The sequence below is a fragment of the Oreochromis aureus genome, linkage group 11 (genome assembly GCF_013358895.1).
Source record: "Oreochromis aureus strain Israel breed Guangdong linkage group 11, ZZ_aureus, whole genome shotgun sequence".
NCBI lineage: Eukaryota > Metazoa > Chordata > Actinopteri > Cichliformes > Cichlidae > Oreochromis > Oreochromis aureus.
Genome location: NC_052952.1, coordinates 34506243 through 34650421, shown reverse-complemented (window position 1 = coordinate 34650421; position 144179 = coordinate 34506243). Strand labels below are relative to the sequence as shown.

At 40.5% G+C, this 144179-nt stretch overlaps 3 protein-coding genes and 1 long non-coding RNA gene across 5 annotated transcripts; 1 reads left to right on the top strand and 3 right to left on the bottom strand.

The window, feature by feature from the left end:
- Positions 1 to 12200: 12200 nt before the first annotated feature.
- Positions 12201 to 32076, bottom strand: nr2f5 (nuclear receptor subfamily 2, group F, member 5). The gene is made up of 4 exons (XM_031733681.2): positions 31710 to 32076; positions 19480 to 19760; positions 17305 to 17551; positions 12201 to 13672 (listed from the first exon to the last, which is right to left on the bottom strand). Exons 1-4 carry the CDS (start codon positions 32074 to 32076, stop codon positions 13353 to 13355), a joined length of 1215 nt encoding a protein of 404 aa, XP_031589541.1. The 3' UTR covers positions 12201 to 13352.
- Positions 32077 to 75837: 43761 nt separating this feature from the next.
- Positions 75838 to 77758, bottom strand: bola1 (bolA family member 1). Its single transcript, XM_031733669.2, has 2 exons — positions 77615 to 77758; positions 75838 to 76805 (listed from the first exon to the last, which is right to left on the bottom strand). Exon 2 carries the CDS (start codon positions 76782 to 76784, stop codon positions 76332 to 76334), a length of 453 nt encoding a protein of 150 aa, XP_031589529.1. The 5' UTR covers positions 76785 to 76805; positions 77615 to 77758; the 3' UTR covers positions 75838 to 76331.
- A 4458-nt stretch (positions 77759 to 82216) lies between these two features.
- On the bottom strand, positions 82217 to 134980 carry sv2a (synaptic vesicle glycoprotein 2A). 2 transcript variants are annotated; one of them, XM_031733700.2, is made up of 13 exons: positions 126682 to 126800; positions 112005 to 112773; positions 96807 to 96987; positions 95819 to 95970; positions 95487 to 95620; positions 94216 to 94305; positions 93594 to 93701; positions 92483 to 92571; positions 90852 to 91016; positions 90223 to 90356; positions 84947 to 85153; positions 84107 to 84266; positions 82217 to 83684 (listed from the first exon to the last, which is right to left on the bottom strand). In XM_031733700.2, exons 2-13 carry the CDS (start codon positions 112612 to 112614, stop codon positions 83501 to 83503), a joined length of 2214 nt encoding a protein of 737 aa, XP_031589560.1. In that variant the 5' UTR covers positions 112615 to 112773; positions 126682 to 126800; the 3' UTR covers positions 82217 to 83500. The 2 variants fall into 2 exon arrangements, with proteins under 2 accessions (XP_031589560.1, XP_031589559.1); XM_031733699.2 differs by lacking the exon at positions 126682 to 126800 and adding an exon at positions 134789 to 134980 and having other exon boundaries at positions 83501 to 83684.
- LOC120442617 lies at positions 126856 to 131965 on the top strand. The gene is made up of 3 exons (XR_005614824.1): positions 126856 to 126936; positions 131106 to 131169; positions 131685 to 131965. It is a non-coding gene; the product is annotated as an uncharacterized LOC120442617 (long non-coding RNA).
- Positions 134981 to 144179: the final 9199 nt, after the last annotated feature.

Sequence of the window (144179 nt, the reverse complement as noted above, 5' to 3'; positions counted from 1 at the left end):
TCATGTACCCATTGAAATCATAGTGAGCCTCAGAGTGATTCTGTTTTTTTAACTTTTTAAATATTTGGTGGCAAACTGTGAGTGTATAAGCTGCAGTTGCATTATAAGGTTTTAAAAACTGAGCTTAAAGAAGTGCTGCACATGAATAGTGCTAATAAAAAGCCAGGGAGGCCGACAGTGACCCCTGATTATTTTAGGGACAGCAGCCTTAATGAATAGAGTAACAGCTTGGAGCTGGAACTGGATTAGAAAAGGCCTAGCAGATAGCCAGCGCATACGAGGATAACAGGTACAGTTACCTGTCTCAGCACTAGTGTAAAAAATAAAATGAAATAAAAATGTAACCACTGTACAGTTGTTATGAAGGATGAAACTATCCATAAAACCAAAAACCATTTTTATACTAGGCTGATTTTAATGCTTTAAATTCACATTTCCTGCACAGCTGGTCTGGAGCACCCACAATTTTATTGTACATGTACAATGACAATAAAAAGCTATTCTATCCTATGTTGGTCTCTATGACACTTAATTCAGTTTTACACCCAGCCTCAACGGCCCATTAGTACTTTTGCACTGGTTTCCTTTTAAACACTACATGTGCATAGTAACGTGTGCTTTAGAAGCACACCACAAGAAAAGAAAGTAAATTAATCACTGACACAGGCAAGGCCTGTGTCATAATGCAACACCTTAATTGAATCCCCCTTATGAAAAAATATCTGTAATCCCACAGGGCCTGACCACGATGTGAAAGTTCACTGGAAGAATAAAATCAAATGAAGTAAAAGTCAAAGTTCCTCAGCAACCTCGACATACCTTTCTTGGGTTGGTCAGGCTGATGAAGAGGATGCAATGATTGGCATGGCCCCCTGTCCTGCTTGCAGCTAAACAGCTATGTCCATATTCAGCAATGATATTGGCCTCTAACCCTCGGTCCAGATGCCATTACCATTTTAGAAGCACACTGAGCGTCCGGGCTGGTGCACAACACTATCAATATTAATGTTCTGTGACTGAGGCGGCTTTGGAAGAACTTTCTCCCACATCAATATTGATGGTGTTGCCATACATTGGAGTCAGGGCCCTTTTTAAGGATTTATAAGACAAATGCTGAGTGGGGGGCTGCTGTCTGTGTGAGAAGGGGACCGAAGCCATTTTTGGTCGGCACCTCAATGATGTACATTTTCCTGCCGTTCAGAGCAATTTCCGTGGGAGAGGGGTGACTCCAACCCACGCTTGATGAGATCTGAGTGGAGAGGGGTTGTGCTGAGACAGATCCAATTCCCTCGCAATGCTTTGCCGGAGATGATGGTTGTGGAAAAAAAATGAACGTTTCATTTCAGGGGATCTGAGAATGCTAAATCGGGGTCTGTTGATTCTGGAAATGGGGGTATTGCTTTTGGGACATCTTCACAAACAGTCCACTGTAGGGCCACACACGTAGACACAGATCCAATTCATTACAATATTAGTTTTGGAGATGCGTTGCTCTACACAGTATATCAAGTGTCCGGAGGGTGTGCTCAGTAAAGAGTTTCGGGCCTGGCCCTTTTCATGCATGCAGATATAAATCATAGAAAGACAGAAAAAGTGAGGAAATTAATGAAAGTAAAAATGAACTTTGACTTTGTCTTGTTCTCATAAACCATTTACACAGCATACACTGGTGGTTGAGATTTTCAGCTGCATTTGTCAAGCTCCGTGAAAATACAGGTTACAAAAGTCAAAGCTTTTTTTTAGTGACATAGCAGCCGAACAAGTAAAAATGAACATGCAAGACAGCCCTGCTGTATTACCGCCTTATTAGGTCAAGTTATGTATAAAACAATGTTAGCTTTAATTTTTAGTTGTTTTTCTTTAACTTTTTTTTTTACAAATTTAGTCCAGTATTTACCTTCTATTTAATTATCATCTAGCTTAAAGTACCTCCTCAGGGAAAAGTCTAGCTCTTTAGATGCTAACTGCTTCGATCCTCACTTATCCCTCGCTTTGTCATTTAGGTTTTTAGAGCTTTTAGCTACAGATGATGCCACAATGAGACTGATGTGACTGAACAAAATACTATAGTTGGGGGACATAAAAGCAGACAATAAGAAAGTCGTTAAAGGGCTTAACAGATTTTCTTTTTCCTCTTTCAGCTGGTCCCTTTAGGGAGGCTCTATCACACCAGCCTTCTGCTTTTGCTCCTTTACTACATCAATGAAAGTTTTCTTCCTCTTTTCCTGCTGCCTGACAGCTCCAAGTTCCACACCCTTCATCCAATATATCCACTGTCTCTCTTCTGCACATATCCAAACCATCTCAGCTTCATCTTTCTAACTTTCTCTCCAAAATACTCAACAACTCTTTGACACATCGTCATGGTATGGCTCATTAACTTTATCCCTGTATAGTTACTACGGCTCTGCACGTCACACTAATTCTTGAAAATCAGTACCAGTATGCATATTCTCTATTCATGTTCCATAATTGTATTAACCAACCTGGTTAAAACACCCACTGCTCTCGCCTAGGCATCCCCATACCTGCACAGGTATGTCATCTGGACCAACTGCGTTTCATAGCTGCTTCATAGCTGTCCTCACTTCCTCCTTACAAATCGTCTGCATTTCCTTATTCACTAACTGTCCTCCACACGTCCTCCTCACGCTGTCATTTTCTTTTCATCGATGAGCTCCTCGAGGTATTCCTTCCCCATTCTCAGCACACTCTCCTCACTTGCTCGTACGTTTCCATATCTATCCTTAATCACTACAACATCCTTTCCAACTTAATCTCTCCGTCTGTCTAGCCAACTGATACATAGTGGCCAGTGTCACTTATACCACCTTTCTCTTTTTTGCCATATGCCTGGCATCCCAGTAATCCTTTTTTCTTCTCCCTGACTAGACCACTTTTTAAATTTTTACTTCTTCCTTTGAATACTTTCTTGTACTTCATCATTCCACCACGAAGTCACCTTGTCTTCTTTTCTTTGTCCAGAGGATGCACCAAATACCTTGTGGGCAGGTTCTCTCAGCAACACAGGTGTACTTTTTCGGTCATCTGGTAACACTTGCCTAACACCTAAAGCTGCTCTATGTCCCTTCCTCTTCTTGAAATATGTGTTTACCACAGCTATTTCCATTCTTTTAGCAAAATCCACCACTAACTGTTCGTCTACATTTCTCTCCTTAACACCATACCTGCCCCACATTCCATTATATTAGTCATCTCTCTCACTATGCCAGTCATGGTTCCTACATTTTAATTCCCTCCTCTAACCTCCCATTTCTGCCTTTTCTGCTTTCTCACTGCCTCCCAATATCCCTCCCCCTTTTTGGCCAACAGCAGCACAGTTTCCACCTGAGGCTGTTGTTGTTAACCTGAAACCCTGACCGAACGTCTCTTCATACCGTAATTTATATATTTGCTTTGGCAAACATTTTATGGCAGATACCTTCCCAGATGCTATCTTCCCTTAACCACACCAGAACTAGGAGTACACAAGGATTACTTTCAGTGACCACAGCAATCTGCTAGTAATCAAAGCAATCACAACACGTTATTTAGTGCAGCACCCTATTTGCACCCGATTTCACTCACAAATATACAGAAACCTTTGCAACATCTCACCAAAGGTTGCCAGGAAGGTCACTGACTGGTCTCTAGGCCTGTGCAGCTGAGGTCTAAAGAGTTTACTGATGAATTTGTGGGATCAGTTACTAGTTTAAAGTATTACTAAATGTAACATGATTGAGCTAACAGGTCACATCCATATGAGTGTGTAGTGTCCCCTGGTTTCTTAGTAAGTGTCACTTCTCTTTCAACATGCCAGGTTTCCAATATTAGCATTCTTTACGAAGGGACTTCAGCATACAATCGTTGGATTCATGGGGTATATATTCAGTTTTCTACACAGTTTAAGATAGATCCAATGGGCAAAGTCTAGATTTACTTTTGTCTGATTGCTCATTTTCTTGTGTTCTTTTCAGCTTTTCTAGTTTTTTTTCCTTTTAAAATCACCCTGAATGGTTTTGTTTGTCTGGTAAGAGTTGTAAATAAATCAAGTCGAAGATCATTTCTGCCTTCAAGTGTGTGTCCTCCACCACTCAGCCAGTCCTTACACTGATTTATATTGTATGGGCAGTCATAAAAACCCATAGCTACTGTAGCAATGAGTAGCAGAAGAAAACAACAAACTTTTAGTATTTTAATTGTAGGCGTCTTAACATAACTAAAACACATATTAGAAATGGTTTCAGACAAACAAATGATTGCGCCACTGACTAATCAATAAAGCCCCAGACTGCAGTGACTCCATTTGCCTCACACCACCAGCCCGCCACATTACTCAAACTAAAAATGTGCAAAAAATAAAAGAGTCAACATTTTAAGAGCGACTATGGTGGCGGGTCTAACTGAGGAACAGCAGTCTCACCACATCCATCAGGTTATTGATCCCTCAAAGAATAGACTCTCTCGGTGTCAAATGTTCACCTTCCCTCCACACAACAGAGAATGAACATGTTGCAGCACAAAAAGCCTCACCGCACTGACAAGAGAGGGGTCACAGATACGAGCCGACCACTCCCACCGCCCCCCACACTCTTAACTTAATACCCGCTTTATTTTGCCAGTAAGTGGGACCTCTTTGGGGAGACAAAGAGTGACCTCAATTCAATCTGACATCCCACCTATCGATCTGCACCGCCGTATTCTCCAGAGATGGACGTCTGGCTTGCCCTTGTGGTGCTAACATTCACATTTAGCAACAAGACGAAATGTGCCTTTTTATTAAACAAAATCCCTCCAGATGTCTCACCTCATCTACCAAAGACTAAATTACACACACACACACTGCCCTATATTCATCGGCCTTTCTCCTCCCACGTAGGGCACTGTTCATCTTCGGTGGGGCCCTTTTGTTAAATTGAAAGTGTGTCATAACAAATGGCGAAGGTGTCTGGCTTAAATGTATGTGACTGGGGCCGATGTCATCTCTGTCAAAGGAGCATCCCTAGTATTTTTAACAAGGTGGAACCGTGACATGGACACAGGACAATTACTGTCAGAGCGCACAGGGTGATGAATCTGCTGCCTTATTGTGTTTGTCATGTCGACCTCTGGCTGGGACCTGATTGGTATGGCCGCTTACCTACAGACAAGTCAGATGGATACACTGTTTCTGTGTATGTGGAAATGTAAATATAGTGTGGCACTACACTGACACTTAATTGACTCTCACTTGGTTTTAGGTGAAGAAATCTTGAAGTGAAGTGAAAAGGTTATACAATTAAATAATTGGTTGATATAATAACGATGTTTTGAGAAGAGAAACCACAGAAAATAAGTGAAACAAATACCAGATTAACGCTGAATAGTCCCCCCCCCCCAAAAAAAAAGGTTAAATTAGTCAATTAGTGACTAGCCGTGTCTCAAAATACATTATTGCATGTATAGCCATGTGTGTGTTGTAGACTGCGCATAAAAGATGGATGTAGTCACGATGAGATCACCCATTGGTTTATGTTTATCTTCGAGACCAACATTGCAAATTTAAACCAGTCACATGAAAAACAATGTTTTTACAGGACTCTTTGGAGCCAACTTCAGCAGCAATAAGTTGAAATATTCATTGTCTGTATGCGCTGCTCCAATGAGGTGCCATCACAACATTTTAATAAATTTGGTCTGGACCTTGACTGCGTCATGACAACACCTCGATTTTCTTCATTTTCAGCAAATCTGTTGTCTAAGCTGTTGCTTCTATATTTGGGTCAACTTTAACTGTTGGACAGATGGCCTAACATTTGAATCCAAAATACTTTGGTATACAGATGAGTTCGTGGTTGACTCAATGACTGTAAGGTGCCCAGGACCTGTTGCTGCAAAACAAGCCAAAATCACCACCATTCCACCTCCGTGCTTGAAGGCTGTGTGAGGTGTTTGCGCTAGAGGTGCTGATATGTTGTGACTGATTTTCGCCAACAATGGCACTGTGCATTATGGCCAAACATCACCACTTTGGTCTCATCTGTCCAAAAGACATCCACAGGTCTTGTGGTTAATTTGCAAATCTACACCATGCTGCCGTGTTCAAGAGAAGAGGCGTTCTCCTGGAAAGCCTACTTACAAGGAGAATGCTTCTTGTTCTGTCCTTTCCTGATTGTGCAGTCATGAACTTTAACACTTAAAATTTTAACTCATGTAGAGTCTGAGATATACAGTGGCTTGCAAAAGTATTCGGCCCCCTTGAACTTTTGCAAGTTTTGTCACATTACAGCCACAAACATGAATCAATTTTATTGGAATTCCAGGTGAAAGACCAATACAAAGTGGTGTACACGTGAGAAGTGGAACGAAAATCATACATGATTCCAAACATTTTTTACAAATAAATAACTGCAAAGTGGGGTGTGCGTAATTATTCAGCCCCCTGAGTCAATACTTTGTAGAACCACCTTTTGCTGCAATTACAGCTCCCAGTCTTTTAGGGTATGTCTCTACCAGCTTTGCACATGTAGAGACTGAAATTCTTGCCCATTCTTCTTTGCAAAACAGCTCCAGCTCAGTCAGATTAGATGGACAGTGTTTGTGAACAGCAGTTTTCAGATCTTGCCACAGATTCTCGATTGGATTTAGATCTGGACTTTGACTGGGCCATTCCAACACATGGATATGTTTTGTTTTAAACCATTCCATTGTTGCCCTGGCTTTATGTTTAGGGTGGTTGTCCTGCTGGAAGGTGAACCTCTGCCCCAGTCTCAAGTCTTTTGCAGACTCCAAGAGGTTTTCTTCCAAGATTGCCCTGTATTTGGCTCCATCCATCTTCCCATCAACTCTGACCAGCTTCCCTGTCCCTGCTGAAGAGAAGCACCCCCAGAGCATGATGCTGCCACCACCATATTTGACAGTGGGGATGGTGTGTTCAGAGTGATGTGCAGTGTTAGTTTTCCGCCACACATAGCGTTTTGCATTTTGGTCTCATCTGACCAGAGCACCTTCTTCCACATGTTTGCTGTGTCCCCCACATGGCTTGTGACAAACTGCAAACAGGACTTCTTATGGTTTTCTATTAACAATGGCTTTCTTCTTGCCACTCTTCCATAAAGGCCAACTTTGTGCAGTGCACGACTAATAGTTGTCCTATGGACAGATTCCCCCACCTGAGCTGTAGATCTCTGCAGCTCGTCCAGAGTCACCATGGGCCTCTTGGCTGCATTTCTGATCAGCGCTCTCCTTGTTCGGCCTGTGAGTTTAGGTGGACGGCCTTGTCTTGGTAGGTTTACAGTTGTGCCATACTCCTTCCATTTCTGAATGATGGCTTGAACAGTGCTCCGTGGGATGTTCAAGGCTTGGGAAATCTTTTTGTAGCCTAAGCCTGCTTTAAATTTCTCAATAACTTTATCCCTGACCTGTCTGGTGTGTTCTTTGGACTTCATGGTGTTGTTGCTCCCAATATTCTCTTAGACAACCTCTGAGGCCATCACAGAGCAGCTGTATTTGTACTGACATTAGATTACACACAGGTGCACTCTATTTAGTCATTAGCACTCATCAGGCAATGTCTATGGGCAACTGACTGCACTCAGACCAAAGGGGGCTGAATAATTACGCACACCCCACTTTGCAGTTATTTATTTGTAAAAAATGTTTGGAATCATGTATGATTTTCATTCCACTTCTCACGTGTACACCACTTTGTGTTGGTCTTTCACCTGGAATTCCAATAAAACTGATTCATGTTTGTGGCTGTAATGTGACAAAATGTGGAAAAGTTCAATACTTTTGCAAGCCACTGTAGCTCTTCGGTTTTGTGGTACTGCGTTAACACATACGTAAATGCTCCAGACGAGTGCACTGACAAAATTCTATTCTTATAAATTGCTGATAACCAGTTAATCAAATGTTTTAATTGTCAGTGCCTGGCTGCTACTTACCCTCCCTGTGGCAACAGTGAGGGTACTTAGTTTTTCACAGGGCTGCACAACAGTTCTGTGAAAAACTTTTCACAACAGTCATTTGAAGGTGCTTTAATTCTACACCCAGAAGCTTCATCAGTTTTTTATGTAGTTTTTTTCATGCCGCCAACTAAGGCTACTGTACATGAAGTGCACTATAAGTACCTGCATGTGCACTCATAGCATAACGTTGTTACACTCACTGAGTTTCATCTGGGCTTTGCAGTCCAAAACAAGGAACCACTAACCAATTTTAACCTAGTAGAAGTAGGGTATATCATCAGCACCAGTGATGATGTTAGCGAGAGTTTAGTACTACAAAGGCAAGTTGCTAGAAGTTGTAAATGTTCAGCAGCTGCAATCTAACACTGCAACTGTCATATCTGGTAGGTTTAAAACTGAGCAATGCTGTCTTTCCAAAAATTCACACATCAGTCACTACTACACATAGTGCACTACATGAATGTACTGATATATATTTGAATTGAGACCCAATGAGTGTGATTGTACTAAAAAGGACACTTCTAAAATGTTTATAGAATATTTTCAGCGGTTCTGTTCAAAGCAAAAACTAAATCTTACATATTACCCTTTAAAGTAGACCAACTGTGGTATTCAGAAATTGTTAATATCCCAAGTAATTTAACTTCAGAGAAAAAAGGACTGTAATTGCTGCAGCTGGCTCTGGAGGTTGAGATATTTACTGGCTCTGATTTGTATCTTGAAGCAACGTATTTTGCTTTTATGGTTTATGCTGAGCCTAGTGTTTGCCATAAATGGCAGGTGTGCAAAATTGAAGTGCAAAAGTAATTCAGCTCCTGCCATTCAAAGGAGCTCTGTCAGTTTGATTTACCTGTGCACATAAACATTCACACATACACACACACCTTTTGGCCACATGTGTTTTTTATATTCATATGGTGAGGGAACGAAAAAAATGTGCGGCTCCAAAATGGAGGTTGAAGGGTCATGGTGTTTGGCCAGGAGTGACAGCTCTGAAATGAAGGCATAAGTCAATCGGCTACTCTCCATACGCACGCACACGCACACACACACACACACACACACACACAGACGGGTTGGGGCGGGAGGTGAGATGGCGGTGGGTGGTTAGGGTAGAGGGCGGAGATTGAAGGATTGAAGAGGGAGGTGGAGGAGGGGAGGTTGGGTGTAAAGGGCACAAGGTTACCATGTGGGGGAGTGTGTGTTGTGTGAGCCCTTGTGTTTTTGCGGTGGGAATAAGAGAACTTGACATGTTTGAGAACTTAAAGTTACAAGCCATCGTTGTTCTGTTTTCCTTTTCTCTCTTCTTTGTCTGATGTGAACACTGAGAGCTGACCAGCAGCTATATGTGCTCAAACCTCAGCACATGTGCAGGCACACACGTGCATACACCTGGTGACACACCTTGAACCCAAAGGTCAAAGACCATGTGTGCTCTGGGTCACAGTTTTTGTTTACTTTCTGTCATGCATCAACCAGGCCTCGAACAACATTTGAGCTGCTTCCTAACGCGAGCACACAGAATCCCCTATTTATTTTAAAATCACTGATTGATCCACAGTATTGATCGGTGTCTCTTTCCTTCCTTGAATCAAAATATTTTATGTATAATTGACCAGTTAATGGATTTACTCTAAATTCTTTGAGGTGACAGATAATTTTTTTTGTGTGTGTGTTGTCAAAACCTCTAAACTTTTGCTATGGTAGGATATAATCCAAAGTCAGCATATGGATGTATTAGAATCAGAAGATTACCATTTGTGTCTGGATTGTACAAGACATGGGCCAAGCATTATAAATAAAATAAAGAACAGACCCCAAGCTTTTAAAGCATCAGTTCATCTGTTTATGAAAAAAATGAAACCACCTGGAAATTCCAAAACCTGAAGTTGACTCAAATGTCTATTAGCAGATGGCTTAAAAAGAGGTTATTTTCATGGACTCACATGTTGAAATGCTCATTCTGTTACATCAGAAATAAATTTGCTTTCCAGTGTACATTTCCCCTTTCATAACAACTGGTGAATCATACCTTTATGTATTTAAAATATTTTATTTTTTATAAAAGTTGCTTTATCAAGGGTTTGACTGATTTGACTGACAGGTGATTGCAGCTGGAAGCTATCTGATGGCTTTAGCTGTGCTAATCGGTGCCACAGACCTGGACTTCTTAGCTGAGTTTTTAACAAATAATCACTCACTGCACACTTACCTGTACAGCAACCCATCTAATAACCTTGCTTCTAGGATTTTATTGTTTTGTTCTTTGCAGGTAATTGTGTCAAGTTTACTAGCATAAGTGATTATTTGGTACTCGTCTTCTTGTTGCTTTTAGCTCCAAAAAATCAGGTAAAATCAAAATTAAAATGATTAGTTCAGATACATCAGATACATAAAACTGATCATTTCCCATCTTTGATATAAAGACAGTCTCTGTCAGCTCAGTTATATGAGGCAGCTATATGATGGTCTTACAGCTTTGTAAAACAGGTTAAACTTATATGATTAAATGCAAATAAAAGGCTTTCCCATGTAGCTTTGTCTATGCATAGACAATGTGAACAATTAATTATTTGTTGTTGGGTTTTTTTCATAGGCTTGGTAATCTCCTGCTGCTTTGATAAGATCTGGATAGATAAAAGGTATTTTCAGCCTCTATTTGGCAGGGGCATTAGAGAGCAGAGATGGATGCACAAGGCAGCATGACGTGCAGCTTTACAGCTCATGGGTCATCTGCTCAACCAAGTGACTTATTTCACCCTGATCTTATACATGTATTTAAAAAACAATGAAGATGTAAGCTTTTGGACAAGAAATATCCAATCACCAAGATTTATTTTCCGTGGGTCTCTACCAGCCACAGTGCCAAAATAAATTATGATATATTCTAAAGTTTTGGTCTACTCACATTAGGATTTCTTTCCATTTGACAACTAGAACATTACATTCTCTACAACATTCTCTGAATTTAGGAAAGATTAAGTTTATGCCTCTGACTCAATTTTTGGCATAGAAATGATATCTGAAGGAATTTTAAAAAATGTAAAATATTTACTCCTTTGTAAGATTTCCTGTTAAATTGCATTAGTAGGAGCTAGTGTTCCTCAAACTTAAAGAGCTGATGAGACAAAAAAAGTTTAATGTAGAATGGCTTGTATTTTTTAATGCATTTACTTTAAGACAACAGTTAAAGACATTAGAAAAGTTAGTGTGAACAAAACAATTTTATTTTAATTAACGGATAATCCATATTTCCAAACAAAAGTAGAGGGGATAAAAACAATTCATAGAAACTTTCTGTCAATTTATTTACCAACAAACAGCTTTCTACGGTCCAAGGTGGCTTTTTCAGTATCAACACTGGTGGTCAACACTAGGGTGCCATGCTGGACATGCGAGACAGGTTGTCAAACAATAAAAACCAACTTAAAATAGTCCTAAGCTAAGTCACAGTCATAAGTCCATTGGGGATAATATTGTAACATAGTCTGAGGTTTTCAGAGGTTAGTGATACATTACTTTATGGTATCGGTACGATAAGCTCAAATGACATGAATTGAGGGGGTTTCCCTACACGACAATATCACCAGGAAATGGAAAGAGCTTGCATGAGGTCTAAAAACGGAAAGTGCGAAAGATGTCAAAATGGTTCAGTTGTGCCTTCTCCCAGCAAAGAGAAATCAAAGTAATCTTTGTTCATCTTATATTGGGCCTTAGTGCAGCTGCTCAGTTGATCCTCAGTCTTCTGATTGGCTGACCCTCATAAACAAAGGTTTGGACAGCAGGTGAGTAGGACTTGTGTTCTCACAGCCAGAGCTCTATGTGTGAGATAGCCATATTAGAAATATACAGATTAAACAGAGTGAAGAGGAGGAAAAGGCGTTCTGATTTTAATATTTTGAGCTGTCTGAAGCCTGGGCTTTTGGCTCACATGAATTACATATACAAATTTGAAATTATATATGTTTATGTGTGTGTATATATATACAGAAAATAAGAAAAGCAGAAAGGATTCTGCATTAACTCAATTAAAATATTTGGATTGTGCATAACTCTTCAATGACATGTTGCACATCACATTTTAACTTCATGCACACTCATTTCCAATCCTGACAGGACATAATACCTGTTATAACAGGTAACGAGAGATTATGGCACAGTCATAAGATAAATGCTCAGTGACAAAATCTTTGTTCTAAGGCAAGTACAGCTAGTTTTGTAAAAGCCCATCCCACCCTCCCACCCCCCTGTCTAAAGGGTCCAATACTGACAATCATTACTAAAAAAAAAAGTAATAACAATAAGGAGGATGAGCTTTGCCACCCCGATGATAACACCATGGGTCTTTTGAGTAAGAAAAAATATACTTCAGTCAAATAGGGTAAGGGTAGAAACAATCTACCAGTGCTGTGATTCTGCAGATTCAAACTGACTAGTTTTCAATGCAAGTGCCTACGCTTTTATTTGTATTCATTACAAACTCCTTCTCGCCCCTGAGACCCCACAACAAGTCAAATTATAGACAAACCAAACTTCTTTTTTTTTAATAACCAACACTATCACAAAAATACTCCAAACAGTATGATTTGTCAGCTTTGGCACAGGCTGCTGATAAGTGTAGAATTTGCTGGGTTTGTCTTTTTTGTTCTGATATTGACATGTTTGTCTGCCCACCCTCTGAACCTGAGCTTCCCCAGTTGAACCCTAATAAGCCTTAGATGTCTATGAATCGATGATATACTGTACATATGGACACAATCATGAGTTTTCTCTCCATATAAACAGTGCTAATACAAACACACAATAAAACATCCTCTGCAAAAGTTCAAGACATTTTGGCATTTGTCTTTTTTTTAATGGCTTCTGGTTTTCTTTTTTTAAAAATTGGTATATTTACAACAGGCTTTGTGCTCTTGGCTGTCCCATTGGTAAAGCCCTTGCTCAGTATTCGCCATGCTCGTACGCAGATGCTAGCACACATTTTCCGTATGTGTAGGCGTATCACCGAAAATGAAGCAAATGCTCGCTGAAATTGTTTGCATGGGTTTTGAGACTGACATCTGAAGTGAGTCCAACAGACCTGCTGGTGAACTGCGCAATAACCCATTCTACCAACCTGTCCATCTCACGCCACATCTCAAATGTAGACTCAGCTGAGGAGCTGCAACGGGCCACCAAGTCTCTGTATTAGCGATAGTGAAGGATAGCCTGGCTTGTGTAACTGGGATGGTGGTGTGTCAATGTCGGTGTTTAGAGCGGAATGGTGAGGGAGATACTTCCTCTTGGGAAGCTGAGAAGTTGAATGCAGACAATGAAGGGAAAGAAAGATGGATTGATGAGCAGTCAGGTCAACCTTCAACCTTAATTTCCCCCCGTAGCTTCTCCTTGATCTGTCCTTCCACTTCAGGGCCCATTCTCATTGTAGTGGAGAGAGATCGGTCGCTCCCGCTGTACTGTGGGCATGTAGGGCCAGTTGTAGCTGGAGCCTGACAGCAGCATGTCACGCAGGAGCGTCTCAATTGGAGTCTTGCCAACGAGGCGCACAAAAAACAGCTGTTCGATGACTGGAGAGGAGACAATGCGCAGGGACGGCAGGCGGAGGAGGAGGCGTCCAAAGCGGTTCGGCTGGCTGGGGTACTGGTTTCTTACATACTCCTCCAGAGCACACTGAGACTTCTCCTGGATGCTCTCCACGTGGGCGACGTCTGACAAGCCCATAGCGTCTAGTAGAAATGAATACAAAGTCAAGATTTAGAACTGCATTATATACTGCATTATAAGCATTCATACAACTTTAGCACAGAGTAGCCTTTTTGTGAGAATGATTGTATGGCATTAAGGTGAGTTTTGTGACACACTGACTTTCATTTAATTTTAGGCCAATCAGAGCAGTTGTTGGCTGCTTTGCATTTGCTAGGTTGGATTGATGGGTCAGAGGGGTTTGCGGTTACATTATAGCTTACTGTGTAGATTTTCTGTTGAAGGACAAATCAGGTGTTAGCCATGAAATAATAACCAATGTTCTGCGGGTTCCAGTATCTCATGTGTCAAACATATTAAATATGAAAAAACTTAAGTCAGAATTGCAGGATGAGGAATAACTGCATAAGAAAAATAACTTCTCATGCCATATTTTGGTTACTAATGTTCTGGATTAATGTTATGATAGGCTAATACTGTTTGGTATAGGATGAAGTTTTTAGTGAAAGAAGCTTCAATTGTCCAAGATTTTAACAAAACCTTTTAGTTTGTGGCAGAGTGGTGTCTTCACCTAATACTTATTCATTGCCAGAAAGAACCAAGATGTAACACGGCATTTTCCTTTCAGAGAAATCTGGCTACAACTTGACAAAATCTACTTCCACCCCTGTGGTCTGTGTTCACTTTCTCCTCAGCTGGGGGGACATTATCTGCCTTCCAACTCCTTCAACCTCTCGTCTCACCGGCCCCCACCTTGGCAAGAGTCTCGCACAACCAAGAGTGTGTAACGCAGCGCGCGGTACTCTTCACACCCTCTGTGTGGAGCGGAGATCACAGGGGATTTTGCAAAGCAGGTCAGAGATGTGTGAACTCAAAACAAAGACGCATTCTACTGTACTCTGCCACATACTGTACGAGAAGTGGGAGTGCTCTTTGACCCTGCCCCCTGCGTGAACCCACATATTGAAGGCAGGTATTCGATGAGGGTTATTTATTCTCAAGCTTAGTCTTTCAGTTAAAAGGCGTTGGCCCGTGACTTTTAACCTGTCATCCTGCATCACAGGTCTCCTTTGTCTTCTCACACTTTGATCTGTCCCCTGTGTAAAACCCTGCCTCAGTTCCACAAAAAAAAAAAAAATTAATTCACCTCATATTTTAATCAAGCATGTCAATCCCTCCCCACCCCCAGCAGCCGCTATTCTCATCATTACGGGTGAATAATTGTTCCCACTTTGGTTGTATTTCCATCCACTTGGGAGGCAGCTGGACTGCGTTTTTGTCAGCCCGACCATTTTAGAGTCCTTCGTGACAAGGCAGTCACTGCCCGGTCGGGATTAGCGAAGCTGTCTGTGTGACTGAAACCGCTTCGCGTGCTGAAGCGACAGCTCTGTGGGTGCCCTTCTACGCCAAGTGCCGTGTTCTTTTGTCTGATCCTTGGGCACTCACCGGGTCAGTGGGGGTGAGGGATCAGGGTGGCAGGACTGAGATGCCCGCTCTCTGATGTAGCTTGATGGGACTGGGCTTCACAGGGGGAGTGGTGGGAGGGGACTCAGAGGGAGGTGGGAGACAATTGGCGTTTGTCTGAGCTTGTTAGGTCATCCTGCAAGGTCTGCAAGGGTCAGATTTATTAACAGGTCTATTTACAGTGTGTGCATGTCTACATCAAATTCAGGATTTGATCATTAAAGTCTGAATATTTCACAAAGAAATACAATATCCTGTTCAAGGATCTTGCCAAGATGTGCAGCTTTTTAATGTGTATACATGTGCTTCTGCGCATACAGGGAGGTCACATGGGATGCTTAGGGCTATAGGGGTTATGTAGGTCATGGCGAATCCTCCTTCTCACTGAAATGCACCATACATAATTCAACTCCTGTGGTGGGGGCAGGGGTCCTGGGGCTTGGGTTGGGCTGGGCTGAGCTTGGAGTTTAGGGTTTGGGGAGCGTTGGGAGGAGGGGTGGATGACTGGTTTCAATAATAGATGGGATCATGAAGGCGAGATGGCTGATGAAAACAGGCAAAAGAAGGGAGAGGAGGATCCTCAGCTACCTACATACAGAGAGCTTGGTGAAGATGCTCAGTACGCAGAGAGTGAATCTGACAAGCCATGCAAGATGGGAAAGGGGGGAAAAAGCAGTAAAATAACACAGAGGAGAGACATCTCAGTGTTGGCTTCCTCACCATCCATTTCCCCCTGGGTCACAAAGCATGATCTCTCTCTGAAATATCCCAGATGTGACAGTATTTTGGCTGGCACTGGAGCCCAGTGACTGCTGGGATAAACCTCAACAGGCTTTGTGTATAAGCAGGATCAAAACAATGCAGATGCCAGGGGTTTTGCCAAGATGTAAAACCATTATATTTTGATTTAATTCTCTCTGTCACTCAGTGGGGAGGACATATTGCCACATAATGTAAGGTCGTGAGGCTCAAGAGCCCTGTTTTTCTAAGCTTTGGATGCAAACCGACAAATCTATTCTAGCATAAAGGCATTTTCTTTGTTGTTGAGTACTGTACTGTGTATAATAAGGGGATTATAACACTGGATTTTTGGGTCCAAATAGTAGGCATGCAACAATACAATATAATGAATCTGTTGTTTCTTGAACTTTATATAAACAGATTCTTTTTGCTGCTGTAAATAAAGAAATAAATTGCTTTTCAAAGAGTCGTTCCCACAAATGGACAGAAATCAAAATACAAATGCAAAGTTTATAGTGCGTAGTGAAAGCTTATTCTTATGTTCAGCAAAACAAAGAGGTTCAAGTGACGCACGAGCAGCTCACAGGGGTCAAAAGCTGCCTTTTACAGTATGACAAAGTGATCAAATTACAGTCAAATTCATGGAGGGCAGAGCCCATGACTGACTAGCAGCAGCATTTACATATGGAGCCAATGAGACACAATCTACTGCAGCATTAGAGGTCACCTCTCAGTCAGACAAGTACTGGTTTCTATTCAAATGCACCTCAGATAAGGTGTACATCATACAGGGGTTTGTGTTAACAAACCTTTTGTTTCTTTCTTAAAACTTGTATTTGCAGCTTTTAGGATGAATCTGAGCATTTTTTTATATCACCTTTGGGTAGCAGGTATAGGTAGCACCTTTGCACAACATTTTAATGATTTATAGTTGTCATTTAAATTAATCTACACCACTATTATGTTGTCATGACAACATGCTGTTTTATTCTTTTCACTGGTCGTTTTTCTCTCTGCTTAAGAACATCGTGATCAAATGTTTGCCTTGGCTGTGTTTAAATGTGTGTAATAACCCTGCTACTGGCCATCTAATTCAGGTTATGTTGTTAACATGATACTGTAAGCTTACATGTTCAGTAAACACAATGCTATCGTGCCAGTAGAAATCAGATTAGCAGGATGCTAATTCCTCCCTTCCTCCCTGAGCAAAACATACTCACAGGACACAGATGGCATTGGTCTTATACCTTCAGCTGATCTAAAGGACGATCAGAGGTGCTTTCAACTGTGCCAAATTAACAGTACTCTAAAAACAAAGCTCACACAATGATATGAAATAGTGGCAACTTGGTAATCCAGCTGATTTTACATTTCTAGAGAATGTGCAAACCATTTCCATATATTACTTTACTTAAGTCTACTTATTTCCCATTTTTTCACTTAAACTCACCAGATGTAAAGAGCACAATTGACTTGAGACAAGAATATTCAGCTGTGTCGACCTGCAGGGCCTTCAGCTTCTCCACCTGCTCTTGGAAGACTCGGATGTGGTCCATGAAGGCCACAACGCGCTCTGCTGACATAGGTGATGCGTGCAGGCCAGCCGCTGCCAACAGAGGAGCCACATGAAGCGGCATGGAGCACTGGGCAGCATTTAGAACAAAGAGTTCGCTCCATGACATACGCAGCAGAGCCACCTAGAAACAAGCAGTATAGGGTGATTATTACTTTAGTTCAGATTACCCATGTGGATGGCTAATATGACTTTGGCCTTTCTGCTTTTAGTTGCAAATATAAAATGAATAAAAGCAAAATGTGTCTGAAGCCTAAAACTGTGACAGCCCTTTTGAGAATTGCTCAGTGTTTGAGCACTTTGAGTGCCTTCCAGTTAGAGTTCAGCAGGCTTCAGACAGCATTTACACCCATCACTGACATGTAACCAGAGAGCAACACATACACATTAATCCTGAGCAAAGAAGGACACAGGGTATATTTAACATTCGGTCATTTAAACCACCTCTGGAGATGATATGAATTTGGTAACATTATCCAATACTTAATGCAAATTACATGAAAGAGCTTCATTCATTCAAACAGGTACTTATTCACTACAGAATAGGGAAGCACACAGAAACGGTGGAATGACATTCCTGACACGCCTACCTGTCAGAAATTAGACAGCTAGTCTGATGAGGTGTTTATTGTTACTTTTAAAAAATTGGAAAGGATACAAGAGGTTGAGAAAGCATGCACTGAGACAGTTAGAAGAGGATTAAACTTTTCTTATGTAACAGAAACATGTTTGTAGATGTGGTTAAACATTGAAAAAATAATTAGAATTTATTGAGGTGACCCAACAAGTTCTCATCCTAGGGCATCAAATACTGCTGCTCTATCAGATTTGGCCGGTATAACCGAGATAAGCACAGAGTGTCCTTTAGCATCTGTGCCCTCTGCACCAGCCGCAGTAACACTGAATGGCGAGTGTCAATAGTTCTCCTTGCAAAAGCTACAAAGTCCACATTAGGAGGTTAAAGGAGTGGTGGAGTAAGTCACAAGTTTGTCTGCTAGGAGAACAGAGTTTGTGTCCCGTTTGGGGATTTCTATTTTTACTTGCTTTTTACTGGTTAGGCTTAGACTTGAAGTTCTACTTTGCATGTTTCCCACCATTAACTTTCGATGCCGGAAAAGTTACACATATTGTTTTAAATGTGATCCAAAGAGGTCCTTTACACATGTGGAATCAGCAGTGAGAGACCTGCACACAGATGCCAAAGGGCACCCGGTGTGTATCTCTGAGACAGTGTTTGACACAATATCAGTGCTTTGATATTGAAAAGAGAAAACCTAAATGGATTTTGATAACATGTCTAAAAAGGGTGGGGTTTGCAGAAAGCACCTGAGTGCATGCTGACATTACAGGTCAGAAATATTCGACATGTGAACTTGACATTAATGATATGTTAATGATTTGGTGCAGATACAGCGGACATATTTGTGATGACTATGTCTGTCAGAGGTGCATGTGAATATTTATAAGTCAGGGGATTACTCTGTGCCAAGACTTTATAGCTGATATAAATCTATATATGCATGACTGATGTCAGGTCGATCTGAACCGAATGTTGGGAGTGGAGGTTTGTGCCAAAAAAGATTTCTTTCTATGTGCTGCGACACGATGGTTAACAAAAGAGGAATAAAAATATTAATGTGTTTTTCAAATACTTATTAGCTTAGTTCTGTTCAAAATGTAAGTGGGGATGATATTTTATGAAATTTTAGCCAGTAGCTTGAAACTAGTGTTTTGAACAACGAGTTATTACTTTACTTTTTTTGTTTCTGGCATTCCTCTGTGCATGATCTATTAAGGAACAATTTACCATTGTAGAACTATATATATATATATATATATATATATATATATATATATATATATATATATATATATATATATATATATTAAATTATTTTCTTATTATGAGTTAGATGAAAAGAAATACAGATACCTCTCTCATGTTTGTGTGACTTAACCCAATATAAAGACTGAAAACAGTAGAAAGTAGCCAGCCCGGCCTGGCCTCATTCTCATTAGGTTTGGTCTACTCTGGTCATGCTTCACACTCACCTGATCCATGAGCTGCAGATCGGGAAAGAAGGGGATGTTCTTGGCCCACTCCACAGCGCTGAACAGCAGCCTGGCCGCCAGCTCACAGATGTTCTCGATGCCCATGAGGTTGTTCCCCTGCATGCACTGAGCCCCGTAGCGAGACGTTGGGTATGGCTCAGCGCGAAGCAGCAGGGAGATGAAGCCTGACAGGTAGGGCTGGCCGTTGTACGGGTCGGTGCCATTGGTCAGGTACTGCCCTGGACTGCTCTGAGAGTTTGATGTACGTCCTCGTTGTACTGCTGTTTGAAAACAAAGAAGAGGATGGCTTGAACTTTTATCTGGGTGAACCTGAGACTTTTTAAGAGTGCTTCAGCATTTTTATTTAATTAAACAAGTCATTAAGGACTAAATGGGACTGACGCACACTAATATAAACCGATATCTGTGTTCCAGTTCCACTGTTTCCTCTGGAAGCAGGGTGCTGCATGTTTCTAAAGACAGGCCAAGAACTGTGTTTTTTGCAATCTTCCATCAGTTTGTTATGAAACTTTTATCATTTAGCAAGCTTGTTATAGTAGTTTACAGAATTACTACATCCAAAGGGGTGCTGCACGGTCAGGGTCCTAAAAGCCTGCAGGAGTAACAGAAGGGAGACGCGACGAAGACAGAGAAGAAAGAAGCAAATTGAGCATGTCAAATGTGCCGGGTGATCGGGGGGGGAGAGGGGGTTAAGGGTTGAAAAGTGTAGCAACACAACATTTCTCGTACCCCTAAAAGTGTCAGCGCTCGTCTTTTCAGCGAAGGGATGGAAAGTGGCCAGGCCAAGGCTATTCTACAGTGCTGTTGTGCCTCAATGAGTAACGACAAGCAGCAGCTGGTAAAAATATAACACTTCTTCACACCTACATATGTTATGCACCCACACATGCATACACACTCATGGATACGTACGGTAACACCCCCGCCCTCAGTCCCTGCACTGGCAAATGGCCCAGCCTGAGGTGAAAGGGGCACGCAGAGGCCAAGCTCTTGCACACACACATACACACAAAGCCCTAAACTCCACCCCGACCCCCCTCTGGTGCAATGATGATGCGGCGAGTGCTCAAAGGCCCATTTGGAAAACACCTGTTCAGTCATCCACTGTCTGACTAATAACTCCATCTACAGTTACACAGAGCAAGCGAGAAAGGCGAGCGAGCGGAGAGAGGAAATGAAAATGCAAAGAGGGGTTGAAAAAATGAGGCAAAAGGCTGAAATGGTGAGATAAGGAGGAGAAAGAGTGAGTGGAAGGTGATAAGTTGAGAAAAGGGAGATGGGGGCGATGCGAGGTCTGGGGGAAGACTGGAGAGATGGAAAGAGAGAGAAGGTGCAGAGTTCAGTGTGCTTGAATATAGCCCGGGATGGGGCTTCAGATAGAAAGCTGTGGTTTACATAAAAAGACAGGTGGAGGGAGGGGGTGAAAGAAAGGGAGGAGGAAGGGCTTGGAAAATGCTTTTTAACTCTCCATCACCTGTCACCTCACACACAGCAACTGCGCCAATTGAACGCACCATGGTGCGTCTGAAAAACGAGAGGTCAAATCACTCAAGAGTTATAAAAATGCCTTTAATTCTAGCCTGTCCGTTTAACAGAAAAAAAATACCTCTGCACAAAAGGTGTTGACCTCAAAGTACTAGTTTTCTTTGTGAACTTGTGTCAACCCGTGCGCCCGGAAAAAGAATGTGATCTCTTCTGGCAAACAGCGCAGTCTCACTTTGCTGAGCTATGAAGAGGTTTTGCCTGTCTCAAAGACAATGTTGCACAACGGGACATTCCTCGTCGCTTGCACTCCAGTGGCTCCCGTCTCGCTTTGCAAAAGATGGCTGTCAGATTAGCCACATGCATCTGTCTTTGCAGGATTTCACAAACAAGGGAAAATAAAACTGCACTCTGAGCAGCAGGAGTGAAAGTGCTCCGAGAGCAAGTCGTTGCAATTTCCACCAAGATTACCTGGTCAAATATGTTTTTTTGTCACTCTGAGGTGCTTTAAGTGTGAAGTGCAAGACTGCTAACTCGCACACTGCTGATCCTTTCAGTCAGACATTTTATTGTAATACAGGCTTGTGAAAGATTTTAAAAGTTTTCCAGATTAAAGAAAATGTTGTTTATAACTGCTCCTTAGACCAAGATTTTTTTTGTTGCCTTTTTAAATCCACTCAAAATCCCTTAATGAAAAATATATCTGTGTATATATGTATGTATGCATGTATATAAATCTGACAGTGAGGTTTTTGCACAGAGACATCTTAGAGAGACACAGGAAACATTGGGGTTCAGGTTGGAATATGTACTTCTCAAAGATTATGAAACCTTTAACTTTGCGACTGAATCAATAACAACATGGTTAAAGGGTGACTCTGATCATGGTAAAGGAGAATGGATCTGAGAAATATGTCCATATTTACAGTTTACTGGGAGGCTTTCCTGAACTTGTCTCTTTGCAAACTTTTTCTCTGTGAAAACATCACCTGACTTCCTAATTTGTTCACCACGAACTGTGTTAAATTAAGGTGAATAAAGTTGCTTTCTCTAAGGCCAAAAACAGCTAAAAAGTCTCAAAAGAAATGCTAAAAACTGCACTTTCTCCAGTGACCACATGAGGTTAGTGAGTCAACCCCACAGAATCCTATAATGAACTTCAGAGATGAAACTAATGTGTAAACAGCCTAATATGGTTTGGGGTTTTGTGGCTAACTTCCTCCTTCATTTGAATGCACAGTAGGTGATTTTTTTTAATGCACTGTATACATTTTCTAAAGGCTTAAATGTATGCATTAACTGATTGGCAGTTGCCAACACAGGCAGCTGTTGCTGGTAGCTGTCTGCTAAACTTCACTACAGCTAATTCTAAGCACTGAATTTCAACCTCTGGATGGTTTTCGTGTCTTTTGCAGCATAAAAAAATAGGATAAAATAAAATAAAACACAATGGCCTTTTACAAAGCAGCAGGTGACATGAATGCTTTATTTAGCTTACAGTATAAAAATGCTGTAGCAGATGCCAAAAAGGGCACTTTTAAAAAGACTCTGTCTGGTAACTTCTTTGGGAAGACAGACTCAAAAGGCCCTTTGGTCCATATCTAAGTCAGAGCACTTCTGTGACCTGAATCTGTCACTCTCTCCTGGTTTCATGTAAAAAATCTTCTACTGCAAACAACCTGGTTTTAACTACTTTTGACTTTCCCCTTTATGCACCGAGTAAACTGTAAAACACAGTGCGCCTGAACTCCAAGGGGAAATTATTAAATTCATCACAATTTAAATTGAAGGCAACAGTTTTTTTAGACCCCGCTGCTCCTTATGTCCCTTATTTGTGAATTCACAGCTATTGATATGTTCTCATATTGATTAGTGGTTAATCCCGCAGATGTTGGTGAATCTACTTGATCCACTTGACTTTTCAAAAGCCTCATTGTGGGGGTCACTCGTGCCTGAGAGGCAGAGCACTTGAGTACGCCTGACTAAAACACATCGCTCTCTGTTTTTACTCGCCTACAGCTGCTGTACAAGACTCTGGAACAGATAAAAAGGAAAGGGCAGAAGGGTGATTGGAGTAAGGTCCAAAGAAATGGAGAGGTAGAAAGGCCAGTGCAGAGACAAAGAGATGTGATATATTTACACGGAGATGGGCGAAAGGAGAGCGAAAGAGACAGAAATGACATTAGATAGAAACAGATGCCCGGGGACAAGAAAAAGGAAACCAGAGACAGAGACAGAGAATTAAAAGGGGGATGGGAGTATAAGGTCAGATTTGAGTTTGTGCCATAATCCGTTTCCGGCTTTTTAATTGGTGCACTGTGCTTGACCTTAATGCAATTGACTGAGCTTGTCAGATAGTAACTTTAAAAAGATATACAGTTTTTGTTTTTTTCTGGTAAATAAAATTAATCTGAATCCAAATTGAGGGCAGAGAAAGCAGTTAAAAAAGGCAAATAAATCCCTAAAACCCCAAACAAAACAGCATCCTGTGTAGGTAGGCCATGAAATGAGGGCAAAAGAATGAGGGAGAGGAGGAAAGTGCATGCAAACAGAGGTACCATGGGACATTTCAGCTGCGACTTTCAAAATGCCACTTCAGCAAATGGCAGCTGGCAGAGAGCACAGTTCGCTGCCTGGCTGCCCTGGATTAGCCTCTGGGTCAGACTGTTAGTGGAATTACAGCAGCTAAATACAATTAAGGCCTATCAACATTTGGACTAAAAGGTCACAGTGCCGGGGCAACACAGACGCATTATAGATTTGTCTCAGTCTAATAGCTGCATTTAATAAGTAGCTTTTCCATTTCTAAAACTTCCACTGGCAAGCAAACAATAAACACGCTTTCCAAAATGAAACTGTGTCCCTGAGTCATGTCACAGAGAGAGGTCACGTGTGTGTTTGTGTCCGTGAGGCATTCAAAACTCCTGCAATTAAAGCAATCCTGCAAGTTAAAAAAAAGAAATAATTAAATGTTTAGCTGTGACGCCAAATCTCATCTGATAGAAATGCATCTGGGCAGTTAAAAAATAAAGATTTTATATGCTTCAGCACATGAACATGTGTGACCGAGCAGAAAAAAGAACGTGTTTTATTTTTTTCCCCCAACTTTGACCCGAGGTCAGTGAAGCCAAGACGGGGTTGTTGTTTTTTTTTCAACTTTCATTTTCAGTCTTGGAGCTAATACTGCTGTTAATCTTTTGGCTGTTTTCTCATTCATATTTTTTAAGAAAAACTTGGGTCAGCTATTTCTATAATGATCACACTGTAGCTCGGGGTTTTGTGCTAACTCTTCCAAAGAATGACCTTTATGTGGTATCTACAAATATTGTGCGGTGTGGTCCGTGGTTCACTCACCTATCCCTTGGAGTGGTATTGTTCAATAGCAGGCTCTTATTTTTTTATTCCTTCTGTTTATCTTACAAAAATATTTTAGCTACCACAAACACCATGAAGCACTTTGTCCAGCACTTCAGGAAATCACAAAACAGTTCTTTATTAAAATGACCGTGACACAAAATTTTAGAACGATGGCGGATTTCACAGCTTCTTGTCAGTGAACCTATTTACATTTATTGGACCTAAAGAGCAGCTTCCCTCAGCGCCGATGAGCTGTGTGACTTTTACGGGTCGTTGTTTTAATGTGTCAGCCCACAGCTTTACTATTTTGGTTTGCTTGTACTCCTCTATCTGTCATTTTGTATACATAATGATGTTAACCTTTGATAACAGTGCATGCACCCTGTCAGGCATGAAAAAGTTAGCAGACAGCAAGGAAATACAGTGGAGCATTTGGTAGTTACAGAGACAGATTTTACTCTCAGGAGCTGGTGAAGGGCAGAGTTAAAATAAGAGACTTTTATTCATAAGAAACAAACATGAATGCTAATGTTGCTCAAATCCATAAGCTGGAAGTAACTTTATCTAAAGTTCAGGAGCAGGACCACGCCTCAAACACAAGCCTTCCTGCCATGCGTCTATAAATGCCTACCTGTTCTACACACCTGTTTGTTTTCATTTCCGTGCCCATCCCTCCCTCTCTCACGGGGACGAGGCTTCCAAAATCGTATTGTTGATCTTCGAAGAAACTGCAGCACCCAGGTCACTGATCCTCACCAATCCAATATTCACTATCAAAATGCAGGTGTTAGGAGGACTGTTCCTCCCTCGTGAAATAGATATGTTAGTCTTGTGATTGCAACACGTTTAAGCTGACCCAGGTTGTAAAAATATCAGTTACTAATTGCCAGGGTAGTATGCAAACTAAATGCAGGTGTCTGCACCCTGCAGTGCAGTGATGGCTGACTGCAACACTTGAAAGCGATCTTGAGCCTGCTGCGCTTCACTGTTTGGTTTTATAAAGCTGTGTATAAATGAATGCAACACTTCAGAAAGAAATAAAGCATAGACAAATGAAAAGTTGCTCGATAATAGTATTTCTTCACTCAACTTCACTACCCTTTTTTTGGTTCCATCTTAAGAGAAATTTTTGAGAACAAACCACCTGCACGCTGTAGGAGGACTGGCTGTGTCCCCAGTTGTCTGTCAAACATCATGAAGGAGCTGAGGTATGCAGCGAACGTGAGAGACACAACAGAACGGGAGCGCAGAAAAACCGGAGGCAGTGCAGGAGCGGCAGAGAAGTGAGGTGACACAGACAGAGAGAGACAGAGACGTGGAGGGATGAGAGGAGCTTTGCGTGAGGAAGTTTGGTAGCTTTGCTGCGTCGCCGAGGTTGCCTCATTCTTTCTCTCAGACTTTGATGAGGCAGTTCCTAAATTAATTAGCAAAGTGAATTCAGCCCAGTGGGTCTGATTCATGTTATACTTATTTACACTTCCACACGCCCCTCCTCTTGACTTTATTTACCACACAGCGAGCCACAGCAGGACTAAGATGTCCCTCTTGAATTATTATCATGTAAAGGTGCATTTGTTTATGGCGCGTTAGAGCTTCATCTCCAACTTTTATTTCTACAGCTATAAATACTTCTACTACACTTCTACCCAGCGGCCATGAATAGGATCATCGGCTAAGTCCCTAAAATATAAATGTTCATGGCTTCCCAGTAGTGCTATGTTAGAGAACACGTGTGGCAGATTAAAGGAGAAGGCTGTTGGGGTGTTCACATCGCACAGACTGACATATTTAATGACTCTTTCTCGACTGTGCGTTAGTACAAGTGACCTGAGTGACACATGAAAACAGGTTGAGCTACTTCAGTTGCAAGCAAAACAGTTCAGAGTCAGTTTGCTGGAGTGACTGAGTGAATGGACCAGAAAGGTCACATTATGTTTGCTGTTGTTGCATTGGTGATTCTGTGGGATGAGCAAGAAATGGCATACGAATACCTTTCCATCAGTAGTACACAGCAATAAAATGCCTTAGCACTGGAGATAATACTATAGGCACAATTGTAGCACCTTATAATTTGTTTTGCTCATAAACTGCCTATAAAAGATGGATGTAGCCATCGTCCATCACCCATTGGTTTATGAAGCTAACTTTTGAAGCCTTAACATTCAGATTTTGGTCAGGACCACATTAGATTTTAAAGAAAATCCTAGAATCTGTGTTCCACTCACCAAAAGTGAAACACTGATTTATCCTTAAGCTTTTAATATAATTACCACACAGCAAGCCATATGAGTTCATTGCATTAAAAATGCTTCAAAAGGCACCAAGTAGAGAGGTGACTCACACACAGTACAGAGGCGACTCAAATTAGCAGTCGAACCGTGACAGGCATCTGCATATGTCGTCACTCACCCATCAGTCAAATCAGACTCACTCCTAATATTCAAACTTAACTGGAGTTTAAAAGGGTGAGTTATTAAAAAATATCCCCTTACAATATTTCTGAGAGGGGAAATTAGCTATAGTGCCAAAAAACAGCTGTAAACATCCTTTTTCTGCTTTGAAGTTAGACTTTATAACCTTCTATGCCATGGTGTTGCCCTCAGGCAACAAACCAAATTTTTGGTGATTACACTGTCCCCTAATTTTTTTTCCATTTATTTACTTATTTTGTGACACAAAACACTTCAGTGTTCAGTAAAATGATGAGTAGCAGACAGTTTGACCTTTGACACTGGGGTGGAGCAATAATTTCAGGAGTCAAATGTGCATGTGACAGAATGCTAGCGACTGCTAAGAACAAAATTTTTTTTTTTGTATGTTTAACTTGAGCTAAGCATATTTTAAAAAACACATGCAAGTCCAAGAACATCTGAAGAAGTATTTTTAGTTAGTTAGTGAGTTAGGACAGTTTTCTTTGGGCAATAATAGTAAAGCAGTGGTTCTATATTTTGGTCCTTGGGACAGCTTGAGAGTGACAGCGGGTACAAGAGGATCGCAGAATCAGCTCTGAGGAACAGTTAGGAGATCGTGGGTCAGTTAAAGGCTATAAATATCTGATGTGTGTGTGTGTGTGTGTGTGTGTGTGTGTGTTGGTAGCTTGGAGAAGATTTTATGAAGGGAGATGTAAGGTACCAGGATGTAACGGTACTCCAAACGTCAAATGACAGAAATGTGACATCCACCTGTTTCATAGAGTTCCAAACATTTTTTTTAAACATATATAAACAAGGAGCCCCAAGTTCCCAAAAAGAAGGGTGAAGTGTTTTTTTCTCCATAAAACTAAAATTCATGGCGTAGAATAGGAATCTATGGGAAATGACTTTCTTTTTGTTACCGGTCTCAGCTGGCTAACTGAGGAACTGCAGTATTTGACACTTTTGCATTTGCTTCATTTTTCGACCCTGGAGAAAACTGTGTGGTTTTGCCATTTCATTGGTAGTCATTTTCCTCTGAGAGCTCTCTGATAATGACTTAGCTCATGAGTCTAGTTACAGGGGTTAAGTGTTTGAATTTGTCGATAGCCAAACGACTGGGATACGTAAAGATTTTTAGTGCCAAAATGAGGCCAAACTGCAGTGTTTTGGTGTTAAATTGCCTGCTCACTGTGGAGGATGGATTAGTCAATACCGTGTTAGACTTTAGCGCTCCAGCAGGGTATTCATTCACCGTAGAGGCCCCTGACGGTTCACACTTTTGGACTTTGACTTCAGCCTGTGTGTTATTAATGTTTTAGATTTGGTTGACCTATATTTTTCACTGCTGTTGGCATTTTGTGGGTCAGAGGCAGCAGTCTCCCCACTGAGCATGTTCAGTTTGGGTATTACAGATTCTTGTGCCACAAATGGATGTTGAGACTATTTACTATCACTAGACTCCAAAAGCTGTGCGTGTGTCCACAAGTGTTGCGTGCATACAGCTGATTCAAGACACATACAAGAGACAAGATGACCTTATCACTGTGTATGAATGAATTAATCAGCGCAGTAAACTCCCACGTGTCTTTTCTGTCCTCACTAAAGTCAGTGGCTCGTCCTTGCAGCGTGTTTCAAAATTAAAACATTCACTCTGGTTCAAAGGAACTGTCAGGCTGATTCTTTTTGCCTCTCTGCTTCCTAGTCATCCTAGAAACTGCACTGACAGAGGAACAAGTGGAGGTTCTGTGTAGCTGCCTGGTGAGACAATGACACTAACGCTGCCAAGGTTTTAGGGGTTTGATTCCTACTGAAGCCAGCAGTGAAATGTTTGCTGTCATGCTGCTGAAAGGTGCCCTGGTTAAGAGTCTCCAACAAATGATATTATGTTCAACACAGCAGCCTACAGAAAGAGGTCAAATGTCCCCTTTGGGAAACAAATACCACTCACTTGAAAGCAAAGAATTTCGGAATCTGCCACAATCCACTCGTAAAACTTTTAGTATGACTTCTCAGGCAGCTCAATATTTATTTATCATAGCAGAAAAATCACAAAGCACTGTCATTGATACAAAGAGTTCCTTAATTTTTAGAACTTGAAGCATGCACTCTCTTGCTTCTATATGAGGTGGAATGACGAGAAGATGCAAACTAGGTTAATCACCAACTCTCCTCTGCTATCCAAAAACATAATCTTCCCATATCCTAATACTCCATCTGTGGATGAAACCAGTGAACCGTGTTATATAATAATTGCATAACATGTTCTAGCCAACTGCACCCACATATGACCTACATGCTATCACCGAGCACATTTCAAGGGAAGTGAAAAGGCTTCTAAATAATTAACAGAATGACAAATCAGCTCAACAAACTACATCTTCATGCACATCTGCTGCTTTATTTTAAAAGTATCTTCAAACTTTGGAATTTAGCGCATGTCTTGTGTAAATCATAATTTAAAAATGTGCATCTGTTTGAAAACTTTAGCCTGTTGAAAAAATATGAAGAAAACAATATTTATATATGCTCTCTACGGTGAGAGAGAACATATGATTGAACAGTTGTTAAACTTTTTCTTTGACACCCATAATCTTTAAATTCTAGGCTGGTTAATGCGCGATAGAATAATAAAGTTAGACGTAAGGATTTTTTATTTTTTAATATTTATGAAAAATCGTGTTTACGCAGTTTACTAACTATTCCCGCAGCAACAGTTTAGCTGTTTTTAACGCCCCTGAAAAGTCTAATTCACTTCTAATTCCTTCTATATTTGGAAGTCGTCCTGCCATAAAAATCACAGTAAAAAATTCCCCGACAATGAATATGCTTTAGCAAATATGGTCCTAACTAGACAAATGATCGCTGATAAACGGAAGTCTGTCGACAAAGAGGATTTAAAGACAGCGATTAATCCAACTGACCCCAAATGGACCAACAGATGAGCTCATCCAGTGTAAGTTGACCTACTCCACATTTAAGCCTTTTGCATACAACTAAAAACCAGCACTGCAGAAATGGTAAATATAAACAAGTCAATGAGCGACTGCCTTCAAAATGAGACCTTTCATGATTTTTTCACAATCTTTCCTCAGTCGACCGATATTTTCAGGTTTTATTTAAATGAGAAACATTTTTTTAACTTTTGGTTTTTGTCCGACTGAATTAGAAGAATCTATTTGTACCAAAAGACAAAAAAAACTGTGATTTCTACAGATGATGAGAAAATGCTTCATTTTCATGTCTCAGCCTCGCCAAGAGGCATCGCCACAAGAAATATTCTTAAAAAATGGCTGTTCATTTTCAACAGTTCATTTTCCCATAAACGCCAAAACGAAGTTTTTACGCTTAAATTATTAATATTTTGCTTTCTTGCAACGTATTTATTTCACTATATTTTCGTGCAAACTGTGACCAAAACTCCCTTTCACTGATGTCTTTTCAGCTCTTTAACATTTTCCTTCTTACAGACTGAATCAGAAGGACTGGCTATTCTCCCCGTAAACACGCCGCGGCGCGTCAGGAGATTTCCTCGGGTTCATTCAGTCGGAATGGAGCATGACTGAGTTGGTGTGGCTTGCGGGTACTTAACATGAGGTAATACTGTGTGTACAGTGAACACACACATACACTGCCAGAGGCACAGACTTCAATCACACTAACCCTTGAGGGATCATCTCCTCTCAGCTCGTCTCTAAGGAGAGCGGGTTATTTCCAACGTCTTTGTCTGCTATTTACATTTTGGCTGTGGCAAAAGGCGGCAGGGTCTGTCCTTCAACTTCCACTGCCTAGTGCCCTTGGAGGACTGCTCACGGTGACGCAGCTGCTGACCTTATTCTGTCCTCTGAGAGGGAAAATAAAAAACGGCGAAGTGTGACATCTTCATTAAAGTCTCTTGAGGACCGCTGAAGTCACGCCACTTTTTCACTCAGTATAATTAAAACCTAATTGCTCATATCTCACCTGTTCGCATATGGCTTATGTGCACAGTTTGTGTAACATCGTGCGTAATAGTAATATGACATTTCCATTATAGCGATCGGTCAAATGAAAAGTACTCCGTTCTTTTTTTTCTTTCCAAAATGCAGAAATTATTAAATGAATCTATAACTCAACAACCAGAAGAAATGTTGGTTCTTATTTTAAATATGCACAATCTCATGCCTCCTGATTCGATGCAGCGCTACTGAATGACAATACATAAGGGAAAGCTCCTCTTCTCCAGCACGTTTGCTCCGCTCCTCTTTGGCACTAACTGACCCGTTGTTAATCCAACACAATGCAACAAATGTAGCGGCATCCTCTTATAGCGGCTCGGGGTGTCGGTGTGCAAACAGCATAATTAAAACAGCGAGACAAAGGGAGGATTTCAGAGCTCGCTGGGATGAATGGTTCAGATTCAGTAAAAAAAAAAAAAAAAAAAAAAAAGTGAAGTGTGAGAAGGTCTAAGCATGGTGATTATAATAATAACTATAATGTGAAGACGCGCAAACCAGTCAGGGTGCATGCAAAACAAAAGATGACACGAGGTTTTCTTTTACACACATATCTTTTTGTGTGAGCGTCACATGAATTTAGGTTTGAATGCATTGTTTTCTTACAATCAGCGCAATTCTGTCAAAGTGAAGATTGTCTTCGGTTTGTCTATTGATTTCTTTCGCCTGCTTTTGATAGGGGTTCGTCTGCACTCGTTTTTCTTGTTTCAAATGTGTTTTTAAGAAGTAATGAAACAAGTGAAACCAGAGAAGTACCCAATGTGAAGAGTGTGAAGAGTCTTCATTTAAACATTTAAATCTTTTACGACTGAATTCCAGACTTAATGGCACTCTTGTTTTAAAAGCTGAGAATACTGCGCACAACTTTACGCACATAAATACGTTTTGTAAACAAATGTCTCTTGTGTTACAAATACAGTCTTACATCCGTCACACACACACACACACTAGCAGCCTGCCTTACCTTCTCTCCTCATGCCGACTTTGAGGCACTTCTTCAGTCGGCAGTACTGACACTGGTTCCGGTGGTGCTGGTCGATGGGGCAGTCTCGGTTCCCCCGGCAGGTGTAAGTGAGGTTTCGCCTCACAGAACGCTTAAAGAAGCTTTTGCATCCCTCACAGGTGAACTGACCGTAATGCTTCCCACTGGACTTGTCCCCACACACCATGCAGTCCACGTTGGGGATCTTGTCCCCGGAAAGTGCGTCGTTCCCTGGGGTAGAACCGTTTGGTGTTCCAGGTGCCCCGCCGGGCTCCTGGCCGCATATCTGGAGTTGAGACCCCGGATCTGCAGAAATGTTCTCTGGCCATTGATTTACTACCATTGCCATGCTATCCCAAAACACTTGGTCTTTGTTTAAACCACAGAAGCAGAGTCAGATTGCGTGATAGAGATCCGTCCTGACGTCTCGGGAGAAAAAAATGAGGGAGGGCGAAAAAGCGCTTCCCACTTTCCCCAGAGGTCAGTCTGAGCTTATCAGAACTTAACTGTGATTTCTTATTGTCGCCGAAATCTTCCTGTAAACATCTATCAAAGTTTACAGTAACAGCAAGGTATCAACATGATCGACTCAGAAGTGCAAAGCCTACAACTCCCGGTGTTCCTCGCTGCGCAGATATCCATAAACACGTTGTTCTTCAGAGCGTAACCTCTCGGGAAAGTCAGTCCAGTAAGTCAGAGTCTCGGCTATCAAAATTAAAAGCCGTCTGATTATTTGCTTGCCTATAGAATTTAAAGTTGGGCAAATGAAACTGAATATAGAAGAAAACGTGTTGCCTCGTGCGCCTTTCTTCAGCCACAAGCTCAATACTACGTCTAAATTAAATGCAAAGCAGATTTAACACTGACCACACGCTCATATCATTCGATTTATTTAGCCCCAGCAAGCTTCTGGATAACGCAGCCCATGGAGCGCAAGTCCCGGGGAGCATGCAATCCTTGTTCCTCTTTTTCTTGCGCGCCGAGGTGACGATTTGGAAAGCGACGTCAGTGGGCGCTCTGACATTTATTTACCCACCACACGGGCGAAATATGTCCAGTGTCTTCCGGATGATCGTCAGTGTAGAAGACTCCAAACAGAGACACTTCGCTGAACAAGCTTTGCCGCTCGACTGTACTATCGCTTCACCCTTCGACTGTCTGAGAGTCAAAGCTACAATTTCGGCAAAGTGTCACTGGCAAGGCTGCCTCCTACGGCTGCCCTCCCCTGGCGGCGCTCCATATAAGGTCATAAATCCCAAATAAGGTCGTATCCCCTCCCCTCAGCTGGAGAAGTGAGAGCTTGAGGGCCGGGCGCGATAGGCCCCAAAAGTGTGGTTAAAAAAAAAGAAAGAAAGACAAAAAGGGGCAACCTGATTGGACAGCGTATGACTGGATGGGTTTGACTGACAGGGGGCCTTGTTGTGATACAAGTACTTTTAAGTGGGCTCCATCAATGTCCAATAGAAATTATAAGCTTACTGTGCATTTTGTGCACTATAACCAATGACCAATAAGCAATTTTAAGAAATTAATAAAATAGAAGCTGCTGAAAACGTGTGGTAGCTTTGTACACTTCTGTAATAATTTCAAATAGGATAATAATTTCCTTTAAAAGGATTTTACGTCTTTTAAAGGTTAATGTAAACCTTAATGATGGGAGTGAGAGACATTTTAAGTGGCTTACCCGCATAAAAGCGCATTAGTTGTCATTATTTAGATGCTTGAAGGCAAGAGGGCAGTTTTCACATTCCACTCCGGCAGGGCTCAAAGCTCCGTGTTCAACTTAACTCCCAGTTTAAGAAGTGCACAAATGAGCAGACGTCTATGGCATCGCATCTACTTTGGAAACTAATCTTGATGCATATGCATCTTAGGTTTGAATCTCACAGCTCAAATGCACAACGATGTAGTTTACGGAGGCGGAAGAGATATCGCCTACTAAAATTTTCGTATGAACAATATTCCAGTATTTACAGTTGCCTACAACTTAAAACTAAAGTGAAGTTTCGATTTTTTTTTATTAAAATGTAACTTTTGGATTTAAGAAACTATTAGACTCGTTAAAGCTATTTGCCATATTAGAGGAGCATCTTTAGGAATCAAGAAATTGTGTGTTTCTTGAAATCATAAGTTATTTCTTATTATAAGTTAGAACATATTTCTGGTATTTTTCTGGAAATGTAATCGCCTGTTTTTCCCACTAATGAACGACTAGAGGTCATGGTTTGCCAACTGTTTTATCTATACGCCACAGCCTTGTGACCAATCTCAGACCAGCTGTCCGGCGTGGACTAAACACTCCAGATGGTTCCTGATAAACTGGTCATCACCAAAATCCCGCAGTTTCCTGTCCACCAATTAAATAGTGCAAAAACAGCGCCGCGGGCAAACTTGCAGAATAAGAACTGAATATTTTAAATGCTGGCGGTGTTTGCAAACAGCCCCCGTGTCCTCCACAAAGTCAACAAGAGCAAAAGGTGCCAAACTTCTCACCAAGCTAAATCGGCCAGCAATGGAGAAAGTGTTGATTTTTCGGGTTTGTTGTGTTGTAGTTATAGTCTCTGCCAGCGAACAAAAGCCCATTTCGGTAATTAACAGTGACAGTGTTGTTCTCTAATGGGAGTTTTCACGCCGAGAGCAGCGGGGACCCGATTATTTTCCCAGATATGGTCTTGATTTGTCATGTGTAGGTAATTCCAGCAACACCCTTGCCAGGGGGTCGAGTGTCCCACCGCCCCGTGCTGCATGAGACCGAGGTCTGAAAAGTGATAATGCGTTTAGACACGCTCTCGCACTTCCCTTCTGGACGACACGCAGGCTGTTTTTTGGTTTTTGGTTTTTCTTTCAAAAACTAGAGTCACTGGTTTTCTTACCGTCAGTTTAAATGATAGTTGTCTCTGATTTCTGGGAAAATAATAGTTTATCTAATGGAAACGATGAAATTGAATAAACCAGGTTTCTTGTTACATATAAGTCTTTAAATAAACTTCATAACACGTGTGCGTTAAATAAAAATAAAATAAATATATATATTAATAAAATAAAATGGAAAAGTTAACTAAAAACAAAGTAAAACGTAAAAGTTTTAGCAATTTATATACCCAGAGTAGCCGAAAACGATGTGGGATTTAGGCTCTCTGCATAAACTGATCTCTGCTATAGACTAAAGGGGGAAACTTCTCAGATTTGCTTCTCCCAAAAAGAAAAAAGCGCTAAAAAGACAAAAACAGCACTCAGGGATCGCGAGTGCTGCGCCGGGATCGCCGGAGGCCACAGAGTTGGCCCTTTGCTCGGCTTAATTGCTGTCACATGTAACCTTACCTGTCTCCCAATTAGCCCCGCGACTCTCCATTAGGAGATCCCATGAGCTGTAGGGCCAGTGACCAAGTGCACCTCAGGGTTTGGGGCCTAATAATTAGAGTGTAACTCGATAGGGCCGAGGCTTATGATCAATTTGATCAGGATTTCACGAAAAGAGTCTAATTAAACGAGGATCAGCCTGAGGTTTGGTAATGTACGTAATATCCATTCATTAATCCCTCAATTAAGACCACATCAGTGCAGAGACTCTTCTTTAAGTCTTTCATTAAGACGAGAAAAGGCAATTGTTACATGCCTTCTTTGCGTAATAACATTGTACCAAATGAAAACAAAGATGTGTTTTCTGAACCGTGGTTTAATTCTTATGTTGACCAAGAGTGTCAAACATAGGGCCCAGGGGCCAGAACTGGCCTACTCCATGGTCCGTCCACTGGTGTGGAGAGTGTTAAAAATTATAGTGACGTCATTAATTACTTAGGTGATTTTCAGTTCAATGTGCTACAATTTCCGGTGTGGTGAAAATATGTGTATACAAGTATTTTAAGACTGATGTGAAACAAAAGACACAAACTACTACTCTACATGTGGAAGATCTGTAACGTTCTAGAACCAAAGTGATCTTTTAATCTGCATTTATGTGTGTGGACTCACTAGATGTTGAAAAACTGAGAGGTATTGTTGAAAATGCACCTATTTTTCTTTAAAAAAAAAAAAAAAAAAAAACTTAGAATCTTTTCTTAAACTGATGGTTCATGAACTGTGAAAATGTCCCAGTTTACAGAATGTACATTTACTTCTTTATATGCTTTTTGTTTTTTCCACACAAGTTATTATAATCAGATTGTGATCCATGAACTGTAACGAGTTGGACACTCCTGATTTAGACCTTCACAAATAGATTAATGTCTATAGGGAAAGTTCAAAAATCAAGAAAATGAGATAAAATTATTACTTGTAATTATATTTGCACATTTTATATCTGGGCTGCAATATCAGAGGATAATAGACCGGAGGATGTATACACCTGTCTAAACTGTTTTTAGCATGAGTTGCCCAGTTTGTTGGATATAAGACGTAGAGATTGCTAACTTTTATTGATAAACTGATATAACTGATGTTATATTATATCTCGGTGCTCAAAGCTCCAAAAGAATATATTAGAAAAGAACTCATGATGAATTTATTCAAAAAACAGTAAATAAATAAAATCAATAATTTTTTAATCAGTTTAATTTAGGACCTATTTTTTTCAACCTTCTGTTGGTCCTAACCAAATGAACTTGGAGCTAGCTAACACTGCAGCTCAGCTGAGCAGGGTGTCGTTGATCTTTACATCCTGTGATGCTTTCACAAGCAGAAGTCATCACGGGTAGTTACTGTAAATTCATGGCGTAGGTTTTGTTTCTGCATTGGGGTTGGGCATTAATTGAAAGTGGTTCCTTCCCCAGGAAATCTTAAACTTCATTTCCTGCACTGTGATTAATTTTTCTGGGTCAGTACGTAGCTTTTCTGCATCCATTTATGGCAGAACTATCTGGAATATAATAACGCAGCTGATGACTGAGATCACAGTTCTGTGTGTGTATGTGCATGCTTTTGTCAAAGATAATTATAATTTACTCCCAAAGATTTAGTGGTGTTATGAACTCTGTAAATTAAAGAAAAGGCCCATTGTTGATGAATAAAGTCCCGCCCCTGTCAGAGTTCTTGTACTGAGCACTGAGTAATGTTTTTTTCTTAGTGATTTCTCAGTTTGGAGGAGACAAATACATGTGTCCTGCTTTTCACAAAGCAGATGTTGTATTTGAGTATTCAAACTTATATGATAAAAGCATATCCATCTGAGTGATCCAGATAGGTGAAAATTCAATATAAGAGGGTGGATGTTAACCAAATCCTACCCCTAACATTAATCCTAAGTGGGTCACCGGTTATATATTGGATGTAAAGAGGTGACAAAAATATCTGAAAAAACAAGGACATAGCAAAAATGTGTTTAAATGCACTGTTTCCATCTTGGCATGTTATCATGCAACACTCACGTATCGACAAAATTTCCCAGATTAGTCATTTGGGTCATAGTTTCATCTTGTGCTGAAATGACAGTAAAAGTGTCACAGGTCAAAAATGAATAAAAACAAGACCAAGATTTTGGCTTTCTGAGTCACCATACAAACTAAATCTGAAAATACTTTTAAAGATTCTGAATTTTGTCTCCATTCAGTTGAAGTAGATTAGAAAAAATGTCTCTTTCTTACGCGCTTGTACAGAAGAAATCATGCGTCATCAAGCTCTGTCTTAGTGATTGGCATTTTACAGTAGGCTTGAAAATGTTTGTTTTCCTCCTGTTACATGTCTTTGATTCATCCTGTTTCAGAACTGTAGAAGAAGCTACTTTCAGCTGTTCTCTTATTCACAAGGGGTCATTTTGCATGTTTGATTTGGCACATTTTGGATGCCCTTCATGACACAACTCCAAAACCGGAGATCTCTCACTTGTTAGGTGAATGAGTAAAGCACACCACTACAGAGCCACTAGTTGAAAGTTTGTAGTGGTGCAAAAGGCCACATAGCAGGGTCATGGTGTTCAAACACGATAAAAAAGTAGTGTTTAATAAATTAAGTATCAGGGTATCTGCCCTCATCAGGGTAAATTTTCCCCTTTCATACCCAGATATATCTCAAAACCAGCACATATGACAGTTTGCCTCTTCTGTTTGATGCTCATGAAGGACTGTTGGACCAACCGGTTCAGGAGGCTCTGACACATGAGGGTGTCAGGCTGAGGGCAAGGGGTGGTAAACATGACCGCATCGGATGGCCTAGGAAATGCGAGGGCCACTGGTTTAGTTGTTAATTTATGGACAACCTGACAACACCCGTGCCAACAATGCAACTGCACTTCAGCTGATGCTAAATGTGTCCCGCTGAGGAAAGAAGTCATCAAGTGAGCAGGTATGCAACCTGAGCACATGACTGAAATAGAAATTCAAAGGAAAGAATGACATGTTTGTTATGACGTCTTGTGTCTTGCATGACCCTCGAAAAGATAATATCTGAGTGTTTTGTGCTCAGAGGCACAATTTATTAATTGCTTGTGTGGTGCTTCAGAAAAGAGTAGTGACAGACAGACAAGGAGGGAGTGAAATTTAGATTCACTGGAAAATGAGTGTGTTTGCCTGAACATGTATTTCTGTGCATGAAAAAATTATCATGTGATGAAATATGTGAGCTGAATTTGTGGTTGACTAAAAAGGTATCTGCAATCTAAATTTCCTTCAGATGCTGGAAATGAGCTCCACAGAACTTCATCTTTTCTAAAGCTCTTTATGATTAAATTGTCATCAAACAGAAGCAAATGATGTCTTATTTCTATACATTTATTAGGCAGCACAAATACACAAGAGTGTTTACTCACTGCAAAGACACTGTGCTGAGTTTTTGAAAGTCACTGCTGTTTCCTTTGGGCGATTGGGGTTGATTAAGAGGTTAACTGTGGAGAGTCATGGCGTCTTTAAGGGAGATTTATCTGTTCCTGCTCTGACCCCTCGGGGGTAGCTTCCCTCACCCCCAGTGTCCCCAGGATTTATTTAGTTATTTGTTTATCTGTTGGAAGGGGTCACCCTTTTCTGCACTACATCTCTGCCCTGTTTGTGCATCACAAACCCATTTTTCATCTTGTTTCTTGTGGGATTCAACGTTGGTTCCATTTGCTGACTAAGCGAAGAGGACACGAGTGAAGGCCCCACCGAGTCTCGTGACCTTTAACATTTGGCAGCGATACGCTCCCAAAATTGGTTATTTTCATTTAACACATTTTGCTATCTGTTAAACTTTGGCCCCATTTAGAGGAATTATGGTGTTTTCCTAATTGCTTCCTGACAGTTCTAATTCAGCTAGGCTTTAATTTATTACCCTTTATTTCCTATTTTTGTATTATTTCATTAAAGTGCTTGCGTCTTTTCACAGACATGGTGAAAGAGGGTTTAAAATTCTGGCAGATGAAGCATTAGCTTATCATTTCAGGAAAGGATTTGTTTTTAGCACATTTATTCACATCATCGACATGGCAGCTTGTGTTTATTTACTTTGGTTTTTAAATTTATCATATTATCGGGGGCAAACAAAATTCTATACAGGGATTTTTCCCTTTCTACTCACAGTAGGTCAGATCTAAAGTAGAATTTCCCTGCTTCGTTAATACATGTTTTACTGACTTGCCTAACTACCAGATTAGACGGCTTCTTGTTTTGAAATACGTCATATTTGGAAGCTCAAAATGTTATCACACAACATCCCAAACTCATCTTTACGAATGTAAAATCCACAAGTGATCCCATGTACTCACTATCTGTAGTACTCGCCAGCTCTCAAAACGTCACGCGTGCACTTACTCAGTCAAACATAGTGTCACACCTCTTGTGTAAGCGTGTTAGTCAGTGTTAAGAGGCATCAGGCCTTTTTGCTGAGGTGAAGGGAAGGCAGGGTGGTGTGGTGGGCTGGTTTGGGGGGCACTATACAGGGAATGCTATGTGGCTTGCATGACCTGGCATGTCTCTGAAGCTGGAGGGGTCTTGACCTCTGACCCAGGGCTCCAAAACTAGGAAGATGAAAAAGGGGGTTAGGGTGGGAGGGATTCGCCTCTAAACAAGGGCTTCTGTTTCGATCACTCCAGGAATGTCAGTTCCATAAAAAGATGCCCACAGAGAAAAAGAGGGAAAGAAAGAAAAGGAAGAGAGAGAAAAAAGGAGAGATCTATCTATCTATCTATCTATCTATCTATCTATCTATCTATCTATCTATCTATCTATCTATCTATCTATCTATCTATCTATCTATCTATCTATCTATCTATCTATCTATCTATCTATCTGTCCTTTCCACCTTCCTCATGCAGTGTTTGTGGCCATTTTGGCTCTCAAACAGTGGTCTTGCAGTCAGGCCATAAATTAACCTCTGGACCCTGGCTGAAGCCGGAGCCCTTGTGACTCCCCGGTTGAGGCGAGCTGCAGCAGACAGTGTTGACACTGCACTGCAGAGGTTGAGTCAGGAGATAACCTTCTTTTTTTTCTACAATGTCTTCCTGATCATGCACTAGAGCCAGGACGCAGGCCCAACTAGACCATGGAGAAAGCATCTAATCTGTCCCCTCCACAGAAAGAGGCTCACTGAGGACTTGTGTCTTTGGACAGATGTCATATTTGTGTGAGCTCAGGAAGCGATAAGGGGAGCAGTAAAAATTAGGCAATATGTCGGCTCACAGCAAAGAGGCTGGAGATAGTGAGGGCAGTTTGGAGTCATCTTGTGGCTCCTAGAGTGGGGAAATCTGTCTGCAGTTTCGTGGATGAATGTATCTGGAACCAAAAAAGTGCTTTGATCACAACAAAAATGATTTATTTATTTATTTTTTTTGTAGATAGATTTATAAATACCAACTTATTTTAATGACCGAATATTTGTCTATGTTAAGCAAAAAAGCCATGTTGGTTTAACCTTTCGATTATTTTCATCTTAAGTTAAAGATCACCTTCAGACCTGTTTAGAAGAATACAATGTCATGACTTATGACTCACCACTCTACAAATAAAGTGAAAAAGATACTGCCTTACAGCATTCAGAGGTTTTTGGAGAGCCAGTATGAATTCAGAGGCAAGAACAAGGTATAATAAGATGATGTATAACAGGTTTACCCGTTTATAGGGCACTTACTGAGTGAATAGAAATTCAAAATTTCAAGTATTATTGAATTATATTTCTGCTGCAAATCAAGGTCAGTGAAGTGACAAAAAATGGTTCCTCACCCAAGAAAGGGTTAAACTTGTGGACTATAAATGTGTAGGTTACAATTTAATATAAGAAGTTGTTAAACAAATACAAAACTGAGATATGGTTGTCACTGAGACCCTGTTCAAATAAACATTTTAAGGCCAGAAACACCTACCAGTGGAAGAAGAGTTGTAAGCATGTGTAGCATAGAGAAAGATATAGGAAGATGTAGAAGAGTGCAGCTGCTTACAGGTTAACTTGAAGGGGGATGAGAATCTGTGTCCAAAAGTGGAAGAACGGCAGGAAGTCCAGTGATTCCTAGCACTGTTGTTGTTACTGTAATAGTGCCAATGCTTTGTTTGCTCATATATACATTTTTCTTTTGCTTTGTTTTGTGTAACACTTTGCAAATTTCCAGGATTTTTTCTGTTTACTGTAGTTTACTGCACTGCATGACCGCTGGAGGAAAAATATCTCCCCCCTCACAATGCATACAAAGATGTAAGCGATCATGTAAGCAGAGGCAGTTGTGACAGAATATCTAAACATTTTGACCACCATTCTTTATGCAATGTCAAAACTTGGGATTTTACTGGTAATTACCTATTCACTGACACAGGAATTCACAGCAGACTGTCTACAGTGTTTTACTACATGATAATGATGAGATGGAATTCTAGAAGTTGCCCAAAGCCGTTGAGAAAAACTCTAACTACTAAGAAATGAGTAAGAAACAAGCTGCTTAATATCCAAACAGGACTTAAGTGTTTCCATACTGTACAATAAATGGCTCACAACATAAGCTGTCCAGTTACTAAAAGTATAAGTATAAAGTAAAAGTATACCCATTCTGAAATTCTGAAAGGTTAAAATTCTACATTAGTACACATTATTCTGAAAATGATGCCAGTCAAACAAGTAATACTACAAAAAAAAAAAAAAAATATTCCTGAGCAGAGGGAAGATTGTGTTTTGTTTCTTTGGGAAATGAAGTAACTTGATCACCTTGAAATCTATGAAATGTTCAGAGAAAATAATTTGCCTCTAAGTTACAAGTTTAAAAATTCAAAATGTATTTTTGCTTATAAATGTGCAGCAGCTGGTTAGAATACAGGTAAGACAAACAGCAAGTTAGCATGCTTCTTGATTGCACTTTTGTGAAAGGTCAGAGGAGCTAACTTGTTCCTACAGGTTCTATTTGTGGATCATCACTCCCTGTTGACTCTGCCAGTAACTAATCAGGGGCTCATTTAGGGTTTTCTGTCTCAGCTCGGACTGATCATAACTTTTGATTGGATACGTTTAAATCCTCCAGTATGACGTCTCTTTGATGGAATTTCCACCGGCCCACTCGACCCTTTATAATTACTTGACCAAGGAGATCTTGGATAACTCTTAATAAGCAATGGAAGTGGTGTAAGGACATCCTCTGTGCTGGTACTGAAGTTTTCTGTCTGGCTGCTGTACAGTACCAGTCAAGATGCAGGATATCCTAAAAATTGAACGTTGAAAGTGACCCAGCAGTGTCCAGGGTGACCCAACTTCTGCATACTTAACCATTAGGCCACTTGCACACAGATCTACTCAGAGGCCATCATCTAACAGCTAAACGTGTGTAGGGGTGGAAAAAGGCCAAATTCCCCTCCCTGTTGTTAAAATCTCAGACGGTGGTCTTTAACACATTCTCCCACTCCCTCCCTCTTGCATTCCCAATAAAAACCTCTGACCAACAGTTGACCTTTTGCATAGGCCCATCTTGCTGTTCCCCGTCTATCTCTCCACTCCCTTCTTTACTTCCATCTCTCCTTCTCTTCTTCCCGCTGCCACGGCAGTCTATGGCAGTCCAATGGGATCCAGCAGCTGCAATCAGAGGGGGTGGGGTTTGGGGTGCACACAGGGGGGGGTGTCAGGGTCAAGGGGGGTCACAGTACTGGTAAAGTCATCGCCATGCCTCCAATGCAGGGGCATCGCTTCTGCCTTCAAAGGCTGTGCAGTGACGTCCATACACCCCTTGCACCCCTTCTCCTCTTCCACCCCCTGCCTCTTACTCCCTTGTGGCCCCCTTTGGCCCTGCAGTTTCTTGGCTCATAGGGGTCAAGACAGCCAAGGGTTAATAAAGTGATACCAGGTGTTGGCCAGAGAGAAACATTTCCCCCTTCTTCTCTCTGAACTCCCACCAGCGGCAAACTTTGGGCCCCCCTTTTCACACCATGAAATCCTGCTGGGACATCAAGCCCGAGAGTGAGCCCGTTAGAAGGGGTGGCCGTGCATGTCAAAGTAAAAACACCCCTCAGGTAGAGTTTAGAACATGCCCTCTCTGTGTTTGTGTGCATGTGAAAGGGTCACCCATATCCTGAATGTATGTAGGTGTGTTTGCACATGCATATGATGCACAAAGGTCCACTACCAGCAAGCTCAATGGCTCCAAAGGGCCTCCGGAACAATAAAGGATTAACTGACCAAACAAAGTGGTCATTTATGTGTCAGTAGCAGGACTTTGGAAGCAGAAAAGATTCCAAATCCAACCACTGTCTTTCTCTTGGATCACTGGGCACACAAACATACAGAAGGGGGAGGGGATATGGTAAGATTTAAGGCTGTGCAAAGAGTAGAGATGAAATGGTGGAGTCTTATCTTGACCACTAGAAAAGAGGAGGTTGAATAGCTGTGAAGATCAAACCCAGAAAAAGGGAGTCATTGTGCCGAAAGCAAATGGCCTCTGACAACTAGGAAAGAACAAACAGAAGAAAGCCGTCAGTGTACAAGTGCTAGCGCTGACGGGATGCTGAAATTAACAAGAAGGGGCTCTGGCTTGTGTGCAAGTGTGAAAATGTGTGTACGAGGATTTGACCATACGTGCATAAACATGTGCCAGGACATTTGCAAAAACACCAGAAGCTTGCCCCGGAGTTTCAGTCCCACCTGCTAAATGAAGGGAGTCCTAATTAACGCTAATTAACATCAACGACAAGTTTGGGCCATTAGTCCAGCTAATCCCCAGTTTACATTTTCCCCTCTCTCTGGAACCCTGCTGGCGAGTTCTAACTCAGTGAAAGAAAGGATGCATTGTTAACCAGCTCGGCATCAAAGATACAAGCCCTCTTGAAATGAGTTGCCTCCATTAGGGCCCGAGAGCCGGCCCTGATCCGAACACTGCTCAAACAGCCCGGGGAGTGGAAAAAGAGAGGGGCAGGGAGATCAACCCCACATTTAGACTGCTCTATCCAATTCATCATTGACTCATTTGCACTCTTTCATGAACCCCGGCCATGTCAAAAAGGAAAAATAAACCACAGCAAAGCATGAAAACAGTGGCAAAATATCTGTAAAAGATACAAAAAGTGCTAAGACTAATTTCTCAAATTGACAGAGCAGCTACTAAACCTGCATTAGAGGCAGCAGGTAGTGGCTGTGGTGTAATACTGTTTCCACAGGGTGTAAATAACATTCAGGGGTTACTAATCAAATGTACCTGATAACTTAGTCATTAGCAAGTATGAGTAACTCTATGAAAGCGCAAATTGTGACAGGTCCATTTCTGAAGCAAACTGCCAAAACTCAACTGTGCCTTAACGCTATGTCAAACGGGAAAGATATTAGCATTGCCCATCAACCTGGGAAGGGTTATAAGGTCAATTTAAAGTCCATCATTCAACGATGAGAAAGAATCTTCACATCGAAGACAGATGCAAATCTTTCCAGGAGTGGACGTCCCAGCAAATTCACCCCAAGGTTAAACTAACTGTGCAATGCTTACAGAAACCAGTAGCTTTATCAAGACTCTGCTGGCCTCAGTTAGCATGCTTAATATTAAATGTTGTGATAGTACATTTAAAAGCGATTGAACAGGTCTGGCTTGTTTGCAAGGGTTGCAAGGGGAAACCATCGTCAGAGTATGTGGCAGCACAGCTTAGATTTGCAGAGGTCCTGAACAAATCAGCAGACTTCTGGAACAATGTTCTTTGGATAGGGGCAACCAAATAGAGATGTTTGGCTGATATGCACAGTGCCATGTTTGACAATAAAAAGGGGCATATTAGGACAAACATCTCATGCCAACTCAAATTCAAGTACAGCAGTGGAGGGGATCATGAACTTTTCATGACTTGGGCACCTTGTAGTCACTATGAACCCCTCTGAATACCAAAGTATTCTAGCGTCAAATATAAGACCATCCATCTAACAGCCCAAGCTTGTCAGAAACATCATGCAACAGGACAACAGTCCCAAGTACAGCAGCAAATGGTAAACTCAAAGTCTAGACCTCAACCCAAATGAAATGATACGGCAGGAGCTTAAAAGAGTTGTGCACAAACAAATGCAAACCTCAATGAACTGAAGTAATACTGTACAGAAGAGCAGGCTAAAGTTTCTCCACAACTATGTGAGAGACTGATAACATAAAATTATGACTTTAAGTTAATGCTTCTGGACTTGGACAATGAAGATCAGTGTTAGCTATAAGCTACAATCCAGGCCTGAAACTGGACTGGAAATAAGAATAAGCCGCTAACGAGTCTCTGTCCAGCTAAATCTACCTACTCACTCATTATTAAATATTAAATGAAATAATAATGATAATGATGATGATGATGATGATAATAATAATAATAATAAGAAGAAGAAGAAGAAGAAGAAGAAGAAGAAGAAGAAGAAGAAGAAGAAGAATGTTTTAATAAGTTATTTTCCAAACTTTTTTGAAAAATTCTCATCATGTTAAATAAAAATTAGAGTTATTTAAAATCACCTGACTGGGTTGTGGTAAGTAATAAAAATAGGTTCATTATAAATTATAAATCAATAATTTAATGATACTTTTTTTATGGTTAATCTCAGTAAAATAATCACACAATCACCATTAGTATTCCTTGCTGGTACATTCAAGCAAATATAAACTTTTTGAAAAGTTTAACAGAAATTTTAAATAATGTTTTTAATGGACACTGATGTTATTTTATATAAAACAGCAAGGGATTAAATGAATTTGCATACAGTACTGTCATACAATATCTGTGTTTTGTGGCTGAGCTGATCCTTTGGCCCTGGTGTCTTGGGTGCAAACCACAGAGAGAGGACCTTTTGTTCAGAATTCACTGGTAAAAAACTTCCTGTGTCCACCACAACAACAGCCAAGAGCCAAAGGCACAGCTCTACAAATGTATTGAAGCAAAATTGAATATAAAGCAAAATAAGTGTGCTGAAACAGTTTGTTGTTGTTTAGCTAAAATGTATCATAACCATGATTAATAGAGGAAAGTGGGGTGAGATGGCCCAGCTGTTAGATGAATGTATCTGAGCAGCAGTTCACACTTTTAGTCACTTCACCCTAAATTGAGATAGAATTTTCCTATTAAACCTTCTCGTGAGATCAGAGGTATTAATAATTTCACAATAAAAATCCATTTACCAGGTTTTGATGCTACATCATATGTTCATGAAGTGAGTAAAAACCTCGTGTTAACACATTTGTGCCTTTGGTTCGCTAAACCAAGCACTTTTTCCAACATGGTGACTGTGGTAAAATGAGCCCAAGCCTGGAGGTAAGATGAGGCAGTGTTTCATGTTATTCCAGGCAATATGGTTTTAAAATTTATATTGCATCATAGCAATGAATAACTGATAGAAGAAGAGATGGAGCTCGACATCTTTTGCTTCCCAATTTAGGTACCAATATTCCGTTTTTTTAAATACTTTCAAGTCTTGAGTCTTGAGCCAGACCTCATTTTCTTATCTTTCTTTCTTAATTTCTTTATATTTTTGCAAGGAAATGTGGAAATAGGTACAGTAGCTTTTTGAGGTGTGTAAAAACAGACATGGAAATACAGCATATAAGACAAAAACAGAGTTTGTACAATTTTAATGAGCATTAATGTCAATATTTGGTATGACGACCTTTATTCTTCAACATAGCTTTAACTCTCTTAGGCAAGCTCGCTTGTAATTTCTTTAGTAGTCTTCAGGAATAGTTCTCCAGGCTTCATGAATGACATTCAAAGTCCTTCTTTGGATGCTTTTTGCTTTTTGTTCTGTTTTCTGTAGAGATGAGCCACACTCCTTGAGGTCTTGGGTCTGGGGAGTCCAATTCAGGTATGCTTTTACTGCACTGACAGTGTGTTTGGGATCCATGTCATGCTGTAAAATATAGCTAGTGTCAGCCAGATGCTGGCAGTGGTTTCATTTTGGGATACTTTTGTTCATTCATATTTGTATCAGTTTTGATAAGATCCCCCAGACCACTGACTGAAATCATGACAGAGCCTCCAGCTTTACAGATCACTATAGACACTTACTGTTGTAACTGTCTTCTGACCTCCTCCATACATATTAATGATGGTTTGAATATAAACTTCTAATCCAGCTCTAATGTCTTGGTCAGGTTGTTGCCTTTTACTAAGATGACTGTTAGATACTTTTCATTTGCTCACTTATCTAGTTTCCTCAAATATTTTAAGGGCACACTGCAAACCCTGCCAAAATGCCCAGTTTTTGGCAAATAGTTATTTGAGTTTCCTTGGAAACAACAAAACTGACACAGTATATTTTTTTAATTTTCCTTTTTTTTTCTCATTTCGCTGGTGTTTATGTCATTAGCTACAGAGTTTGTGAGTTTAACCTTGTTTGACATATTTTGACGTTTTCTAAAAGTTAGACAGACAGTTGCGAGCGCACACTAAAAGTGAAAAGCAAACCACGTTCATGAAACTCAAAAGCATAAAAGTCTCATTCAATTTAAGAACTCTGTCTGTTTTGTAAAAGACCTGCAGCACTGCTTTCATCTTTCATAGATGTAAACAAACTGGTATTATTATAAAGTGAACACATTTAGGAAGCACAGCAACTCAGCCATGAAGTGGCACACCACGTAAAATTACAGAACGAGATCACTGAGTACTGAGGTGAAAGTTGCCAATCCTTGGCTGACTCAGTGACTGAAGACTTCCAAACTTCCTTTGGTGCTACCATCAGCACAAAAACTGCCAGGAGCTGGATTTCTATGGCTGAGCAGCTGCTGCAAGTGTTATGTGTAGGTGCCCCAGCACTAGGGATGGAAATTAATATGAATTAAGCAATTCCAATTCCATTATCAGTATCACTTATTGATTTGATTCCTTATCAGTTCTCATCGGGTTCTCATTGGCTCCTCTTTGACAGTCACCATCATCGCTAAGCAGCATGTCAAAGACATCACATCTGTGCAAATTGACTGCATGCTGTGTGGTCAAATGTTCATGCATATTGCAGGTATTTCGCCTCTTAGTTCTGATCAGTGTTTGGATCATTACTCAAAAAAGTAACTATTACACATATAACACAAAACACTTTTCTTATAAGTAATGCAGCTAATTAATTACTCCCAGGAGAAAGTAATTTGTTACACTATTCGTTACATTACTTTCACGTTTCTCTGAAAAATGTCTCATAATTACCATTTTACAAAATAAAGGTACGAACACAAAGCCGGCAACACACGGCAAAGATAAAACCAGCACAAAGAAACTTTAAAACAATGATTCTTCTTTAGAAACACGAACAGGAAGAAACGGAGGCTGGAGCCTGACTGCTCATCACCTTGTTACCTGTTAAAGTTCAGAGTCTGGCTGCAGGGCTGCAGTCGATGTTCACTCTGGATTGTTGGCTACCTTAGCATTAGCATGCTGTCTGTGTGGATGCTTGCAAAGAGCCAAAGTTACCATCACACTCTCATCCTTTCGTGCAACAAAATATAAATAAAATGTCCATATCACGCTGTAGACTGTGCCTCCATTTTCCTCCTCTGACACATCAACTGAAATCAGCTGACTGTAGCACGAGTGCAAGTGGAAACAATAAGTGGGATCGATAGGCAGGAGGACTAACAATTCTGAGGAACGACTACTGGGAACCAGTTCTCTACAAGAATGTGCTGGGATGGGACACGTGCAGTGCAGTAAGTGGTTTGAACACTTTTTTCTTTTTCATTCTAATTGAAAATTTCTGCCTGTTTGCATGGATGGTGAATACAATCCTTTTTCTAGCACGTCTGATCAGTTCCCAGAGGACAGATATCTATTATTCATTCAACACAGCAATTTAATTCTAAAGTCACAATTTTTGGAAAGGACATACATTTACCTCCTAGCGTACTTTTGGTAACACAGCACACATGCACACATAGAGAAGGGCATGTGCAGAAAGTATGCAATAACCACTGAATTGTTTATATGGTGCAATTTCTCTTCTGTTCACTTTAGTTTACTCCAGACAGTTTCACCATTTTGGGCAATTTTATTCTGAGTGAGGTGTTCACAAAGGATGTTTATTCCACTCAGGCTTTTAAACCAGTTAAACCAGGCTTTTAAACCTAGCTACTGAAACATTACAAGAACTACAGAGAGAGCTTACACCCCACTTTTCTTTACACCTCCTTGTCAGTATTTCATGTAAGATAATCTTTCCCCAGCACACACCAGCATAAATCACTCCGTCATTCAGTTTCATAAAATTGCTCCCATTATCCGTCTTAATGTTTCCTGAGTGCTGGACCACTGCAGGGTTGTTTTCAACCTTTGCTTCTTTTACGCCTTGGAAAGTAAATACAATAAATTCCAGCACATAGCCAGAGCTGCGGTGTTGTGTTATTTTTCAGCACGGCGGGTAAGCACAATAGAAACACAGCTGTGGTGATCAGTCCGGGCTCCCCAGGAGCCGGCGAATACCCAGAGCACATGTTCGTTAATGATCACATACAAAGGCCACAGTTGGAGCTGCTAGTTGCTGAGGTCTGTACTCCCTTTACATATCAAACCATTTAAATGACTCCACCCTCTGCTAAATGTTTAAACCCAAGACACGTCCCTAAGGATTGATGGAGGTTGAGTCGACAGTTCTAGTCTTACTCAGACTAACTCCTGTTAGTTATAAAGCCACTTGAGAATCACGTCAATCAATGATCTCTTTAAAGCTTTTTTTATATTAACTTTAACATAAACTATTATTTAACACAATTTTATTTTTATGTTCTATGAAGCCGAACCATAAGACCAAAATTAACAGCAGGATGTGACTACAATATTTCTAATGTTTAGGGCTTAAATCTTTGATTCAAGTCAATTAAAAATGGATTTACCCACAATAGTTACAACTACTGTCTGAGCAGTGAAGGTGCCTTATGATAACAATAAAGACCTATCACTTTAAATAAATATTACTAAATGATTATTTAAATTTAACTAATAACAATTCTGCTTCCACCAATCAGAGCAGGTTTCAGAGCTCTTGGATGACAAACAACCAACATCAAGAGAAACTTTCGGATTCTCTGAGCATTAAAGCTCTGGTGAGATGTCTTTTTAAAAAGGGCTGCCTGAACAAGCCCTGTCATAAATACGTAGATGTGCACGCTTACAACAGATACATGTATATATGAACACATGCAAACGCGCTCACAAATGCTCACACACAAGCACCTATCCCTCCAGGCTGATCCGTGACCCTCCCCCACCCTTGAAACCCGATCTGTCGGCATGCAGCGCGGAATTCTCCAATCGCCCTGACTTTTGACCTCTGCCCTTTTTGGCAGTGCACAGAAGAGAAGATGAAGTGCCCAAGCCTCTCTCTTCCCCAGCACAAAAAATCTCCTGTTCTAGCAGCCCTCCCACGCATGAACGGGCACACACACACACACACAAACAGTAAACGCGCACACACACTGATTCCCATTTGGGACGCCTTGAGGCTAAACACTCTCTCTGGTTCCCGTGAGGCACATGATCAAAATGATTCTTGATACGTAGGTAGCAAATACGTGTGTGTGTGTGTGTGTGTGTGTGTGTGTGCGTGCGTGTTATGAAACAAACAGAAAGAACAGGTCAGTGAGAGAGACTTTGACTTTTAAACCCCTTCAGTGCATGCTTCACATTGCAAAGACACCACTGAGCTATTAAAGCTGTTAAAGCTTTGAGGGTTTTGTAAAGGAGCTCAAAGCAAACAGACAGTTGTTGTTATTACTACCATTGTCTTCATCATACTTTTTTATCATTGTCCTCAGCTGAGAACAAAAGACTGAAAGAGAGAGTGGCACAGTCATATGTTTCTGTTATTTGGCTCCTGTCTCTCTGAGTGTGTGTTTTGCATATCTGCAAATAACATTTCTGCGGCCTGTACTATAGAGTAGGATTTGGGGCTTAGCAAGGTAACATAACCTGCTCTGCAGCAAGATAAGAGATCAACAAGTACAAATTCATCAGTCAATTCCTTGAAACATCGCGTCACTGTTCCTGGAAGATCCCGTGGACTTGAGTGTGCAGATAAGATCAATGGTTTATAGATACTGTCTTTGATTTTTTCCTGAGGAACACCAGCAAGAGATTTAGAGTTTTTTAAGCAACTAGCTGTGAAAAAGCAGTGTCATCCTTAAACAGGGATCCTAACCCTTCATATTTGTTGAGCCCTCTTTTGAATTGTTTCCTTGAACCCTTTTGAAAATTTTGCATTGAATGCTGTTTGTTTGTTTTCATCTATGTGGTTTTTTACTATTTGAAATAATAAGCCTAGAACTGTCTTACATGTGTAGTCATTGTGCTGTTAAGTCAATTAATTGATTTAATTGCCATCTTGACTCTGCAAGGAATTAACACACTCCTCTCACACACTGCTGCACTGGCTGCAGATCAGATTATATGTTTGACCATTTCATATTTTCCCCAAGTTATACTTTTCTGCCGTAAGACTCACAAATGTTTGCATTTGATCAAACGCTGCCAACAGCCTGTTTTACATAAATGCATTCATAGTTAGAGTGGGAAACCCTGGGTTTACTTAACAAGCTTATAACCGCCTTTGTGTGACCGCTCACTGGGATAATATATCAGAAGGAAACTGTAGAGCCTTCCTTTGCACAAACTGTGGTCTCAATTAAAGACACAGCTTGCTGGAATTCTCTACCTGCCAGTTTAAAGCAGATTTTCTGTAAAACAGTTTAGTCCAGACATGCAATCCTAACATTAACTAGTTACATAAAGTCATGCTATAAATGTTGTTGTGATTAGTTTTGTTTTATTTCAATTGTTTTATGTACTCATTTTACTTGGTATTACACAACATTCCTATTAACAGTTCAGTCAATTAATGGCATAATGGCTATATACAAATACAGTAAATCACACGTGTAAGTACTCAATGATTAAATTGGCAATGTTAGAGTAAGTAAAGCCAGATAAGGAAACGGTATGTTGGGTATCTTGTTGTACAGGCTCCCTCCGGCTTTAAATCTGATTCACACTTACATCCCTATAAAGAAACTATATTTAGCACGGTAACACTGCCTCCAGGTGTGTTGAGCAAAGGTGGCATGACTGGATTAGTTAAAAAGTTTTACAGCTCTGCTGCTCACTCACAGTGATGGAAATCAGATGGTTTTCAGCTAACCCATCGACTTTGGCTGCATCTTATTTCGAGAGATTTTAAAAAGTGCACAAGGAGGACAAAGCAGTGTGATTCATGGGAAATCGGAATATTGATTAGAAGTATATACATTTTATAAAAAGGAATAGAAAACGTGAATTTTGTGTAATCAATAACTGTTTTCCAAAGTGGTGAAGTAAATATTTAGAATATTTAATTATATAAAAGTCAGAATCCTAGTAATAGTACAAATGTTTTAGCATCAGAATATAATCGAGACACTTTCAATTACTTATATGCTACTCAGAAGCTTCATCCATAAAAATCATTATTTATTGGTAGATTTAAATAAAAAAAACCTTTAAAATAGTCAGCACTAAACCTACATGTTCAAACTTGCATCCAAAATATAGTGGAGAAAAAAAAAAGAAAGTGGAATAACAAAGAAATAATTAAATAAAGAACAACTGCATATTCAATTGATTCAGTAGCGGGAATGTACTATCAAAGCTCTCTTCCATTTGCAACGGACACTGTAACGTTCACAAGTGTTCCACACAAATCAATATGAACACAGCCAATTGATTTGCACAAAGATTCCTTCCGTGAAACAAAATGCAATATGCACCGATCTGTAACTGTATCTAGCTGCCTCATAATGCTAAAGCAGTCACCGATAATCTGCCACTGTAGCATCGCTTGTTTGTAGCTCTGCCAGTCTGTCCATAAACTCAATTGGTTCTAGTTTGCTGTCTTTTATTACATCACATTTAACATTCAGTTAATGTTTGGATTAACGATCACCAACAAGGTGAAGTGGATATGGTAAAATGTGATGAAATGGTCAATGTGAGTCTGGTGCACAGTGCCCCAGTTTTTAAAGAAGCACTTGATAGCAGATGAGATTAAAACATGTTGCTGTCCAATAATCATGCAAGTAGTTATAATAAATTAATCCCTTTATTGTAGTGCTTGTATAAAATATTGAAAAGGTATTTTCTTTCTTTTAATTTCACTGTACTTTCCACTTAAAATGGGGACATCACTGATAATGAGGTACTTTTTTAATTGTTACTGACATACATACAACTGACAAAAACAAACAAACACAAATCACAAAACAAAGAAAGAACTGAAGCTGCTTCGGTGGTTTTGATGTTATTTTGTTACCTTTAGTGATGAAGTGATTACTGAGCTTGACTGATCACACATGAAAAAGAAGAATGGTTAAAACATTTAATTCCACTTGTTGAATTAGTCTAACTCAGATATTATGAAGTTGGTATACTGCATGTTGGCTGTGAGAGACTTTTCAATATTCCTGGCCCTGTATCCCAAAATCCGCCTTTTAAATCTCTGGAGCACCACCTCTCTCCTCCACCATCTGACCGCTGCCATTTGTGCATTGTGTGTGTCCGGCGTGACTGCTCTCGTCATTTTTCCCCTTTGATTGGCCTTCACACAATGTAATCAGTGTTGCAGCTGTCTGAAAAGGGCTCTTGTGCAGTATCTGAGCAATGCCGATCACCCCGATGCGTCCACAACTTTGCTTTTAGTTCCATTCAGGCACTGTGACAAATGGCAAACTGTCTGGTGAGCATGTGTCAAGCCACTTGATTTACTGCTTTGTTTGACTGCACTGGCCCTTTTCTGAATGTCGCCTCCGTCTTGTATGGCCTTACTGTATTGGTAAGAATTGCCATGGCCGTAAGCTTGAAATTCTAATGTACAGACAGACCGAAAGAATTGACCCACTATATGAGCGACTCACTTGATGTACTTCCAACACACAAAAGCTGGCTTATTCTTTAATTTTTGTTTTTTGAACATTGATGGAATAATTGAATGAACAATCAATCAAAATCATCTTTGGAGTTAAATTGCACAAATTCGCTTGGCCCTCGAATGTCAAATAACAAAGAAAAATATTAAAACCATGCTTTTTTTTCTATATTATTCTGAATGTGAGAATCATTCAGGGACACATCATGTGGTATGAATTATATTGTTAGAAAGTGATGTGCCTTTAACTAGGTATAACTCAGTGTCCTGGACCCCTAAACTGTGGCCAATCCATTAAGACAAAGCTCTCTTGATCCCTTTCTTTAAATTCTCCACCGTGGCTGATTAAATGTAGCCGATTTTCACGCCTGGACCGAGGAGGCCTGAAAGGTCTGAATGGATTCTCACAGAGTGACCACACTGCTGGTTTGTGGAGGAAAGAGCTGATAAGTAGCATGCTGCTTAGTGCTCAGCACTGGGGAGGTAAATGTGTAAAAAAAATCATAGCCCTGGCAACTTCTGTCCAAAATGTGCATGGGATTGAGGCATGTCACTTGGGGTTATTTAATTTTCCCCTTCTTGTCACGATAAGACAAAATATCATTAAAAAATGTACGAAAAGTTCCTCTTCATAGTATTAAATTATAAACTGGGCAAGCCATACTAAGAATTTGCACCACAAACACAGTGGCCCAAACAACTACTGGATGGAGTGACATGAAATCAATCTGAGCATAAGATGAAACCTTCTAACTTTGGCAAACCTTTTTCTTTTTAGGTACCCCTATTATCAGGCTAGATTTGCAATTGTAGCATTACAGAGTGGGTTGTAGGTGCTACCAGGGCTGTATCCATGATGTAGACAGATTGGGCAGCTCAGTGTGACCACTGAGCTGTCAGATTGCTCCTAAACAGATAAATACTTTGATCATCAGGATCTTAGTGTTTTGAAACTGGATGTGATTAGTGAAAGATGGATTTGACAACTGACAAATGATTAGAGGTCACCACCGAGGCGCTACAGGACAGGTAGTCTTTTTGAAGCCACAACTATTGCCTTCTGGTAGCCAGACCAAAGCCGTGTGCTCAGTCCATTTAAAGCTAAGAAGTTAAGCTAACCCACGTTAGACTGGTGGCCATCCATGATGTACCTCGGCTCTCGCCCTTTGACTGCTGGGACCGGCTCAAAACCCCACCACCACCACCATCGACTGCTTATTGGATAAGTAGTTATCATGTCTTCCTTCTCTCACCCCAGCAGATGGCCCTGCCCCTCCCTGAGCCTGGTTCTACCGGAGACTTCTTCCTGTTAAAAGGGAGTTTTTTCTTCCCACTGTTGCCAAAGTGCTTGCTCATAGGGGGTCATATGATTGTTCGTTGTTTTTGTTTTTTTTGCTGTATGTGTTATTGTAGGGTCCACCTTACAATATAAAGGGCCTTGAGGCGACTGTTATTGTGACTGGGCGCTGTTTAAATAAAATTGAATTGAATTGTAGTTGATAATAAAAAAATGGATAAGAGGATGGATGGATATTAGCCATAAATGGCGTAGAAATAACACCACATAGATATTTGTTTTCCTCTTTATGACTTACAAGTGTGGGAGTTTTGCAGAATTTTACACTTTTGTGCTGGTTGAGTAATTTTAATGAAAAATGATGTTTTTGACACCGTTCAGAGTTTGGTGAACCTTCAGAGCCTTTTCACCTCCCCAGTCTTTGTTTCAAAAGGCATTCCAAAGAAAAATAACCAAATTAAAACTAAATTAAGAAAATTCCTTCCCCATGATCAGTCCAAACAAAGCATTGCTTATGCATCACTTGACTCCCACTACATGACCCTTTGAACAACAAACTGCCCTGGCGTCTTGCCTCTCCCTCCTCCCTTCACCAGAAGGGTGTTAAGACCTGTCCCTACTGTCCCCAGGGAATGCTGGGAAAGGAAGGCCTCTACATCTGTCCCCAGCACCAGGACGACAGAAGGAATATGATGGACAGGGAAACATTCCTTCATACATAGGAAGGATGGATGGATTAAAGAAAGAAAAAAGAAAAAGAAACTGGACATGATGAAAAAAGTGAGGACTGTTATCACTGACCGCACAGAGTAACTGCAAGGAGACGAAGTGATGAACAGAAAATGAAAGAGTCTTTCTAAGAAGGAGAAGGCTTGTGAATGAAAGATGGATCTAGTCTCCTTATGAAGCCATCCATCACTCCCTTCAATAGCCCAGTGGGCAGAGGGAGCGAAGCAGGCACCCCAGGCCTTCCTTCAAAAGGCCGGGAGGAGCAGAGGGAGGAGAGGAGGACGGCTGCAATGTGCTCGTAGAGCTGTGATCTTTACCTCCCTCCATCATGTGAAGTCAGCAGGGAAAGTGATTAGCTCTGCCTCTCTCCTCCTCCTCCACCTCTCCTCCATTTCCCCTCAAAAAATAGGTTGTAACAGTTTTAGTGGGGCCTGCTGCTAACTTCTTCACTTCGCTAATGTACAACTGAAGCAAATTTTCTTAAAGCTGGTATATGAAACACCATGAACAAACACAATTTAAAAGGTAAATTTCACCACTACTTAAAAAGCAATTATCACCATTAACAGAGCATTGTTTCTTTTCTCAAAACACATTCAAGATCTTGGTTAAATAATTACAGAAGCAAAAAAAAAAGCCAGTATAATTAAATATTTTTGTTTTATTCCAGAAATCCAAACAACTTAACAAATATATTCTTATATTAATCTCATTAATTAACAAACATAGCCTATTATTTATGTTGCTTCCTGCAGAGTAAATCTTTAAAACTCTTTTGATTCCAAGAACAAATTAATCTAAATGAATTAATATAAAAATAAAAATGAGTCTTTCCATTAACTTTTCTTCCTTTTGACCAATTAGCCTCTCTTTTTAAAACAAAAAAAAGTGAGCAAAGCTGATACAAAAGTGAGATGTAAACACACTTTCACACCGGGGTGTGACAAGTGTGAGATGTTGTTGACCCCCATCTGTCTCCTCTCGTTCTGTTAAGGTCCCTTAACGTTTAGGTCACAACCTAGCAGATTTATTGGCCCTCTAAAGTCATCAGTGCTTTGTGATTGGATGAAAGCCCACTAATGAAGTTGGTAATTGGTCCAGTTTATCGGTTTATTAGGTACTCTGGCTGTGGAAACAGCTTTGACGTATAAAGTAAAGTATACATCATTAGCAAAGAAGTGGCCCCATGGGTTAAAGTGCAAAAAGTTCACCTTGTTCAGAAAAAAAAATCTTAAAAGAAATATTTTCAGGTTTGTTGCCACTATAAAAACTAATGCATGTATATAGTTTCCTGTCTTTTCAAAAGGAATGTCAGCTAAGACTGTTGGCTTCTGTAAATTGTCCATATTGGATTCCTTAGTTTAACAGTTAGAAATAAATCAGCCAAAAATAAACAGTTTAAGTTTTTTTCTCACCTCCACAAACATCTGCTTATTTTATTGGCTAATTTATTTGTCTCTCTGATGAGTCCACGCTTTCATACTCTTTATAACTCTTTCGAAACGTGAAAGAGAATTGCCGGCAAATGAATTCACAACTTAAGCTGTCATCTAGATATATTGTGTCCTATTTGTTGTCTGGTGTGCAGAGGAGTGACAGGCTGTCCACGACCTCCAGTAAAGGGGAATGCTTTAGTCTTTGGTCTTTTTCTCGGGTTCACCATTATCTGTGTGACCCATCCCCTTAAAACACTCTGAAAGAGTGAAAGGTCCTGACTCTGCACTGAGCTCTAGCATAGATGTCAACCTTTGCTATTCAGCAGGCACGCTGATGCACCCTCACTGCAGGAAGAGGAAGCACAAACACGTGCATGCAGAAATAAACAGAAATACACGTGAAATCTAAAAATCTGATAAATAAGAAAAGAGGAAACTGCATATGCAAGTTGTTGTTTTATACATTGATATTTGACTCTGTGCACACACTTGATGAATCTCCTGCAGCTAGAGACAACCACAGGAACCTGGTTCTGGATGAGCTGTCAACAAAGAAGAGGAAAACAACTGTATAACAGCCCCCGACCCCCACTCGCTCCCCACCCCTCTCCGCCACCTCACCCACGGAGTCCTTTCTCCCACTGACCAGTGTTCAGAATTGCCCCCTCACCCCTGTGACCCCCCCATTGGGCCCTTTCACTCAGTAACAATGGCTGCCGGGGGCCGTGTTATTTGAGGCACTAAAGAGCCGTCCAACCAGCCCGCCCCCAGGACAATGCCCTCCCTGCTGAGAGCTTTCTTCCCCACACCTCCCTAATGACAGGTTTCATCCTCTTTTGCACTGACCCGCGGAAGGGGCTGTGGCTCCCAGCTCAGCCCACTGCCTTTCTACCTGCTGACCCAATCCGCCAACAGGCCCGCCTCCTACTCAGTAATACACACATACAAACTTTCACTCTTATGCATTCACTGTTTGCATGCATGGACCAGTATTACACTAACTACATTTCAGAGGGAAAATGATTTTGACTAGATTTATTTAGCACTTTTAGTTACTTTGTCCAAAGGTTAGCTCCATCTCAAATCAGCCAGTTTTTTAGAATATTTTCAGGTCGACCATCTCTGACTTGCATAAAAGGTTTATGATAAAAAGCTTGAAAATATATCAAATATTTTTCAAAATGCATCTTTTTGAAAAATGATGAAAGACTTTGGAGTTTCCAAATAGTACTTTCAGAGTAAGTGGGGGAAATAATTTTGTTAAAGACCTTCTATACCAATCATTTCAAGGTCTACTTGCCCTGGAGCAGTCATATAATTCAGGCAAGTTTAAAATATACAAGTTCTTGCAGCATTCATTCAGACAGTTAGCATACTCACTGCCTGATCCCTGCTTGTCTCTGGTTGGGTTAGGGGGGCAGGTGTTAGGATTAGGGGTTTAAGGTTAGCATCTTGAATCAGACCACCAGTTGCACCATGTGGATACAGCAGTTCAGTTATGCAAAACTACTCACATTAGATGATCCTTTTTTATTCCCCTTAATTGATTTGCCATATTTATTTTTTTCATGTCATTTTCTTAATTTTCTTGAGAATTTCACGTTAAAACTTATTCTGGGTATTTTTGGTTTTGGTTTTGTTTTGGGGGATTTTGTACTTTTGTGAACTGTAACAATATAACATTTAGACATTGTTACCAATTTTCTTTTGTAAAGCCAGTATTCAGACATGTTTTGATGTATCTGTCCCAAATTAAAGATCCTAATTCATTCTGATGTTGAAGATCAGTGAAGATCAGGATTCAAATGTTCAAGAAATTCATGTTTAAATACTTTCTAGGATTTCAATGTAGCAAAAAAGTGATCTAAAAGTGGGCAGATGGACCATTTTTCAAAAATATATATCTTAAAAAGTATTTGATATATGAAGATAAAAGTTCGCAGCAATCATGTCCAAACTTTGCACCATAAGATTTTTATGTCCATAGATAACCTTGTGCTGGCACTCAGAAAAAAAAGCTGAGATGCCCTCACTGCGTGCATCTTTTGGGAAGCTTTGTAAACTGGACATTATAGGAATGGTGGAGATATAACTGGATCTATCTAAGAGTACTGGGTCGTGCCACATGAAAAAGAGAGCTGATGCTGTTGTGGTACAAACCCAAATCTGCACAGCAATGATCCTCCTAAGAGTGAGGAAAACTCTACCTGCTGATATGTGGAATGTTCAGCTGAAAATGTATTTGAAAAAGGTGATGCCTTTTGTCCTGAAAGAAAGACAATAACAGCTGTTTGCTCCTCCTGTCATATGCAAGCATGCCCTGGACATAGCATGCAGCAAACTGAGTGCTATAACTGCCTCTAGTGTGTGTTTAAATTTGTTGTTTTTGGTCCATGTACAACCACAGTTAGCGGCAGTTCACATTGCCAGCATTAGGTCAGACTTTCTGCTGGTGTCAGTCTCTGGGCTCAGGGCTCCCCTTTCTAAAATGATTCTGTTCATAATATATATGGACAGAATTTCTAGTCATAGCCAATTGGTGGAGGGTGGAGGGTTCAGTGATATCAGGATCTCATCTTTGCTTGTTGCAGAGATGAATCAAATCAAATCACTTTTACTGTCACGTCACATGTGCAGGTACACTGGTAGAGTACATGCGAGTGAAATTCTTGTGTGCGAGCTTCACAAGCAACAGAGTTGTGCAAAAATACAATAACGTAAAACAAGCAAAATATAAGAATGGCTAAATCTGAGTGTAATAAATATATGTACAATCTAAGAGTGTATGCATTACTGGATGTGTATACTAAATATGATGATGTGGTATTTTTAGCTCCATCAGGTCATGATCTCCAGCTTGCGCTGGGACTGTCTGCAGTTGAGCTGGGACGAGAATTAGCACCTTCAAGTCTGAGACCACAGTTCTTAACCCAAAAAGGGTGGAGTGCTTTTTCTGGGTCAGGAACAAGTTGCTGCATCAAGTGATCATGTTTAAGTATCTGTAGGTTTGCTCATGAGTGAGGTGAGAGTGGAGCAGGAGACTGACAGACAGATTGGTGCAGTCTTGGCGGCGAGTCGAACTCTGTGCTGGCCTGTTGTAGCGAAGAGAGAGCTGAGTGTGAAAGTGAAGCTGTCGATTTACCAGCTGAGCTAAGTTCTTATGCTAAGCCTATGCTAAGGACAGGGGAAAGAGCTTAATCATGTGGGAGGGTCTTAGAGTAAAGTCACTATAGCTCCACATCGAAAGGAGCTGTAGTTGAGGCACCTGAGCAGGATGTACCTAAGCTGAGGTGTTTCTAGCATGTAATGGAGGCCCTGGGGCAGGCCTGGGACCTGCTGGAGAAGTTATGTCTTTAGCTGGTTGTCTGCTTGTCTTTATTTCATTTACTGGGTCAAAATGACCCAGATTGATTATATCATATAAATACAGCACACATATTTTTGCCATAAATTACTGAGAGTAAGTGATACAAAAATCAAAGGATGGTAAATAACCTTTTAAGAAATCATATGTATTGTACTTGGGATTAAAGATGTAGTTTTAGTAAAGAAAAGTGAAGATGTAATGCTGATGTACTAGGGAGCACTAGGGAGTGCACTTCATTCCCTCTCACCTCACAAATGGTGCTGAGGGCTGCTGACAGATGAAACAAACCTCACCACCTTTACCTGTTTTGGAAAGGATTCAGTGCCTAAGGGGTCATGAAAAGTACTCAACATATTAACAGTCTTCCAACCTAAAATTCAGCCAAACACAAACACCAGCGTTCAGCTGGACATTCTTCTGTGGCAGCTGCATTATTCTCTGTGACAGCATGTTAAAGGAAACCTTTAAGTCATCACTTGCCAATAGTCACTCAGCCTCAGTTAAGTTACTTGCGATTCATTATCTAAGCCTGATGCATTGCACATCTTTCCTCACAAGGGAAATCAGGCTTTCTGCTGTCATTGTGATGATGATGTATTGCTGCCATAGAAACAAAAGCATATTGGTTAGTTTACCAATTAAGTTTTTAAATTCTCAATTACTTGAAGCCAGTGAAAGGAGCTTTTCCAAGTTAATTAATGGTAGAGAAAGTTGGGGTGTTTTTTTGACTCAGTTACATTAGAGGTCTCAAGAGGGAAACTTCCCCTCCTTCCTTCCCAGTCCCGGTGTATACTTTCTGGGCAGCCTGGTCTCAGGGATTTAAGTCATGTTTCCATTTTAATCCTGAGTAATTATTTCCTTTCCTGAGTATTGTAGAGATTTGAAGAGACTGGTGAGCTCTACATGTGTAAATGTTTGCATTATATTCTTTAGACAAATAACACCTATAATCTTTGAATCTGAAAATGCAAAATCAGTCAGGATGTCTTTATGCCTTAATGTCCTTAATGAAGTTGTACTTTATCTCAACAGAGATTTCCCAGAGTAAGATGGTTTGGTTTGTAATGATCAAAACCTCTGTAAGCTTCCACCCTCTTCCACTCATCATTAACAGGGTTGCAGAGGGGCTGGAGCCTGTCTCAGCTACCATACGGTGAGAGGCAGGGCAAACCCTGCACAGGTCGCCAATCTTCGCAGGGCAAACCCTGGACAGGTCGGTTGTGTCTCTCTGCTGCTGGTTGTTGAGATGGAGAGAGAGTGAGAAAAGCAGGCACCGTGCAGGAGTGACATGAAGGCAACAGGGTATGACAGGATAAGCAATCTGACTGCAGGGCACACAAGAAGGACTCTTCCTCACACAGTGACACACCTACACACATATACTCAACACAAAATACATCAAAGGCACCACTTTGTAATAAGATAACCTAATTTACTCACAGATCAGGCATCAACCATAACACACTGTGGGAAAATTATTTAGTATTTATTGTTTCTAGTATAGTTATGAACGTATGTAATCCATTAATCAATCATGCTTTCAGTGAGTACTTGTCCAGCTCGTCAGTCACTCCAAGGGGCCTGATGTAGGGTTGGATAATATAACCTCCAAATTATATAACAATATAACAATTTTAAGGAAATTTGCTGTATTTGATATTTCTGTTGATAAAGTGATTGCAGCTTGGAGGCAACAGCTTTTATTAGTGAAAACAAAATGAAAGGGACTTTCCATCCTTCTTTTCCAATGAGCTTCTGTCATTGTTGACAGAATATTTCAAATTGTGGATCTTTTTGCCACAAATTGCCAGTAGTAGAATTGTGGTGCAATCATAGTGACACAGCAGAAGCCAAATCTTTGTAGTGTTTTCCTTGTAAATTTCAAGTAAAAGTACAAATTAACTGCTTAAGCCTTCAGTCTAACATAAAAGTGACTTAACCATGCAATTCTTCAGGACCCTGCACAATATTGTCACATAAATAATAAAACTATAATTAATAATAATAAAATAATACTGAAATTGTTTTTTCTAGGGCTCTGCTTTTCCACCATGTAATCACATCAGTAATTTCCATCTGCTGTCATGTCGAGCACGAATATCACAGGCTCCACCAAAAACTGCCTCCTCGGGTGAGTCATTTGTTTGCTTTCAGACCATCACCAGCTGCTCATATCGCCCACTGCATGCATGAAACAAGTATGTTGTCTCCATGTTTAGCAGAGACAGGTTTTTTTTCATAATTTGAAAACATTGTGCTGGTTTGGAGGTTATTGAATCTTTTTTCTTTCTTTTTTTTCTTTTTTTTTTTACCATCCGGACCTGATACAGCTCTCGCTGTCAGACATGCTTGGGTTTGTTGCTTTTATTGTGGTGCGTATTAGGGATCATCAAGACATGGTACCCCTATATAACTGACATCATTATAAAGCACTTTAATGCACCGGTGTTACTGCAGACAATATGATATTGCAAAGCAGCAACAGTGTTAATTAAAATACAATGAGCCCACCGTTGTTGTTTTGTTTTCTTTTACATATTTTGCAACTTTAATTGCTCTGTTAGTGACTCTTAATTCTTAATAAATTATTAATAAATTCTTAATTAACACCTGTAAACTAACAGTTTCAACGGTAAAAACATTTATGAAATATGGACATGGAGGCAGCAGTGCATGCTAACACAATCTGGCTGGTGGAAGATGAAGTACCTGCATGCATTTTCCTGTATGTGTATCTTATATATACAGTCATATGAAAAAGAAGCTATATTTGAACAAGAAGCAGAAATCTTGCCAGATAAAGAAAACTGAATACAACCAAAAGTAACATGATCTTATCAGTAATTTATTAAATGAAAATCAAATTTGTAAAACTCTTTCTGATTGCATATGGATGCACCAGTAGCTGCAGAGATTCTGTGAAGATGCTGTTGGGGTTCTTGAACATTTTATTTACTCTAAGGTTGAAATTGCTACACATGTTTAACTGGCATGTTGCTTGAAATTTCTGCCACCTGTATTTTACCTTTATAAAAGTGGAATTATTTATTAAAATAACTTGGAAATCTTTTTTAAATACCTTGTCAGGCTCATTTGATTTTTTATGAGGCTTTGGCCTATAGATCACAGTTCAACAGCTAAAATAAGGACAGACTGAACATGTCACAGGTTTAAATAAAACAGATACCATCTGTCAATCACAAAGAATATCCGAGTCATTGGCACCTGAGCTGAAACTCTTGATTCTAATTAAATGGATTTAAAGCTGTGATAAACGTAGGATTGTGACTGTCTTTTTTATTAATTTAAATATAAGTATATCAATATATCACTTTCATTAATAGACAGTAAGTAAATGCAACATTTGCTTCTTCAAACACTTTCTTCCACTTCACACATAACCACGGGGCCAACACCCACATACTTGTATAAAGCTGAATGTTTCACTTTACTCTAGCCTACATTTCAGGACTGCCTACCTGGAGTATCTGTGCTCCAATAAATGCACCTGCTACACTTAAAGGCATTTCTGCGTTAAAGGTCAGCTGGACAGCCCTCTCACGAGATACTCCTTTGTTCTTGCATTTGAAAATAGCTGCTGCTGATACAGCAAAGCACTGAGCACTTTAAACTGTGAAAGAAGGAAAGGACTTTATTAAAAACAACCTTGTCAAGGTTGTTTTGTACCACTAAATAGGTCCTTCAGGTAGTTTAACTTATGTAACATGGATTTTTCAAGACTGCCTGGCTGGCACTACTGCCACATCAGTACAGCTACAAAAGCACAAACCTCACTGCTTGTCCACAGATCCTCCCTGGGGGGTCACAGCGGCAAGGAGGGAGGGATTTCACGCTTGACCTTCCCCTCACAGCTTTGTGAGCCCCTTCACTCCCGCCTTGATTCTCTTGACCTACTTGGTCATCCTGGAGCAAGCCACTTATAATACCTACATCTCACCGAGCAACACGCTCATCATCCCATCTGCAGGGCTCTTTGGCGACGACATCTGACTGTGACTGATGCAAAAGTTTAGAGATAAAGGTTTAATCCCTTTGCGCCGAATATTGTACCGCTTACAGAATTCTGGGAAATGCATTGTTTCCTTTTTAATCCAAATCTCTAGGGATTTGTCATATGATTTCACATGTGGGGACAAGCTATAAAGCTCACATAAAATTAGATACAGAATGCTTCCTTTAAAAACACACCACTACTGGGAAAAAGCAGAAAGATTGATATACCAATATCTATATATAGATATATATACATATATAAAACTCATACAGATCAATTTCTTACCTCAGAAATGTTTGGACTGTTTCATCTGTGATGCAAAGTGGCAAGAAGCCATGGTTTGAAAAACAAACTGTGCACAAAGTTTTGCAATATATTCATCATGTTCTTTGTCTGCCTCTGATGATATGGTGTTAAGACTTCACTGATCACAGTGCAGGCTCTCTTTGTGCCAAGCTCTGGGGATTCCCCTCCTCTGCATCATCCTTTCTCACCCTCCCTCACCCCTCCACACCCTTGGAGGAGGTGGATGGAGTGTCTTAGCACTCAGCAGCATCCAGAGCCCACGATTTTCCCCCCAGCAAGCACCACTTAAGGCTTTCTGTCTCACACTGCAGCCGCGCCAATAGTTGGAAAGCATTTTCTACTCAGATGAGCGCAAACAAAGACATGCATGTGCAGGAGCAAGGGAAGAGGGAGGAGGAGGCAGTTGGTATGTTTGGTAAACAGCGAGAAAGCCGAAGGGAGCGGCCACTCGAGAGGAGAGGAAGAGGGGAAGGGGAAATGGAGGAGAGGGAACGCGAGAAGGGGGACAGAAGGGGATAGTACGCTCAGGGAGTCGGAAGCCGGTAAAGAGTTGAGTAAAGGAAATTGCAGGGGTTTCCATGTCGCAATCCACAGATGGGCTGATCACAAAGGAAGGGGACGGCACACCTGGTACTGAACAAACACATATGTATACACAGACACACAGCTGAAACTGTACATACTGCTTTATGTGGCGAGCAGCCATCCTTTTGTAGGAACAATGTAAGTCCTCAGAGAGTAGAAAGTGTGCAACTCCTTCATTCACATTCTCACTTTGGATTCATAAAGGAATTGCCTGTGGTCTTGCTAACACTTCAGAGAAAGTGTGCCCATTCCTTAAGACACTCTTCAGGTCTTCAGTGTTCCCCTTCCTTTTTCTGTGGATATGAGGATCAAACCCAAAGATGACAAAGTCCTCATATCAAAGCCCACACACTCCTATTTGACCCAGCACTTCCCCCTGACCCTGTTGTTTTATTTGAGCCCTAATAACTCTCCTAATTAAACCTCTTTCCTATTATTTTTCCCTCCGTTCCCCTGTAAAAGGCCCGGGTTTCAAAGTGCTAATAAAATAAACTGGAGGGGGCCCCATTTCTTTATTTGTATGTGTGTGAAGAGTCTGTGGGAGAAAAGGGCATGGAATAGAGGTGGGGGGGGGACTGGAAGGACAGAGGTTTTAGGTTCAGAGGGGGGTAAAAGAAACATAGGTCAAAGGAAACAAAGAAGCGCGAGACCCTGAGGTCAAGCTGCCTGGTGTCCACAGTCACCGGGCTGCCGTTGTTGCAGGGCAAATGGGCTCACTTGTATAATCGCTCAGATATGTTTTGTCCACGAGAGTAGGATAGAATATATCACGGAGCAGCTGACAGACGAACAATAGATCACGTTCTGTGGAAGTCCAACCACAACGTTTGCAGGTCCTTTGAGTTGGTGAGTACATCTGGAAGAGCCAAGATTAACCCTGTGCTTGCTGGCCTTGCGTATGGCTGACCCCTTTGACCTGAGCTGCAGCCTTAACAATATCGCTTATGGGATATTATAGAAGTTAAAGATACCCCATAGAGGGGGCATCCTCTTTAGACGTGATTGAAAAACTACAAAAGTGTTGCATGTTTTTAGGAGATTACAACAGCTGGCTGTTTTCAGTTGGAATCAAAATGAAAGCGTGAAAGGCACACCACTGGTTTTCTGAGGCTGCACTTAATCTGTCCAGATCCTTCTGCAAAACAGATTGTCAGATGATGAAACAGCTTTGCAAATCTATTTCCAATGCAGTGACATTAAATTTAGGGGGTTGTGTCCAATGCTTTTTATAAATTTGTGGCAAAGACAAACCAAATGCAATTTATTTTACACCACAACTGACAACCTGAATGAAGCAGATACCTTTTTTTGGTGCTTTTTCTGTTTTTTATTTGTTTGTTTACTGCACAACTCCTTCTGAAAAACTTTTCAGGAAAATTTACAATCACAAAGAGTGTCTATGGAACATGTAGCAGAAGCTCAGGATACCACTATTGGAAAATCTTTGCCTGGTTTGGGCTATGCCTGTTGTGGTCCTCTGGTCCTTGATGCCAACCTGCCGTTTCTGTCCTTTGACTTTGTTTTTTCTCTCCCTCTCTCTCCTGTCAGTGTGCATTATGGGATTATGCTGCCTTTCAGATGCAGGATTTCCCTGCACTTCTATCTGACACACCTGAAAGCTGTTTGCAATCAAGTCACCTGTGTACAATTGGTCATTAACCTACCTGCTACTCAAGTCTAAAGAAATGCCTCATTGTCGCTACTGTGATAGTGTTGTTTGACTTCTATGGTCTGTATGGGCTCTCTGATTGGGTTTGCTTACCTTGAGCTAACCTGGCATACCTCTGTGAAACCATGAGAACAAGAATCTGAAAGCAGGGTGCCAGTTTAGCTCGTGGACTGAGCAGACAGTTATGTCTCAAGGCTGAAATGCAACAGTTTGAGTCCGGCCTGGAGCCCTTTGTTGTATGTCTTCCCCCATTCTCTCTTCTTGCTCTCCACTACCACACTATCCAAAAATAAACAGAGTGTTTCAGTGGACCATCTGCTCTGAAAATGCTGCCTTGCAATACCTGTTTATTCTCCATCCCTGCAATAAATCTGTTGAACTTTTATTTCAGTGTTTTGTGTCTGAGTCCTGACACTGTCTGGGTAGAGTGTGCAGAAGGCAGGCAGGAAACATTAGACCCACTCTCTATTTACTTAACAGTTATTTTGGCTATTCTCAAATGTGTGTAATTTGACATTATATGATTTTATACAGTGAAGATTCCAGTTAAAGAAAATTTAATGTTGGGTCCAAAACTCATGCTCTGATACACAACTCTGTCTGATAATAAAGATAAAGTCTGCATTGTATGTCCGTGTGTCCCCATTCCAAATAGTGGATATCAGGTTTAAGACGTCCTGCTCCGCCTGCTGGCTATTATTTATGAATCCTACTCAGACTGTAGCTGATGGATCCGAGATTGGATTTCAGCAAATGGGTTTCTTGTTTTGCTGTCCACACAGACTTTTATCTGCAACGCCTGCTCAAAAAGAGCTTATTATTTGAAAATACTGGCTTTTTTGAGTGAACCAGAGTGATATTAACATAGGTTGCACTACCTCTGCAGCACTCTGTTGTGGCATCCAAGAGTCAGTTATCTGTTGTTCTAAAACTTATCTAACAAGGGTCACAAGGCCATGGTCTCTAACACAGCTGATAATGGACAGGTCACCAACCCATCACAGGCAAACAACACAGAAACAAACAAGCATTCGAGGCAACTTCCGTGCCAGTAATCCGCATATTTCTCTCATATTGTTTTTTCTTCATTTCCTCCCAGTTAAATCCAGAATCAAATTTAATCTGACTGTTGGGGTTTCTCTGTATATAAGGTGCCTTGAGGTGACTGTTGCTTTGATTTGGCATTTTATAAATAAAATTGAATCACATTGAATTAATTTACAGTGACCAACTAAGCTAACATCCATGTCTTTGGATTGTGGAGGAAAACTACACAGCTACCACTGTGCCAACCACCCACTCAGTACTTACAGATATTTTCAGCCAAAGCAGTAGACCGGCTGTCCAACAGACATCCCTACATACTCCTAGCGCTGTTAATGCATACGTCCATCATCGAAAACTAGTGTGCAGCAGGTGCAGAGTGACACCACTGACCACAAGAGAAAACCCGATGCTGATCAGTTCCGTTTATGATATTTGGAGCTGAGCCATAAATGTGATCAGTGTCTGTTAACTCTCACTCTGGTTTTATGATGATAAACTTATTGGAGTGGAGCTTTATGAGCACAGGTTTATGAGTCTTTCTGCAGCAAATATAAAAGCAGCTGTGTGAATATCATGAGCTTTGTTGGTCTGCTGAACGTTCTTACACACCGGCTGTCACTCAAATCCCACAAAATATTCTAAACACTGGTGTTTGAATAACTTACAACCTCTTGACTAAAAACATAAGCACTGAGTAATACCCAAAGGGAGAGGTGATAATATAATATGGTGATATGATAATAGCTTCAGGCTGTGTATGAGATATAAACATGATCATATAGAGTATAGAGTACTCCAGGGGGTTAAGTGAATGCAACCCTCCTTCAGACATAGTGCAAAAGAATGGGGTGGGAAAGAGAGGCAAAGAAAGTCTTGTGTCAGGGTTCAGTCATGAATACCTGGGAACCCCGGAGAGGCTGAGTGAAGAGGGAACACGAAGCATGTTCAGCTCAGCATTAAGAGGCACTCTTTAAAATGCTGAATGAAAGCTGATAAAGAGAGGTCAAAATAAGTTTATGAGGAGAAAGCCACTTGAGGCAAGGAGCAACTAGCCCAAGTGTGCGAACTGGGTCACGACTTGCACTGAAAATGATGTGATTGACAGCAAGTGGGGTGCAACAGGAATGAGACACAGGTTTGAAGTCTGTGAGTAGGAGTAGGAAGATCACAGATGTTGAGCAAAAAGGTTGAGGGAGAGCTGGGAGAGGGTAATGAGTGAGTCGCAAGAGAAGGCCTTGAAAGAGTCTTATCTGTGACCCATCTGTCTTGACATGCACACTCCTCTGGTTAGTGCCCTGGAGGGGAGGGAAGGGGAGCTGCATGCGTGTCAGTTACTGAGTGCACAGGGCTTAGGGCTAAGGCATTGGCCTGTGCACTCTGGCCCAAAAACTAGCCTAACCAGCCCCATGCTTTAACACCCCCAGGAAAAACTCCCATGACTTACTGCTGTGATCATGTGATTGACTGAGCTCTACACTGGGAACTAAAAACAGAGTAAGGAAAAAGGGTGTCACACGTCAGTGAAGATACAGACATTACTCTTTCTCTTCTTCTCTTGTTTTTCTCTTCGCCCTAGCTGTCAGCTGATTTGTCACACATTTTGTCAGTCAAGCCCAGATGAATGATGAACCTTTTAATTCATGGAAAATTAAATTTTGTCTTTGGGGGGGGGGGACAAAAGCGTGATTTTTGAAATTAGTTACAACCAAAGACTTTATGTAAATGTTATATAATGTTAAGGTGCTTTAAACCTACATTCTTTTCAGTTAGCAATATTAGTGGGTTAGTGAGACAAGTTAGTCTCCATGGTAACTTTTGATAAACTTGGTCCGGAGCGGATTATGTTCAGTTTTGGTTTAAAATCAGCCGGGTCAACCGTGATTTAAATTTTTTTTTTTTCCAATATGTACATGTACAACCTCCCGCTGGATGAAAATGTTTTATATGTTCAAGTTGAGCCGTACCTCACAAATGTCACAAATGAAGTGTTTTTTTATTGGTTTCCTTTTTTAAATAAATGTAAAGTTACAAAGTTACAAAGCAATTTCCATGTTTCCCTTATTAGGTTAAGAAACAGTAACCTTTCATGTTTAAATGTAACCAGTTTAAAGTTTCAGAGTTGTAATGAGCAGCTGTCACCACTTAGAGTGCACTCAATGCTAAAATAGTTAACTGCAATTAAACTGTTGTTTTTACCGTTCTGTCCACTAAAACACCAGATCAGTAATTTTCTGCTGCATTGATCTCTTCTCATATTTGCAACAGTATTGCATTTCATTGTTACATTCTCTGTGGTCTTCATATATTTCATCATAATTGCGGATAATGTCACTGATCGGAGTAGGCAGAACTCACACACGCCCCTTTTTATGTGAACGTGCACACAGCCTGAAATAGAAAGCCTGGGTAAGAAGACAAAGTCAATAACCACCAACGTGAAACTTGTGACTTGGGTTTTAGGTTTTGTCGACCACGATAGACAAAAGGAGAGTCTGCTTTGTTGAACTTTGTTGGTAGTACATCCCTCCTTCTATGACCTCAGTAAACATTTTTCTGATGAGTTTATGGTCTCAATCATTAGTTTTAAGTCTTACTGAATACAACATAATGTTTATTTTTTACATTACTGCTCCCATTAAAGTAAAAAAAAAGAGTATTAAACAGGCTTTAATTTAGGGTGGGTTATCTTGTGAAGAGTTTTCCATATGAGTGTGCAGTGTACTCAGTTTCTCAGTCAGATTCACATCTGTAGTTTCCAAGCCACCAGCAAAGCAATGGAAAACCGCCCAGCTCGCAAATGCAGGACAGATGAAATTAAAATTTCATCTGTTACTTTCAGTTATTTATTCTTTTTTGATTGGATTATTTTATACTTTTCAAGCCAATATTTTTAGTTATCTATTATAAATAATCACCATCTGTAGCCAACTAGTAACACTTCTCTCTATTGTAACATAAAATGTGGTTTTGCTTATGTACATGAGTGCTTTAATGACTTTATGTCATTCATCTAGTAAATTACATGTAACTTTTGGCACGGTCTTAAACATTTGGCAATAATGAGGGTGCACAAACGGCAGTGAGTGCTTGTACAATAAAAGGATGGGGAGGGAGGGGGTTGTTTCTCGAAATCACATTTAACACTTCAGCTGTGATTAGGAAGCAGTTCATTCAGCAAACCTTGCACCTATCAGCACAAGTTGTTTTGCATCCAGTCCAACCTCCTAAGTTGTTTGCTTTTACTTGCATGTACAGCACACCTGGGAGATTTACCATAATGAATACCTGATGTGGTGAAGCAGTTAATTCCGCCTATAAAATAACTCCCTTCCTCCTTCCTGTGGGCCCCGGCTGTTGTTTATCAAACGAGGTAATGTGCTGTCATGTGACCCCTCCTCCCTCCCTGCAACCCACCTGTGTAGACTTTTCTCTTAATCCTCCTCCACCCCCCAAATCTTTTTTTTTTTTCTGCACTTTGAATACTTAGACTACTGAGTGTAACTAATTCTCCCACACAAAGATATTGTCTTCTCCCTATCTCTGCTTTTGTCCTTTCCTTTCAAGGCAGCTATTCACTGATTTCATTAGTCAGCGGTGTGGTGTGAGAGCGAGTTGGTGAGGGTGGGGGCTTTCCAATTAAAAAGCCTTAATAGCCTATTACCATCACCTTTAGTTCAACTCTTTTTTTCTTTTCTTTTTTTACAACATGAAACAAGCTAAAGATTAATCACCAGAGGAGCGTGGGAGCTCATAAAAGTAATTCAGTAATTATTAAATTGTAAGTAGGACTGATCATTTTGAGACCTTTTTGCTAATATTGAGTCTGTGATATAGACTTGTTCCAATTAACACCAAAGACTAAAGGACCAAAGTGGCTGCTTTTGTTGAGCTATTGGTACTGTGCAGTACACCGGGTTTGGCATTAAAGGCAGTAAATGTAATGAGTGTTGTTCTTAGAGGGGTTTAAATGAAATGTGTTTAACAGGCGACTCTTCCTCCACACATGCTGCACAGATCCTGCAGCTGCCCAGGGGGCCAAAAGAAGACGCCAGTCCCTCGAGACAGACAAACCACCCTTTCTCAGACACCCATTTGTCGTACCCACCCCACCTCCCCCCTCTCTGTCCCTACCGAGGGATGACCCTGCGGCCAGCCAGGGTCAGCTGTGCAAAGGGAGCCCCCTGCACTCCAGCCCTTGGTCCGGAGCCGCAGCGTAAATCAGCGACTGTTCATCGCGGGAACCCTGCCCTGCCCGGGGTCCCAGCCCAGGCTGGCACCATCTGTCCCAGGCCTCTGACGCAGAAACAGAACTGCCAAGGTGGGTTCCCACTGACCTGGTGCACCCTCCAGGCCACGCGGGCCAGATCTGAGACCGGAGACAGATCCATCACTGCTGGAGTCTGGAGATGATGGAAGAGGCATGGTATACATCTACTGAACAGTAGTTCTGTGTGAGAATGAGCTGATACAAGGGAAGAATGAACCCCATTTTCAACAATAATAGAAATTCCTTATGGTAAACTATAGTCAATTACATCATATCAAAACCATAGCTTTACAGTGAATTTCTGATAGACGAGTACCTGCAGAAATTAATACATAAGATACACCTTGCATATTTAGCAAAGTTGGTGTTTAACTGGCCTTTTGTAAGTAATAGAATAAAATACTGCTCATGAAACTACCTGTTTACATTAACTTGAGATGTCAATCAAGCCCTTTTATAAACTCTAGCCAGTCAGCAGCCACCTTGAAACACCTCTTATAGCTTATTTTGAAGCATTTAATAATTAACTTAATTTTAAAGGTGTAAAAGACATAAAAAGAACAGCTGTGGAATAATCAGCTAAAAATAAAAACTGCTTTAATTGTTTTATTTTGGATCAAAAGAACAAAAGACATTTCTCAGTTGGAAGTTACAGGATTCTTTGAGTGACATGTCTCTTTCTTTTGATGTCTCGACTTCAGCATTTTTAGCTTTTGGCAAAAAAAAAAATTGTGGGAAAAATACTAGACTATCCTAATAGGTTTATAGAACAAATGTGCCAACCTGACTGTAAAGATTAAATTCAGCAAGAAAGAAAAAAAAAAGAAGAAGAAAACAAAATAAGTAAAAAGTAAAAAGATTTTTTTTTTTTTTAAACTGATGAGGTAATGAACGCTCACTCTCACTGACCTGTCACCTTCCAAACAACCATGAGCGGAGTCTCCATCTGACTGGACATTAATTGTACTGCTACAGGCAACTCTTAAATTTTAGTTTTCCTAGCTGAGCTAGTTGACCCAATTATTTAATGACCAGCCATTTCAGTGAAAGCTAAATTACTGATCTCTGGATACACTTAAAAATATGAGAGCGCCAACAGAATAAAAGCAGTTAGAACTGCACCTCTGGCCAAAACAGTGACCGAGCAACCCTATTATTTTCCCGTATAACTGCTACGGCTGAATAGGTGACGTACTACAAACGCATGTAAAACAGTCCAACCTTTTAAGTGCAAGACAAGTCCCTGCACTCCACCTCATCATCCTTGATGTCTTTCCCTCTCCATACATAGCAGCACCTGGAATTGTGACCAATAAATCTCATCGGCAGAGACAGTCTGCAGGTCCCGGGGCCGTGCGGCCCAACGTACGGCTTTCTCTCACAGCCCCAGCTTCATTTCTTGCACCCTTAGGTCTGACTCTAATAGGCAAGCAGGGGTCATAAAGTGGTTGTTTCTGTTTTTCCTTTTTCCAAACCAGTGACACCAGCTGTTCACCTTCCTCACCGGAGCCTTTTGTGCGGCCTGACAGGCTGTCAACTCCAGGCAGGGGATGATTGTAGAAGATGACACGCGTTACCTTGAGGTGACACCACATTCCACCAAAGGCCTGAGTTCAGTAACTTGTCTTGAGCTAACAATAACTTTGAACAGCTTTGCAGCACAGCGTTTAAAGCTTGCTTTGGCTCTGTGATATCCGCTTGGCATTGCTGCTTTTGTCTAACATGTAATCTGAACAAAACTCAAATGAATCTTTCAGATGAATGAAACCTTGTGTTGAGTCAGACTCCCTCCAGTTATTTTTCTTGTCTTATCTCCTTCGCAGGCGTGAGAGGTGATTTTTGGCCATCATCAGGGTTGAGGGCAGGACAGGAAGACCTTTACAGTGACACAACTCAAAAATAGACGCCCACCCATGTACAGCGCACGCAAACTGACTGTAAAGCATGCGTCATCCTGAGAACAAGCAGAAACTCCATTTTGTACTTTTTGTGTAAAAGTTCAATGTGAAACTCGTGGAACAAAAACACATTAATTGTAATTCAAAATACATCTTATAAATTACAAATTAGCAATAAAATAATTCTTATTTCAATACACAAACACATTTTTGTCTTAGAGTGTACTTTGTTAATAAGCTTCTCTTAGCTTAGTCCTGGGATTTGTCCATTACACCAGTTTGTGTTTTTAATATCACTACATGCATAATTATAAGGAGAAAATTAAAAAGCACCACAAAAACTGATATTCAACATTAGGTCAACGGGTTTTGTTTTTTTTTTAATTTAGCCATTCAAATGACCCGATTTGTTCACACATACTGCCCTCTAGCGTTGCAACAACAACACTGCCATCATCTCCCTAAACACCAGCAGCATCTCATGAGTTATTTAGACAATAACTTCTTCTCTTCTGTAACTGAACTGCAGACTTTCAGGTTTAATTAAAGAGTTAAAAAAAAAAAAAAAAAAAAGTATTGAACGAACTATTTTAGAATTGCAGACATTTTTACACACAGGCCCCAATTTTCAGAGGCTAAAATGTACACGTTTGAAACATTTGGTTGTGTTTAATACTTGGACGAACAACCTTTCTGCATTCAGTTTTGCATTTAATAACTGAAAACATGTAGTGGTGGGCAGAGATCCCATTTTTGCCTTAAGTAATTCTTGGTTTGCTTTTGCAGTTTGCTTCATTATACAGTTGCACTGTGAAGCTCTATCCAACTGGTTTTGCAGCATTTTGCTGCATCTGAGCAGAGAGTATAGCCCCAAACACTTCACAGTTCACCCTGCCAGAACTGCTTGACCTGAGAAGCACCTGATATAGCTACCGTTTGCTTGAAGGCGCACAGACAACCCTGACTTTACCCCATTTCTTACTGGGGTTTCAGATGTTGAGCCTTCCAACACAAAGAAAAACTGCCTTTTTGTACCCACTTTGTAATATACCACTCTGGAAAACTGTAACTTAATGGCTGAGCAAACACAGAAGACCTGTTTCTTCAGACTTAATAGTAAGAAACACTAAACTGCACTCAAGTATTATCCCCAATACTCAGGGGTCATTTCACACACAGTACAAGACTAAAATGTTAATAAATATTCTACCTACTTGAATAACTTCATTCAAACTTTTAATTATCAAGTCTCACAAATGGAACTGTAATATTACTTTTTATTGTCACTCACAGAAATGCAAGCATTGCCTTGTTCTAAGAGGTGACTAAGTAAATGCAAGTATATAGACAAACAGGGGTTTTCCTGAAATTTAGATTTCTACTGGCTCTAAAAATCACTAAACGCTATGAGCACAAATCAAACAAAAATAAAACCATACAGTAGCTTCCAGAAGAAGAGTGCATCCCTGTATTGTATTCATGCAGCACCTGGATGATAAAAACACCTGTGACCATCTAAAATCAGATAATCTATATGCAGTTTTATAACAACAGAACCATTCAGAACCAAATTTTGTATTATTAATGAATTAAAGAAAAGATTTAGAAATAAGGCCATAACAAAATGATATCCAAATAAAAGAGGAAATGCTGCTCTTTATACTTGTCAAGTATTTTCCTGTAGTCTTCACATTTCAGTCCCTCAGCACGAGTGAAACTACTTCACAGTCCAACACGTCATTCTCGCCCAGCCTTTAATTTCTCCTCCACTGTGTGATCACCTTTCGAACCTCCCATGCAGGGCGGACTCTTAGCCACGGTAGGGTTACTTTGCCACTGCTCAGGAGTCTTTGCTTGGATCGCCAGTGCATGAACACAGCTACTTAACTCCTCCTTCAAAGTTTCGTTAACCAGACGGTGACGCTGAATCAGCGGCAGGCCCTCAAATTTGGAGCTGACAACAAGGACACGGAAATGGGATTCCGAACCGGGGGGCACAGCGTGCATGTGACTTTCATTGTGGACTTCTAAGTGGTCTGGCTTCAGCGCGTCGGTCAGTTTGGTTGTGATAGCCCGTTGAACGGGCCGGCTGGGGTCTGGGTCCATATGTGGTCTGAAGTGGACAAAGGGACGGGTTAAAGCAGGATGGGAAGATATGGGCCGAGCACAGCGGAGGACGCTGGGAAGCATCAAGCTGTAGCAGTTGACCAACTAGGAAGGTATAAAAACATGTGACATGTTAGGTAATGTGACATAGTTGTGTTCGGGACAACATCTGGAGGATCAAGTAAGGACATGTTCAGGGGTTCAGCTGGGGTGAAAAGCAGTTTTAGTCGATGTCCATAAACAGATATCTTCTTCTGTTGAGGCACAAATTATCTCTCAGAAAAAATTAGAATTGGGGTATTGTGTCATTATGTCTGGGTTAGGATGCTTTCGATTCACCATATAACAGGAAAATATCTGTTAGCTTGGTGAGGAGGCTCTTTCTTTAGCCACTGTGATGCCGTGACATCAGTTTCAGCGCCAGAACCGACTTCATGCAGTCAGTCATTCATGCATGGATTAAAATGACACATGCGCATTTAATTTTTAAAGATTGCATTACCCTGGCATCTTAATTACGACCTCACAGCTGTCCCATTATCCCCTTTACACAGGTACGTGTAAAGGGGATAATGGGACAGCTGTGAGGACTATACAGGTGTACCTAATTAACGGTCCGCTGAATGGATGTATTTTACAACCTCCAGTATCAGAAAAGCGGGAAAGGTATGTAAGTGTTTGTAATCTGATGTAAAACCAGCCGAAAGGACGGTTGTGTAACTGTTTGTTTGGTGGCATGAAGTCGTTGCTTGCTAGCTTGAGATTTCTAGCTTTTATAATAAAAACTACGGAGAGAAGGAAGCTGTGTGTACACCGATCATTTTCACACAAGACACGCACACTCTGTCTTTAATATTATAACTATATAATAATTGACAAGAGAATAATTAACCAAAGTAAATCTGACTACTAACCTTCCAGCAAAGTATGGTCAGTGCGGCTGCTGTCGATCTCGTTGTTCTACTTGGCTTTGGACGCTGACATCCAGCGTGTTACTGCCACCTGCTGGGCTGGAGTAAATACACAACACCCCCAAATGCAAATCTGCGGCAGGAGATGGGAAGTTCCTGTTTCACGAAGGTTTTGTACACACAGCTAACTACTTCATTTTATAGTTCATCCCTAGACTCGACGAAGAATTCCTGTCTCTCTTAAAAAAGAAAAACTCAAAAATGTTGTCATTCCATAATTAATAAGACTTTTCAATAAAATACCTAAAATTACCTTCTGCCTACCATTGATTTCATATTTCTAAAATAAATAAGCTTTTACCAATGTTTTTATGTAAACTGAAAAAGGGTCTATCATTTCCCCTTCTTCCCCCTCTGCTGTCACATCGTCACAGTTTTCTTCTTCTTTGAATGGTATTGTTGCCTTTATTTCCAATTTTATTTCTTCTGCTTCTTCTTGAGTTTGGGCATACTGGATGCATCGCTAGTATATTGTTGCCATTTATTGTTTGCACATCCACTCCATTTTTAATGCATTTATATTTATACTTTATTAAACAGCCCATAGTCATGTAGACGTTCCATAAGTTTCTGTAGTCAAATTTGTCCAAGTTAAGCATGGTGTGAAGAGTAACATCAGGGCTTATCTTCTCAAATAACACATCATCCTGCATTATGTTTTCCTGTTTCAGGCAGTGTATCTGACTAAATCCAAACCTTATTATTACTGACTGCCTTACGGTTTATATTGACCTGACAGTATCACACAGTTGCTACAGAGTTGTCACTTTCTTCATTCATGTGAATCTCCTGCTCTATCACATGGAACAGGGTGGATCAATGCTTTTATATTGTTTACTCTAAATTCTGACACATACTGGAGGAAATATAGTGAATATAGGTGAAATCATCAGTCCACAATACAATCCCAATGTTACAGTAGAAATTGAGACTCATCAGACCAAGCAATTTTTTTTCTTCCAATTTTCTACTGCACAGTTTTGGTGAGTCAGTGAGAATAGTAGCCTCAGGTTCCTGTTCTTAGCTGGTTTGGCAGGAATGAAACCCAGTGTTGTCTTCTGCTGCTGCTGTAGCACATCTGCTTCCAGGTATGTATTGTGTGTTTAGAGATGCTCTTCTGCATAGTTTGCTTTTAACAAGTGGTAATCTGAGTTATTTTGCCCTTCTTATCACCTCACAGCATTCCGGCCATTCCTGTCTGACCTCTGGACATTTTCGCCCAGAGAACTGCTGCTCACTAGATATTTTTCCTCTTCTTTTGACCTTTGTCTGTAAATCCTAGAGATGGCTGTGACGGGGAAAATCCCAGTAGACAATCAGTTTCGGAGATACTCAGACCAGCCGGTCTGAGAACCAACAGCCGTATTAAGTAAATGTCAGTTACCTTTCTTCCCCATTCTGATGTTCAGCCTGAAATTCAGCAGGTCATCTTGTCTACATACTTTCAGTTGCTGCCATCTGATTGGTCTATTAGATATTTGTGGCAATGAGCGAATGAACAGTAGTACCTACGGCGAGTGAATATCCCATTATACTTAATGGTAATATAAAAAACAAAATAATTCTTTTAATTTGTTTATTCATCATGATTCTTTGTTATCCATTGTGATTCCAAAGGGTCACAGAAAAGTGTAAACCCAAAAATCAACAATGAGAAAATATAAGAAAAAAAATCTCACACACCTTTAAACAGAACTGATGCCGCCATATTTACTCTAATTATGATTTATAACCGGTATTTAACATTGATGTATTTACTTGTGTTTCATTCTCATTTACAAAATACATAAAATCAAAGACAACATACAGCATTGTTCATTTACACTGCTTTTTTTTTTTTTTTTTTTTTACAGCTTTTTGTTTAATATTTATGATACCACAGTTTCTAAACTTACAATCAACTACAGTTTCTACAGCACAGTACGGTGACAAGGGTGATAAATTCTTCCTTACATTTATTTAATGGCAATGCAATTTTATTGACAAAAGCGTCAAGACTTAGGGTTGCTTCAGAGAGTACACACAAATGTCAGCTGTTTATTTCTGTGTCATTATTGAGCCAACAACCAGCATTTCAGTGGACAAGGCCAGCGTATAGCTAATGTGCTCCGATTCCCAATAACTTCAAAGGAGAGAATAAAAGACAAATATCCAAACACTTATTGCTTTGATAACTTTTTGCACTCACAATTGACTGTTGCTCAGGCCACACGTTAATTATAGAAAAAACCCTGTAACATAAGCTAGGATATGTATCTACAAGAGACAATCTTGACATGGACAGAGCCTGAACTGCGTCACTGAGACATGTTAGTGTCTTAACAGTGTACCATGCTGAACAAATACAATGATTATCTTGACATCCTTGCTCTTAATTTCATGGGTGATACAGGACGATATACAGAGAATAGAACTGCTAACGCTTGGCATTTATATTTGTGCAATGAATGTGCGTTTGTGTATCAGTGTGCTCTTAAGGGAGGATCTGGCTAACTTTATTTTCAGGCTCGCTGGCCGTTTGGGCTTCTGAAGATGTTATTTGTTACAGATTTCCAACAAGAACATCTGAACCCTTAAAGTCAGATTTGTTGAGAGTCGTGAAAAGACGAGAAAGTCCAGATGTTCTTGTTTCATGTGACGGGTGGCAAAGACTGACTGCAATATTGGTTGAAAGGCTTACCTTATAAGTTACATTAGTTATTTTTATTTACATATCTTCATATGTATAACAGAGAATTAATGGTATCATATGTAAACTCAGGGCATAGGAAATATTTGGCAATAATTATTGAGAGGTGGTCTCATGGCACACTCATAGATGAGGGGTCCGATGAGACGGGAAAATGTGGTGGGGGGGTTGCATGAGCACCTCATGTTCACAATTACAAAATTGTCATTTGGTAGATTTTGGTCATTGTGCTCTTGCTAAACCTCGTCTTTCACTTCACCTTCTAGCAAGGCCGCATCCAGATGTGTCTTGAAGGAATCGAGGGATTCTCCACTGTGCCTGTATGACAGTGTTCACTTAGTGCAATGGTTTGTCTGTTGTTTTCGACTGTCTCGAGTCTACGTATGGCTGCTATCCTAAAAAAATGGCAGTCTGGAGAAAAGGATTGTATTTTTGTTAATCTGGCATGTCGATGATTGTTTTTCTTAAACACTGCAAATGTGAACACATCATAATCATTTTGCGGATCAGGGGAATGTGGCAATATTTTTCACCAACACTCTGTGCTGTTGTATGTGTGGAATTTATGACAGTCAGCCCTTGGCAGTGAGTTCTCTATGATGAATTTCATGTTATATCTGGCTACCTTTCAACCATACAGCACAACACAAACAATGTCCAAAATTCACTCTCATCAGCATAACAATCCCTTTGAAATGCAGTTAATCCTGTAACAGGCCTAAAGAACATACGAGCCCCAAAATAAGAACAATTAAGATGAATAACTCTCGTGCGATCACATTTCCTTTACTTTGCCTGAAGAACTTTAAAACAGCTCAAATATGTACTCTCCGACTATTGAGCTGTATTTTTTCTTGTTTCAAGAGTAAAAGACAGATTAAGGGACAGTTTTTTTGTTCTCTGACTTAAAGTGCTATTGTTCCACCTTGTTTTGGTGTAAGTTGTGGAAAGCATTGTTCCCTGTCCTGACCTAAGAGAATCAGATGACACTTGCGTTGGCGTGCACCAAGTGCCCGAAAATCAACAATAGCATCTTTCCAGAAATCATGACCTAGCTACTCAATATTTTCAGGTGGCAGCACAGTGTCTCAGTGGTTACTGTGTCTGCCTCACACCAAGAGGGTCTCAAACCTACAGAGGACTGTGCTGGAACCCTGGATGTGTCCAGGTTAAAGCTGCTGACTGTGGTCCACGATAGGCTTACAAATGAGATGTTGCAATATTTTCCTGTTTCTTTTGTTTGGTTTGGTTTTTCTATTGAACTACACCAGCCAAGGGTATTACTCTGCATCACTCTTCATCTACACATGACGAGAAGCTCATGATGTGCAAATGACAGAGTGACAGGATGTAAATACTGCTGCTATGTTAGCTCGCTGCAAACTTGTTTTGGTTGGGAGATGGAGACGATTGAGAGAAAATTATTTATGTGTAACATTATTCAAATAGAGGTTTATGGATTTATTTATTGGGGGGGGGGGACTTTTTATTTTGCACTATGGGCCAAAAAAACATGCAAATCTGATTTAGTTTGAACTATCCTTTAATCACTCCAGTACTGTATGTTATCATGCCGTGTTAGTTATCTGCTGTATATTAGATAGGTACTCCACATCCATCCACAAATCAAAGTTGCATTTGTGAAATGGTAAAAGACAAAATAAATAAATAAAAACAAAATATTCAATATTGCACAGAGGTTCAATATTGCACCAAGAAGCACACTCACATTAATGAAAACATTCAGCTCAAACAGATAAAGGTATTTAGGTCATCTTACACATCTAACACAATCTATGGCTGCATCTAAAACATTAGCCTGTGGGGTAACATTTAAAAAATTTTCTGTTATCTTCTTTTTTTTCATGTGTAATGACCAGATTAAATCTGTGGCATGTGCTCTAAGAACAGTTCAGAAATATTGGATCCCTACATCAGAATAAAAGCACTGTGCTGTCTTTTATGGGTAAAAAATATCAAAATACAACTTAATTCAGAGTAATCGATGGGCAGATGTAACATGTCCACAATGCCGCTTACATGTTGTACTCTCAGTTTTCATAAGGTTACATACAAACGTTGTGACATGCAGAACACCCTCCAAAACATACAAGAGACAAACATACTGTAAGTCTGGGAGGAAGAGTACTAAAAAGGCATTTTTCACAAAGGGATATACAGAGTGGCTGGAAACAATAACTGAGTGTGAGATTCTAAACATTTTCTTCAAGTCAGGAAAATGTTAGGGGCACTCACACTGACAAGTGGTTGTGCTTTACATGTACATTTTAACAAATATCTTCACCTTTGTGATTTAAATGGGTTTCATGGTAGAATGCAGTTTTCCCTTTGCGCGGGAAATGTGTATGAATGATCTTATGGCTGTTTGGAGGTGAGCGGTGTTTCACTATAGCAATGCAATAAAGGGAGAGAGGAGCTCGATGGAGCTCCTTATCGCAACAATAACCAAAGCAAACCTGGAATGTTCTATAATCTAAAAAAATGGCAGTTAGTCTGTACACCAACACAAGACCTCAGGAGATAAAGAATGACGACAGATCTTTGTTAAGGAGGAAGCCAAGAGAGGAGTGTCTTGGTTTTACCTCGCAAAGTCAAAAATGCTTCAAATCAAGGCAGAAAATGTTGCATTTTTGAGTCAGTGTCCAACAATGGTAAAGCACTCAAGACTGGAAAGGTGAGTTGGATTTGCTCGGAAGAATGGAGGTGACTACAGAGAATTCTGCAACAATGGCTAGTGGTCATTTCTATGAGTCTATTTGCATGGCTCATCATCAAGAGTCCCCATCCCTGACCTCCAACCCCAGAGGGATGTATTTACAATGTGGGAGACAAACTCTAATAACTAAATATGTCATAAACTATGTTTCTGGTGTTTTCTTCTTTTCCAATTTAGAGTAACAATGAGGCACAGGTAGCAGATTTGACTTTAGATTTTTCTTTTTTATAGCTCTCTATAGAATGGACGTGTACCAATCAAACAATTACTAATATTTACCTGCATTACAATTTACTCTTGTAGATGGGGAGAGGTTAGAGTGCAGGATTTGGAGGGCTCTTGAGCTATTCGTTCACAGTGTGGCAAAAACTCTTCTGCCCCCTGGAAAGTTGTTGGTGCCACACTATTGCAGCACCTGGCCCCGCGTCTCAGGTAGTTTGAGGGCCAGAAAACTGCCTGCCGCCAGTGCACCTGAGGCAAACAGGATGGGTACAGCCTTGGTTATGCCAACAAACGAAGTGAAGATGCTTATGCCCAACACCGCCGCTAATTTACAGAGGGCGTTGAGGAAGCCAAATGCTGTGGTTCTGAAAAAAGAAAGATAAGAAGCACAGAGTCATTTCGGTGCCTGAGCATGTTTAAAGTAAACGAGCAGAGAAAGCAGGTAGTTGATATTACCACAGGGTGGTGCTAGAGCTCCTAAAATCAACAGCATATGGCACGCTACTAAAGATAGTGCTCCTCTTTGATGATCTAACAACACAGGCGCTCTTACTTTATATTACTTTCAATATATATATATATTATACTACACATTATACATATAAAGTGGAACCCAGAGAAGATAATTTTAAAACCATTATTTGGAATCAAGACAACCCAGAATCCCACAATGTCATCCATCCCTGTAAGCCAACCAATCATAAAGGGGCATCTATTATGACATAATTTAACACGTCACAGCCTTTATGGTGTCAGGGAGATTTCTGGGCTTGCCTGGATTACCTACCTCTTGTCAGAGGGATAGAGCTCGACGGTCAGCACGTCCAGGGAATTCCAGGAGGCGATGCTAATTCCTCCAAACAGGCAGAGCAGGGCAATCATAGCTGATTCGCTGTTGCCGAAAGAAAGGAAGAAACAGCTGATGCAAGATATCACGCTGGAGCCCGCTGTGGATAAAGAGGGGGAAAGAATGATGTCAGAAGAATTGATGGAATTCCTGCATAACTCAGCTGAAAATGACTGAGGATCAAATCATTTTGCACCTATGCACACAAATCTTTACTCTACGGAACACTTATAAAACAGATAAAATAAAATAAACTCTCTTTATCTCCCTCTGTATTTTTTCTTCTTATCTAAATCTATAGCTATAATTTTTCATTCTGACCAATAGGATAGTTTCCAGACCAAACAAAATTGTCCCATTGTTCCATCTACATTGCTTTTGGATGAGTTGCCCTTTTGGCAGTATTGATAATATCTTTTTTGAATGGAACTAGATGGCATCCAGAAATCTTATCATGAGCAGGTTAGAGCAGGAACTACATAAATGTAGATAAAACTACACATAATAAGGTTTGTGGATTTTCTTTTTTCACAATCTGGACAGTGCTGCTTTTTGGCTCTTTTAGCACCACACAGCACAAGAAGTACTCTTCCACAGGAAAGCTGTCTGTTCATGCCCTCAGGCACCAGCTGATAAAAGTTCTTTAAAACAAGTGATTTACAGTGCAGAGGGAGTTACATTTAAACGTGTGATGTATTTATATTTAAAAATGAATTGGATAAAAGCATCTGCTGCAGCCTAACTTCCGATTCAAGCACCGCTGAGTAACATGGCCCATACCAAGCATCCTCAACCGTCCGATCTTGTCCATGAGCAGCGCAGAGACGATGTTGCCTGGCAACACAGCCAAGGTACCCAGGAAACTGACAAAGTAGACCATGTAGGCATTATTTTCATCGCTTATGTCACTGAGCAGGCAGCCCTCTTTGTTGTGCAGGAAAGTGCTGTTGATGAGCTTACAGTTGATCAACCTGTACTTGAAAAGATCTGTGAAGAGAAAGGAGGGACAGGGAGTGATGTTCAGGATAGCAGGAGACAGAAGGAGTGAGAGGTTCAAAGGACTGGCCGGTGAACTGCTGTCAGGTGGACAAAGTAAGACACTTTATTAACCCGTCTGTCCATGAATGCTAGTAAGAGAACAACTTTTGCAAGATCAAATATTACTCTTGTACCACAGATTGAAAATCTGAAAATCTGTCGATTATCTCAATCTGGGGGTTTTCGTAGTGGTTGAAAACACAGAAATGTGTGATGTAAAGTAAAGAAAGAATAGCCAAGATTCTGCAGGATTATGAAGAATGAGTCAGGCTGTTACCATGTCACCTGCTTTATCAAAAGAGCCTTATTCAAAGCAGGCAGATTATAAAGTACAACAGCATCAGAAAATTCACACAAGTTGTGTTCACTGAGCAGCATAAAAAAGCTGCTTTGCTGCTGAATTTACAAAATAAAGAACAAAAGATTACAATGAGCAGGTCCTGTCAAAATAAAGCTCTCCTGGACCTATAGGACGAGCAGCAATCCCAAAATATTTCCCAGAAGGGAAAATCATTCTTGGGGTGTGCTAACACATCTATCATTCACTCCCAAGTGGAGAATATAGGAAGCAACTGAAGGATGAATGTAAGGAAAGGAAAAGGAGAGAGAAAATTAAACTGCAGAGGCTCAAATCTACAGTCTGGGGGTGTTTTGCTACTCTGGAGCTGGACACGTGCAGCCATTCAAATTCATACTGCAGCATGACACTGAGCCCAAATAAACCTAAAAGAAGACAACTGAGAGCTCATTGTTATGGACTTTTCTCCATGCCATGTCAACCCCACTGAAATTTTATGGACAGACTCAAACACTGTGAAAGTTAAACATTCATCTCATGCTGGAGTTTATGGTAAAGATAGACGAATTTCATTTTAGAAGTCATGATCCCTTACCATTATATGTTACTTTCCAACCTAATTTAGAAAGAATTACCAGATTAAGGTGGTATTGATTATTTAATTTAGTTATAGTGGAATTAAATTAGTGCTAGCTGAATTAAGTTACAGCATAATTAATATCAATTCTAATCAGTCCCTTGACTCTAATTAGGATAGTTGGAAACAAGTTGTTCTAGTCTAACTAACATTGTTAAGGTCAAAATAAGACAATAAGACAGGAGGGGCAGTTGTTTCTCAAGCAAAATTTAATATTGGCCTAGGGATGAAACTTGTTGCTCACTTGCTTGTGTCAACTGTCCTCAGGTCTTTCATTTGTGGGAATAAACTTTCTCATAGCCAGAGACTGTCAGACTTGCAGATGGCTTCTTCTAGTTTGTTATGCTCAGTTTCAGAACTCGGACATTCCAAAACTGGAGAACCAGAAGCAGTTGAAGAAAGTTTATGCTTCTCAGGCAGCGAATCATTACTGTGCATGTCAGAGGTAATTCATGAGTCTGCAGAACAAGCACGACTTGGAGGAATCTTTAATGTTGCATTCACAGAATCATTCCTGTCAACTGAAGAGGTGACGTCTTCTCTTGGGCTCTGCTAAGCTTCAGGATTCAGGTATAAAAATGCGTGTCTACAGACATCTGTTACATACAGTGGAGGTTCTGTCATGGTTAGGGGCTGTATTTCATCCACTGGTGTTGGGGATCTTGTTAAAATTGATCTAATTATGAATGCACAAAAGTTGATCACTCTTACAAAAGTAAGAAGCCTGGCTCTTGCTGCTGTATGATTCTAAAGCAGCTGTATGTCCCTTAATCTAAGCAAGAGCAGACACAAGCATGTGTCATAAACAGTGTTGGGACTAACGCGTTATTAAGTAACGCGTTACAGTAACTACGTTATTATTGTGGTAACGAGCACGGTAACTAGTTATTATGCTAAAATCAGGAACGCGTTAGTCGTTACTGGGATTTAGATAGGCTCGTTATTCGTTACTTCATGTGGTGGCTATCTCGGAGCTTCCACAGTTTCAGTAACATTAACAAGTGGTGGAGGTCAGCAGGTGGATGAGAGAAAGTGGAGGCAAGAGGAGAGACCCGAAGCGGCCGCCGGTCCGCGTGTCAGGTGAACTGAACTTCAGGTAAGAAGTTATGACCTGCAGTCTGTCTGGGTCAGATATAAACCAAGTTTAGGTGGAGTTTATTTTCGGTATGCTGACTTTTTCGTACTGCGTGCTAGCTAGCATGACGGAGTTTCTATACAGCTGGGTGGGTGCTATGTTACTGATGTTGAACTTTATTTTGTTCATAAGATTAATTATTAGAGTTGCCAACCGTGCCCTAAAAAACGGAATCGTCTCATATTCAGAGAAAACATTATGCGTTTCGTATTGAACTGAGAAGGAACACAGTTTGTCCCGGACTTCAGCTACAATGAAAAAGACACAAAGCTGGAGTTATTCTGTCAGTACGCTGTCAGCTGCCTCTTCTCTCATTCTCCCCCCTCCCTCTCCTGTTTCTACTTCAATCATGAAACTGATCAATGATCAGCTGATCGGCTTTTCTGTCTTGTTTGATTATCGCCCACTTTGCGCCAGAAAGAGGAAACCAGCGGGTGTCGCGTTAAACAAGAGCAGCACGTTTAAGCTTGAAAAGCTGTTATTAGAATTTATTTAATATTAATTTCTAGTATCAGCTGATGTTTGCTGGAGCCACAGCTGTAAAAGCTGCTGGTCATGATATTGGTTTGGATATGTGGTGAGAGGGAAACATGAAGATGAAACCAGGAGATGTCCTTACTGAATCATCAGAGCTGAACAGCTGATGGAGAAACAGGTTTACCTTTTAGGTCACATGAATGAGTTGAAGTTATGAACTGTTTCTGAGAGACAAATAACACCAGGATCCTTTTCTATGTGGCTGACAGCTGGTAACTGTGCAGGGGCGGGTCTAGCAAAGTGATGCCAGGGGGCCAGGTAGGGCATTAACAGGGAGAGGGGGGCACAAAGAAATACTTTTCATTCTTATTCTCATTTAAAATATCTAGCTTTTAATAAATAATTATCCGAGTCTTACAACAAACAATTGATAGATTGATATATACCATCAAGACAGTGTACATCACTGTCACAACAGTGTTTATTTTCATTCAAAGGCTTTATGATTTTTCCTATAATGGCGGGCCGGTCTCTAGTCAAAATGCCCGGGTCGATTTTTTTGTCCCAGTTCAGCCCTGGATGCAGCTCATCTGCAGTCTGGTGTTACCTACATCTTCCTATTCAGAAGGCAGAATTTCTGAGTTCTGAGTACAATCAAAAGCACCACGACTGCAGTTTTTGTGTTGGATGTAAAAAGCGCACATGACGCTGTGACGTAGGCTAGAATCATGGCCGGCAGTCGACGATGGTCCAGGCGTGGGATTTCTCTCATGGAAGTATGCACATTATTTTTTCCTTTCTATTGGTAGGTGGCACAGTGCACTTGTGGCAAGTAAGCAAGCTAGAAGACTGGCAGTCTGGCTGGGTATCCAGTTACGGAAGCAACACATTAACAAGAGAAGTCTGAGTAAAACCAAAGTTACTTTCCCTAGTAACTAGTTACTTTTAAAGTAACGAGTAACTTGAAGTAACTGAGTTACTTTTGATGGAAGTAACTAGTAATGTAACTAAGTTACTAATTTAAAGTAACTTACCCAACACTGGTCATAAAACATAGCCAGCTTTACTGAGCCTCGTAAGCTGCATCAAAAAGATTGGACAACTGAATTTTCATGCTTGTTTAAGCTGAGGTGAAGATCAAAAAATGTTTTTTTTACTCAGGATTAGATGATTTTTTTTTATTACCAGACATGTGGTCCTTTTTCAGATTCTTCATTCTGTATTTAGAGGTGACTCAGACAAAATTCTGTTGCGTATCCAAATTTTGGTGACAGGAAATGTACACTGAACATGACATGCGACACAAACGCAAATGGAGAATGTAAGATCGCATTAGCATCACATCATCGATGATGAATATGAAACATCTGGGTGCAAAAGAACTGGGATTATATTAAATGTTTTTTAAAATATAAAGATGTTAATAATCTCTGAAAATGTGACGATATTTGTCCTAAGCTTCATTCAGATTGAATCACCCAATTATTACAATTATTTTTGTAAAAAGATTTCCTGATATGTCAGACCTTAGAAAATGAAAGTGTGCAAAGCTAAGCCTTTTTTTTTTTTTTAAACCTGTAGATCTGTACATTCAAAGACTAAGATGAGGTACAGCCCAGTTGCTTTTCATGTGTTATTTCCTCGTCGTTTTGCAGTGTAAAAATAAGGTGCACCATGGCAACTATCACTAAAGTCTTAAGTTCTGCATAGAAAACCCAAAGAGACCTTAAGCCTTAATAAGCAAACAAGTTTCTAATTTCCATTATAACAAGGAACTCCTGGCCAGCAGTGATAGCACAGCTGAGTGATTGCTTGACTTGTGTAAAGACTGCAAATAACTAACAAAGCGAGACCAGGGCGGTGTTTGCATGTGTGGACACAGCTGCTGAATCTGAAACTGTCCTTTCTCAGTGTACAGTGTGTGATATAGATTTCCACATGTGGTATCATTTGTCTTTTTTCAGTGAGGAAAGAATAACGTTAATATAACAATCCTCTGGTGTGTAAGGGGATTTTGCAGCTCCAGAATACTCAGTTCAGTATAGATCCAGTCATTCTGTGGAGGCGAATAAGGAAGTAATTTAGCAGTCTGACAAACAGAGCTATACTGCTCAGAGATTGTGCACGGAACTCACCGGTAACTATGTATTTACCAGACAGTAGTAACAAACTGTCACTTTTCAACAGAAAACACAGGAGTGAAACTGAGCCAGTAGCACTACTTGCAAGGAAGTTATTTATAAAGAGATCTCTGAAAGGTCTATAAATAGCAAAGAAAGAACAGGGGCACAGAGCAAAAGCAACATCAACATTACATTTTTACCATAAATGTCTATAATTTATTCTGCATTTTTTCAGGGCCTGCTGAAACAAACATAACCTTTAAACACATAATTTAAAGGTTTTACTTGTACAAGACGATATTTTCCTATTATACAGCACCTGCGAGTGTTTGTATGATTGTTTCCTACCAGTGTTGTAGAAAAGGGTGGCAATGAAGGTGCAGTTCTTGAAGAAGGTGTTGGTGGAGGTGATGTCCTCAAAGTAACACTCCTCAAAGAGTGAATCCTCAAAAACCATAGACTTCATTTTCAGGTTCATAAACCTGCAAGCGATCACACAGAGGAACAGAGGAATTAAGGAAAGGAGGCATGGAGAAAATGAACAGGTGTAGCACGGCGGTGGAGAGCAGAGAGAGACAAAGGAAGATGCAAAGAGACAGAGAAACAGAGAAACAAGTGATTTAGTGAGCGTCAGATATGGCATTAGCATAATGCTGTAAATTTTTAACATCTGAAATCACATGCAGAGTTCAGGCTGAAAAGGCAAGGTCAAAGGAAACATCAAAGACAGGCTAGTTAAACATGAAAAAGTCCCCAGGGCTTTCATGCAATCAAACCAGCGTTTAGAATAAAACATTTCAAAGCCTCATTTATATTTGCATCTCATTTGTTGCCGTCCACCACAAGCTAGTTCTGTCTGAATGAATTCATTCATTAAGCTTTGGACCAAAAAGCATCTGACTGACATGAAGTCTAATTCCAAAGGATTCGCTGTCATTCAAAACGCAAACACTAATGAGGAGTAAAAGAAAACTCACTTGTCGTTAAAGTACTCTCCTTGACGGTGAACCTGGTTTTCCAGAGTGAAGTTAAAGGTGACGTGTTCTACCTTCTCCTTGACAAAAACCTTGGTGCGCGAGGAGTACTCCTGCTTCTGCAGGTATTTGATCATGTCGGGGAACCACACCGTCAAACCATAGTAGCTGGAAGACAAAGAAAAATTCTGTCACAGAAAAGATCAATTTACCTCTAAGAGACCTGAAAAGGGAAAAAAAAAGAGACATTTTCAAAAGTGGTATAAATAAAGGTATGAGAGAATTCTTAACAGGCAAGATGGTAATCGGAGCCAGTGACACTGTAAAGGTGCACGCAAGTGTCATTTCTTTGTACCATCTACATAATATGAATTTGCAAGCCATTTGTTCAGCGCTCTGTTGGAGAGAGCTAGAGGTAATCACATTAAGCCTTGGATTAAGCCTTTAATTAAACATAAATGGTAAATGGTAAATGGCGCTTTACATAATGTTGTGTACTTTTGCTCATGAACAATAGAATATAACGTCGAGGGAACAAAAAAATCTTTTTAAACTTTATTTTGGGCCAGAGTCACCAAACCTTTTTCATTTTTAGATTTGATTAGTGACTGGCTTCTAGAAGGATGTTGGAAGACGAGCGTTACTGAGTAAATTAATATTCAAGTGCACTATGGTTTTATGGATTTATATTCCTTACTAGTTATATGCATAATATATTGACACTAAGTAAAATAAATGTTAGATAACTCCAAGCAATGTTATGTTTTGCTTTAGCAAAGTACTGTATCAAACGGAACCTGTTTACAAAGGTTGGTAAAGGTAAATTGGTGAAAATTAATTGTCTTACATGCACTTGAACGTTAAAATAAATTCACATCAATTTATTATTTTGTGGATCGTTATAAAGATTGCAGCATATGATTCACATTATTTTAAATAAGGCATAACATTTTATTGTTCCTCCCACAACATGGTAAGTGGTGCCCGAGAACACTCACATTTTTGGGATATGTGTTAAAGATAGAAATGATTTAATACATGAATATTTTTGTGAAATAGGGCACGCTGTGCTTTGGTATAGTGGCCAGGCTGCAATGGCATCACAGCTGCATGATTCTTCAGATGTGATGATGATTGTGGAGCAACAATAACATGATGTTAAAGGAAGATGGTCATGTGAGAGACACCATGAGTAACCCTTTGGACCCTGCGGATACCAGTGCTGTCATCCTGGAAGAGATCTCATCAGGATAGAAATGTTTCATCACAGAATAAATTTGATCGCTCAAGACTTTGTTCGTATCGATTTGCAGTGATCATGCCAACAAAACAGCATAACCCTGTGGGAGGGGTCATGGGTTCAGGGTGATTCTGCTTTTTCATTCTCAACTACAAAAAGAGCTAATTGAGTGATTCAGCAGCACTGCTGACACTAAATGACATGAAAGTGATAGCATCCATTCGCAGATCCTGCTTCAAGCTCCTTTTTGTTTTATACTCACTCATAATTATGAACCTGACAACACAAAGCCACTGTGATCAACAGCCATCAGCTCTTTTTAAAAAATAAACAGATTTCACTATGCAACACAGAAAATCCTGCATTCGTGCGCCGTTAATACACCTGATCCTACCTGAAGGACATAGAGAACCACACAGCCATCATCATGTAGGTGGTGCGCCGGTACTCGGGAGAGAAAATGGTCTGGAAATTACTCCAAACCTGAAGAAACACACATAAACACAGACAGACACAAGAGATGTGCATAGAGAAAGTAATAAATGTAAAGTACACTCAGCCAAAAAGTCAATAGACTTTAGAGATTTCTGAAAACAAGGTTCTTTTCACCAACTGTGAGAAATAAACAGCATGTCCCAGAATCCCTTTCCAGTTTTAGTGTGAACAAAGACCGAAAAAGGGAGAACACAAACACACAGAGTCACTAAACACACAATAAGATCTGACAAGATAAACAGAGCCGTGGTGAGATTTTTAATATATCTTCTTTTTAGTTCTAATTCCTTCAGTGGATGACCAGGTCCATTTTAAAAAGTGAAACCAACCCAAATCCTGGCAGTGGAGTTCTGATCGTCCCAGAAAACAAGATGCTGCCATTTGATTCTGTGGCTCTTGGCTTCTCAGACACACCCTTCACTCATCACGCCCAGTTTCAAAAGATCGAAGCAACGATGGCCAAAAATGTTCCGTTTGAGCCTCCAGACCAGGACAACACAAACCTCTGGGAGGCTAGATCCATCTATAATACACAGTCTATGTTTCCACAGACAGTATGACTAAGTAAACAACAAAAAGTGTTATCAAAAGGCCGTATAGATTTTTCAAATCCACTGATTGTTTTCGAGTTAAAAGTAGCTGTATTTAAATGTATTGCTGATATCACAAATTTGCTGTGCACATTTTCTTGTCCATTTGCGGCAACACGGTTAATGGATTGTGTTTTGCTTTTCTAGTGTTATTGACCACTCAGAACACTACACTGCAAACCGCATGAGGCCATTTACAGAAACATTCAGTTATTGCTTTATTCTATTCATTTCAAGCACTTTATCCATTACAGCCGGCTCTGGAGTAGCCACGGATCAAAACAGACCTAATTAATGGACAACCTCCTGAGCCACAAGTAGTTTGAATCGTTTCTCCTTTTCATTCTCGTTCTTTTTCATTTACATATGTTTCAAATAAGAAATTGATTTTAAAAAAGAATAATCAGGGTTTTTTCTTACCTGATGGAAGAGCATGGTGAGCTTTATCCTCCATTTCTCATGCCAGGCAGCACTATCGCCCATGTTTACCAGCTCATCCATCTGCTTCACCGTTTTGATGGTGGTCACCTGGGAGGTATGATTTAATTGTTCTGTTTAATGATTGTTAATCGTGCTCCTCTTGAGAGACCTTCTGCAAATCTCTTTGTTAAAAAAGTTTTATAGAATAATCACACAACTTCATATAAAATGATTTATTTTTCCATTAAAGTTCAGTTAGTATTACAATGTATCCATGTTATGAGGCTAACATCTGACCAGTAACGCCACAATCTGTAAAACACAGAAAGTTGTTTTAATAATTTTACTCATTAAAATAGAAAGAAAAGATAATAAAACATCTTTGAATCACCATTTTTCATTTTAAATTATTAATATGAACTGTACAGCCTGAGGCATGACGAGATTACAGAAGTTTAAAGAGCATCTGTTTTAACTTATTAATATGCAAAATTATGCAGCACAGAGCTCTAAACCTGCTGCACTCTGTAAGCCCACAAACTGAAAACTATTATGATGATGTTATTTTCTGCATTAATGCAAACGTGTTAGCATGAAAGAAGCTTAACATTCTGTAACTTACAGAGAAGACCCTCTCGGGGTAACCCTTGGCCCTCATGTTGGTGTCGTGAACTTGCTTCAGAATCATCCACGCCTCGTCATGTTTGCCATTCTTTTAGGAGGAGCACAAAAAAAGATGTTTAGCAGATCCTTCATTTCCATTTTCAGTTAAATTAACAAAGCTTATATTTTAGTTTTCATTTGGTGTTGTTGTCTTTCCAGCATGGATGATGTGGGTGTGGCTATTTTCTGAAACACAGCCATACTTCAACAGCCTTTGAGCTATTAAAGTTACTTCAGTCACAATTGGCTCACAAAGAATCTCGAGACTGCGTTACGGGCAGCTGATAGCTGGTGTCGTGAGCCACCACCTCTGTTCAGTGATGATCTTTCACAGTGGACATGCCTCTTGGATGACAAATGGAATATTTTCACGAATCAAAAAGAAATTCAGTTGCCTTTCTTTCTAGCCTTTAGGCTACCATGACCTGGATGATTAAGAATGTGCAGGTTATATATAGTGCAGAGTCTTCCCTTTGAGTTGTCAGTTCGTGTTCCTCACCCAGTGTCTTGTTTTGTATTTTATGACCTTTTCATTTTACCTCAGTCTGCAGCCTCTGCATTTAGTTCTCTGCCTGTAATCTTGCACTCCATTTGATTCTTATTCTTCTTTAAATTTCATTAAGTACAGCAGTTATGTTTATGTGATGACACACACACAGTATTACGTGGAAAAGTTCCAAAATACCAAATGACAGGTTGCTGATTCTACAGTGTTTTATCTTTGTCTGCAACCAGCTGCAGCTTCATTTACTAAACTGAGATATTCTGACGTGAATGAAAGTGTGTGGGACGTGAGTGCAGGTGCGAAACCATTAAAATCACATTTTAAATATGTAGAAACAAGTAGATACATGAAGTGAGAACATCTGGCAGTATAAACCAGCAGCTAACATGGTTAGCTAAAAGTGGTTTAGCACTAAAAAAAATTGCATACCTGATTTTTTATATATTGGACATTTTTAAATAAAAATCAGTTTTTATCTGTGTCAGTGTTTAAAACATACTGAACTGAAATCAGAATCTTTGGTGCATATTTCAGCATCTCCAACGTTCAGATTGCTTCTGGATGATAAATATGTACATATTTAGTTATTCAAAATCTTTTGGAAAAGTGCACGAGCAGCACTTTGTCTACAAAACATATTTTTTTACTTTAAGGCTGTTTATGCATTCAAGCATTCAAAATGTATTCAAAATATATTTCCACAAGGTATGAGCTGTCAGGCTGACCTCAAGGTAGAAGCGGGGGCTCTCAGGCATGGTGGTGAGGGCAGAGATGGCCGCCACAGAGGGGAAGGCACACACCAACACAAAGACACGCCAGCTGTGGAACTGGTAGGCTGAGCCCATCTGGAAACTCCAGCCTACATGAAGAAAGGAAGCAAGAAGAGACGTGAGATAGAACTGCAGCATTTGTCATGTGCAATAAAAACTGTAGAGAAATGTAGAGACAAAATTAGCATTTATATAGCTTAGAATGGACAACACTGGCCTACTGATAGGTGAGGAAACAATCTTGACGGTTAGACTGTTCATATTTAAATAATGTATATTTTTTTTACCATAGTGTGGAATGATGGCCCAAGCCATGGCAGATGCGTAGATGCCACCAATCATCCAGAACATGCAGAGCCAGGACAGATGTTCTCCTCGCTTCTCTTGGGCCAGGAACTCAGAGTAATAGGAAAACACAATTGGGATGGAGCCCCCAATGCTGTGGAGTTAAAAAGGAAGGTAACAGAATTAGAAAAGATAGCAACTGTTCCCATAATAAAAGATTCAGTCATTTGGGATTTTTTTATTTATCAGTGAATGACTGAAAACTCATTTAACTGTCCATCTTGGTATTATATACATACTTTCTTCTGTGTGTGCTAATATTAAATCAAATATTTCTAAAGATTTGTAATATAGATGTTAATTCTGTTTGTGTCTTTTAACTATAGCATGTACAGCAAATCATTTTTAATAATTAATTAATTTAATGGATTTCACCAAAAAAGAAAACAGAAAAAACACACCATCTAACATTTATGAAATATTTCTTACAACCAGCTGAAAGAGCATGATTTCATGCAGGCTGCCATTCTGCTGGTATTCTGCTATAACCAACAGCAATGAACACAAAATGCTTTGACTGAAATCCTTTTACAACAGCCTTAAGATGCTGCATGCAAGTAAAACTACAGACAGGTTGGCTTGTTGCAGTAGGTCAGTATTCACATTGTTAGGCAATGACTTTGGAACATTTTATGGAAGCTGTAGACTTAACTGTGTGTAGGGTTTCTATGCCCAAACCTGAGGAAATGGGAGGTCCAACAGTACCTTTCAACACTTCACCTGAGATACAGCAAACACCAAAAACAACCAGTATTTAAGGGCACGCTATTTTTTTTTCTTTTAGAGAAATATAGCCACTTCATATTTAATCTGCTCTGTGCCATGTGACATTGCTCTGTTTATCAGTTTGACTGATGTACTACAGTGGGTCGTGACTGCCTCATCTCCAGCTCTGGCAGCTGTGCCTGTGTGACTCATCTATCCCCTTACCCCACACCAGAGATCAGGCGGCAGAACAGGAAGGAGCTGTAGCCCTGGACGAAGGACGAGAAGAAGGCAAACACGCTGTTGATGGAGAGGGAGATGAGAAGAGTCTGCCGTCGCCCGATTCGGTCGGCCAGGCCGCCCCACAAGAAAGCCCCGACCATCATCCCCAGGTACACAATCAGACCTGGAGGGAGGGGGGAGAAAGAGGGAAGAGTAATGGCAGGGGAATTAAATGGGAAGAGATAATGAGACAGAGAGAGACAAAGGGCAAGATAATGAGTTATTATACATGAGTAAACTCATTGATATTACTTCCAGCCTCCACTTGCACTTTCATTAAACTTCCACTGCCCAGTAAATTAGCTCATCTGACTGCCTCACTGGACTCAAGTATTTTGCATTAAGCATGAAACAGCAAGTTAATGCAATATAATCATCCAAACCATATCCTTCATAGCAGAGAGGGTCAAGACGTACACCTATTCACAACATATTTTGTGAAATATGCAAAATATCATCCTTGACTATGTGTAACAAAAAAAGAAACACTGATCTAGCCCTAAATTGTATAAAAGGATTTTAAAAAGCAAAGTAAAAGAACCAGAGAAACTGATTACTGGACAATACTAGTTTGAGTAACAGTAAGTGACTGAGAAGAGACAGGAGATTTAAACAGGGAGGTAGTTTCAGGGGGTTCTCAAATTTAATCAAGACCATGTGTATTATAGTACAATACACACATTATAGTATTATAGTATAATCAGGTTGTAACTGAGGGATGGGTTTTACACAAAAGACAGTTAAGCATTTTTTTCCCTTGTTTCCTTGGTGCAATATTTCAGATGATCTCGAAAGTGTCAGCAGGCAAAAGATGAATCTCTAAAACTGGAGCATGGAGCAAAATGCAGGTGGCAATTAGCTGATGTTAGCACAAACCTAGGAAATAGGCCATGCTGAGGTTATATTCAAGCTCAAATATGGTATAATCTGCAATCAATTCAAATAAATGAACTTTACAGGTGTTGATAAATGATTATTAGCTTTACTTAGAGCCACGGTAGCGGTATTACATTCATAATATGAAATATTAGTGTTTTGGAAACTATAAGGTTTATATAATTACACTGAATAGTTTCAGTGACAAGCATGCATTAAAGACCTGAGCCTAATAATGAGGTCACCATAAAGGTGAGAATTTCTAGTGCACAACAAATGACAATCTTCCAAAACATGAAAATGTTCATAAAAAAATCTTAGACAAAGGCTGGAACCAGAGAGCAGGAACAAACTGCTGCAGCCTTAAAATAAGTATACATGTTGTGTTTCTTTCCTATAAATGACACCTCCGTTTGAATCTGAAGAAACTTTTTCATCACTCGCTGTCCCTAAATATTTTTCTTTTACAACTTCAATACAATCCCTTTAGTGGCTGCTTGCTGGTGTTTCTACCCAAATGAAATTCTCTATACTGCCAAACAGTATAAACTGAAACCCGTGGATAAAACTGGTTTATTCTCTTCTGCATCAGGAAGTTGCCACCAGGGAGGAGATGCAGTTAACAGAAACAAACAGCACCTTTGTCAACCAGACTTGTGATTTAAGGTGCCAACATGACTCATATCCAACACTCTGTCTGTCAAACCTTTTCTCTCTCTCTCTGCAAAACTGATGATGCTCCCACACCACACATACGCCAGTTGATCGCCTGCAATCAGCACCTTATTGACATCCTGTCAACAGTGTTCGCACTCTGAGGGTGTTCAGTGAGACAAGTTATTGGTGAGATCACTCTGAATGTTTAAGGAGCAACTTTTCACCATACAGTGACATCTATATTTAAATTCTCATTATCACTTTTCTGTATGTGAAAAGGTAGTAATCATGCATTTGTATACTATTTTTGGCAAGAATTAACCCCAAAGCTCTCAAAATATTCAATTGGACTGGAGAATAAGCACAATTTATTTTTTCTAGTGCATTAGAGTCAAATTTCTCAGTCAATTTTATTGATTAAGGATTAATTTAAGTGGCAAAATATTGATCCAATAAAACAATTCCACCCCATTTACACAAGCAAAAACATATGGCTAGAGAACAGATTAAAAAAAAAAACCACACACACACAGATATCAGGAGGATGTGAAGAAACAATCACTTAAAGTTTTGGCCTAAAACATCTACGTACAGTTCTGCAAAGTGATCAGCTGAAGCTGAACTAAGACCAGGTTGTACTTCAGTATCATTCCAATTTGTAGCACAAGATCGTGGATCAAGTCAATGCAATATTTATTCATCAGACAAGTCACTGAGAAACGTCCTAGTTTGAACATAAGCCTGCAAAAGGCAAAGCCAGTTGATAAAACAGTCAAAGTGCTAAAAAGTAAAAAGAACATCGAACCGATCCAAAAACATTTTAAACCACCCTTTTGTGAAATACTACCCCCTGGTGGTGAAGGATTTAGTAAATTTTGCAGAGTATTTTTAAGGCTCACTACTCTAAGAGCACCCCAAACTCAACAGGGTCACACTTCTGATTGTTTCATCTGACATTTCAAAAGATCTAGTAGAAAATGTCTCAATTAACTGTGATGCAAAAATTTTCAAAAAGTCCTAAAATGCATAGAATAATCCAATGCCCATAGCTCCATAGGTTGATAATTATGGACTATTGCAAAAACCCATAACACCGAGTCACGTTTTTTCTGTGCTTTCCACAGTATCTGCACATGCACATGAAATGAGTGTCATTACTATGGCAGATAAATGATAATGACAATGTTAATACCTACAAACTCCATTCATTGTGAAAATTCCCAACTTCAGAGGTTGAATATGCATTTATATCCCAGTCAGCTTTGATCTCTGTTGCTGAGTTTGCTCTTCATAACAACTGTACTTCCGGATTTTGTTAATGATAGGGGCGTGGTCTCTTTGAATAACAGCGTTAGCTTCACCTTATTGAAATGGAGTTCTCAAGCATATTTGTTGATGTTGTTGTGTATTGGGGTAATTTTAATGGAATGACCTGATAAATAATACAACCAGGAAGCTAAAGAATGCAAACCACTGGCTGACCTCATAGTGGCTGTACCATCTTTTATCTACAGTCTATGACTAGAACCAGCAAAGTGATAAAGGACAGATCTGGTCTCACTAAGATACTTTGTCCCAGAGGAACAGAAGCACAATTTTGTCCAAGTTTGACTTAAACTCTGAGACAACAACCAGACAGGTGACAATTATTTCTTCTACTGAATCTTGAACCTCTAACTGAATTCAACATCACAGTGGTACAAGAAGCAGAGCGTATGTGTATGAACAAGGCCCAAGAGGTAGTCCTGTAGAATTCCTGCTGTGAAGCAGCATGGCTCAGACACTGATCCTTTAATGTCACCCTGTGAGCTTTATCCTTCAGGTAAGGTGCAAACAGAAACGGTGCAGAGCCAGAAACACACCATCCGTTCAGCATAGAGAGTGGTTTACTGAGAAAAATTCCGCATACAGTTGATGAACATGAGCTGATAAAATCCTTACTGTGTGCATGTAGTGTCAATGCCAAGGTACAGATTCATTTAGGACTGCTGGGCTATTGTAGATTTATTGCTACACATGGGGAAAATCTGAAACAGTCATTCACAATAACATGCATCTTACTTAAAAGCAGATGAGGACAAGCACCAGTAATCAGGGTGCAAACTATACTTAATGCCGTGGGAATCACAGTGTTACATCTGATATTGTTTCTTGCATATCAAAAACAACACAGCCCTGCCAACTGGTAATAGTGTAAGACATCCAGAAAAAACACTGAATTAGGCAAGGGAAAAAGAACTCTACAGAGGTTTTAAATGCATCTGGTAATATGATCCATTAAACAGCCTGACAGAGGTGCAAAGTGCCGGTATGATGAAGCTGGTTGGTGGAAAAGCCAAGGTTAGCACAGAGGATGGATGTCCTGAACTAGAACAATGTGACGGTGCATGTGTTTCATTCCTGCTGTCTGTCCTTTGGTTGGATATTTCAGTGTAAACATCGCAGCTGTGAAATGAGGAACAAATCGACTTTCATTCCCTTCTTTGTCAATTGCAGGGAATTCTTTGTGCATATATTGGCTCTGGTGTGTGTGTGTGTGTGTGTGTGTGTGTGTGTGTGTGTGTGTGTGTGTGTGTGTGTGTGTGTGTGTGTGTGTGTGTGTGTGTGTGTACACACAATGTGGGGCTTCTGCTGAATCTCTTTACAAAGTCACAGACTGGCTTAAAGGTAAAAGCAGCATTTCCCTGCATATAGACTTGACCTGGGTGAAGCATTATTAATGGTCGCCCAATCATATCTGGTGACTTGTTTTAGCATGTTTTATGCTTTATTTCCTTTTCACTCACTGCTAACATCCTATAGAGTTAGGTTAAGTCTTCGGGAGATTAACGAAGTACAGCAGAAAGACTGCTGAAGATAAAGAATCATAAAGGTGTGTGTGTTCCAAAGCAGCGGCACCACTGTGAGCCACTTCTCCTGGAAATATCCTTCATAGCAGCAGCAGCAACAACTAGCAAGTGATGGTGATGATGACTGTCGCCGCATTGCAGCAGCATTAAAGTCAACAAACAGACAGACAGCCACAGTGAGTAGGATGGATCAAATGATAAATATTTCTTTCTAAACCTCCATATCCAGCTGGGAGCTGGAAGCCTGACTGCTTCGTGACCAGTAACCACGTCATTATCATTTCCACTGTCATCACATTTGGTTGGCTTGCATTTGCTTGTCTATGTGGCTAGAATCCATTAGCAGCTGCTTCTGGCTCGAGGGTGAATTATGTCCCAATTTATCGCTCTTCTATATCTGAGGGGTAAAATAATTAATTAGGAGGCTAACAAAGCTCGCCTTAAAGCTAAACCACCATGTCATCAATATTTAGTTTGACTAATAAAATAACAATCTTAGGAAAGAGTTTGATTTTAGTCTGAGTTTTTGCTTTTATGTACTTTTAAATTGACAAATATGACAGAAACCAAATAAAATATTGAAGGTAAAGTACATTTTGGCAGTAAAAACAATATTTTTCACAAAATTCTTAAAGAGGCACATAACGGCCGAAAGACCAATCCATACTATTATATTCCCAGTGGATGAACAGGTGGCTTCTTTCAGGTATTTCTTTTGTCTTTACAGCCTGTGGACTATTACTCTGGTGGAATTGATTTTGGCCACAGCAGGGAGCCGTTTACAGGGAAAAGCTGCCAACCAATCAGCAGAAGACAGAAATGTTTCCAAAAAGCTAATGGAAGTAGATTATTATTTAATGACCAAAGAGACAACACTGTGCTTCTGTGTTAGACAGTTAAATAAGGAAGCATCATAGTCCAAAAAAAACAACAAAAAACAACAACAAAAAAACCATAACCACTGCAATGACCCAGTTCTCAGCAGTAGTGGTGCCTGATGGGATGCTGTGATTGATGCTTGTGCAGGTTGTTGTGACTACACCCTTATGGGATTAAATGGGGTCACCACCAACAGGGACTACAGCAGAACATGAACCGCATGATGTCAACTGTATGGAAATGGGGGAGAAATGGCAAAAAGGCAGCATACGGATTTTAAAGTGAACAAATGATGTTTTAAGGACAAAACTGACCTGCAAAGAAGTTCATTCACAGAGAAATCTATGAGGAAATGACCTTACCTGATGAAGTTAATAGCCTGAAGCACTAGTTTGGAGTCTTATTCAATATAGCATGCTGTTTCTTTTGTAAACTATAGTATGATTCAACGGAAAGAAAGCAATATATGACTTAGTTCCTGTGTTTCATCATGACTGGGTTCACAACACCAAGCTGGAGAAGATGCTACATTCATGGCTGCATTCACTCTACACAGTCTACAGCTTGAGCCTAGTTCCAGTTAAATAAAAACACCCAGACAGAAAGGCTATTACAGCCTATAGTGTGGAGGTGAAGCATCCTGTCAAAAACAGTTCTGCTGTCAACAGCTTTTGTATTTTAAATCATTCAGCAGTCATGAGATCCCAACTATTTCTTTGATTTTTTTTAATTTGACAGTTTTCCCAACAAAATCTTGAATCTAGAATTGTGTTCAGTTAAATAATGTTCCTATTGGTGACGTTTTCATGTTTTTCAAACCACTAGTAATACACTTCATCGAATTCCAGTGAATCTGATGTTGCAGTAAGCTGCAGATGCTCAGTAACATCAAAACAACCACTGCTTTCTATTCATCTACATTTTAATCATTCATGAGACGTGTTTTGTGTTTTTTTTCCAGAGAAAGCTGAAACAAAATGTGGTGAAGACAGAAAGAGAGAGGGAAGGAGAGAGGTGAGCAGGATGAGGTGCAAAATGAAGAGAGAGGAGAGAAAGCAGAAATCTCCAGACAGCTGAGCACCTTTGCACTCTGAACGAGGGGAGGGAGGGGGGGGGGGGGGAAGAAAGGGGAGGACGATGGCTAGTCAGCGCTCTGACAGAACTCCCAAGGGCTCCAGGGTAGTGTATATGCATGTGTGTGTGTGAAATGGACAAAAGTGTGCGAGACTGTGTGCCAGTGTGCACGAAGAGGGGGGAGGGCAGGAGGCTTCTATTAATAGCAGGTTTTCCCCTTTCTAGCAGAGTACACTGGGCTCGTTCAAGAATCCAGTGGTGGAGACATGTTAGCAGCTCTTGTACAGCAGAACTGATCATTTATAGATGACTTACACTGCAGTGTTCTTCTCTCATGAACTTACAAGTCTCAGAAACAGGGTACAGTAAAAGCCAAATTCTCTCGCTACAGGTACAATCTACACAAACGTGCCCCTCAGGGTTCATTATTAGGGTTCAAGGTAATTATGGGTTCCTTTCGAGACACAAAAAAAGTGCACATATGTTTCCAGGCAGCAAAAGGTACATGTACATGTCTTCTAGATATTAAGGTACAATATCAGGAGACAGTCAGTGTTCAACTGTACAGCAATAAGTTGAGCAAACGATTGTTTTTTCACTTAGGTTTTAAGGTTTATATAAGCTAAATAAAAAGCATTTAAAATGTCTCAAAAGCAGTTCATTTAAGGTCAGTCTTTCATCAATAAAAAGCATATGCATCCTTTATACCCTACTCTACTATATATTAGTCTATTTATTTAATCTTCCTGTGTGATTTAAGTAATTTACTTTTCATCCAGTGGTTTGTTGTTTGTGGATTTTATGACTTTTCGATTTGCTTATGAAGCATAGTAAGCTGAGAATCCTTCTGTAAACTTCTAGTTTTCTTTCATATCAACTGCAAAATTAGCTTTGTTCTCCTTTGTGGTGCTTCCGCTCCTTTGTTTTTATTGAACAACTAAATAAAAAGTAGCACAGGAGGAGAATACAGCTGCAGTTTCTTGTGGTGACTGTGAAAGTCAGCCAGCAAATATCCACTGCTACCACTGAAAGCTGAAGTAATAAATGTTATAAGTGCTTTGCAGCAGTCTCACTTTGTGACGGTAGTGTGAATGAGGGTTTTTGGTCCAAACAAACACTGCAGCAGCTGATTAAAACGCCTTCAAAAAGAGGGGAAATATCTCCAGAATAAGCTGTTTGCTCGGTTACCTGCAGCTCTGTTTGGCAGCACTCATCAAATCCCCCGCACTGTTTGTGCTGCTTCCAATTTTGTAAACAAAGTCAGGTGTTTTTTATGGTATTCTGAATCATTTGTTATAAGGCTTATTTGTGTGTTGCGTGTAGTAAAGATAATTTATGACTGCTGTTTCTGTACTGACTGGAATTATTACTTTTATGGGTTTATAAAAATACAAATGAAATTTAAGAAAAAGCACAGGTTGATAACAAAGCTCAGTGTTTTTCAAATGATTATGTAACCCAGAAGCTTCAATATTAATTTTCTAGTATTGGAGAAGTACTGATACTTAACTTCTTTCTGATGCTCATACATGTACAGCAGGCTACACTATCCAAACCTATTTGCCTACAGTTTTCTCTGACAGATCATCCCCAGTACACAATGACTGTTTTCACCCATTTTATCCCTTCATCCTTGATTTCAGTTACTGATTCCATGTCCATGAAAAGGTCGAGGATACATTATAATACACAAAGGTTTCTTTTAGCCTGAGGAGAACTGTGCAGTCGCTATCTCAAAATGCGGCCATGCAACTGCAATAATTAGAGGAGGCAGTGAACATATTGTAGCAAAGGTTATAGATGAAAACCTTCTCAAGACTATATTTAACAGAACTGTGGTTGGAAATACGCTGAATGCTGAGCAGTGAGAAAACTTCCAAAAGGCTTAGGATGCGCTGATCCTGCATATATCCTGCATGGAACAAACTCCTGTCTCTCCTATATGACAAAAGAAAGCTACAGTCCACTGCAGCTTCACAACAAGGGCAAATCAATGACAACCACTTCACTGTTTCACTGCTGTGTCAACGTGTCTCATCTAGCTCTTCGAGCAAAAACGCTGCACCAGGGTTTTATTTAGACCTCTCGATCTGTCATCATTTCCTCTGTTTGATATCCTTATTTAATTCTAGTTTTTGTGTTACTGAAATGTCAAACGACAGACCCGTGATCACGTCGAGATTGGTGCAGTCAACCATTACATATACATACTAATGCACAAACAAAACAGATGATCCATAACACTGCGTGGGGTAAAAGCAGCCAGCAGGATAGGCTGAGATGGAGCGTGAAGATGGGGGTCGAAAGAGCGGACTGCATGCAGAGAGGTACGAGCACAAGAGGCTCTCTCGCATGAGTCAGGAATGTTGCGTAACAGGAAGAGGGGAAGGAATGGAGGCCAGTCGTGTCTCCCTGGCTCCCCCCTGGCATGACACAAACCCAGAAGGAGAAAGAAGGGGAAAGGAGGTATAGATGGCAGCCAGACTAGGGAGCAATTCAAGTCGCAAGTACATCAATAACAGAGTTATTTTACTAAGTCCATTTTGTGTGGTTTTGTAATTTTGCTCCACTTCCTTTTAGAATAATCCATCATATGCATTGGCTAATATGTTTGTCTGAGAGCTGGAGGGAAAATGTTTTGAAAAATTTAATAAATTTTCAATATTTTGAAAAATTATATATAAGTAGTTATTTCATTGGCTTTCTTTATTAATTTGCCCTTTTTCCTCTTTCCTTTTTCTTCCATCTTTCCTTTTGGTCATCATCACTGAGCTGGATCTCTCTACCATGTCGGTCTTATTGGTGGTAAGAGCTTGCTGTTGCTAACTGAGCATTCATCAAATTCTAATGTGATTATTTGTGGCAACAAAATAAATAAATCTATGTTTGTTTGTTTTCAATAATAAAAACATGGCAGCGACAAAGTCCAGAACCAATGGGTGATGTCATTGTGACCATTTCCACCTTTTATATACAGGCTACATTCATGAATACCATTGGCTGAGGCTGTTGTAAGCATACATCTGGATGAACTTTTCTGGTAAGGTCTTCCCAGATGAACAAAAGTGATCTTTTGGACAGTACCTCATGCTCTGGGTGTTACCATACTGAGTGATAATTTTGCATAAATGTGGCACTAATCATTTATAATAAACTGCAGCAGACCAGACCAGCTCTTTTAGGAGATGTTCATAAGTTTGTTTGTGCATTAACTTTTCTGACATGGATTCCTGGATCAGAAAGCAAAAATGTGAAATGATGAATTTGCTCAATTTGGCAGAAGATCGACTGTATAGGAAGATTTCACACAGCTCTCCATGAGCAATAGAGAATAATTTAATATGTCCAACATGAAGTCAGAACAAAGATGTTTACTAGATTTGAAAAAAGCACATTTTGTTAAAGCCAAAACTGCAAAAATATATTGAAATGAAACCTAACTGTGATTCTGAAACTTGTACTACAAAATCACTGAGGAATCAAAGACATTACGGGGAACCTTTCCTCTTGTCCTTGAAGCTGGCAGATTTAAAAACATCCAGGAGGATAACGGACTGTGTGAGTTATGTAAATTAGAAGAGGTCCTGTCCTGATTAAGATGCAAGAATATCCAAATCTTTAAAATCCAATGTTTTGGTGCACTGAGGATGACAGAATGCAATGTTCTTTTAGAAATATGGGTAAATTAGCCCATCTCAGGTGGCATCATGCATTTTGTATTATTTTCATTTCATGGCTCTGATTTCTTTTTATTTAATTTTGTCTCGTAAGCCTGTTTAGGCTGCTTCTATTGATTTATGCATAGCCCAGTTAATTAATCATATAATACAGCTGATAAAAACGTCCTGCACTTAATCAGAATGTCTATTGTTATCCAAAGTTCAAATTAATCTGAAATGAAAGTTTCATACTGAAAAAAATTTTGGGCACTTGAACTGTCAATCAGAATTAACAGGTAATGTTTGTACAGAGGACACTTTTATGAACCCATCATGTTCACTTTAAACACCACAAATATTCAACATGCACATCTGCTGGGACGATGTGCATCGAGCAGCTGTACAGTTGAACAGTCAACACCCCTCTGAGAGGAAATTATGTAATCAGAGCTCATCTAACTCATCAACATTACAGTAAATAAAACCAACAAAACAGAGTCCAGGCAGAGCTCTAACAGTGATCTGCATTCAGCTGTTAGTGGATTCAGCAGTGCTTCAATCAAAATCATGCCTCACGTTCTTTCAGAAGCATTATGAATTGAACTGTATTTAGTTCTCCTTTTTCCTTCTTCTTCTTCCTGCCTTTCGAGGCCACCACAGCATATCATCTGCCTGTACCTCACCCTATCCCTAATATCCTTCCCTGTCACACCACCCCTCTACAGGTCCTCCTTCACTACATCTATGCATCTTCTCTGAGGTTTTCAGGTTTTCGTCCTACCTGATCTGCTATCCTCCCTCTGCACATCTCTCTCAGTTTGTCTCCAAACTGCTCATCCTGAGATTAGAAATGTAATGATTTCTAATCCATCCATCCTGGTTACTCCTATTGAAAATTCTAACTCTTTTTTTTTTTTTTCTTTCCACCATCTTCACACCATATTTCTACTGACTTTCATCCTTCTTCTCTCTAGAACAAACCTCCACCTCTCCAGGCTCTCACTACAGATCACAATATCGTCTGCAAACATGGTAGTCTACAAACACTCCTGCCTGACCTCAACACCCCTGAGTCGTTCTAACTACCAGAAACCTCGAAGCACAGGCCGAGGGGGCGGTGTGGCAGCAATTTTTCACACCAGCCTATTAATCAATGAAAGACCAAGACAGACTTAATTCATTTGAAAGCCTGATGCTTACCTTTGTCCAACCCAGCTGTAAAACTCAGAAACCAGTCTTACTTGTTATCATCTATCGTCCACCTGGGCCTTACACAGAGTTTCTGTCTGATTTCTCAGACTTTTTATCTGATTTAGTGCTCAGCTCAGATAAAATAATTATTGTGGGTGATTTTAACATCCGTGTAGATGCTAAAAATGACAGCCTCAACATGGCATTTAATTTGTTATTAGACTCAATTGGCTTCTCTCAAAATGTAAAAGAACCCACCCACCACTTTAATCACACTCTAGATCTTGTTTTAACATATGGCATAGAAACTGAACATTTAACAGTGTTTCCTGAAAACCCTCTGCTGTCTGATCATTTCCTGATAACATTTACATTTACAATAATTGATTACACAGCAGTGGAGAGTAGACTTTATCACAGTAGATGTCTTTCTGAAAGTGCTGTAACTAAGTTTAAGAATATAATCCACCCACTGTTATCATCTTCAATGCCCTGTACCAACATAGAGCAGAGCAGCTATCTGAACGCTACTGCAACAGAGGTTGATTATCTTGTTAATAATTTTACCTCCTCACTACGTGCGACTCTGGATACTGTAGCTCCTGTGAAAACTAAGGCCTCAAATCAGAAGTACCTGACTCCGTAGTATAATTCTCAAACACGCAGCCTAAAGCAGATAACTCGTAAGCTGGAGAGGAAATGGGCGTGTCACAAATTTAGAGGATCATCATTTAGCCTGGAGAAATAGTTTGCTGCTTTATAAGAAAGCCCTCCGCAAAGCCAGAACAACTTACTATTCGTCACTGATTGAAGAAAATAAGAACAACCCCAGGTTTCTCTTCAGCACTGTAGCCAGGCTGACAAAAAGTCAGAGCTCTACTGAGCCAACCATCCCTTTAACGTTAACTAGTAATGACTTCATGAACTTCTTCACAAATAAAATTTTAATCATTAGAGAAAAAATTACCAATAATCATCCCACAGATGTAATATTATCTACAGCTACTTTTAGTACCATCGATGTTAAGTTAAACTCTTTTTCTCCAATTGATCTTTCTGAGTTAACTTCAATAATTAATTCCTCCAAACCATCAACGTGTCTTTTAGACCCCATTCCTACAAAACTGCTCAAAGAAGTCCTGCCATTAATTAATTCTTCAATCTCTAATAATCGGCTATGTACCACAGGCCTTCAAGCTGGCTGTAGTTAAACCTTTACTTAAAAAGCATCTCTAGACCCAGCTGTCTTAGCTAATTATAGGCCAATCTCCAACCTTCCTTTCATATCAAACATCCTTGAAAGAGTAGTTGTCAAACAGCTAACAGATCATCTGCAGAGGAATGGCTTATCTGAAGAGTTTCAGTCAGGTTTCAGAGCTCATCACAGCACAGAAACAGCTTTAGTGAAGGTTACAAATGATCTTCTTATGGCCTCTGACAGTGGACTCATCTCTGTGCTTGTCCTGCTAGACCTCAGTGCAGCGTTCGATGCTGTTGACCATAATATCCTATTAGAGAAATGATTAGAACATGCTGTAGGTATTACAGGTACTGCACTGCAGTGGTTTGTATCATATCTATCTAATAGACTCCAATTTGTTCAAGTAAATGGAGAGTCCTCTTCACACACTAAGGTCAATTATGGAGTTCCACAGGGTTCAGTGCTAGGACCAATTCTGTTTACATTATACATGCTTCCCTTAGGCAGCATCATTAGAAGACATAGCATACATTTTCACTGCTATGCAGATGACACCCAGCTCTATCTATCCATGAAGCCAGATAACACACACCAATTAGTTAAACTGCAGGAATGTCTTAAAGACATAAAGACCTGGATGGCCGCTAACTTTCTGCTTCTTAATTCAGATAAAACTGAGGTTATTGTACTCGGCCCTGAAAATCTTAGAAATATGGTATCTAAGCAGATTCTTACTCTGGATGGCATTACCTTGGCCTCCAGTAATGCTGTGAGGAACCTTGAGTCATTTTTGACCAGGACATGTCCTTCAATGCACATATTAAACAAATATGTAAGACTGCTTTCTTCCATTTGCGCAACATCTCTAAAATTAGAAATATCCTGTCTCAGAGTGATGCTGAAAAACTAGTTCACGCATTCATTACTTCCAGGCTGGACTACTGTAATTCTTTATTATCAGGATGTCCTAAAAACTCCCTGAAAAGCCTTCAGCTGATCCAAAATGCTGCAGCAAGAGTCCTGACAGGGACTAGAAAGAGAGAGCAGATTTCTCCTGTTTTGGCTTCCCTTCATTGGCTTCCTGTTAAATCCAGAATTGAATTCAAAATCCTGCTCCTCACATACAAGGTCTTAAATAATCAGGCCCCATCTTATCTTAATGACCTTGTAGTACCATATCACCCTATTAGAGCACTTCGCTCTCGCACTGCAGGCCTACTTGCTGTCCCTAGAGTATTTAAAAGTAGAATGGGAGGCAGAGCCTTCAGTTTTCAGGCCCCTCTTCTGTGGAACCAGCTTCCAGTTTGGATTCAGGAGACAGACACTATCTCTACTTTTAAGATTAGGCTTAAAACTTTCCTTTTTGCTAAAGCATATAGTTAGGGCTGGACCAGGTGACCCTGAATCCTCCCTTAGTTATGCTGCAATAGACGTAGGCTGCCGGGGATTCCCATGATGCATTGAGTTTTTCCTTTCCAGTCACCTTTCTCACTCACTATGTGTTAATAGACCTCTCTGCATCGAATCATATCTGTTATTAATCTCTGTCTCTCTTCCACAGCATGTCTTTATCCTGTCTTCCTTCTCTCACCCCAACCGGTCGCAGCAGATGGCCCCGCCCCTCCCTGAGCCTGGTTCTGCTGGAGGTTTCTTCCTGTTAAAAGGGAGTTTTTCCTTCCCACTGTTACCAAAGTGCTTGCTCATAGGGGGTCATATGATTGTTGGGTTTTTCTCTGTATCTACTGTACAATATAAAGCGCCCTGAGGCGACCTTTGTTGTGATTTGGCGCTATATAAATAAAACTGAATTGAATTGAATTGATCTCATCTGTCAGCCACTGAAAACAATACGGGTATCAGAGCCGATGTAATCCTAACCCCACCTTGAACCCATCTGTTACTGCTACCACACACCTCCTGACTGTGTTGAGGTCCCCATACACATCCAGCACCACCCTCAGATACCCACCCTCACTTATTCAGGCCTTTGGTGTCCAGCCAATGACAGATGGCGTGGTAGGATTCAGAGCCTGACCAGACATTCTGGGTTTACAAAGGTAAATATTTAAACAATCTATTCTAAATTTTAAGGTGCAAAGAAAAAAAAAACAAAGAAAATGTGCATTAAAATATAAATTTTACTCTTAAATTTTAAGGTACACTTGTTTCCTTGCTTATTTATTTATTTAAGGTATAACGTTTCCATGGGAGGTTCAAGACTGGTCTGCCCTGTCCATGGTACAGTAACATCATTACTTAAGAGGGTACCAACCAAGAAACAAGCTGTTGGACTTCAAGAAGGTACCTCATTTTCTGAGTGTGAACACACACACACACACACACACACACACATGCACACACATAAATACACACATTGTATTCAGCTAGAAAACAGCTGAAGTGAAGCAGAGAACACTATGTTTGGATTGGCTGAGTGTTCGATTTAAAATTCTGCTGCTGCTGTTCAGGAGCTGCATGGGCAGTTGAATCTTAAATAGCTGTAGTTCCACTGCCAACGAGGCTGTTGAAAACCAATTACCGGGAGATAGGCTGCAAAGGTAATGGCTAAGATGAGGCAGAGATAAAATGTGAAGTGGTGGCCTACACTGCCAAAGGAGGCACACAGATAAAAAAATAAAGAGAGAGAGACAATACAGAGCAGACAAGTTGAAAGAAAAGTTGCACATGGGCTCTTATGTAATCCCCCCTCCTGAGTGTTGACAAGCGAGCTCAGAGTGAAATCTGGATATCTTACCCAGCATGCCTTTGTTGGGCTCAGAGAGACACATGTCTATTTGAGCACTGGGCAGCACGAAGCCAACCACAAAGATCTCCACGCCGTCTGCCATTAGTGCCAGGCCCAGGACAAAGTAGAGCGTCCACTGGAACTTCCCGTGGCCACACTCCTGCAGGATGGTCTCATACTGCTGCGCCAACTCCTCCTGGTCTTTTCTCCTCTCACCCTCATAGGCCGAAAGATCCCTGAACTGCTGTGCCTGTGCGGCTGTCACACCATCCATGCTGCCAGCCTTCCCTGAATCAGCTCTCGGGATGCCCTGGTACTCGCCCTCATAGATCTCGTCATCCTCATCGTGTCCTTCAGTGGAGTCGCTGTGGCCTTCTTCATCATTGGCACGGCTGTCGTTGCGATAATATCCGCCATCATTGCTCGGCACGCCGGCGTAATCGTCGTCGTCGTCTTCCTCCTCAAATCGCTTATAAGAACGTTTGGTGTACTCATCTGTCATTTTGTCCATGCCACGCCCCACCTTCTTACCGACCTGCTTCTTAGCAACTTTGGCAATGTCCTTGGCGCCGCGGACGAAGTCTGAGCGGCTGTCTCTGTAGCGACCGTCATCGTCCATCTTGGATATGTAGAGGTGGTGTTGGTCAGTTGCTGCAAGGAATAGGAAGTATCAGGAGCAGCCCAGGCACATGAGTGTGCAATGGGTATTTATGTGAGCTGATAAATTCAGCACTGAGGACAGCTCCCTGCTCCACTGCACTGCTGCACACAATGAATCCTGTGGAAAAGCAAAGAAAAGAGTAGAGTTAGCATGAGTCATACAATACCTGTCAGGCAGAGACACATTTTTAAACAGTCTAGGTTCAAGGTAATTAATACTGAAATGCACAGGACCACAGGCATTCACATCACAGTGACATTTGCAGGACATATTATCTGGCTCAGCACTAATGGTTGGAGAAAAAGAAAGGACATGATAGCTTTAAGGAGCTGACAACTGAGTCTAGGAGCTCAGTGGCCTATATTAATAGTTATCTCATAGCTCTCTCTACAGCCCAATACAAATCACACTGTGGCATTTACAGCGGTGCACCACAGAGCTACTGAACATATAATGTTCCATGCTGTGACACAGGCCTGTGCAATTAACAAGCAAAGAGCCCCAATGACCTGTAGCAAAGGTCAGCATATACAAAAAGTGCCGCCACAGTGGGGGTCAAATTCAAGTTGACCCTAAGAACACTTGTGATTATAATCCATACACTAATTTTAAATCCAGACACTGAATTTGTATGGATTTGAATTTGAAACAACACTTTAAAGTCTGGCAATCCCATGATATCACAGTCAGAATATAATACTACTTCAAAATGGTCTGAAGAGTCATTCCCACATGGATGATTCACTTTTCAAGACATCATTAGGTATTTATAAAATATTTATTCTGTACAGAAAAGAACTTGTCTTTCCTCATTGAATCATAATTCGCAATCATGACTCTATCAGCAGGACTGCCTGCTCTTTTTCATGGCACCTCTGTCTCTGTGAAGCTGCTCTGTTTTGTCTTACTGACAGGAGCATGCTGTGCCAAAGGAAAAGGCTGCGAGCTCAACAAATAGACATAATAAACTGAGCATTTACTGTATGATCAAGCATTTGGCATCTTACGAACAGTTCCCAACTGGAAGGATTAATGTGATGATTCACCACATTATGAAGGAGATAAAATGTGTCTGAATTTATATTGTGTGAAATATTGGCCACATTCACCTCTTTGAGTCCTTAGAAATCCTCTAATGGGATCTATTTCACTGTTTCTTATTGTCTATCACACATCCATTCTTATAATGGTGGATGCTCACATGAAATATAGCAAATCTTTTGTTTATGAGGGGCAGACAATAAGTTTGCTTAAATATTGATAAACAGCTTGTTTTAGAGGGGTTGTACTGAGGCCTAGCATAAGACAAACAAGTATTGTTATTAACTATTCTTGTGAATCATGCAAAGCTACTCTTGTATAGTGGAAGAATAATAATATGTATTTAGTGAGCAAGTTATTAACCCTGTAAATTATTTAGTGTCCAGTGGATTTAACTAGTCATCTTACTGAAGTGAGGTCATTCATTCCAATTTCCTGTGGTGTCAGTCTTGGCTGTGGTTACTAATTAAAAGGCTGCACCCAATGACACCCATTAGTGATGGTATAAAGTTTAACAGGGTTGCAAATCAAATAATTCTGAGACACAAAATCTCTCCATCCCATTGTTTCATCTTAAGAAATCACAAGCAAAAATGGAAATTAATAAAGCCGTGACATCTGCCTGCCATGCAGAATTTCTCCAAGATTGTTTACTGTTTGCCTGCAGCAATGACAAATCTTCGAGATGTATGTGCTCAGGAGAACAAGCAGAGATGACGTGTCCCTGGAGAGAAAGTCTCTGAGGACCGACTGCAGCTGTAGCAGGCACTGAAGTAATTTTAGTAGCTTTCCACAGTCTCTTTAAAGAGAACTGCAGCAGCAGCAGCTCAGTGGGGGAGAGAAAGACAACGTTCAGCCTGAGGGATCAAGCAGCTCCCAGCATCACGACTACAAACGCTGGCTGAATGTTCTGCAGCAGGTCAAAAGAACAGTGCTATCTGCCTGCTTACTGCAAATATAATCAATACAAGCACACCATGATGTAAATATTCAGTAGTGTGAAACATTCAGGTCACAAAGGTAAAAATGATCAACAGTTGAAATTTTTGTTTTACTGAATTGTAATAGTTACTCACTAATTATGAACACTAACCTGAAGTGTTCTCGAAAAAGTATAAAGTATTCTCGTCCTCACTTAGTCCCAGGTTTTTGTCTTTCACAAAAAAATTATTTACAAACATTATTTGTACAAAATAAAAAATAAATTATCTGTGTAATTATTTTACAATCTATTTCATGGCTCTAACATGGAAGTTACTCTTAGTAGTCAAGAAGCTTGCACCAGTAATAACAAAATAAAAAGGTTCAAATTATTCTTTAAAGTTGTCATTTTGTGACATTAAAAGGCCCTGAAAAACCTTCTCTCCTGTTGGGGGAAAATATTTTGTCATACTCTCATATTAAATGTTGGACTTCACATATATCATAAAAAGTGTACTATGTTGCCCGAATGTTCGGGGAGTGATCAGATGTGCAGAGAGAGCTCTGATCAATAAATCAGTGGAACGTGTCATTAGAGAAACATGTCAGGCACTACAGATGGGCAGTATTAAACAACACTGGGTAAGTGCCAAGCTAACCTCATTATCATTGTTCCTGCTCATTATAAAAAACATTGGTCCATTTGTAAAAGTGTTAACAAGTGCACAATGATATTATTATAGCAAGAAAACAACAGATGCAAAACAGGGGGCAGGATGTTAAATAGTAGGAAGGTAGGAGGGAGGGAATCCCTGAAAGCTTCCTGTGTAGCCTCGGGGGTGATGAACAGACAGACTGCCAAGCCAACATCACATGACCCAGAGGTCTGCTGGGACAACTGAGTGTCTAAGAACAAGCTCAGTGAGAGCCAGCTGAAAGCAAAACCCAAGGAGACGAGAGAAAACTGCATCAGTGAGATCCTCTTTTACTCTGGCTGTCAAGATTAGAAGAGAACAGCAAAATAAATGCAGAGGTTACAGAATACAAATCTACTTAAATGCCACCTGTATCACCTGCATGTAAATCCACCTTCCCCCTGCTTTCCTGCCTACTCTCTGTACCTCTCAGAATGAAAGGTGAAAAATATCAAAAATAAAGTTAAACCAAGATCTTCCCACAAGGACACAACACTGAGACAGAGCAGTGCTCTGAGCTACATGCTAACATGAAAAGGCCCTATCCATTCAATAGTGTAGACACATCACACAAAACAGAACAAATGCTGATATCAAGCCAGCGCTAAAGGAAAAGTCAAATGATCCTTAAAGCTAACCATAAGTGGCACTGTTACACTGCTGACATGAGTCAGTGAGTGTTTATGGTGGACATGTACATGTATTTAAGCTACTTCATACAACCCAAACTGAGAAATGATTAAAGAAAAATATATTTAGCTTTGCTGTCTCGGCTCCAAACTGGTCATCCCGAACACAAAACACCCAGGAAATAGGTAAATAACAAATAATCCTCCTGGAGGCTAAAGGTGGATGTTTGTGTGGTGGAGGCATTGTAACAACAGGAAGCAATGCTGCGTCTGGGCATCATGGCCTGTGACTTCTTTGTACTTTATACATGCTTCCCTTAGGCAGTATCATTAGAAGACATAGGATACATTTTCACTGCTATGCAGATGACACCCAGCTCTATCTGTCCATGAAGCCAGATAACACACACCAATTAGTTAAACTGCAGGAATGTCTTAAAGACATAAAGACCTGGATGGCCGCTAACTTTCTACTTCTTAATTCAGATAAAACTGAGGTTATTGTACTCGGCCCTGAAAATCTTAGAAATATGGTATCTAAGCAGATTCTTACTCTGGATGGCATTACCTTGGCCTCCAGTAACACTGTGAGGAACCTTGGAGTCATTTTTGACCAGGACATGTCCTTCAACGCACATATTAAACAAATATGTAAGACTGCTTTCTTCCATTTGCGCAACATCTCTAAAGTAAGAAATATCCTGTCTCAGAGTGATGCTGAAAAACTAGTTCATGCATTTATTACTTCCAGGCTGGATTCATTATTTTCAGGATGTCCAAAAAACTCCCTGAAAAGCCTTCAGCTAATCCAAAATGCTGCAGCAAGGGTACTGACAGGGACTAGAAAGAGAGAGCAGATTTCTCCTGTTTTGGCTTCCCTTCATTGGCTTCCTGTTAAATCCAGAATTGAATTCAAAATCCTGCTCCTCACATACAAGGTCTTAAATAATCAGGCTCCATCTTATCTTAATGACCTTGTAGTACCATATCACCCTATTAGAGCACTTCGCTCTCACTCTAGGAACAACAAGTAAGCCTGCAGAGTATTTAAAAGTAGAATGGGAGGCAGAGCCTTCAGTTTTCAGGCCCCTCTTCTGTGGAACCAGCTTCCAGTTTGGATTCGGGAGACAGACACTATCTCTACTTTCAAGATTAGGCTTAAAACTTTCCTTTTGCTAAAGCATATAGTTAGGGCTGGACCAGGTGACCCTGAATCCTCCCTTAGTTATGCTGCAATAGACGTGAGCTGCCGGGATTCCCATGATGCATTGAGTTTTTCCTTTCCAGTCACCTTTCTCACTCACTGTGTGTTAATAGACCTCTCTGCATCGAATCATATCTGTTATTAATCTCTGTCTCTCTTCCACAGCATGTCTTTATCCTGTTTTCCTTCTCTCACCCCAACCGGTCGCAGCAGATGGCCCCGCCCCTCCCTGAGCCTGTTTTTGCCGGAGGTTTCTTCCTGTTAAAAGGGAGTTTTTCCTTCCCACTGTCACCAAAGTGCTTGCTCATAGGGGGTCATATGATTGTTGGGTTTTTCTCTGTATCTACTGTACAATATAAAGCGCCTTGAGGCGACCTTTGTTGTGATTTGGCGCTATATAAATAAAATTGAATTGAATTGAATTACTTTATGATCTATAGTTTGAGCCATCTTTTCTAAGGAGTTTGACTTCAGGTATCTGTTCTAGTTCAGCTTCTTCCAGTGTAAAGAAGCTGATTCTTCCAGTAGTTTTCCCACTGCTGTACTTTATACAGACAGAGAACTAAGGATTAATGACTGGTGAACTGCATCAGTCACAAACACGCGGGGGTCAAAAACACAAACACTTCAGACTGAACTGCAGGGACAAGCAGTCGAGGTTACATCGATTTCTTGTGTACATAAGTTAGTTGTGCCTCAGAGGTACTGTGCAGGGTCACTAAATTTCTCACTTAACAGTTCTGCTCAAATCAAGTGAGAAAAAAGCAAATATTTGGAGCGGAGTTATTGCTTTGGATTTTTTGGCTTACACTGAGTCCCTCAGGTCGCAGACTTTCGATGGATTTTGACAGAAACTATTCAGTTTGCTGTAAAGATTGAATATTTCTTATAGTTCATCCAACATCACTTTTTGGTCCACCTATCCATCATCATTCATGCTGAGGTTATCTTACAGACTGGAGATCTTTGTTTTCCACACATTCGTACTGTGAAGAGCAGCATCACAGCACGAGCAAATGCTGTGAAAGGCATTTGGTGCTTGGTCATCAGCCTGGATCTCATCCTGCTCATTGCTCATTATTAGTCTTCACTTGCATGTTTGTTAAGTGAATGACCAATTCATGGAGCTCCAGCCAGGAGATTCAAACATGTGTTATTAACAAGCAAAATAAGCATCAATGTCGTTTCTATGGAGATACAGCAGGCAGATAGAAAATCAGAAACATACGGAGCTGGCAGGATAAAGGCAGTACAGACATATTAACAAACTGCTTTGTCTTGGTTGCTCAGCTTGGACTCACATGTTCACCTGCTGTTAATCAATCTGTTGCCTGGTCAACAGTCCCACGAATAAGAAGGTTAGAAATGTTGAAGCAGAAGAAACTGAGAAACTGAGAAGTTAATCCACATAAATGTCTAATGGAGAAAATAATGCCATGATAACATTTTACTTTAAAGGGTCAAAGATCGACTTTACTGTGACATAATATTCAGCAAAAATCCTTTTAGCCATTATTCCACCCCAGGACGCAGCACCGGACGCCACGGTTGAGATCATATTTTACACTGACACTTTAAAATGGGGGTCTTCTCTGTCACTGGGCTGAATATGTGTGTGAAGAATCTACACATATTTGCAGATTCACAGCTTATCAGATTTAACAACCAAGCATAAAACAGTTAAACAGGCCTTTTATTAAATTCTAAAAAACTCTTATATATAAAGTCTGATAAATACGGATATAACCTGCATCTTAACTGGCTAGTTGAGTCAACCAAAAACCCAAGTTCTAGCTGGTCCTGCCTTGCATATACACTCACCAGCCACTTTATTAGGTACAACCACTTGTGAGGACAAATATCTGATCATCCAATCACGTGGCATCAACCCAGTCTATTTAGACATTTAGGACATTTAAATTGAGCATCAGATTGGGAAAGACACATAATTTAAGTCACTTTGATTGTGGCATGATTGTGATTACTGAATATTTCAGAAACTGCTGATCTACTGAGATCTTCCTGCACATATCTCAAGGGTTTACAGAGAACAGTCTGAAAAAGAGAAACTATCCAGTGAGCAGGAGTTCTTTAGGTGCAAATGCCGTGTTGATGTTAGAGGTCAGAGGAGAATGGTGTGGGGGATATTTTCTTGGAATGGGAGATTCACATCATGGATGTGTAGCCAAAAAATCTGCAGCAACTGTGTGACGCAATCATGAAAAAAAATATAGAGCAAGATCTTAGGAATAAACCCAGCACCTTGTTAAATCAATGCCACAAAGAATTTTAGTCCGTTTTGAAGGTAAAAGCAGGTCTAACCCAGTGCTAGCAAGGTGTAGCTATAGTAAAGTGGCTGATCAGTGTATAATTTTTAATATAATTGGAAATTACAGTATGCAAAAGATTAAAAATTAAATAATACTGTTTGGTCTCACATTGTCTGACATTAATATCAGAACCAGTTTGTGAATGTTACCTAATTAACACACATTACTTAATAAAATTTAGAATTTAGCACCAACCTGTTGGTGCTGGCTGAATTCATATCATGAAGATAACTGCCAGAGATGGGAGTATAAAGTGTATATGGTTTTCCTCCTTTCGAGTCTAAAGCTTTAACTTCCTCTGATCTGTGTTTTGGAAGCAATTTTGAGAGCGATTCTACCAAGAATACATTAAGAAACACGTCAGCCGTGATGGCTGGCTGCTGCTGCAGAAAAAGATGAATTTCATGGCTGCAAAGAGAGAAGTGATAAACTGAGACTCCAGCTTTTATCCACCATCCTCTCTGAATCAGTGTGCGACAGAGCAGGTAGACACTTTGTCTGTGTTCTGTAGCGTAAAGACTGCAGCACAAATTAGAATGGATCAAAGAGATGATCTGAAAGGAAAAATATACACTCTGAAATGGACTGGAGTACAATGGAGCGTTTAAATGCCGACTCATCCTAATGAATACTCCACGGCGAGCTGCCTAAACACTGAAAATGCTTTGTGGTGGAAGAAGTCATTTGAAATGACAGCAGCCAGTCAAAACAACCAGTCCACTCTCTACCTTTATGACTTGTGACAAAAAAGGCCGAGGACACAGAGGCGGGTCTTACCACTGTGTTTAGCTGTTACTATCACTGTTGGTGTTAGTGCTGGTAACATTAACTCTGAACCTAATTCTGACTATTTGATCCTGCATCACCTGAGCTACGTCACATGTCAGACAACAAATTTCTTTGTCTCTATTTTTAGCCATTATACAGCCACAATGTTCAACATCCATGTTTGCATATGGCTCAATCTATTATCAATCACTCTTTAAGAAGCCAACCGAATAGCTGATCCTCCTTCATCACCATGGTCACAACCTTTGTACCAGGGGACTCTCGAGGCCCATCTGAATATAATGAAGTATCCCATCACCTTATGATAAGCCTTTCACGAGCCGGAGATGCTGAGATGAGAGTGTGTTCTGCTTGACTCGCTGCCTATGAATAACAAACAGTTTGGTGGAGTGCATATGTAGGGTTAGTGTGCAGCTGTGGCCGCTTCCTCAGCACTGAAAATATCTCCCTGTTCACGGATTTTCAATAAATATACACTTTGGGGGTTTTACAGAAATGGCTGGCTGAGTCATGCCATGCAAAGAGTTATTATGAAACAAAGCATTTTTCCAAACTGTTCTGTCATCTCTGAAGAAGTGTAAATTGATAATAAATTAACAGTCAAATGGGGAACCAAGCAAATACTCCGCCTGTCGTTGGCTGCTGATGAAAGACTTAATTATGTAATCCTATTTTCTTCTAGTGAACAGAGACGATGCCAGAGGGATGGGAAGCACTGCCTCGCACACAGCCACACATGCAACATAAAATGCGGCAGCCTAAAAGCATGCTAACAAAAAAATATGGGAGTTAAATAAATGATGCTGTCTTGGAGCTACACTGCAGTCTAGACTGCACAAGTCACACAGTTACAAGTCACACGATCGGGTGGAGGAACTGCTTCAGAAAATAGAAAAACATCTGCTTAAAAACCTTAATACATGAGGATCTTAGTTCTAATAAATAAATGTGTCAGTAGGCTACTGACTGTACTGTAAAAGTCACATCAAGGCCAATCCATTTTCTCCATTAACAGCTCATTCATTTTACTGACAGCTGCAGAACTGAAGGCAAAATGAGCACGTAATTCAGGAGCTGGTGGAGACAAAGAGAGCTAAAAGGAGTTGTGATGTTGGACGTACGGCTGACATGTGGTCAAAAACATGAATCCATTGTTACTTGTGCTTGCTAAATGTGTATGAACCACAGAAAGAATACAAAAGATGGATGTAGCCAAGCTTCCGTCACACATGGTTTGTGCATTTATGGACAGAAGTCACCACATTTTGATACCTCACTAGACCTGAGGCTCATAACCACAGACAAATTTGAAGAAATGGAGAGATGAACAGAGTCATCGATGCAAACCTGCAGCAAACTTGACCTTTTCCAAAGGCATCAAACACAACACCAGCTGGTTGATAACTGCCTTACCTCAAATTAAGCTGTCGAGACACATTTTTGGCTGCCATAGTCTCTCACACAGTCTGAGACTACTTGCTACTCTCACTCGTTGACCAAGTAGTGAGGTGTGGTCTCTCATTTCCCACAACAGCACAACTACATCGCACACATTACCAACTAGGCCACCTGCCTAAAAGGTCTCTGCTGGTAATGTTTGCCCAAACAGTTACAACACCACAAGTCAAGAGTTCAGTGACTGAAATAAACTAAGGTGAAACAGTGCAGACAGCTAGTGGAAATACACGTCGGTCAAGGCAGACTGGTTTTAATGATGCATACCTTTAAACCTTAAATCTGCATTTTATGAAAATTCACCTTCTTTTGTTGTCATGTAGGAGAAAATCAGCATTGTTCATCTTTGTTCTAAAGTCAGACATTTTCTGACAATTTGTCACATAGCATAATGTGCTACGCTTTGGGAGCAAGAATGTGTTGGCATTTTACATACTAGCCTATGGAGCTTGACATTCACTTGAAGTAAGCCCCAAGTGGCCATTTGAGGAACTGCAACCTTTGTGACTATTTTTTTCATTTACCAGATTCACAGGTTAGAAAAAAGTGTTCATGTGTTAATATATTGTGACCAAAAATTACTTAAGTAATGAATCTCAGTATATCGGTCCTTAAATTCTGAGTGCACCTTTGAAACTGCTCCAAATAAAAACCATTACAGGGATACGGACAAAGCATAATGTTGTTTGTATCTGTGAGAACTGACCTTGACAGACTTTGGGTTTTCCCCTCGTTAAGACAAGATAATGTGATCATTACTCTGTTTTGTTGCTGCTAGCTAGAGCTATCCATATAACCGGTCTCATTTTAAACTGTAAGCCTCACTGATATTCCTTTCAAAGAGCACAGGAGATTCCCATCTGCCACTAAATTAGTCTAAATGATGAGCCACTTCTATCGACAGCAGCGTGTAACAACCATTCATAACGCTCGCTGATGGCCCTGAGCTTTCAACAGTTACTCTTTCATACAAAGAAAAAAATCCAAAGCATCTGCTAAACTGAGCTAATAAAATGGATGTTCTCCTTGACACCAGGCTGTGGCACGCATTGATAGGAATGAGACATTTTTTTTGTGGAAATCCAAGGCCCACTTAGCAGCAGACAGGTTTTGGCCCAGAAAAAGATAAGCAGTTGTGTGCTCAGAGAAGATGGATGAGGTACAAGAAACCAATGCAGAGTTCATAGAGCAGCAGCATCACCCTTAAACCACTTTATAAAACTACACTGAGAACATCATCTGAATAAACTGGCTTTGATCAGATCCCATCACACTCGCAGTTCAGTTTGACACACATGTTACACAAGTGAAAAAGAATACTGAGCACACGGATCACTGCTATTAAGCATTGCATCTTTAGCACATCTCTGACTGTGTGTACAGTGTCTGTATTAATAATAGAAACAAGTGCTTTATCTAAGAACCATCCAGATAGAGGCTGAAAATTGGCCATTATAAACCAAAGACTGGTGTGGGATCAAACTCAGACCATGTCAGAAATTTATTGATGTCCATCTCACAATGTGACCGCAGCTGCAGCCTACTAACTCTATCAACCAACGCAACACCGAGTTATGAACAGTGGCAGTGAGTTGCCCTCGGCTCTTTGGAGAGCATCTTTGCAACAGTTTGTTTTGGTTTCCTGAACCACAGCTTCACTGGTTAGTTTGTTCTCATCAGTCAGCAGGTAGCTGTTTATGACAAGTGTTGTCATACTCTTCAACCTGATCCAATAAACCACCTGATCATCCTCTCCACCCAGACAGGACTGGGCTTTTTAGGCCCTGCACTGTGTTCGTTAGTGACCTGAGAAGGATCAGTGTTCATATCAAGCCCCCAATTAGGTTGTGCACTGCCAATGAAAACTGATTATTGGCACCAGAATTTACATGAATAAGTGTTTTTAGCTGAATAAATAGTTTATTGGATAAAGTGAAAAACCACAAGAGGTCATAAAACTCAGTGAGCTGCAGCAGAACGAGCGTGATGATGAAGGCAGGCTTGTGCAGGCCTTTCACCTGAACCTAGACAAGTGCAGATAATTTAGACAATGAAGCCCACCCCCCACCTTTCACTGTATATTGCTGCTTACATGACTGACATCAACACATAAACCTTCACCTGGACGAGCCTGAAATCCTTCACCACACCTCTCCGTCCTGCTTCTAAAACACGACAATCCTATAACCTGAAAGGTTAGCCGTCCCATGAGTGGTGAAATGATTTCAAAATCATTACTGAAGACTAGAAACCCACTTTTTAAAAAAAACTACCCTTACCAGCATTTATGTTACTTGTTGCACAGGTTACACAATGCAAATGATACAACAAATCCATGCAAACAATTACAGTCATTACATTAAAAGGTAAAAACTTGCATCAATTTTTGCAACTTATTATAAAAAGATTACCCACATGAACCCAGTAAATATTAATAATTATTACCCAAGCTCTTATTTACACACTGAATTAAACTTTGTTGCTCATTTGACAGCACAGACGCAGTAATTAGCAAGCGTGACAGAGATGGGCCTGAGTGATGAGAGCTTGTCTGTGAATCGCTGCAAATGTTTGTACGTAGAGGTGAGCCTTAGAGAGCTGAAAGCCTTTTCCACACCTGGCCTTAAGTGAGTGATCCAGGTGGGATCAAATCGCCCCAGATGCAAGTTAATGCCAAGTAGGAGCAAAGTCAGAGTTAGAGCTGGGCGATATGACCCAAAATTCATATCTCGATATTTTTTAGCTGGATGGCGATATAAGATATATATCTCGATATTTTTTTAAAGCCATAAAGTAAGAACAAAAAGAGAGTTCTTAGTCAAAGCTGTGTCCCAGATGTCACACAGGCACTTTTATTAACATACAGCATAGATGTACATGAAAAAACTACTCAAAAATAAATTATGAGCATTTATTAAATAATGATGCTCTATAAATAAAAGAAAACTATGTTGTTTTGTGCATAACAAAGAGCTCACAATTGTGCAGTCAAAATGTAAACTAACAGACGCTGAGCATAATAACACAGACAGATTTCACAGCTGCTCTGTTCCCAACTTCTACTGCGTGACTGACAGCCTGGAGTTTGAAATCCGCTTCGTAACCATGTCTCTGAACAGGTGCAATTTATGGTCCTTATACACACACAATACGGTAATATTACGTTGAAGCACAGTACGTATCACTCCGCGAGGCTCCTCGGTAGCCGTAATGCTCCGACAATCCATCAAGCGGTGCAGCTCCGTAGCTTAGCAAAGTCGAACTAAAACATTTTTTGACAGATTGCTGAGCGCTGTGTATCACATAAAATCGGTTCGCGGTCATCAAGCACAACCAGAATTCATACAAAAGGCGCGCAGTCAACTTTTGAGAAAATGAAAGGATTTCAGGCCGTGCGTGGCGTTAGCGTGGCTAGCTCGTCAGCACGTTGACGCCATCCAGCCACACGCACGGGGCGATGCCCAGTAACTCGTTAACGGAGATTTGCCGTGTCCATCTTGTCGCTGCCTGCAGGTGAAGCGATGGGGAGGAGGGGGAATTGTGTTCAGTGAAGGAGAGGCGAGGTCGAGTAACGTTGCGTAAAGACAAAAGTGGACGAAAGAGAGGTAAACTTGCGGCTCCGCAACTATAATTATAACGTAATAGACTATATCGATATAAAGGATATTGTCACATCTTGTATCTCGTATAAAAATATATCGATATTTTTTTAAAAATCGATATATCGCCCAGCTCAGAGTGATAAAAAAAAGCAGTGTGAAAAAGCGAAAAAGGACCCAGTGGTGATTCCTGCAATCTGCAGATGGCTGGTAATGTTATGCAGTGAATTCATTCCTCCTGACATCTTTGATTTCACGCTGTGACGCATGTAGTGAATATTCTCCTCTGATTGTCCCTGAGGCTCAACACATCCTGATCAAGATGACATGCTGATAGATAGAAAAAGATTCATTCCCGAAACAAAAAGACATTAAATCGGCTTAAAATTAATATCATTTTTAGTATATTTCACAATATTGTGTACCTTTCACAGGCTGGCCTTCAAATTACACATCGCATTCTCAATCCGTGGTTTTAATAGACTGAGGGGGTGTCTGAGGTTGTGGTGTCAAATCCATTGGTACTAAGCTATTTTAGCACAAACCTTTCAGTTTCTTGGCAACAACAAGCACTGCAATCACCATGATGCCAGGTAAGCTGCTGTCACAATCCCCTCTTAAGTCAACACAAGTAGAACTAAAGCCAAGGCCTTTCATTGAGGCGACTCGGGCGTTATAACTGCTTTTCAGCGGTGCTTTCTCACACCCAGCTTTCAGTCCAGTTTCCTGTGTCCTTCCATCTTTTGCTCGACACCATTTCTTTATAATCAACACTGGAAAATAAGCGAAAACAGGTCTAATCTCAGTAATTATTCACAGCCCATTGAGATGCACATAAAATCCTCCTGAGCACACAGACGTCTGTGTGTTCATTCTCAGCCCACTGATATCTCAGATACATACAGAGTCTTTTCTGCTCTCGAGTGCATCGGGAGCATTGCATTCTGGGTGGGGTCAGTAAGGTCCATCCCCCCCCCCCAATACTCAGTCAACAAACACCAATGCTCATAATAAAGCATGGTCTCCACTGCCATTATGAGCTCAGACCACAGGAGGAGATTACATTCAGCCGTGGGTTCATTTCATATCAGCTCACTAAAGTGGAAAAGCGAGACGAGCCAGCTGACTGTCTGTATACAGTATGTGTTTCATTGGCTGTGGGAGGCTATACAAACAGAGCAGTTATGAAAATCTACAGACAGTTTATGGGAAAAATAAGTGGGAATGGCACTGATAGTCTGATGGTCCCAGTTTTGTTGCCTTTTGATCCAAGTTATTTTTTTAAATTGTGTTTCCCATTGTTCACCTTGTCCATATCACTTGTGTTTCTTTGTCTGTGTGTTCTGTGTCTCTGATATTCACCTGTTCCCATTTTGGCACCAGCTCTCTTTCTGTGTCTCTGCTTGCTTTGCTTTGTCTGTTTTCCCTGCTTGTAATCACCTGCCCCGCAGTTAGGAGTTTCCCCTGTTTGAATGTGTCTCACCTGAGTCCAATTAGCCAATCAACCTGCAAACTGACGCACTTTTGATGAGCTGCAATTTTTAACATTTGCTGTCACTTTTGTTTTTCAGCATCAAAGGTAGATTTACATCTAGAATAAAGAAGCTTGCCCTAAAGGTAAAACACTTTTCCCAGAACAATAATGTGTTAAATCTGGAAAGCTGTATGGGAAAGGTTATCCAGAGATAATGACAACTGTAACTGCACTGACCCACCAACTCCATTTAATCATCACTCATAAGTAAGATTTTACTAAAAATCATATAATATAAAGCTCCTCTTTAAACTGACTGATGGTGCTCATTTTTTGTTTAAAGTGATTTATATTGGCTCATTTTTATTCATTCTGGGGGTCTAAAGATTAAATCATATAATCAAATATTAATATCTGCCACTAATAATAATCCTCATGTATGTGTTTTTGTCCCCTGCTTGTAAAAGTCATTTAAATGCCTTCTAGTCTTAAGCAGGGTGAGCTGGAACAATCTGCATTGTTTTGAAGGTGTTGCACACAAACACACTGGCTTTTACTCATCAGCCTGGTCCAGCCAATCTTCCTCAGGCAGCCTCACCCAGCATTTTTCATCCTTCCTCATTCATCATTTTTCTATCAGCTAGCCTAGTCTAAGCATCCAGGGAACTCCAGCTGAGACCATGTGAATAATCCGTCAATTATTCATGTCTTGTTTTCTGGCCACAAGGACAGAGGTGCCTGATTCGGCTCGTCCCTCAGAAGTGATGTATTGGTGCGATAAACCACTTCTCACCATCTCTGTCCAGTTCCTGCTTTTTCATCCGCACCAGCCCCAATGAGACATCTGCACAGGGTCACACAGGAAGTGACAGCTATTCAGCTGCACCACGTTCCCGCATGGCCTCGGGCCCATCCAGGCTAAAGACATAAGAGGAGGGTGTGATGTTTGGTTGGTATAGACTTACTAGATTGCACCCCCCATCCCAAAGCTAGGCTGTGCATGCACAATTCCCCTCTGGGAGAATCTGCAGCCCAACTAACATGACTCACATCGCTGCTCCCTGCTCAGTGTGCACCGTCACCCTGGTGGCACCAAAGTGGCTAGCAACACCGTGTCAAACACTGTGACGTCAGCTCTCTGCATCCATTTTGGCTTTCCACGCTGCAAAATGGACTGAAGAGGAGTCAGACTCAGGGCAGCTGCAGGGGTTCAGTTCAATTCCTGAAAAAGCTGTGTGGACAACATGAACATATTACAGCGGCTCACTTTAATGTCATTTTAGTTCATTAGTATTCAGCACTGGTGCACTGTCTCCACAAGTCCACTGCAGTTTCAGTGCAGCTGACTGTGTGTTTGTTAGAAACTGACAAATTACAAATATGTGGCAGTTACAGCGAATTAAGCATTAATGACACGATAAGCTAGAAGTCTACAACCATAACGACAGCTCAGTGGGGGTGTACAAAGACACACTGGCAGTATTAAACTGCCAGAGTCAAAAGCAGATTTCCATCTGCAGTATATCTGTCAGCATGTGTCTGCTTTCAAACTTCAACGACTTTCCATATGTGGAAACTCTGACGCAGGGAAAGCAGCACAGAACAGAGCAGCTATTATCACAACAAACACAAGCAGGATTCAGTCACATACTGCACGGAAGTACAAGATGGGGTGAGCGTGGGTTACAGATGTACTCTATATAAGATCTTCCAATTGGATGAGTAGAGGAGTGTCGGCACCCCCTGATGTTGGCCGACATTGAGATAAAGTGAAATGTGGTGTAGTTTAACTTCATGGCCTTGACGAACAAATGATATGTTCACTTATTGGACTTATTTGTAAAGTTCTGGCTGGAAAATTGTGAGATTTATCCTCTGTGTATAATTACTGAGATATTTAATCCTGGATATACAGCTGGTCCAACTCAATCAGACACATCACAATCACATCAAGCAACACAGAGCAGATGAAAAGGACAGGAAACAGAATAAAGAATCTGGTTGATTTTCAAAATAAGAGACCTACTGCATACTGAACGCTCCACTTGCCAGTGTGATTGGAAGCGGTGCAAGAAGGGAAGAAAACTGCACTGGAGGTGCAAATATCACAGTCATTGATTTGATGCATTAGTGTGAAAAAGTGTTTGCCTCCTTCCTGATTTCCCAGTGTTTTGCATATTTGTCACACTCACGTTTCACATCATCAAACAAATTTTAATATTAGACAAAGATAACCTGAGTCAATAGAAAATGATCATTTTAAATGGATTAAGAGAGAAAAGTTATCCAAACCTACCTGGTCCTGTGTGAAAAAGTAATTGCACCTCTTGTTAAATTGTGAATTAACTGTGATCGACCACATTTTTTGGAAACCTGAGTTCAGTTTCCTTAAACACACTCGGGCCTGATTACTGCCATACCTGTTGGAATTACTTGAGAAATCACTTAACTAGAACCTTTGTGACAAAGTGAAGCAGGCTAAAAGATCTCAAACAGCGACACATCGTGCCACAATCTAAAGAAACACCTGAGAAACAAAGCCACTGACATCGATCAGTCTGGGAAAGGTAACAGAGTCATTTCTGAGGCTTTGGGACTCCACTGAACCAGGGTGAGAGTCATTATACACAAGTGGAGAAAACTTAGAACAGTGGTGAAGCTTCCGAGGAGTGACCGAGGAGTGACCGGGGAGTGCAGCGACGACTCATCCAAGAGGTCAAAAAAGAACCACAGGCTTCACATGTCTCAGTTAAGGTCAGAGCTCATTATTCAACATAAGAAAGCGACTGGGCAAAAATGGCCTCCATGGGAGAGTTCAAGAAGAAAACCACTACTGACCAAAAAGAACACAAAGGCTCGTCTCACATTTGCCAAAAAACATCTTGGAAAATATCCTGTTGACTGACGAGACAAAAGATGAGGTTTTGGATGGTTTGAGTCCCATTACATCATTCCAAGAGGAACTGGAAGAGCCATTGTCCAAGGGGTGGGGTGGGGGGTGTTTCACAATATGACCATAATGAGCCGTCTTGAAGAAATTAAAATTATAAAATATGCTAAGATGGAATTCTTTTCAAGAAGGAAGAAAACATCCTTGGAACGGGTGAATGAAAACTTTATGCATTCAACTCTACACCATCAGAGGGGCACTTAGCAAGCTCTGCAAGGGGGAAGTAAAAAGTTGGGGTTCCTAAGGTTTCATTTACCTAATGCTATTTAAATAAGGGTATTAATATCTAGCCCTATGATAGCTGGGGAACATTTAGAAATAAATACATGTGGCTGTGCTGAAGATAATTTAGGCTGGAAGGCAGTATGAGAACATGCAGTTATAAAGAAGTATGAAGGTATAATCAGAGGTCACAGAAAAGTAAATATTTGGGAACAGCATGCAACCATGACAACCAAAAGCATGCATCGTAATAGCAAGTGACCTTTAACAGAGAATATTTGTTAGATGATCGTTACATCAGTGACGACCTTAGAAAGAAGAAAAATGACACCTCTGGAGTCCAGCTGGAAGTATCTGTGGCCCACGGGGTCTAGACGTTTGCATGCTTACGCTTTAGAAAGAGGAATAAAAGAGAAAAAAGAATCCAGTGACAAGAAGTCTGCATCATCCTTGTGAAGGTGTGCATTGTGGAGTTCTGCTCCAGCAGGATGCCGTACCGTGGCTGGAGCTAAAGCAGGGGTGGGCAATCTCAGTCCACGAGGGCCGGTGTCCCTGCAGGTTTTAGATCTCACCTTGGGTCAACACACCTGAATCACATGATTAGTTCGTTACCAGGCCTCTGGAGAACTTCGGGACATGTTGAGGAGCTAATTTAGCCATTTAAATCAGCTGTGTTGGTTTGAGGACACATCTAAAACCTGCAGGACACCGGCCCTCGTGGACTGAGATTGCCCACCCCTGAGCTAAAGTCTTCCCAACACCCAAGAATATGCTGCAGGGATTACACAAGGAGGTTATAAAGCTGCTGTAGGGCAAACTCAGCATGTAGATATCATTAGCAGTGCACTTTGCAGATACTCTGTTGTAGCTCTTCTCTCCCAGTGAACAATGGGTGCAATGTTTTTTCATGCTTGTGTGAATTAGATTGTTGCCACTACAAGCTTTGCTCTTGGGTCCCTGCACATGAAAGCTATTTGTGTAACACTGGAGCAGCAAATGGTTTCATCTCATAACTGAGCATGTTTTATTCTACTGAACACAGTATTTATAGTAGCAAGAGTAAAGAAGAAGAGGTGCTAAATTAGAGCTTCCATGGTTTCTTCATAATCTGCTTCATAATCCTTCCATGTATTCCAATAGGTCAAATATTACAGGGATAGTGGGGAAGATGAAGATTTGAACTAACGCTTTCAGTGATACAAAGGTAAATACATCCAAACTAAATGAAGACATTAAAATTATTCATATCAATATTTTGTGAGCAACTAAAAGTTATTTTTTAATTAACACAGTTATGGTCAGTACTGGTACATAACGATAACTATGTATTAACCTGGAGGCAGAAGATGATTACTTAGCTGAGAATTATTTTTATTACTTCAAAATATACGCAGCAGCAGTAAAGCTTGCTAATTCTCAGTATATTTGCTTAATCCGCACTCACAAGGTAATAATGCCAGGCTGTGTTTATGAGGATCAGCACTGTTGCCTCAAAGGAAACGATCCTGGGATCAAACCAGAGAGTGTTTATAACAGATGCATGTCGTCACCACGACGTCTCTTATTGGTTTGTGAAGCCCTGTGAATCCTCGTGCTGATGGCTTTCCCCATTGCCATGTTGCTGTTTTGCAACTAGACTTGAAACTGAAAAGTCATTAGCTAATGAGGATTCCCTGTTTTATCCTCTAATCTTTCTGGTCTTTCTTTATTATTTTGCAGTTCCCTTACTGTATGTGGAGGTCAGAACATAAGGGAACTGAGACCCGTTTTCCTATACAACACGATGACTCGCCCCCCTGCTGGGATTATAAAGAACACAGGTTTATCTCCACTACTCGCTCTGCCTTTGTGTGTTTCCTCCAGCACTTCTGGTTTCTGCCACAATGAAAACATGCTCAGTCATTGTGACCTTGACCAAGTCACTGGCTTCCATTTAGCAGTGGTCCCTGGGTACTGTACACTGGCTTCCCACAGCCTCTAATGATTGTAATGGATTAAATTCCCACAAAGACCAATAAAGGATATCATATTTCTACTCTGTGCTTCCCTTTCTGTCTGAGAACAAATCACAGGAATGACTAAAAGAGCGCTCCTTTTAAAAATTGATTTTTTATCCTAAATTTATAGAAATGAACCAGCAGGTTTGAGGTAATAGAAAAAGCTAGTAGAATTACAGTGACAGATGTATTTCATTCTAGAATATGCAGTCACGTCTGTAAAATCATGTATTAATTAGTCTGATTTATTAGTATTGAGTCGCTCAGTCTTTCCAGAGACGGCTATGAATAAATTCAAGCAGTGAAATAATTGTTATGATGTTTGGAAGGTTTGGAACTTTTACTCTAAAGATTTATTATCACCAACCATTTATTACATAACTCCATACTGTATATCAAAAATGAAAAAAGGTCTTCTGAAGGCTAATTAAAAGCAGAGGAGACGATATCTGTTTTGGTCGATAACCAACAAATGCACATCCAGTTGTTAATGGAGAGTTATGTGCTTGACATTAATTGCTGCTTGAACCCCACCACCATCTGGAGATGAGGGAAAAGGCCATCGATTATCTCTCACCCTTGCAGTAAATCTTTAGCAGGGAGTCTCAGCAGCAGCAGCATCACGAGCCAAGAGCTGATCTGTCTGGAAAAGCCATGAAGCGTTTCACTGAAGTGGTAGAACAGCTGTGCTAATTGCTGAACTTGACAACACCCGGATGGAGAAGTTGAGAGGTGTGTAGTTGTGTTCCACACTGCCGCAGGCAGTCATACCTATTTATTTAATACATTTTTTCAGCCATTATGCAAATATGTCCAGCACCACCACCCCCAGCTGCAGGGAGAGGCGAGTTGTAACTTGTGACGAGGCTAATCTCAGCGGACACACCGGAGCACGGCCCAATCAGCAGGGGTAGCAGGCACAAAATGAGAACACCAAACAGAGCAGCTCCCTTAGCTCCTTTGAATTAAGCTTAGCAAACAGTGCCTCAAAAAGGAAAGTTAGGTTCACCTGCACAAAAATATGCAGACAGCCTGTTTTTATAGAGCGCTGAGTGATGCTTTGGGGTAGAAACTACGCAAAATTTTGATAGGCTTTTATAAATTCTTTAAAATCTTTTGAAAAATGCAGAAAACAGCCAAATTACCCATTTAGAGATTAAGATTGTTTACATTCTGACATTTTTAATCAGTCTTTTTGTTTGGAAAATGTCAGAATGTGGTTTTACACCATAAATAAAGTAAGTGTTATGTTATGTATTTGATTCCTGGTGCCTACCAGAATCATCTAAAAATTATCAAATAATGTTTGAAGCAATCATTTTCTGTTGCATATCTCCAACAACAGCCAGGTTGTTTGGGAGTATATATTATTCTAGGTCTTAAAATTACAATATAAAGCACCTCGAGATGACTGTTTTCGTGATTTGGTGCTATATAATTAAAACTGAATTGAATTTGACTTTGGGTTTGACTGCAGTAGTTGGATTGGGCCTCTCTGTCTAGAAATGTAAGCATGGTTCATCCCCTCCTTGTGCTTCAGTGGAAACACCCATACCTGCAGGTCCAAAGCATCTGCATGCAGAACAATCTGCACTGGATGAAAACTGCACACAGAAGATACATTTCCTGAAGAATAAACTGGTCGTCATTGGATGTCAGATACATGAAAGCCAAATTATAGATCCTGTAACAAGCGCTGTGTTTCGAGCCTAAATAGGGGGATAAATATATACATTTTTAAAGTGCTGTCAGTAATCCTGTATGTTTGAAACAGTATCTGCTCCCCTCACTGCAACCCCTCCTGTGGGCTGGATGCATAAATAGCTCAGAAGCTGACTGAGCTGCAGTGATGGCTGCCGCAGGGACAAGACATCACATGCAAAGTTGTAAAATGCATCATCTACGATGAACAAATCGTTAATTTGCCGTCCCGCATCCATTAACTGCAAGATTCCGCCTTCAAAACGCAGTTTACAGCATTTTGTGGCCATGAACACCAAACAGTATCCTCTCAGAGAAGAGTCCTCTCAGCACCGCTGACACAAACCACCGCAAAGCAAAACCACAGAGGAAAGCAGAAAAAAAATGCTCATCACTCTTTCTCCATCACATCCCCGCTGGGTTTCTACAAGGTCATTCTGGTGCACGACGCAGCTCACGAAACCCCGGCCACACGGGCACCTTTGAGCTGATCGCACAAATTAAACGTAACACAAGCTCGGAAAACTTTCTAAATAGTGAGAGAAGAGTGCAGCTGGTGTAAGGTGGCACATTTGTGACCGTGTAGTGGTAGCGGAAGGCGGAACAGGAGACGCAGGAAGGGCAAGGGCATTGGTGCCAACAACACCGCTAATTAGACTGGAGCAGTGATTTGAAGCTGGTCTTCTTTACTGTTCAAAGGTAATAAAATATAACCTCATATTTGCTCCTATCCTTCTCTTCATGTCTGAAACCTGTGCGCCGGGACGGATGAAGACGAGAATGGCTCTTAGCGCACAAGACCGGCCCGCAGCAATAAGAGCGGACGGCGCCTTTTACTCCCAAATTAGCCTTAATTTCTCTCCAGCTGTAATGTTTCTTATTAATTCTCTGCGTAATTTTGACTGCCTTTGGATGCATGTGTAGGACTCAACGCATTGCGCAGCTCGGGCCTATAAACTCGTGTTTTAGTGGCAAATAGATCTCGATTTGTATCAGAAATACACGGATATTCCCGAATGTCATCCTCTTCGTGCATTAGCCTTTGGGAACAACGCGGTTATGGAGATTAAAGAAGTGATGCAAAGACAAAATGATCTGATCAGAGCAGACTATTCATTTTCTTACCTTACTGGGAGGATCAGTGCGTTTTAGGGTGACCGGGATTTTCAGCGCAGGGAAGTCACCCCGACTATTGGAAGCAAAAAAAGGTCCTGTGCGCTCCTGTGATGTACGCTGACGTAGTAGCAAAGAGCTGCACTCCCCTCCTCCGCCCCCCTCACTTACTACACAGCATCCTTCTTGGATGGAGACACCGCCCCCTCCTCTTCCTCCCCCTCCTGCTCCCTGTGCTTCCATCTCTCTTACAGCAGACACCATTCCTCTGACGAACCAGAGGGGGGTCGCTGGTTTGTACATAAGGAAGTGAAGTGAAGGTGATTCATTTTTCTGCCCTGTGATTCAACCGTTGGTGAGTTTGAATACTGTGAGGTCACTCTTTCTTTATACTGGAGGCGCACATTCAGGTAGAAAACGCGCTCTTGTCGCTCGTGCTCAGTGGAGCTCGCTCAGACTGTCATTTGGTCCATATGCCCCAAATGGTTGGTGCAATGAAGTGTGCAAGACGAGCCTCTCCTTGCACGTGTTCGGGCTCGTGCCTGTAATTGGCTGTATTAAAAAGTGTGAAGGGGGGGGATGACAAGGATGCGTCTATAGGAAACCTTTTGGTTTTTAATATTGTGAGGCTGTGATACATTTTTACAAGGAATCGCAAAGGAATTCAAAATCCCAGTTTTGGAAACTGCAGACCGTTCAGACTAGGAAATGCACAGGTGTTAAAGAAAACTCCTAATTTTAACCTATCATATAACCATTTCACCGATGTCTAGCACAAATTATATACTGCACATTTGTAGCTGAAAAAAATCAGGTTATTACTGGAGATAGTATATTAGTGTTTTTATGTGATTTATTGGCAGCTGGGTCCTTTCTGTGTGGAGTTTAAACATTCTCAGTGTGCCTGCCTGTGGGTTCTCTCCGGACACTCCAGCAGTCCAAAGCCGCCTGTTACTGGAGATTAATTGGTGATTCTAAATCGGCCACAGTTGTGAATGGTTGTCTCTCTCGTCCTGTGTGGTCTTCTGCTGCTGTAATCCTTCTGCTTCAAGGTTCAACATGTTGTGCCTTCAGAGATGCTCTTCAGCTTGAACGTTAATGGGCCATCTTAACCATTCTACGTGAATGCATCTATTGCATTACAACCATGTGATTAGCTGATCATATATTTGCATTAATGAGCCGCTGAACAGGTGTAACTAATGAAGCAACCAGCACAGTCTAATGAATTATGGTCAGTTTGATATGGTGTTTATTTCGGATAGAATTTCCCATGTCCCCCCTCCCGACTGGTTCTTGGAATGCTCTTGTACCCCCCCATTTTAAAAAATCCTGGAAACACCCCTGCTTAGGATACTATCACCTTGACTCTGATTGGTCTAAAACCATGCCTGCTCTCTCTGTGTGTAACACCCCTACTGTGCCTTCAGTGCTTCTGACTTCCTGTCAGATTTTCACTGACGCTGCAGCTGTGGTCTGATTGTCATCAGGAGCATTCAGATCAGATGTGGCCTTTCATTTGGCTTCAGGCTTTCAGCTGCTGTTGTCTGTTTGGGTCATCTATTGATCAGATTGGAATAAAGAGCTGCTATCTGCCAGCACCAGTCCCTCCTCCCTCTGTCCTGCTCATCCTGATAATAGAGGGTGATGAAACTGTGTGAAGCCTTACAATATTAGAAAAAGAATCCCATCTTATTATCACTTACGAACAGCACTTTGTTCAGGGAGAGCTCCTTCAAAAAAAAAAAAAAAAAAAAAAAAACCTCTGGCAGAATTAGGCTCAGGGAGGAGCAGCCATCTGCCATGACAGGCTGGGTAATGAGGAAGAAGAGAGAGAGGAAAAGAGGAGCAGAGAGACCATCAACAGCAAACAGGACAAACCAACAACTGCAGGAGAGAGAAGGCAAAAGTTAATGACATACGGCACAGGCCTCTGAACACATGCAGTGTGAACGAAGGGGAGTGGAAGAGAAGTGCTCAGTGCATCATGGGAAGTCCCCTAGCTGTCTGAGAGCGTGTAGCAGCTCAGAGAGTAAGGGATAGTTCAGGGTCACATGACCCTTCCCTAACTATGGAGGTTTATCTTGAAGGAGACTTTGAAGCTTAGAGGATGTTCCAATAGTCCTTTTTTTTTCTTGGAAGGTTCATAACCAAATGATACCTATACCTTCTTTAGCAGAGGATACACTGGGATCGTCCTTTATGAGGAGCAAATGCCATCCCATAATTAATAGTGACAGCCCATCCAACCATTTGTGAAAACACTCACTGACAAAGTGACGCACATCACGTAAATGTTAATTATAATTGAATTTTTAATTTCATACCTAAAGCTGCTAAAATTTTTGTAATTTTCAAGAACAAACTCTGAACAAATTTTTGGCGAAATGTAGATTTATATCAGCTCTCTAAATCTAGTGAACTATTAACTGATCTATTATTAATTGATCAAAGTGAATTCAAGGTTCTGTATAATTTGGTTTGTATTATTAAGGTCCCTTGTTGTACGGCAACCTTTAAGGTTACCTGGGATAAGAGATGGATGGTATTTTGGACAGAAATCCCAAACAATGAGAAGGAAAAGGTTGCACTGGCTTACTATCCAGCAGTTATGGGACAGATTTACCAAGCAGTGTAAATTATATTGATGCTGCAGTCGCAGGGCGATCTATTAACAGTGCACTATAATTGATGTACAAAGACCCCGCAAGTCCACGTCAGTAATAACCAGCATTCTGCTAAAAGCAGCACAAATTAAAGGCTCAAACACCATCAGACCTGATGAGGAAGAGACTGGTGTAGGCCTACTAAACAAAATAATGCAGTTTAAGCTCAGGTTTTAAGAATGTGTTTTTCTCTAAAAACAGCGAAGCAGTCCAGATCAATGAGAGGAAGGATTAGAGAGAAATCAAAAGTACAACTGAGGAACAGAACTCAGTGGTCCTTGGCTGTAAATCCTCAGCATGAGAACTGAGAAAGGAGGAGTTTTAGGACAGTGCTAAAGTTTTACCACTGCACTCAAATCGATGAACCCATCCAAAAGTTACAATTACACACTCATTACTCATTCTCATAACATGTTCTCACCTTTGCAAATGAATAAACAACCTTAGAAGTCATTATCACAACAATGTCAGGCTTCAGATGTGCTTATTTTGATGCAAACAAAAATTTGGTCTAATTTAAATTACATGCAACAAATGGTAGTAAATCACATTTGCACGATTCATTTAAATATTCTCCTCTTTTGTATCACATAAGACCACAGAAATACCCCTGTGCTCAACTTTCAGTGACACTGTGCTGTTTTACAAAATCCAGTAGCTTTTTAAGTTAAATAATGTATTTTCTGACCATTATCTGTTCCTTCTTCTTTAAAATCTTTTTTAAGTGATGGCTTTGGGCAGCACGGTGGCACGGTGGTTAGCACTGTTGCTGCACAGCAAGAAGGTCCTGAGTTCAATTCCACCATCAGGCCGGGGTCTTTCTGTGTGGAGTTTGCATGTTCTCCCCGTGTTTGCGTGGGTTCCCTCCGGGTACTCCGGCTTCCTCCCACCGTCCAAAGACATGCAGTTTGAGGGGATAGGGGATAGGTTAATTGGATAATCCAAATTGTCACTAGGTGTGAATGTGCGAGTGAATGTGAGCATGAATGGTTGTCTGTCCTTGTGTGTTGGCCCTGCGACAGACTGGCGACCTGTCCAGGGTGTACCCCGCCTCTCGCCCTATGACAGCTGGGATAGGCTCCAGCGCCCCCCGCGACCCTGGAAAGGATAAGCGGAAGCGAATGGATGGATGGATGGAAGTGATGGCTTTCAAAGGTTGTTTGTGTTTATATGACCTAAATAAAACCGTATCTTAAGAGCACATTGTAGTGAGGTAAAATGGGCATTTTGTAGTCCATTTTCTGCACAGTGTAGTTTCAACACAGCACACATCTGGCATCATGGTGTTAGGGAGTGTAGCATAAAGTCGTCCGGTTTCTCAGTGCACCGTTTTATGTCTTTCCTAAATCCTTATGAATTCTGCTACCTGCCTTCCCTTTGAGGTCAATGAGATTTTAAGGAGCTAGGAGGTACTTTTGGAATAATCTCCTGGTCTTAGAGATGGTTTCTCTCTCTCTCTTGAATCCAGACTGGGAGCTGGTTCCTCAGCGGCCTGGTGGCTGAAGGCTCTGCCTCCCATTCAGCTTTGGGAAACTCTAGAAGTCACAGTTAAGTCTGCAGACTGCACTTCTGAATATAATAGGAAGGCAATGAAGAGAAGTGCATCTATGAGAAAATGGAGCTCTCAGGGAGCCTTTAGGAAATTTACCAGGTTCTCCTAATAATTGTGTTGGACAGAAATGATAATGGATTGACAAAATAAAAGACGAGCTTTATTAACAAAGCTGATCATCACAGTCCAAACAAAGTAAAAAAAAAACCAAGAAGGCGGCACAGGTGATGAAATGTGAGACACAGACAACAGACTGGGGAAGGAGGACACACAGAGGGAAAGACAGGACTACATATACACAGACGGGCAGACAATCGGAAGGAGAGAAAAGGTAGAAAAAAGAAACAGAATTGGACGTATTAGAAAAACTAACACGGAGTTAGAGACAGGGAACACAAACATCAGGGAACGTGATCATACTGTCACAATGGTGGATACTCAAACATGAAGGCCAGCCTTTGAACCAAAGCTCAGGTTTCAAATTGCTCTTTTGTCTTCTCCCCCCTGTTTTTTTCTTACTTCCTGTTTGTTCTTTGTGGTCTTTCCGTGCTCCTCTTTTCTTTTCCCTCGCACCCACAACCATTCAAGGCAGATGGCTGCAGTTCTAGAGCATGTGCATGTCTGTCTGTCTGCAGCTGATGAATCTAATTGTGTTCAGTTCCATTTTCTTTGCCTGCTGTAACAAAATGCCAGTTCATGTGCGATTTAATTACTGAACAGGATCAAATTTCCTGCACACAGTAACTCAGTCAGGGCCAGTTTAATGTTGTGCTTCTGGCAGCACTTATCTGCAATTCATTACACTAAAAGCTGTATGAATCACTCCAGGAGGAAACACAGACTTTATGCAAGCTTGCATTGGGACTTATGATGAGCGGTCTGGGTAAGACTGTAGCCCTCATCTGTGTGAATATATTGGACCTTGTGTCTATTTTTAAAACCCTTCATTAACCACAGAATCACTCAAACTGTCACAAAGAATTTAAGGGTTTTCTTTCTTTTAGTAGAACTAGAGAACAAGTGTAGTGCTCTAGTTAAAAGTAAGCAGGTCAACTGTTATTTGATTATTTTATATTTTTGCCTGAAAATTGATACATTTAAAACTAGGGGCAAAATTAATTAGTGACTCTGAGAAGGAAATGTTAATCACCAGATGTTTTTATTTGTGTAAAGGCAAAAAAAATTCAGACTGCTGTTTTTGTAAATAATTCCTTTTTATTTCAGAATCTGCAACCAACAAACGTTTCAAGTGAAACCAAAGTTCAGTCATGATTTTTGATGCATGTGTTGTAAATATTGAAAAGGAATTATATAGGTTTTTACAGACCTCCACTTCCGTCTTTGTCTCATCCTTCGAGAGGTTCTCCCTCCAAGTCTGCCTCAGATATCTGTGACTATTACAGATGATCTGCAGGCTTGAAGGAATATGAAACAAAGTATGACTCATATGGGTTAAGAATGAATATTTGTCGCCACCTGGTGGCCAAATCCTGCAAAACACTACAGTAAAAATGTCATTTAGTTTGAGTGAAAGAACACTGCTGGAAAGTTCTGAGCAGGGTCTGAGTATTTCTGGAAAAGGAAGATGGTATTAATAGTTAAGAAATCTGAAAAATGCAAAAATCTCTAAAAACACGTCACTGTGGGTAAATTTGCGATCTGAGTGAATATCCGTGACGTGACTGCAGAGTGCATAGTGCTGAAAATGTCTAAAGAACCCAAACAATGAATACCTATATGAACTAGAGCGGCAGTCTCGTTGCACCACTAAATAAAATGCTAAATTAAAAGGAAAACCTATTTTTAATAAAAACTATAGATGATCGTTTGTTTAAGATAAATGGATAAAATATCTGAATTAACAGATAAAATTATTTGAAGCTTTCAAATACACTGTTCCTGTGAGTGTGCACATTTTTAATGTACTGCACAACAAGCTCAATACGGACAAAAATGTACCGACATGAATTTATAATAAACCATAATAAACGCAGCACTTGCAGGCACGTGGGGCTGTTTGCAGTTGTTATCTGAGAGTGTGTTTTATTCAAATTTAGCAGCAAGTGCCAGATTACCCGTTTGTTTTATAGCCCGAGGTATTTTGAGGCCATTTCAGCGTCCTGCTCCACTTTGAGCTCATTGGTGAGGTCCGGTCAGGCGTGTGTGTGTTTCTCTCTGATTGATGCAAATGAAGCACCTCTTTCTGCGGAGGAGGAGGAGGAGGAGAGGCAGGAGCAGAAAGCAGCGCGCACAGCAGCTTGAAATGAAAGCTGCGCGTTGTTTACGTCCCTTCAGACGCCCGCGGATGGCCACAGCGATGATGATGATAATGGTGATGATGGTGATCAGGACGAACGCGCGTCGTTCTCATTCGTCTGTGTAAAATCGCGTGGAGGGAGAAGGGGGTGGCGCAAGACTGTTTCTGTCTCAATTTAAAGAGACTCCGCTTTTAAGGAAAAACATGACGCTGGGCAGAAAGCAGGTCGATGAAATCTGGATTTTACCATGAGAGGAACCGGCATGGACCTGCTCTGGAGGATCCTTGCAGCCTTCAGCTTCGACTGCTTCAAAGATTCATCGTCGTCAAGGTGAGCGGTGATTGATCAGCCTGAATTTCATCGATTTACAGGACACAGCCTCAAATCCACAGAATGCCGCACTCCCTGTTCGTGTATCGGGGTTTTATGACGTGCTTTTGCAACACAGCCCGAGATCTGAGTGGAATCTGTCCGCTTATTCAATCTGAATTTCAGCACTCTGTCTAATCCTTAATTGTGTAATAGTCCCTACACAGGGTCACTGGCGCTCAATGTTTTCTCATAGAGGGCGTTTTAAGATCGGGCTGTGATGATAAATCTCATCAGAGTGGGTTTTTTATACCGTCCTTCACAGTTGTTATGACAACAGGTTTCCAGAATCGCTCCAGCTTTGCTTCCTGAAAGCCAGTTCATGTTACACAACTCAGAAATCCTGCCAGCAACATACCAAATGTAACCCTGTTTTTGTGCTTGCATTTCCACACACTGCAGTGAGAAGAAGTCATAATCTGAGAGCGTGAGGTTAACAGGTAGCTGTCCACTCAGGCTGGGAATGAGGCTCAGACACATTAGTATCAGCACACACTGTTGAAGTTCTTGCACAATCCTCTAACTCCACCCTAACTGTGACCAGGTCTTGTTTTACCGGTTATTGTTTTTTTTCCAAGGAACAAATGTGTGCACAGCAACACCAAATCTGTGTTCAGCGTGCACCAGAAAAACCTGATCCCATCACACCTGCCGTGTCCTGTTTTCATGGCTTTGACTGGTAATAGTTTTCACCCCCAGATTCTCTTGGTTTAAGTAAATCAGCAGCCAAAAAAAATCTGTTTATTTGTCCAGTTTTTGTTTTGCAAAGTCCCAAAGAAATGAGGTTTGTCATCATAGCACCATTTACTTATATCTACAGCCCTCATCTCTCATAAAAACTTGATTGGTTTTGGTGTTTGTTATTTTAACATGAATCCTTCTATTAAGATGGTCAGTGAGATGATGGTGCCTGTGAGGCCACAGCTGGGATGCTTGAAATCAAAGGAAAACAACCTGGCTTTACATTATATATATTTCATTAAAATCTTTTTTATGTCATAGTTTTTCAGTATTCCTGCTGTTTGTAGTCTGATTTATCTGCTTGTTTTATTTGGTTTGTTCTGTATGAGTGATGAATTCATTGCAAATTCTGAGTTGGAGATCAGATTTTTACTAGTAAAGAGCCAATGAAGATCCATGAAAATGACACATTGCTTTATGAATTGACATGAATTTATTGTATTAGGGTTGCATTGTATTTAATGATTTATTATTTCAATAAAATGAATTAATATGACTCAGAAACCAGTACAATCTTGGAGTCCTGAGTCACTTCTTCAAATGTTTCATTCTACCCTGCAAACAAAGCTAATATTAGAAACGGGAATCATAAAACGGGAACATTTTCTGGATTCATTTATGATGGAAATTTCTTTATTTATCTGAAGAAAAACACATAATTAGACAGGCTCCATTTGAGAAGCGGGAACCAGCAAATATTAGTTTTTTGGCCTGAAAAGTACAGAATTTAAGCCACTTTGTTGTTGAGTATAATAGTATCAAATATAATAGATGGGATGTCCTCCCCCATGAGAATAAGGGCTTACTTTCCTTAATTTCAGACATATTTTGTAACTTTATTTTTTACCAGTATATGGGGGAATTATTGTGCAAAGAAAAGCACCAAATCAAGCACCAGTTAGGAAACCTCCGTATTTGGTGAATTCCTAAGTAAGGTTTTTGCAGCCTTTGTTTTTATTCTGAGGGGACAAATGTGGGGTCTAAATCTCATCCCTCTGTTTAAATCGCAGGTGTAGATTTCAATCATATTTTATTTTGAACAGTTTGATGCACTTTGTAGTTTTCAGGCTGTCTTCACGTCCTGTTCCCTCTCCCTCTCAGGTCTCCCACTAAGTTGAGCTCCAGCCAGGCCGGCAGCCTGGAGAGCAGCTCCCTGACCGGCTCCCTGTCGCTGGGCCCCGACCTGCCGCACTGCCAGTGTTGCATCTCCTACGAGGCCCGCCTCAAGCGCCTCTCCTGCGGGCATCTTTACTGCGATCCCTGCTGTGATCAGATCGTCAACCTGGCCTTCGAGGACATCGAGGGTCTGTCGGACTACCCCTGCCCCATGTGCAAGTCCATCCGGCAGCTGGGAGGCCTGGGTCCGTCTTCCTCCGGGTACTTAAATGGGACCTACAGCGTCCTGCAGGAGCAATACACAGGGAAGGAGCACGGCAGCCGGTGGGGGTAAACGTGAAGCCGCTTCACGGGGGTGATGCTGACTCTCTGGACTTCTCAAGCTGTGACCTGATTGACTTTTAAATGCACTGCCACTGCCATGAAAGCTACCTGTTGACTTTGGAGTCGTGGTCATCCTACTTTATTTCATCTTGCTCTGTTGTTTGTGCTAATCAGGTGAAACGTCTGAGAATGCATGACATTAACATGCGTAGATTTAAGTGCCCAAATGCATCTCCATAGACTTCACGACATCATGGAGAGGTTTCCTATCTTTCAGTCCGTTTAAGCCCAAAGTGTGTTTAAACACCTCACTCGTATTTTTAAACAGCATGCAGGTTTTCTACTGAGCTCTGGAAAAAAAAACAAAAAAAAAAAAC

Bases quoted from the DNA above. Each gene is read 5' to 3' on its own strand.
- nr2f5 (XM_031733681.2), bottom strand. From the start codon at position 32,076: ATGGCAATGGTAGTAAATCAATGGCCAGAGAACATTTCTGCAGATCCG. The intron at 17,552-19,479 runs GTGAGTGTGAAG...GCTTGTTTCTAG, and splicing joins ATCTGCAGCTCATGGATCAG to GTGGCTCTGCTGCGTATGTC. The intron at 13,673-17,304 runs GTGAGTTTAAGT...CATTTCTACTAG, and splicing joins AATTGTGCTCTTTACATCTG to ACGCTATGGGCTTGTCAGAC.
- bola1 (XM_031733669.2), bottom strand. From the start codon at position 76,784: ATGCTTCCCAGCGTCCTCCGCTGTGCTCGGCCCATATCTTCCCATCCT.
- sv2a (XM_031733699.2), bottom strand. From the start codon at position 112,614: ATGGACGATGACGGTCGCTACAGAGACAGCCGCTCAGACTTCGTCCGC. The intron at 93,702-94,215 runs GTAAGTTACAGA...CATACCTCCCAG, and splicing joins ACCCCGAGAGGGTCTTCTCT to GTGACCACCATCAAAACGGT. The intron at 91,017-92,482 runs GTAGGATCAGGT...TTTGTCTTCCAG, and splicing joins TGGTTCTCTATGTCCTTCAG to CTACTATGGTTTGACGGTGT.